At 45.5% G+C, this 144179-nt stretch overlaps 1 protein-coding gene, 2 long non-coding RNA genes and 1 other non-coding gene across 4 annotated transcripts; 2 read left to right on the forward strand and 2 right to left on the reverse strand.

The window, feature by feature from the left end:
• Nucleotides 1–15452: 15452 nt before the first annotated feature.
• LOC126537717 (excitatory amino acid transporter-like) lies at nucleotides 15453–110613 on the reverse strand. Its single transcript, XM_055074415.2, has 9 exons — nucleotides 110457–110613; nucleotides 108809–109091; nucleotides 102642–102684; nucleotides 53159–53210; nucleotides 50760–50995; nucleotides 43886–44055; nucleotides 34746–34940; nucleotides 24737–24865; nucleotides 15453–15662 (listed from the first exon to the last, which is right to left on the reverse strand). Exons 1-9 carry the CDS (start codon nucleotides 110581–110583, stop codon nucleotides 15509–15511), a joined length of 1389 nt encoding a protein of 462 aa, XP_054930390.2. The 5' UTR covers nucleotides 110584–110613; the 3' UTR covers nucleotides 15453–15508.
• On the forward strand, nucleotides 58780–63415 carry LOC140217134 (uncharacterized). Its single transcript, XR_011893642.1, has 3 exons — nucleotides 58780–59736; nucleotides 60790–60870; nucleotides 63226–63415. It is a non-coding gene; the product is annotated as an uncharacterized lncRNA (long non-coding RNA).
• On the forward strand, nucleotides 69860–78679 carry LOC126537835 (uncharacterized). The gene is made up of 3 exons (XR_007600841.3): nucleotides 69860–70028; nucleotides 71158–71263; nucleotides 78105–78679. It is a non-coding gene; the product is annotated as an uncharacterized lncRNA (long non-coding RNA).
• A 25947-nt stretch (nucleotides 110614–136560) lies between the features above and the next one.
• Nucleotides 136561–136634, reverse strand: TRNAS-GGA (transfer RNA serine (anticodon GGA)). The gene has a single exon. It is a non-coding gene; the product is annotated as a tRNA-Ser (tRNA).
• Nucleotides 136635–144179: the final 7545 nt, after the last annotated feature.

Below are 144179 nucleotides of genomic sequence, written 5' to 3' on the forward strand. Positions count from 1 at the left end.
TCTTTACCCTAGCCGCGTTACCTTCCGGATGATTCAATGAACTTCTGCAGAGCAGTAATCATTGAACCGTGGCTTGTGCTTCATGCTTGAGGCCAGCAAGCGGCAGTTTGAACTTCGTTATTCTAGGGATTTAGTTACACCGTAGGTTTTTGCGCCATCCAGACTTGTCATGCCGGCCCTGCGAAAGTGGATATCCAGCGAAGCAGTTCCAAAAGCATCACTAGAACTGCTGAGGGGGAGGGAGCGGTATTCAATGTTTTATTTATGGTTCGGATGCTTGTTTTGAGCTTGTTTTTTACTTGAACGTATGGTTTTCTGCGCCTGTTATGGGTGATTTCATGAATGTTTGCAGTGTTCGCTTTACGTTTCAGAGCGTTTGTAGACTCTGCGTTGCAGGGATGTTTTGTAGGAAGTCGAAGTGTGATAATAAATGTGGCGCTCTGTATTCTGTGCGTGCGACTGAAAGCGTGCGAGGTTGAGGCATGAATGTTGGCTCCATCTCACGCGAGCAGCGGCAGCCAAGCGGCGCTTTCACAAGTTATACAATGTGGTTGGGGTGGGCCAACTTGTAGTTTGGGGCGAGCAAATGTGAAATTTGAGGTGACTCAACCTAATTTTGGCGTGAGTTGCCTTAAACTCTTGTGTTGACCAATCTAAACTTGGGGTGGGCCAACTTGACGTTGGGAGTTCCGCCTATATATGTGCGTGGTATGGGGGCAGGCCAAGCTATATTTCGGCTGTTATGGGGGTAGGCCATCCTCCATTTGGGGGTTATATGGTGGTAAGTCAACCTGAATTTGGGGCAAGGCGAATATAAAGCTTGTGGATGGGCTGCCTTGGAGTATGGCGTTGGGCAGCCTAACTTAGGGGTGGACCAACCTTTCTTGTGGCTGGGCCAACTTGAATTTGCGTGTGCGTCAAGCCAAATTTGGTGGAGATATGGTGGTAGCCAGCCTAAATTTAAGGGATGTGATGGTTGGACATCACATTTTAGGCATGATATGGGGTGGGCTAACCTGAATTTAAGGCTGATATAAGTGTCGCATAACCTGAATATGGGGATGATATCGGGGTAAGCGAACAGGTCGGTTGGGGGCAGGCCCCCTAAAACTTGGCAAGAAAAAGCAAACACTCAGTATCAGCTGATCTGAATAATCTAACGCATTAGGAGACAGTTTTCTGAATTTCTGTTGCTTTCTTTATTTACCTCTACCTGCCGAAAGTTTTCGCACGTCATAAGCGTCACCAAGAGAGAGGCAGCAATCTACTCCTCCCTGGATCTTCAGAAGACGGAAAAGCACACAGTAAACCATGACATTTAAAAACAGTTACATAAAGGCATTCATGTGCCGTGCTTTCCACCGCCCAAGCGAGAATGACAGGCAAAAGGCGGCTTTCGGCTCATCACGACAGCGTCACCTTGTCTCTATACCTTACCTAGTAAAAGTCAATTGAGACATTGGCTGGTGGGCTTCAAGGCGCATAGCTTAACGTCGCTCACAAACCTTTCTCTATTGCCGCAGTCCTCGTGCCACATTCGAAAGACCGCGCGCCTGTGCAAAAAGTGCAGTGCGTTGTGCACAGTATTACTTGTACCGAATGCTCTGCGTGTCTCATTCGTTGGTGAGACTAACGTCCCTGAAAAATATTCGTCAACGCACGTTAGTCATTTACCTCCTGAATGGAGAACGCGAGGGCTGTGATCAAAAACTGCGTGGTTTTTCACCACCATACATATTTGTTCCGGCTGTACCGTCGTCTTGGTTGGACGCATTCTTTAAAAGAACGGTCATATACAGAAAACTTCGGAAAACATCAAACATTCATCAGTATCATTTACAGCCGTCTGTTTCCAAGGGCTGCGCAAGGTAGCACGGCTCGTGCCATCTCACCCGCGCTGGACGAGCCGGTCACGCTTAAAAAGCTTTGTGAGTTTAAAACAAAATTTATTTGCAATTTCTTTATATCTTAATTCACTCGTATATACCATTCAACAAATCTGAGCACTTCCTCTAAATACCGTGTGTGTTGTGGTGCGCGTAGTTGTAGTTAAACCACTCGTCGCGCCACTAACGGATGATAGCTGATGCGCCTGTCCACGGAAATAAGATTGCGCGGAATAACAATACTTCTTGTTAGCACCTGCTATGCCCCTCCGTACAAGCAATCCCATAAACTTCCAGTTGGAAGGCACACTTTGGTGACCTGTAACAATGGAGTGTCGTCGCGAAATCTTATAGAGGAATAGTATCTGTACTACGATTCTGACAATGTTTTGTTTCGATTGATCATTTCAGACAATGGAGCGGGGCTATTCGAATGAATCAACACTGAAGATAGGAATATGCGCAAATGGTTCGTGTACACTGCCTCCCATCGTCGAAGGATGCCGGAGCAATCCGCTAAGACAGAAAGTAGGTGCAATTTTAAAAACAGTTTCACAAAACAAATGTGTGGGGGTTTGGCTACAAGAACAAAATAAACACACACAGAAACTCAAGTAAAGCAGAGCCTAGCCTTTGACGATTGCTTCTTTCGGAGACGACCCCGTGGAAGAGTGAAGAACTGAGTCCAGCCCGTGCTTTAGCAAATCACTTAAGCCTCTTTAGGTCAATTTGTATTTGCGCATGTTGCGCTATATTTTGAAAACCGCATTGTTTCTTAAATTGGCTTCTCCATAGAATAGCTTTATTAAGGTGTTGGTTTGTATTATTTTTGTATATTCATCGTGATCCGAACCGTAAGCCGCCAGAAATCGTACTAGAGCATGCGATTGTTTTTGTTATTTTAACATTTATGGTGAAGTTACAGAAAATCAGTGATAGAGATGTGTCTTTGATGTCCACTTTGGACAGTGGCAGTACTATTCGCAGGGACTGTGCTCCCGACCCTATTTGGCATCACTGTTTCAGCTAATGCCGCTGCCTATGACATAGCACTCTTCCGGGGTACTTTGAGCAGATGACTGTCAGGAGAAAAAAAGGCAGAATGGAAGCTGTTTGTTGGCGGTTTTGCTACTTTTCCCATTCTTAATTAGCTTTTGAGACCCCCCGCTGTATCCCTATTGCAATTGTGTAGCATTGCGGAGCATAAACTCCACGGTTCAATAAGTGGCCGTGGCAACTGCACTCGTATGTTGGCAGAATGCAAACAGGTTCGTTTACCGTGCATAGAGGGCAAGTTAAAGAACCACAAATAGTCGAAGTTCTTCTGGCGTCCCGTATTACGGCGTTGATCATATTCACTGTACAGTTCGAAGACGTTGAACCCCGATTCCATTTCAGAGCTCGTCAAAAAAGTTATTAAAAGACCGCTTGTTTCACAGCTCCGTTTACTACTCTATGTGTACCGGGCCATCTTTCGCAATGAAGATACTGAGAATGGCAGCGGTTTCGCAATGAGACTGTGAATGACTGTTGCCGCACGTGGCAAATGTGCCCCCTTCAAGGGAGACCTGTTGTTTTCGGCTTGCTGCTACTCCGATAAATTGTGTTAGACATTTTCACATGAGTGTGGATGCTGCTGTGGTGAGTGTGGTCTCACAAACTTGCGTGTCTAAACGAAGTTTTGCATGTCTCACCAAAACTTTGTGCTCGCGTAGCATAATGCGGTATTCAGACCTTGCAGGAACAACACTTATTTATGTAAAGCAAGCTTGACCTTTGCTTGAAGTACAAAGAAAAGATAAATTATGGTTGGTGGCGCACAATAAAACAGTTTAAGCCTATTAGAATAGATGGAATCATGAAACTGCATTAGAAGCCTATAGATACATAAAAGCCGCTGCGACGTGTAGGAGCTACGCCGCATTAGCGTATTGTTAGGAATCATAAGAAAGCTCTCACGCACAGCAGGAGACAGAAGCTATCAAGACCACAAACAGAGAATTCGACCAATCGAGAATTTTTCGATCCCTCACCCACTGTCCCTGCTGACGTTTCCGACTACGCCTACCGGCTACGCAGCGCTACGCGTACTGTCGCCGCCCCCCCCCCCCCCCTTCGACAACGACGTTCTTCTCGGCGTATATACGTGATCCCTGGCCTTGAGAACTGCACGCCCGTCTTTGCGCGCCATGACGCTGTGCGTAAGCCCATACGGCCCACCTTGTAATGACCCGTTCCAAGTACGCAAGCGTGCATTTAGAAAACTTTCTATTGCTTATAAACGGCCGGGAAGATACGGTCTCCGTCGACCATTTGATGCCTGCCTACTTGGACTCCGACGCTTTAGCGAATTCTGTTGTCACATTCCCTTCCGACCAGACCAGTTCTACTCGCCGCGTGCGTTTCACGCCACGGCAATCCGCGCTTCGCCAGTTGTCCAGCTCATGGCTTCCTCGCTAGAAGGGGAGCCCTGTAGCGTAATACTACGTGCCACAATCGCCCGGTCACAAGAGACAACGACGACACGCCCAGCACGCTGACAATGCGGGAGCTGTGGAATCGGCGGAATCAGGCTTCCGCCTGATTCAGCGGGCTCGGCTAAAATATAACTTTGCGCACAATGCACTGGCCTCTGTCTAGTTTTTCTTTACCCAAATATGTTTCATCAGTCAGCTAACAGTAATGCAACTGGGGAATCAGGACATGTTTAGAGGGCCAGCCGTCAAGGAACGCTCTACGAGACGTACAGAGCTCGCATCTGGATACGTCTCTTGGTATCTGCTGAAAGACGCATCCACTCTTCAAAGCTGATCGCATGGCTGCGGTACTTTTGTTGTAGGGGTACGTATTTGGAGCACTTCCAAACAAACTTCTTTGTTTTATAAGGAATAATAAGGGAGTTACAGGGTATGATTAAAGCGAGCGGGCCTACACTGATTTCATACTCAATACATCAGACAGAGTAAAACTTGATTTGTGCAAAGACAAAACCGGGTACCATGAATACAAAGCGGCTCCCAAAAGCTACGCATTGCACGAACGCTCTATGACTGTTGCTTGTATGACAAAGGATTACCTGCCGAACAATCAAAGTCAGTGTCTCGTCCTTCTTTTTGAACGAGTTGAACTTCTCTATTTTACCGTGTACATTAAAATTTTCAGCTCGTAAAAAAGCCCAGCCACACGTTTTACACCACAATGATGTCATGATACATACCGTGACCTTCTTTACTAAGTCGATCTTCTAGGGCTTTTTGTCTTTTGTATATATTTAACGGACGAACTCTGCAAGGATATGAAATTTGGCACTTTGTCAACAATGAAATGTGCGGAAGTTTCTTCCTCTCGCTCCCGATTACACCATCATTACTTTGTTATTTTATGAAGTCGACATGTATGTTAATCAACCGCTTTTATTGCGTGCTGGACTAGTGATTCTTAAGAGAGCTAGCGCATTCAATATGGAAGTTTCTACACGAAACCGTTCACAGAGTGAAGGGCATGCACAATGTTATTCGTACCATGAACTCGAGAACAATGTCATCAATAAGCAACAAGGTTGACTAATTGTAACGTGATGCAGCCTATGGTATGGCCTGTTGCAGCGCGAAACGACCGATTTCTTAGAGAGAGAAAGAGATAAACAAAAAAGGCAGGACGGTTAGCCAAGGCTTGCTTAGTAACTCACTTTTAAAGCCACCAGCGCTAGTCTATTTTCATATTCTTCATGAAGCGCAGCAGCGCGTCGGTGGCTTTGGACATACTAAAGTTCTGCAGCAGTGAAACAGCTTTGTTTCCAGAATGGTCTGTCACCTGAGCAGCTGAGACATACACGCGTAACAACGCCATTAGAAGTCGAATATTGCGCAGTGGTACAGAATGTGCTCCAAGAGTTTAGCACATCCGCAAGACAAACAACAACATAAGGGCTGCAGGAGAGATATGTGCGACGCACAGCCATGCTTCCTAGGGAACGCTCTGATATTTCTTTGTATTTGGGGGTGGGGGGTGCTGTGAGACAAAGGCGAGGGAGCTGGCATGCGTAATCAGCTCAGATGACGAAATGCCCAGCCAATTTACGGCAAAAACCGAGGTTGGGTGGGTAAGCTGGGTAAGTGAGGCTGGGTAAGCTGTGTCGGCGTGTATGTGCTTGAGTCTGAGCTATGAAGCTAATAGCTGGAAAGTTTGAAGCCTCAGGAATGCAACAATTAGCGATGAATCTTACTGTGTTCTTTCCCATTTTATCTTGCCTTTTTGCTGGCAGGTTCCGGATAAAATATTTCCAGTTGGATGTGCTTTCACTTGCAACAGATCAAGAGAGTATGGATTCTATCCGATGGGTACTAAATGTCAGGTTAGTGACATCAATTTTTGTGAATCTTTTGCTTCCATTGCGGCGCCGTAAAATCCAGGATGCAAAGCTTCATTACATGCGCAATGTAAGGACATCTGAATAAAAGTTATCCAGACCTCTCTAAATTCGGAACCCAAATAAAATATGGAAATTGTGGACTAGAACAAATTCACCTAGCGTTTCTCTTCTCACCCCATTTGGCACACATTCAACCCATAAATGTTGCTCGTGATACGAACATTTGAAGGAGAGCATGTACAAGCTTAGCCTTCGCAAACCAATGTTACATTTTCCTTATCCAATGGATCTTCGTTCGAATTGAAGAGCCTGTCTAAAACAAGTAATGTATGGCTGGAGAAAAAAGTACTTCCTGCAAAAACTCAACGCAAATCAGAATGATTATTTGTTGGCCACTCACTGTTAAGGAGATAAAAAACATGGGCAGACATTCATACTGAATAAGCCTAGATTTGTCATTCACTGAATAAATTTTAATGTTATCTAGGGGCTACTACAGTGGTGTAAGATCATTATTTGGGCGATATTAGCATTTTTTTTTAATTTGACACTTCAGCTACGAGAAGCTGGCAATTAGCGCGTATTATGTCCTGCTTGTGGAGTTAGCTCTTAATCTGCAGCGTTCAATCTGAAACAACGATCCTGTTTTCATTCGCATGTGTAGTTTTACTGGCACTTGCAAAAAAAAAAGCATTGCTATTAAATTTCTGAAGCGAACATAAGTTAGAGAACAAGGTTCTGTAGAGCGATCGTCTAGGGCGGATATTGAGAAAAAGCGCTTCTGCGTCAAAGGAGAATGGTAGCTTAGATTTACGACATGCTTTGATTCGAAAAGTTATCATGGTACAACTTACCTTGCTTTATTATAATATCACAAGCATATCGCCAGCATGCCCCGCCTGCGAGGCATGAGTGACATTTAGGCTGACAAACGCAGCTGCCACGGTAGGTAATTACACCGCAATATGCATGGAATACTGACAGCTAGCTGTGCACCTAGTTTTTATTTAGGTATTTAGTCTTTCCAGGAAAGCACCTCTTAATTTTTCGTCTGGGCGGCGTGAAAGCAGATAGCATAACTCAGCGTTGTGTTTCGTGATCTGTGAGTGGCGGTAGGCTTTGAGCTCTATGTCGGCAATCAGCGAAGTAGTATCCAGGCAATACTGTTACTCGCTCTCCTCATAGGGGCAAGAAAGCGCCAGAAGAAGGGTAAATGATTAACGTAGCATTTCAAATATCTGTATTTACAATTCCAGGGTGTCGTGGATAGCGACATAGAAAGGTGCATGTAAAAAGTGCTCCTAGTTTAGGTAAAGTGAAAGAACCGATAACCCCACATTTCAGCTGTGTATCTTCTCAACCGAAAGTGGACGTTCATGTGGCTGACATTAAATGCTGCACTAAAGTCTTCGATGCCATTTAAGGAAAGCCGATAGTAGGAATGAAATAATGTAGACGAGGTTTTAACCGAAGTTACTGCTTTTTCGCTAAATTGTGTTAATCGCAAGCTAGGCTAAGAGAATTTTCTTGGGCAGTGCAGGGCTCACTTCGTAAATGATTTCTTCGCAAGACTTACAATGTATAAATAAATCACAATAACATGAGCTTAGTCGCTGTATCACTGAATTTGGATACGTGCTAAAGAAACACACTACGTGAAAACATAGCTAAGATTACAGACGCGTGTTTCGTTGTTATGTAATAGAATTTGTCAAGCTTTAGGAATGACAGTTAGGCTAACTATTGTACAACACCTGAATATATAGTAAAGCATACGTTCAAGAATTCAATATAAAATAGTTACAGTGACTTCCAGATAAGAACAAAAAATATGTGTAGTGGCCATTATTTTCTTGGCTGATGAGCAGCCGCACTACCGGCGCGTGTCCTAAGTAGAAGTTTGTCCGCTAATTTTATTAAGAACATTGGAGGGTAGGTGAGGTGTCCAAGTAACTCTCATTGGCGGCTAGGACTGACTGCGCTACATGATACGAAACGTACACTGGTGTTTCCCCTTGCACTTACGTCGCCGAAGAGCGCATCGAACTAGCGTCCTGGCGTCGGAGTGGAGTGTCTGCCTCGGCCGCTAAAATATGTCTTTTCAAAACACCTAAGCACTGCTGATTAACCCGTTATCCAAATGCGCACAGGCACCCCTCTGTCCGATGCTCTGGTCTCTTTTAGGGTTAACTGTACTGAGGAACGAGCCAGCTCTGTGAATTTCGCGTCGAAGCCTCTAAGCCCAACTAATCCTTTTACAAGCTTTACAGGTGGGTCTGCGCGACGCCCATGGCGGCAGTTTTCGATGTGGCATCCCAAAGGGCCTGTTAGGTGGACACGCTCTCCGATAAGGTAGAAACGCCCCTTTCGAAGCGTTGAGGTTCTGTAACGGCTTGTTTTCAAAAATAAAAAATCGGTAAATTTTCCGCATCTCCAGAATTAGAGAGAAGTTTCTGCATACGAGGCAAATGCTCTACATCTAAGCCAGCGATTCGCTTAACGCCACAGCTAAATTTTACTATGGCTGTTCCACTCACCTTTCTCGAGAGCCTCGAAAACGGCCAGTGATTAAACTGTTTTATAATACCGTATAAACATTTCATTTATTCATTATTTACGTATAGAGAAGAAATACATAAATAAATTTATGAAATTAAGCTTGCGCAAAGACAAAATGGAACGCCTAAACAATTTTCTCGCGTAAGCCTGCACCTGTTCCTGATGCACAGGTGGCCCTACTATACGTGAGCATGCGCAGATACGTTTTGCGTTCTCCGTCACATTAAGCCCTTCAATTGATAGTCGGCGTTTGTATTGTCTGGTTCTCTAGTGTCTGTGTATGCATCTCTTAACTTCTTTCACGTTGGACCACATTTCTAGGTTGTAAGGGAAGGGATCGCAGAATGTTAAAATAATAAAAAGGGTAAATAAGATACATAATAAACATAAGGCTATTCACAGCTATTTCCATAACAAACACGCATACAGAAATACATTATAACTTCACACAGAGCTAATTATTGTTAATACAATAAAGACTACAAAGCAAAACATATTGTTGCAAACGAAGAAGCTAATTTCCATAAACTATTCTAAGCTTACGCAAAGGAATGTTATTCGGTAAGGCAAATGGACTTGCCTTTGGAACAGTGAGTAGTTACTCGTTAAAATTGTGAAGGAAATGTGTTAGCAAAGTGATTAGTAAACAGGAATTGTCACAGTTCATTTAAATAACATGAATTGCTGCAATGTTAGGCTTTTGCTGTAGTGATGATATGATCTTATTGGGAGAACTGAAAGAATGCGATTGGCCTGTTGTTTAGCCTATTAGGTTTCACGCCATGGCGCAACGCAGTAGGTGAAATGATTTTCAATGAATGCATGGTAAAGGTTCTTATAGCGGAAATACGGACAAGAATTTCTGAGTATTGTGACGCAGCACATATCACGGCGTTTATTCCGCGTCAAAAGATTAGGCGAACCGACCACGCCCACAGCACGGAGCACACACGAGAGCCAGCCCCACAAGCGATGATGAAGAAGAACCCCATATGAACCCCGTATGATGATGATCATGTACAGATGACAAAGAATAGCTTATAAATTCCCACAGTATGCGTATAGTACGCTGTTCTTGCTTTAGTGTGAGATGATGAGAATTCACCTCTCTATAGAGCCCAGCAAAACGTCCAAAACTCCTCAGTTTGAAAAGATGCTAATCAAACAAACGAAGCAATAAGAAAATTTTGATCTTCATTAGAGTGTAGGAATATACCCTAAAGTCAGGTTTACTTGGGATAACTTCCAAACGCTTGCAACGTCATTAAAAAAAATTTTCAAACTGAGAAAGAAGTCTACGAGATTTTCGTATCAACTGAGATGTCAGCCGTGAGAGGCGTATTAGCATTCGTCTAAAATAAAATAAAAGATCACACTACGAAATATCGGAGCTCATGTGTACATCGTGAGAAATACCATATAAAGTAGAGACACTGTGGAGCCTTGTATTGATCCACTTGATATTGTAGAAGTGGCTACATACCATGTAATTACAGCCTATAGTCTCTAGCCTGGTCTATGGATGTACTACCACACCCATAGCCGTTCGTTAGGTAAATAAATTAACCTCGAATGTTAAATCAAAGGTGAAGTATTTTCACATAAATCAATCCATTTTTTCGTCTAGAGCACTCAAGAAAGTACCCATTCATGAATATGAAACTATATACATGAAAAAAGGGAATCAAAGCGGCTGTATTTCTTCATTGTTCTGAAGAAATAATATAAACAAAATGCCTACCAACCGAGTTCTACCTTATATTGAAATCAGTAAAAACTAAAAAAAAAATTCAGTGCCCTTCCGCTCTGTGAAGGATGACCAGCGAAGATGTGCATGTGGGTCCCTTAATGTCGAATTGCACCTCAGCCGCGGGTCGACCCGGCATTGCAGAATCTTCGGGATCAGCCCACGTATGGGAAGTGCTAAGGCCTGCTTCACCTCCGCTGCGGGTAAGCCCGGCATTGCACCAACTTCGTGATCGGCCCACATACGGGGAGTGCTTAACGCCTGGTTCACCTCCGCCGCGGGTCGGACCGCCATTGCACTATCTTCGGGATCGGGCCACGTAAGGCTATCTTAACGCCTTAACGTAAGGCTATCTGCTTAACGCCTGCTTCACTTCCGCCGTGGGTTGGCCCGTCATCGCAATATCATCGGGATCAGACATGTATGGGGTGCGCTTAACGCCTGCTTCCCTTCCGCCGCAGGTCAGCCCGGCATTACACTATCTTCGGGATCACCTCACGTATGGGGAGTACTTAACGCCTGCTTCACCACCGCAGGTCGGCCCGTCATTGCACTATCTTCGGGATCGGCTCACGTATGGGGAGTACTTAACGCCTGCTTCACCTCCACCGCGAGTCGGGCCGGTATTGCAGTAACGTCGGGATCAGCCCACGTATGCGGAGTGCTTAACGTCTGCTTCACCTCCGCCGTTGATCGGCCCGGAATTGCACTATCGCCGGTATGGGTCCACGTATGGGGAGTTTTTTTCTTACCACGCCAACGACACGAACATTTCCTTGGATGGTAGAGGTATACAGCTTCGCTGTAATAAGCATTCGGTTGGAAAACTGTCAAAGCACGTTGCCTAAATTATCGCCTTGAGGTGCTATTTTACTATTCCTGCAGCACAGTAGTGTGGACTACAGCCATTGCCACATTACCTCACCAGACACTGCTACTCCTGTCGCAATTACTTCGTTGCCGTACTGGTCGGTAAGCTGGCTCGGAGAACAGTGTTCAGTAGTTCTGGCCGAAACTATTCCACTGAATGTTATTAAGCAGTTTATTGTACTTTATTATTGTTATTAAGCAGTTTAGTTTATCTCCCTAGTATAGGGGGGGGGCTTGTGACGACTATATTACAACAGCCATCAGAGATACCCCAAGAACTACACAAACACACATGGCTACTTGATATCTTTGCTTACTTTGGAACTTGGAACAAAAGTTTCACTAGAACAACGAACTTCGCCTTTTATATCAAACTTTTGTATTGTACTATTTTTGGTTAAACATTTATTTCTTATTTTGCAGCACGTCCTTCCTAATGGAACTCGCGTTGCATTAACATGCCTTGCATGGCAGAATGGCACAATTTTCAGAAGTAAAGAAGAAGTGGCTACTTGGTATTAAAAAACTTTTTGTCCTCAGGAAGAAATGGGTTCAGAAAAGCCTACCCAAGTATTTAGAAAGTAAGACGAATAAACTATGAATTTAGAGAATGATTGGGCACAAGGGTTGTCGTATCGTTCTTTGAATGAAATTTGTCCAATGGCGCAATAACTTATGAAAACATATCTTGCATTTTTTGAACTTTCTACAGAGTCAGAAAATTAGTGCACTTTACCGCTAGATATATATATATCACTTTACTGGAGAAAAATTATAAATAGAAGGGCGAATCAATGAATGGGATAGAAACATGTTAGTGTTAAAAAAAGTGTAAGACTCGTACCTGTAGGGACAGCATGAATTGAAGTAAATGTAAGCTAAATGAAAAAGCGCTGTTGTGCCAGGCGTCCTCTATTTTAATCCTGCCATAGAACAATTTCATTTACTCTTAATAATTAGATCTAACATGTCGCTTGGCGACTTTACCACCAGCTTTCCGTACCAGGTATGTTCAAAACCTCTTTCCCGGGCTCATCTGGGAGGTAGTACATAGTAGTGCCAATGAAACATCATTTCTATGCCTGACCTCTGTGATTGTTTCAAACTTCTAATATTTAAATCCTAGAAGCTTTAAAATAAAATGAATGCGCTGCCGGTGTTTTATTTCATGCCATTTGTTTCTGGGCTGCCATTGTCGAAACCGTGAGGAATAACTTGTTTTTTCTTCCTAAAGACTGTAGGACCTCGTATATGCAACATTTGCGATAGAGTGTTCTATACAGAACTCGCATATACCACATGTCATGTAGCATGACATGACATATAGCATACATATATCTAAATATGCACAGAATCTCACAGCGAAGGGGAAGCCCATGGAAAAGAAATGGGCTCCAATCAACTCTGTGATTGTGTTTGACTAATGAATCGGTCGTATCACTTGACCCGAAAGACCAATGTGACGTAGCCATGAACTGGGTCATGTCGAGCAAAAGCGACACCATTGTGCAAATTGACGTTGCTGGTCCTTTCGTTGCTCACAACATTTGCGCTGGTCTTCAGGCGTCCTAACTGTGTGGCTTGCGTTGGGAAGGAATCGCGGCGTCCTGCCTAGCCTAAGAACTACGCCTCTGTGCATATTGACATCGCTGGTCCTGTCACCACTCATTGTGTTCACGATGCGCTTAGGCTGTCCTAACTATGCGTAGTATTTCTATAGCGCTATCAGAACGCGAATTAAATCAGTTGCTAGGAGTGTTCTTTATTTACATATGAAAGTGTAGTTACGTCACTCCTTGGTCCGTATCGACAGTTGCCCCTTCCTGTCAGTGCAGCTTATGCAACCATAGTATATACCCAGAAACGCTTGCGGCGAACGCGGTGAGCGAAGGTGAGATTTCTGGTTCTTTTTACCACCACAGCAGGCGCCACCGCTGCCGCGCATTTGCGGAGGCGAGTGCCATCTGGTGATGCTGAATAGGACCTAGCGGCGCACGCCGCGCGCGCCTCCCACTGTAATTTGTTGAGTTTTACTTTTCGACTTCAGAGGCAAAAATTGCCGGAATCCCAGTCATATAATGTTCTGCTGTAAAACTTGGTTGGAGTGTCCGTTTAATTTCCATCGCAATAAAAAGGGCGTGCTGCAGACAAGGCCAAAGCGTAGGTGACCGACTATGCTAGCGACTGAGCTCATTGAATTTGAATTTGAGGACGCAGAGGTGGGCTTCAAAAGACGGCTAATTGGCCGAATATATACCATTGCCTGATACCTGGATGACAGCAAGGGTGCTTAAGTAACCAGTCTTCAAACAGATGGTACTTATGCCTGCATTGCGCTAGAGAGAAACATAACGTGGCATTTTAAAGACTACCGTGTTTGATCTGAAAGCACACTTGAGGTAATAGGTTGTGACAAGTTTAGCACGATTGTTAACGTGCATAGCCAGCGCCCCCTTAGTTCGTTGGAGAATTCGAGAAGGGAGTCGAAATGTGGCTCTAAGCATAGTTAAATGCGTCTCTGACGGAAATAAACGTGGCTCGAGCTGGCGAATTCACCCCTCACGTAGACGTCTTTAGTACAAGGAACCCGAAAACAGTCAGGCGCGGGTCATGGAAATGATGATGAAATTGCTTTTTTTCTGGCACATGGCCCAATAGTGGCCAAAGAACGATGATTGCCTTGTTCTTCTTTCCGCAAAAAAGTTTCAGATCTGTGGCAAGGATAGCAACGGTTGCATTTATAGATTGCAATGTAATTCATGACCCCATTCGTCTCCTAGCACATTACCCTTGATGCTTCTATGGGCATACACCAATCGTGATATGAGATGCTGGTTAGATATATACGCTCTCCACAGAACGCAATAGAGCTTAGGAGGTACATGATTTTCGCGTTTCCAGAGTGACATCAAAGCTTTTACGACACTTAGGGAGTCTGTAAATATAACTAACTGCTTTGTGAGGTTTTGATTTCCCTATGTGCTTCTCAGCCGACAATAGTGCCCAGGCCTCAGTTTTAAAGATACTTGATTACGGGTGCAGTTCATCGGATGTGGGATTGCGAGAAGGATCGACTGACCACTGCAGAATGCGACTTAGAAGCGTCAGTGTAAAACACTGTGCATGAGTACTGGCACTCGAGTTCTAGGAAATACACATGAGATGAAACTTTAGCTGGGACGCAACTCCAATGCTGCCTATTCAAACAGCTGTAAAACCCTCAAAAACTTTTCTGTAGTAACCACTGTGCCGCCTTTACCGACACTTGTTGCACTTGAGAAAAACGAAGTTAAATTTCAGTGATCGATGGAAACGTAAGGTTAATGTATTACTTGAATACTCTAACACGAATTTTCAAAAGCGAAAAGTCTAAAAAAATGAATCACGATGTTCAAAGATTTGCAGTTCTGCACCAAGAACAGAGATCACAGCTCTGTAAATGGCACCCATTAGAACATCCAAGTAGAGAAATTTGATATGTATATAGGAATTAATTTATTACGCGACATTCTTACACCGTTTATAAGAGTTTTGGTAAATTCCTACTATCATATTACTGGCGTATGTTATAGCTATGTATAAGCCAACTGGTTGTCCGCCTTAAATGTGCTATGAAGTGCCCTTCACAGAATTGTGATATACTTTTTATTACTGAGTTACAAAGTTAAATTTGATCGCTTTGTTTTCTGAAGATATGCGATTGTCCCCATTTATTCTCTTGCAGAATTGACAGACTAAAGAAAATTTGCTACTAACATTGACTAGATTTCATGTTTTTCTTTTAAACACAGGAATCCATCACAGATGGCGAAATGTTTGCTGAAAGAAAAAGAAACTGTTTCCCATTTCCCGATTATATTGAGAGGAGACCCAGAGATATAGCTTCCATTTAACGTGGTCACGTATATAAAGCAGTTATTTGATTGTACATTGGTGCGCCTCTTACACAGATGAAACACAAACAAGTAATGCAAAATGCTGTTTCTTGTTCAAGTGCATTGTGTCAAAAAATATATGATTTCTCTCATACAAACCATCTTTATTTAGAAAAAGAACTGCAAACAACAATGGCGATCACTGGGGTTGACCATCAGCGTCATCTTGTCCGACAGTCTCTGAGACCACGTCCGGAGTTTTCACTGCATTGAGCGTAGCCCGGCACAGCGACTGAGTCGCACTTGCAACAACAGTGTCGGCTATAACGTTCAAAGCAAAAGACATCCGTCCCCTGCGTTAATCGAAGTAAATATCGTATCAGGGCACATCTGGTCTAAACGAAAGCATAAAGAAGCACTCTTTCGAGAAACACTAAGAGCTGTAGCAGCCCCCTTATTCGGGAAATATTGGATGCCACAGAGAAAACGCGCGAATAAATATAAATGTATTAGGATGCGTTTCCCTTGATAAAAATATGTGCCAGCGACTCAATGCAATTATTCTGGCACGGTGTTCCCTGGCTATGTTTTTCTCAAATCTTCCGCCAGACTTGCCAACGCGCTCTGCCACTCCTTGTTTTGGCCATCTGCTGAAACTGCAGCCGATTCAATACCAGCCATCGCTGATATTGGGAAATTCCATGTGTTGCATTATTTTAAAAACTCTTTTAGTGGAGCGCTCCAGCTAGGACAATCAATTATGGTGGATCTGTCAACATCGTGCTTCGACTTAAATTTCGGCACGGAACAAACACGGTCAGTGGTAGGCATTTGCGCAAGGGCGCAATGATGCGACCGATACAAACGCAAGAGCAATTGCGTCGCGTTTGTTTGTTCTCATCGTCACCAGCTTCTGCTCAAAATGTCGTGAAATGCCACCAAGTGGCCCCAACCAGTGTTCCACTGTTTCAAGGAACGTACTCTTGGTGGCTGAGAAATATAGAAGAAAGGGTATCTCATTTTTTGCAGCTTGTCTAACAGAAAACATCGCCAAAACAGGGACCTCATTCATATGAGGTGTATTATATAAGAAGAGAATGCGCTCATACAGAGCGCACCGATTGCTTAAAATACCCATACGCATAAAGCAAATTTCGTCGAAAAGTGTACAATCATATGAATCTACGGGGCCGCGTAAGGGGTACAAACTTCGAGATTAGCAAAGAACTAGGACAACAGGTTAAGAACCGCATGAAGAGTGACGGACAGAGAAATCTTATGCTCAAGGTTAAGAGACAAGAACATAGCAGTGTCGATCAGAGAGCAAACGGGATAGTCTGTATTCTAGTTGACATTAAGAGAAAAAAAAATGTAGCTCTGTAGACCATGTATGTGTAGTGTAGATAACTGGCGTACCATACAGTTGCAGAATTAGTGCAAAGGGAAGCAAAGTGCAGCCGAGGATCGGAGAAAACTAGGTGGGGTGTTCAAATTAGGAAATATGCAAGCAAAAGCTGGAGTCAACTGGCGCAAGACAGGGGTGATTGGATATGGCCTTCGTCCTGCAATGGACACAATATGCTGATGACGACATGCAAAGCCTCCACGGCAAAAGCCTGCTGAGCTGGAATGAGTATACCTAAGAACTCAACAAGAACACGATGCCAAAGATTGCAGGAATGGTTGGGAGCCACTGCGAAGCACGAGAGTGGAGCAAGGCTGCAGTAAGCGCTTCAGTTCGCGTTTCAGAAGCGGTAGAACGGCATGTCGCTACATTGCTTCAGTGTTATTCAAAATAACGCCAACATTCATCCGGCTTATTTTGACAGGGCATCGCACATCAGACGCAGCCGTGAATATTTTAACGACGACTCGTGGCCTTCCCAACACATCCTTTCTTGAAAAGGGCTAGCTCATCCCAACATTTCGTCCTTTTCCGTCCCGCGCTTAACCCAATGTTGCGCTCAGTTTCTAAATTTCAAAAGTCCTCCGGAGAGAGGGGAGCAGTAAGGCTGAAATCATCTGGCAGCTTCCAAGATGGGCATCCTATGTACCATACGTTGAACTGCTTGCCGTTTGCAAGACGACGGCTCAATCTCTGACCACTTCATTTCGACTATGGAGCAGCGAAGTCACCTGCCCTAGTTTCAAGAACGTAGATAAAGTGTTCCCATAGTGCGCGATCACAGCGTCGCTGACGTGAATCTGCGTTGTAGATCAATGCAAGTAGTAGTGGGCTTCTCTGAGCATGTATAGGTATGCGCGTTTCCATCTCTGCCAAAGTTCCATGGTGAGAAGTTGCCTGCACTGAGCAGCACTTCCTTATAGCATAGAACAGGTTGACGTTTCTGTTGCAGTATTTCTCACCGGCATGGTGACTGCTCTATTTAGCAGCAGAACCTGCAAAATAGAGCAATCGCTGCAACCCGTTCAGGTGATCATTATTCGTGAGCAGTCTGCAGTGACTGACGGCTTCAACCTAGCATATAATCGTCACTGCGCTTTCTGTGTCGATGGCTGATGCACCCAAGGGATAATTTCAATCGTCTTTGGTGGATCTAAAAGGCGCTGCCACAATGCGCCCTAGGAGGAAGCTCATTATCCTACGAACTTTCACTCTATGCGCATTGTGGTGGCATAATCTTGTAGCGTTGAATGTCGGCGCCAAACAGCACAATCCTTGGTAGTCCTAATACAACGTTGCCGGAGCACTTCGCAGAGCGACAAACCCAAGACAGGCAAGAAATCTGATCATCACGCTAAAATGTGATATCAACTCTAGGTGGATAGAGTGGGCCACAGAGTATCAAAACATACAGGCCTTGTACGAGTCGCCAGCTAAACGAAAATAAAGGGGCCCAGAGTAGTCGATGCGTACAACTGAAAATGCGGTCACCTCCTTTACCCGCTAAGGCGGTAATGGAATTACGAGGGCATATTTAGCCGCTGTCTTCTGCAGGGGAAACGTTGCGATAACGCGCTCCTTCGAATCTCCTTCCCACCTTACTCGAACTTTAGTCAGGGTCAGCTTGTCGCCAACGTGAAGAGTGCTATGAGTGCGGGGAACTTATGGTAAGCAGACAAGGCAGTATGATACCCAATGTCAGGCTTTGAGCAGGTCATGCCACTCACCGACACAAGCTAGCCCGTGTGCATTCATAAAAGGAGACAAGTAAAGGAAGGACATGTGACGGCGACGGTATCGGATGTGTTTCCTTGAATGATTGGACCTCTGCTAGAGAACACTAATTTTACATGACGCGTATCCCGTAACGTTCAGCCTCCTGCAGCTGCCAAATCATAAGCGCTCTTTTTTTTCTTTTTTTTTGCAAGAGAGACTTCCCGACGCACTGTGAACAAGCAGGTGTACCCGTGATATCAATCGTAAGAGCCGAACAGGCGAGCTGTATTCTTTCGCACACGTAATGCTGTTCCACGAAGAGATGCTCAAGGACAGGCCGTTATCACTGTTTCTGAATGAGCGGTTTTGATTTCTTCTAGCAACTCGACGTTCTCAGAGCTGGAAATGCGCCCTGCTAGTAAAAACCTAGGAGAGCTGTGTCAACACATGTCCGACGCAAATAAGACTAAAACAAAAGTCCCATTATTTATGAATTCTCCACCCCTTCGCCTACTAAGTATCCATTCCTATTCCGCATCGTTTCTCAAAGAACGGACCGCAAGCCTACGTGCCGGGCCTTTTCGAGTAAACGGTAGGGAACATGACCTTTTGTACATCCAGAGAACGATGAGTTATTTGCATTTGTGACTGTTGTTTTTTCTGTGATGAAATTGTTGGGCGGAGAAGGTGAGCACTGGTAAGGCCGAAACCAAGGTGCCCACATACCCAGGCTTCGCGAAGCTGGGCGCGACCGCGGCTGTTGTTTTGTGCGTTGTTAAATTACTTGCCAGTAAAAGTGACCGCTAGCAGAGTCTGAACTACGATAGAAGCACGCCCGGCCTACCTGAAGCAGTCTTCGTCCGAAGCTATTATTTTGCGTGTGATTAAATTGACTGTCGGTGAAGGTGAGCGCCAGTGGCGTCTCAACTACGGCGAAAACCAGTGTGTGCGTGTATGATCTATGCTTGCGTCTAACGGCAAGAAGTGAACGCCGACGGCTCGAGAGGTTTATAAAAAAGACCCAATCCGACACATCACCAATCTGCTTAGGGGACGATAAACGAACGCTGAGCAACTACCGGGTCGACATCACGTTTCCACACGGAACACGGCCAGCCACCGTGGTAAGCCAACTGCTGACATCGAGGCGCTTACTTCGAGAGTAAATTACGGGCCGCATCGGTGGGGACGGACTGTCGACGCGCCCGGTTTGCTGTATGTCACTTTTGATTCTTTGCACTGTAGACTCTAAAACATTTGCTTTCGCGATTCCTATTTAGAAATTTAGTTTGTACCGATAGACATATATAGTTCATTGTTGATGGTGCGATTGCACATCGCAGTTATCCTACATTGTTACACTGGTTCTTTGAAATCGTCACTTTCGTACTTTTTCAATCTAACATATTCACATCCCTTACATAATGGGCCAGTTTGTTTTGTTGTTTAGAGATCGAATCAAATTACAGCCTTTTGCTTGATTTCATCAAGCATTTGTCTCGTTCACGACGCGAAAGCCAAGCGCCAGATTCCACAGCCTTATGCCATACTCAGAGGGAGCTACCGCGCCGACTCTGAGTCGGGATATCATCTGGTGCTCGCGACGGGACATCTGGTGCAAGGTAGCGGCTTTCAATGGCTGGATAATCTTGGTGAATAATCTCCTTTATTCAATGCGAAATTTCTAGTTGACAAAAAAATTAAACAAGAAATTTTAACGGTTTTTTGCACCAATAAAATTTCTTTTTTTAACATGGAGTTAGGAATGTTATCTATCGGCACTCAGTTCAGTCTGCCAGGAGCGGAGCTGAAGAAGTTGATAGATGAGGACCAGGTGAGACAACCGCAGGAAAGGGCATTGGCTTGAGAGGCAGCAGAAAGAGAACGAGAAGCAGCGGAGAGAGAACACGCCGCAGCAATTGAGGCAAGTGTGCGTGAGGTGGAAGCGTTGCGTCTGACACTGGAGCCTCAAAGTCTGCAGAGGTAGAAACAGAGTAACGTTAGCAGCACTCAAGAGAGGGATGCCGACATCGGGTTGAGACTAAATGCGAGCAAGCTTCTCATTCCATTCGACGAAAGCAAAGATAAATTTGATGCCTAGATACGCTATTTTGAGGCTATCGCCAGGAGCCGGAGGTGGCCTGCGGAGCAATGGTCTACACTTTGGGGCACACGTATGAGTGAGCGAGCACTCAGCGTTTTTGGGAGATTGTCACCAGAAGACGTGTCAAGTTATCTCAATGTCAAGGTCGCTCCCTTGAGGCGTTTTCGATTCGCCATTGAGGGCTTCAGAGAAAAATTTAGGATGGATAGATCAGCGGAGGGTGAGACCGCTGCGCCATTTTCGGCAAGGCTGAGTAATTATTTTTACTGATGGATAGAGGTTGCCAACATAAAGGAGTACTACACTTCTCCTTCGTGAGATTTTGCTTAAAGAATTTTTTAGCAGCTCCAACCCAAACCTGTCACTTTACATTAAGGAGAAGAAAACTGAGTCATTTGATGAGTTGTTGGGACTGGCCGATCAATTTCTCGAAGCACAATGAGGCACTAACATGGTAAAGGTAAAAAAAAAAAAAAACGGAGGAGAAGACGCAGGTATTTAAACTAACGAAAGCAGAGTCAGTCAAAGAGTACTACCGAAATGTTATCTTTCTGGTAGGATTGGTCACCGTCCAGCACATAGACGATCGACTGTGGGCTGGTATGGTCCCGCTTACCGTAAGTGTGGTAGGAAAGCGCACAGGGCAGATACCAAGATACCGGCCAGGAGAGATGGAAGCAATGGCCTCAGGCTTCAGGTGTTTATGCACCTGGCAAGGCAGACAACCAGGAATCCATCCGCGACGGATACGTTGAGCAAAAGAGAGGCAACAAAGTTCCCTTATTAAATGCTGTTATGATTACACGGCCACAATCTTTAGTTGAGGGAATGCCTGTTGTTACCGGCACTATGGCTCGGAAATATGTCACTGTAGTACGCGTTACGGGAAGCAACGCGGTAATCGGCAGAAGAAGGCGAATCAACGACGAGAAACTCAAGGCGAAAGCGGTCCAGTCTATTTAGTAGATGGCACCGTGAAGATGCTATCTAAAGCTCGAATGCACGTCAAGATGCATTATTTCTGTTGCCACATCACGGCCCTTTGTATGCAGGACTCTCTGTATGATATAATACTAGGAAGCATAAAGGGTGTCGGAGCACCGGAACACCCGTCGAGCGAGGCGGCAAAACAGACTGATGATTTACCGGCAGGGGAGTACGCGACCGCTGCCGCAATAACTAGAGCCCAGGCGGAGAGCGCCGCAAAGAAACTTGAGAGGCTGAAAACACTCGACAAAATTCAAGACAGCTTTGGAAGTACTCTTCAAAATATTGGAACATCGCATTAGGCCTAATCACCAAAACACTTGAAGACACTTGAAGTTTACCCATTTTGTTTACACGCGCTGTGTCATTTTATTACACGCAAGTGCACGAATAACATTGTTAATATTGTGAAAACAACTAAATTAAAGCGATTCCAAACCCTATGGTTCATGCTGTGTAAGTAAACACATGCTCAATTGGATCCCATTTCAATAGGTGCAAAATGTATGCTTTGCTGCACCGGAATGTATTGGTTTCCAATACATTTGCGCTACTTGGCGCCCATGATTGGCAAAGAAATGTTCGCGCCTGCCTCACTTCGCCTGTCTGTCCCACGAGGTAAGGAAAACCGCAAGAACACAACATGTCATGAGACGTGAGCACATGAGCTTGATTATACCAAACAAAATAAAAATAATTATTTCTGATTTCGCACCTCTTTTCGTCATCAGACATCCGCAATTTGTTAAAAGGTTTCAGGTTGTGATCTCTTCAGCTTTCGATTATGCGACATCACAAGGCCTGGGAAAACTCACCACACCAAACTGAGATCTCTGCGTTCAACATGCATTATTATGCCGAGCCAAACGGTGTTTTTTCTTTTGGGGGGGGGGGGGGGGGGGGGACAGCTGGAAGCTGCCCTGTTCCGAAAGGAATAACAGATGGCAGCCCACTGATCGCGCCGGCAGTGGCAGCTAGACGCTGCGGAGAATAATGCATTGATTCGCATAAAATAAACGTTTTTTGCTGGGCAGTATACCTTGAAGTACCAGTGGCACCCACGACGATAATGAAGGAGAGAATAGTCTAGAAGAATTTGAAATCCCAGAATTAACGCAGGAAGAAGTAAAGAAAGTCTCGGGACCTATGCAAATAGGGAAGGCAGCAGGGGAGGATCAGGTAACAGCAGATTTCTTGAAGGATGGTAGGCAGATTGTTCTAGAAAAACTGGTCATCCTGTATACGCAATGCCTCATGACCTCGAGCGTACCAGAATCTAAGAAGAACGCTAACACAATCCTAATCCATAAGAAAGGGGACGCTAAAGACTTGAAAAATTACAGACCGATCAACTTACTGTCCGTTGCCTACAAAGTACTTACTAAGGTAATCGCAAATAGGATCAGAAACATCTTAGACTTCTGTCAACTAAAGGGCCAGGCAGGATTCCGTAAAGGCTACTCAGCAATAGATACCATATTCACATTATCAATCAGGTGATAGAGAAATGTGCGGGATATAACCAACCCTTACATATAACTTTCATTGATTACGAGAAAGCGTTTGATTCAGTCGAAACCTCAGCAGTCATGGAGGCATTACGGAATCAGGGCGTAGACGAGCCGCATGTAAAAATACTGAAATATATCTATAGCGGCTCCACAGCCACCATTGTCCTCCATAAATGAAACAACAAAATCCCAATAAAGAAAGGCGTCAGGCAGGGAGATACGATCTCTCCAATGGAATTCACAGCGTATTTACAGGAGGTATTCAGAGACCTGGATTGCGAAGAATGGGGGATAAGAGTTAATGGAGTATACCTTAGTAACCTGCGACTCGCTGATGATATTGCCTTATTTAGTAACTCAAGGGACCAATTCCAATGCATGCTCACTGACCTGGAGAGGCAATGCAAAGCAGTGGGTCTAAAAATTAATCTGAAGAAAACTAAAGTAATGTTGAACAGAACAGCAGTTTATGATAGGTAGGGAGACACTGGCAGTGTTTAGGGAATACTTAGGGCACGTAGTGACCACGGATCCGGATCATGCGACGGAAATAATCAGAAGAATAAGAATGGGCTGGGGTGCGTTTGGCAGGCATACTCAGATCATGATTTGCATGATCTGCAGCAGTTTGCTATTATCCCTCAAGAGAAACGTGTATGATTGAGGTGTCTTACCAGTACTCACCTACGGGATAGAAAAGTGGAGGCTTACGAAAAGGGTGCTACTTAAATTGAGGACGACGCAACGAGCTATGGAAAGAAGAATCATGGGTGTAACGTTAAGGGATAAGAAAAGAGCAGGTTGGGTGAGGGAACAAACGCGAGTTAATGACATCTTAGTTGAAATGAAAAGAAATGGACATGGGCAGGACATGTAAAGAGGAGGGAAGCTAACCAGTGGTCATTAAGGGTAACGGACTATATTCCAAGGGAAGGGAAGCGTAGCAGGGGGCGGCAGAAGTTAGGTGGGCGGATGAGATTAAGAAGTTCGCAGGGACGACATGGCCATAATTAGTACATGACCGGAGTAGTTGGAGAAGTATGGGAGAGGCCTTTGCCCTGCTATGGGCGTAACCAGGATGATGATGATGATGATGATGATGATAACCTTGACGAGCCCATTTTGGCCGGCATACGACATCCCTATGCCTACTGTTAATAACCAAGGATGCGTTTTAGCGGTAGATTTAACCTTCAGAGGAGAGAGAGGGGAGGGTGTAGCAAGTGCGCGCAATTTCCGACCAGCCACCACAAGCTAAGCAAAAAGAGGCGGACAAATCGCATACGCGTTTGATTGGGTTTCAAACAGTGCTTCTCATCACCACATGATGCTTGCGTTGGCTGTTACTTAAAAGTGACATAAGAAAAGTGCCCCTAAATGAGAGTGCAATAGTTTCACCTTATATGAGCGGTACACTCCGAAATATGGAAAGCTAAGGGTGAGACTCTGGCTAGACAATGTCTTCAGTCGGACAAAAAACAAAAAAAAATTGCGAGATCGCATAAGCGATAGAGGAAAAGCCGGAAAACATCTTTACCTGCGAGAAAATGGGCATGCGTCAAAAAAAGAAACTTACAGAAAAACCGTGGTCGCATTTCTATAAGAGAGACTTCTACTTTTGTGAAATTATGACCATTCTAAAACCTGTCTCGATTCGCGCACTTGTCAAAAATAATTTTGTGGTGAGAATTTTGAAGGACGTACATGAACCAGTCGGTGTAGACGAGAATTTTAGTATTCTGAACTGGGATGTCGAAGGCCTGCAAAAGATACGACATGATCCCCTTTAAAGGTGAATAACCGATGCTTAAACTGGCCAGTCCGCTCGTTAGCCTGCAACAAACAAGAAAAACGAAGTAATAAGTAAAGGTTAGCCGGTGCGCAAAAAAACAAGAAAACGAGAAATTAATAACTACATCTTTAAAATATGACACGAAAGCTGGTTTTCTTTCTAAAATGACATTTGCAGAGTTCATTCTGATTGAATTATTTCACTAGGAAACATCCCTTAGGGGAAGCCAGAGATTGGATATCCTGATCATCCGAGCTCCCTGCTTTCATGCATGCTTCTGGTATAGCCAGCTTAGTTTGTAATTTTAGCCAATGAATAAATGAACCAAGCTAGCAAAGAAGCAATCAATCAATCATTTTAATTAATTAATTTATTTAATTATGGGGTTTTACGTGCCAAAACCACTTTCTGATTATGAGGCACGCCGTAGTGGAGGACTCCGGAAATTTTGACCACCTGGGGTTCTTTACCGTGCACCTAAATCTAAGCACACGGGTGTTTTCGCATTTCGCCCCCATCGAAATGCGGCCGCCGTGGCCGGGATTCGATCCCGCGACCTCGTGCTCAGCAGCCCAACACCATAGCCACTGAGCAACCACGGCGGGTAATCATTTTAGTATTAAACGTTAACACACATACAAAGTAAATGTAATACACAAGCGTCTAATAATCAAGCAATCAATCATTTTAGAATTAGACGTTACCACACTTACAAAGTAAATACACAAGAACGTCCAAAATTAAAAACTGTCATAGTTACCTCCTCTTAGGACGTATATAAAAAGGCTGAACGCACGACTAACAGCTAAAGCGAAAATAGTGGCACAATACAATAAACATCACAGCAGTATATAAGCAAGACATTATACTGTTACGAATGATGTTTATTTACAGGGTGAAACGAGGTCCGAGAGGGAAGCTACAGGCCAGGCCCAGCCGGCGCAGAGTACCCCGAGATCACGCGCGCACACTCTACTTCTTCTTTCTCTGCCTCAGTCGCGCAGTGCTGCGACATTTTCCCTGGGGGCAGATGAAGCTCGCTCAGCGAGTTAAAGAGACCTGTGATGATACTGCTTGAGTGTGGCCACGTGAACAACTTGCGTCGCACGTGAACGCCGATTACTTGCCATCACTTTGGCGACGACATAGTTCACATCACTCAAGCGGCTGAGTATAACGAATGGTCCAGTGCAAGTGGCGAGAAACTTGCGGTACAATTCCTTTTTGCGAACAGGTGTCCACAACCAAGCATAATCGCCGTGAGTAAAGCTGACGGGGATATGCCGCGCATCATAGCGAATCTTGCTGTTGTCTTATGAGGACAACGTCCTAAGATGCGCCAGTCGACGTGCTTCCTCAGCACGACACAGAGTTTGGGCGATGGAAGGATCTTCTTGGCACGATAAAGGTAGAATAGTGTCCAGAAAGCTCTGAGGAGCACGTGCGTACAGCAAAAAGAACGGCGCATATCCAGTAACTTCGTGCTTGGCACTATTGTACGCGTAAGTTACAAAAGGTAAGACGGCGTCCCAATTTTTGTGGTCAGCAGCGACATACATTGATAACATGTTGGTAAGGGTTCGATTCGTCCGCTCCGTGAGGCCATTGGTTTGCGGGTGGTAAGGAGTAGAATGACGATATGCAGAACGACAAAGCCGTAAAGGTTCTTCAACGGCGTCGGCGGTGAATTGCCGTCCACGGTCACTGATGACAACCCGGGGAGCGCCGTGACGCAGTATGGCGTGATGCAACAAAAATGAAGAGACATCTGCTGCAGTGGCAGGTGGAAGTGCCGCCTTTTCCCTGTAGCGAGTAAGTTAATCTACGCATACTATAATACAGCGGTAGCCAGCTGACGTGTTTGGGATCGGGCCGAGCAAGTCGATGCCGACTTTTTCAATGGGTAATGTCGGTGGCCTAACTGGTTGTAAATAGCCTGCTGGGGCCGTCGTAGTTGGCTTGTGGCGCTGGCAAACAGTACAGCTGGCGACATACTGTTTTGTTGCTTTCCAGAGCTTGGGCCAGAACAATCTCTGTCTAAGTCGGTGTAGTGTGCGTGCTAAGCCACGGTGCCCGGACGTGATATCTTCATGCGTGGAACGAACGACAGCAGGGCGCAGGTTTTCGGGCACAACTAGAAGCAATGGGGGACCATCAGCCGATAATTTTTTTTTTTGTACAGCAAACCATTAGGAAAAGTAAACGGTGTTGTTCCTGCTGGCTCATGTGCAGTTGCCCGTAGGGATTTCAAGGTATGGTCACAACGTTGCTCGCTTTCGAAGGTACGCAGGTCTGGAAAGTCGGAAGTGATGGAAACTAAGTAGTCATCGAAGTCATCATCCTCAGCTTTAGTATGCGGCGAAGCGATACGGGATAGGCAATCAACATCCGTGTGACAGCGGCCGCTCTTGTAGTTAACGGAAAAGCTGTACTCTTGAAGGCGCAAAGCCCAGCGGGCCAACCGACCAGATGGGTCACGCAGCCCAACCAGCCAACAGACTGAATGATGGTCAGTCACTATTGTGAATGCGCGGCCATGTAGATACGGACGGAACTTCTGAATGTCGAAGACGACTGCTAGGCACTCGAGTTCCGTAACGGTGTAGTTTGTCTCCGCTTTTGTAAGCGTCCGACTAGCGTAGGCAATGACAAGCTCACGACCACCGCAGAGCTGAACAAGCACAGCGCCAACACCCGCACCGTTGGCGTCAGTGTGCAGCTCAGTTGACGCCTCTGTATTAAAATGCCGCAGAACCAATCCAGAAGTCAACAAAATTTTCAGCTGTTGAAACGCCGAATCGCAGTCAGCAATCCACAAGTATGGGGTGGTGTCTTTGTGAAGGAGAGACGTGAGAGGAGAGGCAAGCTGTGCGAAATTCTTGATAAAGCGTCGGAAATATGAGCAAAGGCCCAAAAAGCTTCGCAGATCTTTCACCGTTTGTGGTTGTTGGAAGTCGCGAACCGCTGCTATTTTTTCAGAGTCTGGTCTATGCGTCTTTTTGGCCAGAAAGCCTAGTACGAGGGCTTGACGCTCACCGAAATGACATTTCTTCTAGTTTAGAATAAGGCCAGCTTGCTGAATACAGTCAAGAACGACCGACAGGTGCTGATTGGGCTCGTGAAATGTCCGGCCGTAGATTATGACGTCGTCTAAATAGCACATGCAAATTTCCCATTTGAGTCCGCGGAGCACCGTATACAGAAATCGCTCGAATATCGCTGGAGCGTTGCATAAGCCAAAGGGCATAACGTTGATCTCAAAGAGACCGTCAGGTGTCACGAAGGCTGTCTTCTCCTTGTCTGAGGGGTGCATGGGAATTTGCCAATATCCTGACCGTAAATCAACAGAAGAGAAATACGACGCGGAGGGGAGGCAGTCGACGGCGTCATCTATTCGTGGGAGGGAGTACACGTCTTTCTTTATGACGGTGTTTAGGCGGCGATAGTCCACACAGAATCTCCATGAGTTGTCTTTTTTCTTCACTAGGATCACAGGAGCAGCCCAAGGGCTACATAATTCCTGGATCACTCCTTTCTGTAACATTTCTTCGACCTGCTCGGCGATGACTTTTCTCTCTGAAGGTGAAACGCGGTAGGGCTTCTGACGAATTGGCGTTGCTTGCCCTGTATGGATGCGGTGTTGCATACGAGACGCCGGTGGTGTATGGGAGGCTCGTTGGCCTTGAGCAAAATCAAACACTGTGGCGTAGCGAGCGAGCACAGCTTCCAGCAGACACTGCTCCCTAGAAGACAGCGACTTGTTAATCATGCGCTTAAAGTCAGCAGAATAATCATGGTTGGAATCGAGGTTAGATTTTTTTTCAGCAGTTGACATTTCGACCGTTCTGTAGCTGACAATGGCTTGTTCATCAAAACTTGCCAGTTTAAGTCTTAGCGGCAATGTTATGGATTGGGTTGAAACGTTCCCTGTCCACAAACGAGTACGACCATCGGTGGTGACAAGGAGGGCGCGAGGGACTATCACATTTTTCTTGAGCGCATTGTTATAATCGGGCTCGGCTAACCCACAACAAGAACCTGTACGAGGGCAAAAAGTATTCGCAGGTACAAACATAGCAGTCTGAGGGGGCAAACACACGTCTTGTGACACGGAGAGAACGTCGGCGGCATCCCTGGTGCTATCTGTCATTGAAGTTTGCGCGTCGCGGCGAAGAGAAATCGTGCCACTTGCACAATCCAAAGTTGCGCCCCACTCACGCAAGAAATCAATTCCTAAAATAATGTCATGCGTTGTACGTGCAAGCACAGTAAATTCACTTCGAAATGTCTGGTCCCCTATCGTAACTTAAACAGAACAGACCCAAAGTGGGCGTAACATTTCCCCGCCAACTCCATGAAAGGTAGCGTTCAGATCCCAAAAAAACATAACCTTTTGTCCAAGACGATTTTTGAAGGACAGGCTCATAACAGAAACTGCCGCCCCGGTGTCAACTAAAGCAAAAGCACTCACATTGTCAACTAAGACGCACACTTTGTTTTTAAAGAATTTTTTGCAAGGGTGTCTTGATGAAGATGAACATTTTGCGGCCTCACCCCCGTCGGTCGCCCCAGCTAGTTTACCAGCGGCGGCGGTGATAACGAGCGACGACGAGGTGATGGAGAGCGTCGTTGTCGTGTCGGTGGTGGTGTGAGGCTGCGATCGGAAACGGGGGAGTCACTGCGGTTCGCGCGTCCCTGCTGCAGCCGCTGGAAGGAAGTGGGATATGGCCAGGGCTCGTCAGCGGGCACGCGGAGTGTGTAGGAATTAAACCGTGGAGCGCGCTGCTGGCGGTGTTGGCAATACCTAGCAATGTGTCCAGGCACACCGCAGCTGTAGCAAATGCGGGAGTCGCGGCTTGTCGCGGATGACACCGGTGACATGGGTGTCATAAGTGGAAACGTACTCTCAGGCTGTTGTAGGAGGGAAGAGCCCGCGGAATATATCGTTGTGGTGCACCTTGTCGGCGTCCCAGACTTGTCAGTTGCGATGGCAACTTACTGCTCTCCGTACGATCACCATAATTCCTGCGAGGTTCTCGGTAACTCTGATGTGCCCAGATTGCCGGTTGCACACGAGAGAGAGGATCAAATGCACACTGATGGTACACATGGAGCGTCGTCAACAACATTAAGGCGTCCAAGCTCTTCTTTAACCACTTGCCGAATCGCCGAGATGTCGTCGTGGGTTGGGAAGGACACACTTTCAATAGTAGTAACATTGTCCAAGCGTCCAAACTTTGGCCCAATCCTTCTCATTTTCAGCGCTTCGAACGCCCGGCTGTGTGTCTTCAGATCAGACGGAGTACTAAGATCTTGCTTCGTTATAAGAAAATTACAAACATCTTCAGCGATTCCTTTAAGCAGATGTCCTACTTTGCCTTCGCCTGTCATGGTAGTGCTTACGATTCCGCATAATTTAAGAACAGCCTCTATGTACGTTGTACACGTTTCGCCAGGTAATTGAGCTCGTCGGGAAAGCGTCTGCTCAGCCTTCTTTTTCTTAGAGATCGGGTCCCCGAAACACTTGGTTAATTCTTCCATAGAATCATCCCAGCTTGTCAGAACGCTCTCGTGGATTTCAATCCAGAGGAGCGTGGTTCCAGCGAGAAAAAAAACCACGTTATCGAGCTGATTCGTAGTGCTCCAGTGGTTGTGGCAACTCACTTTGTTGTAGTGTTTAAGCCAGTCGTCGACGTCTGCGTTCGCCTTCCCCGAAAAGGTGGGTGGCTCTCGTAGCGGTGTCCAGTAGCCGGCCTGACCTGCGTGATTGCTGTCTGGTCCGCCGCAGTTGGGGTCATCATTGCCTTCTCCGGAATCGGCCGTGTCCAGTGCTTGCGGTCGTAAACCGGCCAAGCGTCTACGCCTTCGGACGGTTGGCAGAGCTGGGTCGTCCAGGATCGTCCAAGATTTACCCCGCACGTTCACCAAAGATGTTAGGAATGATGTTTATTTACAGGGTGAAACAAGGTCCGATATGGAAGCTACTGGCCAGGCCCAGCCGGCGCAGAGTACCCCGAGATCACGCGCGCACACACTACATCTTTCTGTGCCTCAGTCGCGCAGTGCTGCGACAATATCACCGCAGCTTAACAGTTGAGGAAAAATACAAAATACATTAGAAGCTGTTAAATATTTGCGATGTTAAACACTACAGAGAAATGATCAAGAATGATCTGCCACAAATACATTTATCAATATAAAAATAACAGTATTTGTATAAGAACAAAATGGTTATATAACGTTAACAGTGCGCAAACCACCACAACAACAAAATAAATTTATAAGCCAGTAATTATCTAGGAACAGAAACCGGGAGAACAATATAACTTAGCTAAGCAGTGTATATATATATATATATATATATATATATATATATATACAGAATAAATTATAACATATGAATATAAATTAAATAAATATACATTATATATAATAATAAATATAAATTATTATAAAACATGTACATATTAGAAACCTTGTTCCCAAATGGCTGAACTGGCAATTATATTACACTATAATACATTCCCATCTTCACTATTGTCAACTGATATGGGGGTCTACAACCAAAACTAATCTTATGAGTTGATAACATTACAGAAAAAAGCGATACGATATGTCAAAAATCTGTCGTATAACGACCATATAGGTTTGTACTTTTTCGAACACTGTTCTGAAAGTGAATGAAATATATGAGTTTAAATAGCTTTCTTACGTCTATAACAAAATCAAGCTCGATCCTTTATATATATCTTGAATTGCACTCTAATAGTAATATGCCTTACAAATTGAGGCACGACTATTACATAACTCCACTTGTGAGGACTAACTACGGAACCCAAATGCTTTCATACTTAATTCCCAGTCTTCTCAACAGACATACACAGGCCATCGAAATTAATGTATATATATATATATATATATATATATATATATATATATATATATATATATATATATATATATATATATATATATGTATATAATAACCTTTATTTCAGACAACAAGGTCTCGGATACAAGGGCACAAGGCAGATGTGTTCTGCCTGACGGGACTCCAAGCACCCGAATACACACACTCAGAGCCTCAGAGCAACTTAGGGCTTTCGCCCTAATAATCGCTGACATGTAAGCAGTGTGTTGACACCAAACTCAATAGCTCTCATGCCCTTTTTCGTTACGAAACCTTTGATTACGACCCGGTAGTAAAAGAAAAACCACAGATGGCGTCATTCATGTTGGTTTATGGAATTAATCCAGTAATGACGCATGACACCACGCTACTGAACGGCCGGGACTAGGAGAATCTCGTTTTCACCACCTATCTTAAGGACACAGACGAAGAACATGTCGCCCGGCCGCGCATCAAGAACCAGCTAAGATCCTATACCCTACACTAATATTCCTCATGACGGCACGTGGAATGGCAGGGCGGCTACCATGCTCTGGTTTCGAAATGATACGCAGAAAAGTATTTAGTAAAAATCTAACGCGCTGTTACTTTGCATCATACAAGACGACCAGACCTGGGGTTCCGTACCAGAGATTCCGCCATTTTCTTCGAAGCGTGACGTATGCGCGACGCTAACGAAATGGCGCCTATGGCCTCGATTTGCTTTCGCAGCGTGACGCAATCTTTACATTTTCCCTCAGAAACTGAAATGAAGGCACTGAACCTAACGTTCTTGATAAGCAGAACTGTTTTTCTTCGCAGTAAAATAAAGCAGCTGGCTGAACGCGTTCTGTCGGAAACACTTGTCGTTTCCGTCGTTTGCTGCGCACAAGCCGTCGTCTCCATCAGCAGCTAGGACGCTAAGATGCGTGTCCCCGGAAAATGGAATGAGCCATCGTATATTGGTGCCAACGCGCTTGTGTTCTACCTTGAGGCAACATATGCGACCATCAAGTGGTGATTAGGGGCCGAATCGTCTAACGGTTCGGAAGGGAACCCGTTCACTTGGCCTCATCTAATTGGTCAAAATTTTGCTTGCGTCGCAAGCAGTCAGTGACAGTGGGGCGGCACCGCAAATTACAGTAACGTCACGCATCTGTCACTCATTTCCAAAGCGAACCCGTCTTTGGCTAAGAGCGCGACCGGCGAAGGGGTAGTCCGCTTTGGGTTCCGTTGCTGTGGCTTGGCTGTTAGCTCGCGATCCTGGCCACGCGCGCCGGTGGCGCGACTCCGGACACACGCGGGAGTCGCGCGCGCGTGCGACGCTTGCTTCGCGTGCTATTACTTGCCTTCGTCGACTGCTTGGCGTTGCTCTTTTGGTGACGACCATGGCTGAAAGTGCGATACACGTTCGAAGAAATGAGGGATAATGAGTTGCACCTCCCCTGCCGGCTTTCTAAGTAGACCTTTTGCAGTCTACGCTATCGATTGCAGGAGACTCGGGTGCAAGCGTACCAGTGGTTATTCCACGCCGAGGAAGGAATTCCACTCTGCGGTTCATCGCCACCGGCCTGCAGCTCCTAGAGGTCGGTCGGAAGCAAAGATTTCCTCGGAATGGCCTATATTTCTGCTGCCAACACTGTCCACGAAGTTGCTCTCGCAATTACTGTGTTGGCCGGTAGAAGTGCTCGGTCAGCTTCCCGTGACCTCCTCTTGAAAGCCAATGCCAAGGAGATAATTGTATGGTGAGATCGAATTCTCAGTGCTATTGCCAGCGCGATTAGCTTAAATATCGCCATTCAGTAATCAGAAGGGTTCAACCCAGGCTGGTCCCTCGCTTCCTTCGTTAGGCTGATAAATCTATACCGCCAGGACGGGAGTATATTCTGGGTATCTCTCATTTGGCTGTCCTTTATTCTGTGGTCCGGGAGTGCCGCTGGAGTGCAGTCCTAAACACAAATTACAGCACGAGCCGAGACCTTTGCAAATGCCATAAGCACGCACTAGGAACAAAAGATCCTCAAACGACGGGGAAAATGAGGCGATACGCTTGCTTCTCGGCCGCCATTGCATATGGCTGCTCATTAGCCCAATTCTAACGGCTCGTCGCACCACAAATTATAGCAAAGAATCTCTGCAATGGTGGCCCTGCACAACGTCACGTAACACGAAACTGACGTTTACGAAACGGTCCTTCCTGTGACGTGGTATTCCGGGGTATTCCTTCAGCCAATCAGCAAGCTGACATGGCGGCTATCTTGTACCGCCACTACATGTTCGCGAAATTGCAGATGTATTGCACGGGCTTCTGAGCCGTACCACCCACTTTCCTTTTGAAGCGCTAACGTTACACTATAGCTACCAAGGACCACAAAAATTTATTAGTCGATCAAATTTGCAGCTCCACGTCAAGTTTCGTCATCTTGATGAAAATGCAAAATGTAATTTTGCGAAACATCCGTTTCCCGGCACACATTATACGGCACGTGAGCTCTCGGCAGCCAATCAGAAGGCCAACATGGCGGATAATGGCGACCGTACAGCCGCCATACGTGTCGACACTAGAGCCCCATCTGGCAACCTGGACTATGAGGATTGTGCTGCACAGCACTAATCTTTCGGAGCTGCACTTTGCACAACGATTACGTCCGTGTAGTGTGCCTTAAGCTATTCCACGAGGGCTAACTAATTGTTGATTTTTTTTTCCTTAGAATACTTCTCTCAACATGCACGGGTTCTGGAGACCAGGAGAACAAATATTTACGCATATTTAGGGACACTTGTTTATGAAGAAATATCTAGGTATCATAAAGTTAGACAGTTCAACTTACTGTAGAAACAAATTTATACTTTGACGACATAGATCTTCCTAAAGTAACCTCATAAATGCATGGAGCATATATTTACATTCAAGTTGGGGCAACCAAGGTGTAATGATACACGAATGATGCTATCATCATCGGCTTTTCATACATTCACCAACAAAACATCTTAGATATAAAAATGTATTCGCGTGAGGCCAATCAACATACCCGATGAAGGCATACTGTAGAGGGCTCAGCGTGATACCTTCCTTCTGGGCAAAGAAAATGAGAGTAACGGTGAAGTAAATTGCCGTGCCGTCCATGTTAACAGTAGAGCCGACAGGCACAAGGCACCTTGCCAGTCGGGGATCCATCTGCAGCCCTTCTTCTAGCGCAACGATCAGAGTGGGCACCGTCGCTGAGCTGCGAATGCAATAAAAAGAGCACAGCCCCTGAGCTAAAAGATTGAGATGGGTTGCCTTTATTTTAGGTTTGTCGTTTTCATCCGCATAATACTACGGCCCAAATCTTTGCATTGTTGACATATATATTAAAGCGCAGCTCTTTCACGCCCATTCCGGTGGCGAGCGTCGGCGTTGGCGTCCCATTTCGTAACCGTACGCACGAGCAGAGCGAAAAATGAGAGCGAAGGCGGAGCACATAGGAGGGAAAAAAAGCAGCGAGAGCGAAGACAGCGCTAGGAGGAAAGCGGAGGAGGAGGGTGTGCGAAAGCGTGCGAAGAAAAGCATTGTGCCGCGCACGAGGGGGCATTCTGGCGACGATGGCTACGAGATGGCGCCAGTGTAGCGCACGTCGTCTGAACTGAATCAGACCGCTGCATGAGCGGATGTTCTCTGTGGCGGCGGCGGTGAATCGCGCCCATATGTCACCTACGCGCTTCCTGTCGTGAACTCGTGACTTGCGATGCAGTTGCGCCATACTTAGCTCTATTTGTAACGTGCCGCACGAGGCAGATTACCCGCGCCATCCAATATATCCCGAAATGAAAACAGGTATACGGCTGCGCTCAACTTTGGCATTAGGGAGTATAGTGATCGTCGGTGATTTTTTTTTGCGTGTCTTTAAGAACACCACATTTATTATCATCCTATGCTTTAAAACCACGGCGCTGCAAGTTTGCTTCAGAGACTTTCCTTTTCTTCCTTCTTCTCCGCCCTTAAACTGGCTCTCTTAACTACTACACGCAGAGACAAAGCAACAGCGCGCGCATTAGATCCTATAGATGAGATGAATATTTACAATTATTATCAGGGTTATAATCATATTCGAGTGCTGATTGCCGTGTTATAGTTTCTTAACGAAGCTTTCCCTCAAGTCTAAATATTTTCAGGCAGTTTGTCGTGTGCGTATCATGGCCACGCATGCTTATATCGCCTTCCGTTTCCCTACCACGGTTGCGCTTTAAAACCACGGCGCTGCAATATTGCTTTCCTTTCCTTCTTTTTTCTCCACCCTTAAACTGGCTCTCTTAACTACTACACGCAGAGACAAAGCAACAGCGCGCGCATGCGATCCCATAGATGAGATGAATACATATATATAGAAAAGTATCAGTCATAGCTCTCGTAGTATAGCCTTCTGGGCCGTTTCCTTTTTTTCTTTTTTTTCTTTGAAAGTAGTCCTATTAGGGTTATTATAATTACACGAAGGTATTTCGCCCTCGTCAGCAGCAGTCCTTGAGATAGCTATTCTGGCGGCTAGCTTCCCACGCTATGCGTGCCGCCCTCGCACCTGCTTAAGCTTCTCCTAGACGCTAGAGTTAGTATACTATGTCCGCGCAACCTTGAGCGATCGGAAAGCGCGTTTCCCCCTCTTGGCCGGCGGAGAGGGGAGGCTTCGTTCCGGCCGCGAAGCTCTCCACATCTCAGTAAGGTGCCTGGTGGTGGTCTCTTGCCGACGATGCCCTCTCGGTGAGCGCATATTTCCCCCCTCATCTTTTAAGAGGTTCAATACATACAAGCATTTGTCTCGCAAACCATATTTATTTCAAGGGAATTTTCGACGTCTCAATAATTTCTCTCGTCGTATTCGAGTGCTGATTGCCGTGTCATAGTTTGTTAACGAAGCTTTCCCTCAAGTCTAAATATTTTAAGGCAGTTTGTCGTGTGCGTATCATGGCCACGCACGCTTATATCGCCTTCCGTTTCTCTACCACGGTTGCGCTTTAAAACCACGGCGCTGCAAGTTTGCTTCAGAGACTTTCCTTTCCTTCCTTCTTCTCCGCCCTTAAACTGGCTCTCTTAACTACTACACGCAGAGACAAAGCAACAGCGCGCGCATTAGATCCTATAGATGAGATGAATATTTACAATTATTATTAGGGTTATAATCATATTCGAGTGCTGATTGCCGTGTTATAGTTTCTTAACGAAGCTTTCCCTCAAGTCTAACTATTTTAAGGCAGTTTGTCGTGTGCGTATCATGGCCAGGCACGCTTATATCGCCTTCCGTTTCTCTACCACGGTTGCGCTTTAAAACCACGGCGCTGCAAGTTTGCTTCAGAGACTTTCCTTTCCTTCCTTCTTCTCCGCCCTTAAACTGGCTCTCTTAACTACTACACGCAGAGACAAAGCAACAGCCCGCGCATTAGATCCTATAGATGAGATGAATATTTACAATTATTATTAGGGTTATAATCATATTCGAGTGCTGATTGCCGTGTTATAGTTTGTTAACGAAGCTTTCCCTCAAATCTAAATATTTTAAACCAGTTTTCCTAGTCTCTAAAGCCGCTCGAGTTCACTCTTCTCCTCTGGCGGCCATTTTTCCAAGAAATCATGCCTTCCAACCACTCGGAATCGACTTTCGCGGACAACATCAGTCCCTTTCCACGTAAGTATAAGGCTCGGAGCAGGAGCTTTGGCGCTTGAAAGTAACCTGTGGCTTGACGAACCAACCCACTGAGCTATCTTTCCGGGCAACATTCAAGGGTCACGAGTTCAAATCACATGTTATGTTCCTCTTTTTTTTTTTAATGTCTTTTCCTTCATTTTATCACTGTACGGAAACCCTCTTAAAAAAAATTATATGTATCATCAATTACGTATGGCCACACATGTGCAGGTCATAAATACCAGGTTCTGTAGCCGAGTGCCATCCGTGCGGTATAACCGAGCTCAGAGTGGTCCACCTTGACTGATCAAATAGGGCACCACTGCAGGTTAAATGTGGCGTACAACTCCTGCGGGACCCGCCGTGGTTGCTCAGTGGCTATGGTGTTAGGCTGCTGAGCACAAGGTCGCGGGATCAAATCCCGGCCCCGGCGGCAGCATTTCGATGGGGGTGAAATGCGAAAACACCCATGTACTTAGAATTAGGTGCACGTTAAAGAACCCCACGTGGTCGAAATTTTCGGAGTCCTCCACTACCGCGTGCCTCATATTCAGAAAGTGGTTTTGTCACGTAAAACACCATAATTTAATTTTTAATTTAACTCCTGCGGGGACGTTAGAGTATCCGTCTCCCGTGCAAGAGGACCGTGATTCAAATCCCGGTGCCGCGCAATTCTCCACCGGAAAATACAAAAAAAAAACAGTGTGTTGAGAAAATTCCACAAACAGGCCTGGAGTGCGGCCTGATCCCGGTGACCAGAACCGGTAACGCACTCTCTCACCAGAGCAGGATTGGCCACCCTGGTGCAGAATTGGCCACAACCTCCTATATGAATACAACAATCAAACCCCGGCCCTCAGTCCCCAGCAGCCGCGAAGCAACTGACCACGGCGGCGGTCAGATCTTTGACGCTGGAGAGGGTGCTAAGAATACCTGGCTCCGGAAAGGCCGCCATTGGAATCTGAACCTGGCAACGTTTAACGTTAGAACGCCATCTAGTGAGGCGAGTCTAGTAGTGTTATTGGAGAAATTAGAGGGTAGTAAATGGGATATAATAGGGCTCAGTGAGGTTAGGAGGACGAAAGAAGCATATACAGTGCTAAAAAGCGGGCATGTACTGTGTTAGCGGGGCTTAGCGAAGAGACAAAAACTAGGAGTCGGATTCCTGATTAATAAGGAAATAGCTGGTAACATACAGGAATTCTATAGCATTAACGAGAGGGTGGCAGGTCTTGTTGTGAAACTTAATAAGTGGTACAAATTGAAGGTGGTACAAGTCTATTCCCCTACATGCAGTCATGATGACCAGGAAGTCGAAAGCTTTTATGAAGACCTGGAATCGGCGATGGGTAAAGTCAAAACAAAATACACTATACTGATGGGCGACTTCAATGCCAGGGTAGGCAAGAAGCAGGCTGGAGACAAGTCAGTGGGGGAATATGGCATAGGCTCTAGGAATAGCAGAGGAGAGTTATTAGTAGAGTTTGCAGAACAGAATAATATGCGGATAATGAATACCTTTTTCCGCAAGCGGGTTAGTCGAAAGTGGACGTGGAGGAGCCCGAAGGGTGAGACTAGAAATGAAATCGACTTCATACTCTGCGCGAACCCTGGCATCACACAAGATGTAGACGTGCTCGGCAAGGTACGCTGCAGTGACCATAGGATGGTAAGAACTCGAATTAGCCTAGACTTGAGGAGGGAACGGAAGAAACTGGCACACAAGAAGCCAATCAATGAGTTAGCGGTAAGAGGAAAACTAGAGGAATTCCGGATCAATCTACAGAACAGGTATTCGGCTTTAACTCAGGAAGAAGACCTTAGTGTTGAAGCAATGAACGACAATCTCATGGGCATCATTAAGGAGTGCGCAATAGAAGTCGGTGGTAACGCCGTTAGACAGGAAACCAGTGAGCTATCGCAGGAGACGAAAGATCTGATCAAGAAACGCCAATGTATGAAAGCCTCTAACCCTAAAGCTAGAATAGAACTGGCAGAACTTTCTAAGTTTATCAACAAGCGTAAGACAGCGGACATCAGGAACTATAATATGGATAGAATTGAACAGGCTCTCAGGAACGGAGGAAGCCTAAAAACAGTAAAGAAGAAACTAGGAATAGGCATGAATCAGATGTGTGCGTTAAGAGACAAAGCCGGCAATATCGTTACTAATATGGATGAGATAGTTCAAGTGGCTGAGGAGTTCTATAGAGATTTATACAGTACCAGTGGCACCCACGACGATAGTGGAAGAGAGAATAGCCTAGATGAATTCGAAATCCCACAGGTAACGCCAGAAGAAGTAAAGAAAGCCTTAGGAGCTACGCAAAGGGGGAAGGCAGCTGGGGAGGATCAGCTAACAGCAGATTTGTTGAAGGATGGTGGCCAGATTGTTCTAGAGAAACTGGCCACCCTGTATACGCAATGCCTCATAACCTCGAGCGTACCGGAATCTTGGAAGAACGCTAACATAATCTTAATCCATAAGAAAGGTGACGCCAAGGACTTGAAAAATTATAGACCGATCAGCTTACTGTCCGTTGCCTACAAAGTATTTACTAAGGTCATCGCAAATAGAATCAGGAACACCTTAGACTTCTGTCAACCAAAGCACCAGGCAGGATTCCGTAAAGGCTACTCAACAATAGACCATATTCACACTATAAATCAAGCGATAGAGAAATGTGCAGAGTATAACCAACCCTTATATATAGCTTTCATTGATTACGAGAAAGCGTTTGATTCAGTCGAAACCTCAGCAGTCATGGAGGCATTACAGAATCATGGTGTAGATGAGCCATATGTAAAAATAGTGGAAGATATCTATAGCGGCTCCACAGCCACCGTAGTCCTCTACAAAGAAAGCAACAAAATCCCTATAAAGAAAGGTGTCAGACAGGGAGATACGATCTCTCCAATGCTATTCACAGCATGTTTACAGGAGGTATTCAGAGGCCTGGAGTGGGAAGAATTGGGGATAAAAGTTGATGGAGAATACCTTAGCAACTTGCGATTCGCTGATGATATTGCCTTGCTTAGTAACTCAGGAGACCAATTGCAATGCATGCTCACTGACCTGGAGCGGCAAAGCAGAAGGGTGGGTCTGAAAATTAATCTGCAGAAAACTAAAGTAATGTTTAAGAGTCTCGGAAGAGAACAGCAGTTTACGATAGGTAGCGAAGCACTGGAAGTGGTAAGGGAATACATCTACTTAGGGCAGGTAGTGACCACGGATCCGGATCATGAGACTGAAATAACCAGAAGAATAAGAATCGGCTGGGGTGCGTTTGGCAGGCATTCTCAAATCATGAACAGCAGGTTGCCACTATCCCTCAAAAGGAAAGTGTATAACAGCTGTGTGTTACCAGTACTCACATATGGGGCAGAAACCTGGAGGCTTACGAAAAGGGTTCTGCTGAAATTGAGGACGACGCAACGAGCTATGGAAAGAAGAATGATGGGTGTAACGTTAAGGGGTAAGAAAAGAGCAGATTGGGTGAGACAACAAACGCGGGTAAACGACATCTTAGTTGAAATCAAGAAAAAGAAATGGGCATGGGCCGGACATGTAATGAGGAGGGAAGATAACCGATGGTCACTAAGGGTTACGGACTGGATTCCAAGGGAAGGGAAGCGTAGCAGGGGGCGGCAGAAAGTTAGGTGGGCGGATGACATTAAGACGTTTGCAGGGACAGCATGGCCACAATTAGTACATGACTGGGGTAGTTGGAGAAGTATGGGAGAGGCCTTTGCCCTGCAGTGGGCGTAACTAGGCTGATGATGATGATGATGATGATGATGATGATGATGATGATACGGGTACTTGATGACAATATTTCCGCTGGGCTGCGACTTCAGATACTGATTACTGATTGCTTCCGATTGCAAAGTACCAAGCACAGTCAAAAAACAACTGTAAATTTGTCATAAAATAAGAACCGTCTACAAAGGCCGACATGTGTCACATGTGAAATTTTCCATAAGGAGAAAGCATGAAACGTCTCATCTGTTTTACATACAGCGAGATGGTTAATATGCTGCGTCCTTGGATATGTGCACTTGGCAGGACAAACTTTTAGTAATCATATTTCCTTGGAAAAGGCGACAACCGCGTGAATATTCAACAAAGAATCTTAAAGGATGATAGGTCATGTGGCTTTAGCGGTTGTTTATTGGGGAACAGAAAAATCCAAGCCATATTTTCTAGTGTCGAGCGTGAGCTCGGGCAACCTAAATCTTTGACAATGCTCGACAAGGTATGTGTCATTGTCAGGTAAAAATAACATACTACAGCACATATACCTCCTATTTATTGGGTTACAAGATATGTAATAATATTACCCGCTATCTCTCATGGGTTAGTGCTCTGTTAGACGTTTATTGAGGTTCGTTTTGATAATTTGAAAGTTTGAAAAATTAGTTCACGTAGTTATGGCATACAGTTAGAATTTACATACTTTCGGTACCGAACATATTTCTTAAACGGTCCCTACCGATTGTTAATGCGGAAAGACACTTCTATGGCAGCTGCTTTTTTACACGGTGAAATCGCATAGGACTGAAACAAGCAAAAAAAGCAATAGCTGAAACAAGTAAAACAAACAAATACAGTAATAGGGAAAATTGCACACAAATGTTATAATTTTTCTAACAATTTTCTTTTTCAAACCATTGAAAATATCTGCACAGGAAAAAAATTGAGAATGCACCGTGCTACGCATTGTCAAGTGATTGCTTTAATTTTTTTTAGAAACGTGTGCAATGTTCTCAGAGTGGTTAGGTTAAAAATTTAATTAAATTATGGGGTTTTACGTGCCAAAACCACTTTCTGATTATGAGGCACGCCGTAGTGGGGGACTCCGGAAATTTTGACCACCTGGGGTTCTTTAACGTGCACCTAAATCTAAGTACACGGGTGTTTTCGCATTTCGCCGCCATCGAAATGCGGCCGCCGTGGCCGGGATTCAATCCCGCGACCTCGTGCTCAGCAGCCTAACACCATAGCCACTGAGCAACCACGGCGGGTGTGTGGTTAGGTTACTATCAAGCCTATTCCAAACTGAGGTACCTGTGAACTACCCTATAGGACGACCATAATTAGCATTTACCTTAGGAAATAAAAGCGACAGAGAGATGCGTTCCCAAGAGTGAGAAGTGAGTGGCTGAGCGAGACTGCTGTAAAGGTTAGTTTTTCATTAACTATTCGATGCATGGCGGAGACCATGTTGCTTGTAGTCAAATTACAAATGTTGAGGATATTCGGGGCTCTCAATACATATTCACCCCTAATACGCGCATTGTGGCGTACAATAATGCCAAGATCTTTTGTGTGTGTGTGTAAATACCTGTGACACATGAGTTTTGTATGTGCAACGCCAGATCGCGACGCAGTAATCAACGTGAGAGTGAACAAATCTGTGATAAAAATTCATAAGTATGTCTGAAGGGAAATACTTTCGACATTTCGACAGCACATGTAAGCTATGCGAAGCCTTATGAACTACTGAGCGCACATGAAGGCGGAATTCATAACATGACTGGTATTTGGAGAAACTTATGTGCTTCGATGTTTTGGTTCGATACGTTCATTTCAAAACGCTTACGACACATTGGTAAAATGTGGTAAATAGTCCCTCAACAATTCCATCTCACCACTACTAATATTTGGCATTGCTGCATATGATCAGTGAGATCAATCATTCATGAAAGGAATCCACATAATTAAGACTCGTGCGCTATATGTCATGGCAAATGGTAGCTGTGCAAACCGTGGTATATCAGATGGTGTGTCATACTAGATGTATGGGACTCTAGATGCTGCATATATAAAGGTTAGGGCATTCTATCACGAGTTCCACTTTCTTGCCTGCTCCACCGCGCACTCTCATCTCGCAAGTAGGATTATAGAAGCAAATCACAAGAACCGCATTGGTATCAGTCTTGCTGATGTAAGAGGCTCAAAGTGGCTAATTGAATTCACTTTTTCGCACACGAGGCTTATCTGAGCAATAGCGACTATACAAGCATAGTTTGTATAGAGGGAGCCATATAAGCATTGTAGGCTTGCAGTAATGCTAGCAAAAAAAAAAAAGACTTTCACAAAAGTACAAAATGTCTCTCGGCACTATGAGTCTACGCAGGCCGACTGTCTAAAATGCTCGGTTTTTGGTCTTCATGGTGGAAATTGAACAATAATGTCCAGTTATGCAATCAGTACGTGACAATATGGAACTAGACAGAGCTGCGTTCCGTGCTTATGCGATAGCAGGATTGTAGGTTTTGCGACTTCTGAGGGAGATCTTCCTAAACTTCAATCAGTTCTTATTAGCGACAGTACCCTGGTATTGTCGACAATACCTACAGCTAGAACTGTAAATGATGGAGTGTATGCTTATTGATAATAAGTGAATAACGTAGAGTACGAAATGCCGTTAGGCCAAACGCACTGACTTCTGCTTTTTTTCCTTTTCATAAATGAATCCGTGTACTTGCTTAAGAACCTATAAAACACTTACCTGGATGACAGACCATACGCCACAGAGATAGGTTGGACCATGTTTCGAAATAATAGACCCAGTCGTCCCCGCGTAAGCACCAAGTAGAGTGCCGGTAGCACAACAAGACCATGCAGAGCGATCGCCGCCAAGAACGTCAGTAGATACAGGTATAGGTCACCCACGAGGACCTGAGTCCAAACATAAGTGATATACAGTCAGAAATGCGGAGAGCGCGGCGAGTAAATGAATTACCGGAGAAATGGCTGTTCGTGCTGAGAAAAACAATGCACGTCCTAAAAACGATGCATACCAATCGACAAAAGCGTCGCTAGGACTCAACTCGCTGAAGCTCTATACCGCGTGTCGAAGCTAACGTAAGTTAAGCTGTTAAAAAAAATAGATAATGAAACACGGCGCAAGATGCAATTCTGAGAACTACAGTTTTCGGCTGCAGTAACTTGAACGACCGAATAGCGTAGGTTCGGAAGTCGTATCTTGCAACGTGTTTTGCTTAAATTTTCTTTTTTTAGCAGCTTGGTTAACCTTAGTTGGGACACCCTGTGTTCTTAGATTTCGTTGTTGTCACAAATCCTATGTGAAATGCATAATGAACTGAGTGTACACATATCTACGCAACTGAAAGAGACATTGTCGTACCAGTAATGGTGGTACCGCGATATAATTGTCCTTTTTGACCTTTGATAACAGGTGTTCCCAAAATATTATCAAGAGTATTCGCGACCCCGGTTTGTTACAAAATAAGGGAATACGTAATTACGCCAAACATAATGTCCCGGCAACTAATAAAACAGTCAAATTTCTTTCTTCACTTCAGCAGAAAACTTCAAAAAAAAAAAGCTGAGTTACTGACAGCTGGTTCCTGTACCGGCATAGGTTACATAAATTACGAGACACATACATCGTTTGCAGTAATATTGAAGCAAATTCACGTGTAACGGGGTTTCATCACTCACATAAGCTCCTTCAAAAAAAAAAAATATCGCATCCATTTAACCAAACTGATCCTGCACACCGCTGGTGTTGTGCGTGCTGAAAGCTATCGATAGCGTATATAATGAAACGATGAAGCAGTCGTAACAATTACACTTCAATGTTACATTCGCCTCCGTGCTTAAGAATTATCCAAGCATGTTCTCAACAATTCTTAAACGCGTTAGATAAAACCTGTCTCTTGTTTATTGCGAATGAAATGCAGTATCCCATCGTTTGTGCCTTGACGCGCTGAACGAAATATTTAACGCATTAACTTTGGTTGCGACTAACACATTAGTTAAATGTCATAGCACTTCCCTTAATTTAATAACGTGTCTGCTTACTAATAATTTTAAGATTGTGTTATTCTCATGGCCTGTATCAGAACAGTAAAATACAAAATTATACGCAAGCTTTACTGCTACGATTTTGGAGAAAATATTTGGACAATAGGACTACACTGGCGACCTTTCCAATGAATGGTGGTAAGTTTGCGCACTTTAACTCGACAAGTGCGGTGAGTTTATTGCAGGCTAACTATGATCAGGTATTAATAATATGAATGTAAAGTGAAATCGTGTAGCATGTCACCTTGTCCAATGCACTAGGCTGTCGCTGATCCATTTCATTTTTCAGGAATGCCTACATGGCTTTACAATGCAATTTTCTTTTGAGACGCAAACCGTAAGCTTCACTAATGGCACTGACTGTTTTATTGCTAATCGCCTAAGCGTAGACTGCAACATGGCAAAGCTTATCATAAAGCTACACTAGGCTTGTTTGTGATAAGAAAGATAATCTTCACACTAAAAACTCAGTTTTGTAGATTCAACCCATTTGTCCAATCGTTCCGAGGACGTGCATGGAAATAGCCGTGACTCTATATTCCAGTAATATGTGACGTATTGGTTTATTGAACAATACAAAGTGATTTTTACTATATCGGTGATATTCAGGTGATACACGGTAAATACATGACAATTCGGAATGCCTACATGTATATTATGGGGAGATAGCAAACCGCGTAGCAAAGTTGATGCCAGAGTAGTAGATTAACCAAGTAGTATAATTACACATTTGCTTCTTGGAGGGCAGAAGACAAACAAGACATACCAGATACCCCTGAGTCAGACCCCTACCGATATAGCTCAAGAATTGTTAAATGAAACTAAAGAGGTCTGATAGTATCTTGTAAGATACGCCACTGGACATGCTTCTCATTCCTCGTTCCTATATTGAAAAACATTGTGACGTAAAGATGCAATCCACTCCTTTAATAGCCCCAGAATGTGTCACCATGACGAGTAAGTAGGTAAATCAATTTATAAATAAAAAAATTCGATATTGCCAAGTCTGCACATGCTACTCATGCCAACTTCGCGGAGAAGGCAGCGATCATTCTAAAAAAAATATCGCTCATTAGATAATTTGAAAAGCAAGCTCTGCGAGAAAATTTTTGTATAAATTTTTCCCAGCCCAATGAGCTAGGCGGCCTCTCATCATCATCATCATCAGCCTGGTTATGCCCACTGATGGGCAAAGGCCTCTCCAATACTTCTCCAAATACCCCGGTCATGTACTAATTGTGGCCATGTTGTCCCTGCAAACTTCTTAATCTCATCCGTCCACCTAACCTTCTGCCGCCCTCTGCTATGCTTTCCTTCCCTTGGAATCCATTCCGTAACTCTTAATGACCATCGGTTATCTTCCCTCCTCATTACGCGTCCTGCCCATGCCCATTTCTTTTTCTTGATTTCAACTAAGATATCATTACCTCGCGTTTGTTCCCTCACCCAATCTGCTCTTTTCTTGTCCTTTAACGTTATACCAATCATACTTCTTTCCATAGCTCGTTGCGTCGTCCTCAATTTAAGTAGAACCCTTTTCGTAAGCCTCCAGGTTTCTGCCCCGTACGTGAGTACTGGTAAGACACGGCTGTTATAAACTTTTCTCTTGAGAGATAATGGCAACCTGCTGTTCATGATCTGAGAATGCCTGCCAAACGCACCCCAGCCCATTCTTATTCTGATTATTTCAGTCTCATGATCCGGATTCGCAGTCACTGCCTGTCCTAAGTAGATGTATTCCCTTACCACTTCCAGTGCCTCACTACGTATTGTAAACTGCTGTTCCCTTCCGAGACTGTTAAACATTACTTTAGTTTTCTGCAGATTAATTTTTAGACCCACCCTACGGCTTTGCCTCTCCAGGTCAGTGAGCATGCATTGCAGTTGGTCCCCTGAGTTACTAAGCAAGGCAATATCATCAGCGAATCGCAATTTACTAAGCTATTCTTCATTAACTCTTATCCCCAATTCTTCCCAATCCAGGTCTCTGAATACCTCCTGTAAACACGCTGTGAATAGCACCGGAGAGATCGTATCTCCCTCTCTGACGCCTTTCTTTATTGGGATTTTGTTGCTTTCTTTATGGAGGACTACGGTGGCTGTGGAGCCGCTATAGATATCTTTCAGTATTTTTACATACGGCTCGTCTACACCCTGATTACCCAATGCCTCCATGACTGCTGAGGTTTCGACTGAATCAAACGCTTTCTCGTAATCAATGAAAGCTATATATAAAGGTTGGTTATATTCCGCACATTTTTCTATCACCTGATTGATAGTGTGAATATGGTCTATTGTTGAGTAGCCTTTAAGGAATCCTGCCTGGTCCTTTGGTTGACGGAAGTATAAGGTGTTCCTGATTCTATTTGCAATTACCTTAGTAAATACATTGTAGGCAACGGACAGTAAACTGATCGGTCTATAACTTTTCAAGTCTTTGGCGTCCCCTTTCTTATGGATTAGGATTATGTTGGCGTTTTTCCAAGATTCCGGTACGCTCGAAGTCATGAGGCATTGCGTATACAGGGTGGCCAGTTTCTGTAGAACAATCTGCCTACCATCCTTCAACAAATCTGCTGTTACCTGATCCTCCCCAGCTGCCTTCTCCTTTGCATAGCTCCCAAGGCTTTCTTTACTTCTTCCGGTGTTACCTGTGGGATTTCGAATTCCTCCAGACTATTCTCTCTTCCATTATCGTCGTGGGTGCCACTGGTACTGTATAAATCTCTATAGAACTCCTCAGCCGCTTCAACTATCTCATCCATATTAGTAATGATATTGCCGGCTTTGCCTCTTAACGCATAGATCTGATTCTTGCCAATTCCTAGTTTCTTCTTCACTGCTTTTAGGCTTCCTCCGTTCCTGAGAGTATGTTCAATTCTATCATATTCAATTCTAGGCGGCCTCTGTTGGTGGGCTACTTCTGCTTCCATCAACAAATGGAGACGTAAGAAAAGACAAAAGTATAACGCAGGAAATTCCGATTTTATAAAATGTATTTTTACGCTGAAATGTCATGTCTTGGTGACAGATGGCGATACGCTATTGATCGGTGGCGCAAACACAATAATAATGTATGCAAAGTAGTTTTCGATGGGTGGTCGTCGTTGCATCGCAAGATGTATACTTGATTTCTTTCGCATGAAGAAGCTAAGTATATTAGGCAAGCGCACTTCATCGCAATATTAAGGATGGCTAGACAAGTCATGCGGGAAGATGAAGAAACAGCGCCTCAGACGTACACAAAGAAAAAGGATGCCGTGCAGGCAGCCAAATAGAGCTCTTTTAGAGCGCACCTCTTTATGGCCCGCGCCTGCGGCCAATGTTCGCGTTGGCGGCGTCCGTATAACCAAGCGAACGAGCAGAACAACAAAAGATGAAAAAGCAGAATACAGAGCGGCAGATGAAAGACGCGAGCCACGAAAGGTGGACGCCAATGAGAGCAGCCCCTTCAGTGACGTGCGGACCCACCCGAGAGCTCGATCCGTACTCGAATCTAGTCTCACCCGGACCGCTGGTTTCGTACTTTCGCCTGATCGTTGCAGTCCTCTCTCGCGCTTGTTTGGTTTACTTGGCCTCGTTCGCGCTTGTTTCGATTGTCGTGGTTTGCGATTATTTTGCGAGGTGACTGTAGGCGCAAGGCGAATTGTGAAGTAATTTCTGGAAATCAAGCGGCACCAGCGATTACACTGGAATCTTCGATGAGGCATGTATCAAAACCGCCGCGCGCGATCCGCAGATCAGATTTTTGACGGTACCCGACTGTGCTTCATGTCGCTTTTTAATTCTTTGCCTTAATACACCGAGAAATTAGAGCAGGTGTAGAGCTTCAGGGAGTATCGTAATCTTGGGCGATATTTTTAGAAAAAGAAACGTACGCCGTAAAACGTTTATCCAGCCATGCGGTGATACTGGTTCGTAAACTGATTCGTAAAAAGGTAACGTATTTAGCAAATGTAGGGAATAAAAAAGCTGCTTTCGCAGCGTCTCAAACCGTCAAGATCGAGGGCCACGCAACTCTTCTTTTCTTAGTGAAATATGCGGTTTTGACTTCCACATTTGTTTTCAATTTAATAACTGCGGGACATGGTAATAATCTCACGAATTACATGGTTAGGATTCAAACCTATGATGGTAGTGGGATAGAAAAAGAAGAAAACCGATTTTTCGCAACTTCATTGGTGTTTTTCTTGATTGAACTTTAGTTGAAGGTTAGTGCAGCGACATATCGTTTCTTTGTGTTCGTCTTTAGCGCAGTGTTGTGGTAATTGGGGGCAACTCCGGGTTAACTATTCACACGGCACACATGCCTACATTTGGGGTTGCATGCATGAGGAAATCATGAGTGTCCTCATTTCTTAAAGAACAGGAATATCTGCTCCTGGGGGGGTATACCTTGTATGGCATGTTATAGTTCTCTCTCAATCTGTGTGCGTCGTTCTTGCTATGCCGCAAGACATGTGAGCTCATAAAGATGGCATAAATATGACAATCCTAAGCAATAAAATAACGTTACTCAATGAAACTCTGTTTGTTGCTTAGGGATTCATATATACGAGTACATGCATAAAGCGTGCATATAGAGCATCACGAAGTACCAAAAAATCCACATCACTTTCCTGGTTGAATAATAATGGCATCAGTCAATTTGCTGAGGGCCTACTGAGAAGTCCGCACTTACATTATAATCAAACCAGCTAACATACCTGTAGCGAAAAAAACAACAACTTTTAAACAGAATAAATAGGATCCATGTTTTTTTTTTCTAGTCACCATTGAAGCATTCAGGATTTTTCGAGATTTTATTATTGTCATGACTGAACTAAAGTATGTAACAAATCAATTAACGGCATCCTTAGTACTTTGACGGGTTTTCTCAACTTGCAATAAATGCCTCAAAATTATTAGTTTTGATTTGCTTTAGTGCACAAGTCCTTTGGCAAGTCTGCTGTTTTTAAAAACTTCCTGTATTCAACTTCAGGAACAAAGCACCACATTGAAGTTAGTGTCCGAGTTCATAACCTTTTTCAACGGAGCCCTAAATGATCGTTATTTGCGTCCTTACGCCAAGTTTGAGATCATAAAATTTTATTTATTATTTTTACTGCAATAAATACCCGATACAGCCTAACGTGAACGCTCAAAATGCCGTTTTTTTTTCATCTGAAAGAATAGCTTTCTTTATCTTTTGTTTCTTTTTTAGCATAAGACAACCCATTCATCGAATGATAATGGAGACATAGTCCATTATCTCTGCTTGAGCCCTATGAAACAATGTGTAATTTATTCGAAGACAAATGCTAAGGAAAATAGGCCCAGCTCGTTGTTCTTTCGGTAGACAAAGCTCATATTTCGTTTTCAGTCATTTTCATTGTTCGAATTCAGCTGAGCACAGTCTTTATAATACTGTATAGTAACAACACTTATGGCGATCAGTTAAAGTTTCCAAGTAGGCCTTGATTACCTTACATAAAATGAGAGAATTGTTTATATAATTGCGACAAGGTAAGCAGACAAACAAAACTGAACAACACCAAAACATAGGCACTTACCTGCAGATCTTTAGCTCGGAGCACAAGTCCCATAGTTATCGAACAGAGTCCAACGGGCGCGAGCCACATGAGCATGTGCGTCGCGGTAACCAGGGCGTTGCTCAAGCTGACGAATACGTTTAGCACCACGTTCTGTTCTTGGCGAAACGCTGAGAGCATCAGGCCCAGAAGGATGCTGAAGCTCAGCAAGCCTAGCTGGTTGGTGACAGGGGTATCAAGGGTCTGGATATTCGCCTCTGCGTTTACGCATCAGGGAAAACAGCCTAAATCTGGAGAGCAACCTTGATTAGATTTCTTTTGGCTTCATAGTAGTACCAACAGTCCTAAAATAATTTATAGCAAATGCATCTGTTGGTATATGCATTTGAAAGGCTCAAAAAGGTATACGTGTGAAAAACACAAATATTACGGAAAATTACTTTTGTTATCAGTTCTTTTTTAGGAGCGAATACACATGCAGTCGGACAACATGAGTCATTCAGCAAAGCAGAAGTGTCAAGGTATACTAAATATGAGCCGTAATGAGTGTTGATGCATTCGCATCAACATTTGTCCACATTGTCTCATTCTATGCGACACTGTCAGTAGCGACATCATTCATCTTCAGCGTATTTCAACGAATTCTCGCATCGTTCACAAAACACTCGCCTCACCGCCTTACAGCCTATACTTTGCGTTTTTCTTCTTTGAGAGGCCCGGTAAAATTACTCTGTTCTCGCTTGTTGAGTACTAAGCGACTTGAAGGGCACAGAAAAGTCTAGTTTTGTTTTCGAAATACTTGTTAGCTGCGATTGATCGACGGAAATGATTGTTTTAATTTTGCGCAACTAACAGATTTGCGTTTGCAGTTGTACAGTTTGGCACCATTAAGCAATTCTAGTTCGCTCATAGCAAGAAAGTGGTCTAGCTCAATTTGTTTATTTGTTTGTTTTATTCCTCTACTTTCTCTTATTTTCGTACCCTCAGTTACAGCAGGAGCAGGTGGCATGAAATTTGCTTTAAAAGTGCAGGTAAATCTGAATAATAAGAGCAATTTCATCTTCTTGGGCACTACCATGCGCGTATTCACACCTCCAACTGCTTTCCTAGTGAGCTTTCACTTTGTCAGTTCTTTATTTGCATAATAATAAGGTTACAGATGGGGATTATACATAGATAGAGAAGGAGGTCCCATAGTCAACAGACTGCGCAAGGAACCTCCCACTACAAATGAGTAGGATATATGAATACAAAGCAGCTATATGCAAACACAAAAGACACCATATGAATGGATGATCCACAGCCGCTCGCAGGTAAAAAGCGGCGCTGGTTAAAGCTTGCAAGGCTAATTTTTGGCGAGTACACAACTGGCTAATAAAGTGGACAAGGGGATCGGCGCAGAATACCGTAATAGGTAAATCAACGGACGCGTGACGGAGAAGGTGTGAATTTCGCTAGCACATGTGACAGTTTGCCTTTTTGTCCACTTTCGTTCCTAATTACCATCAATTTAGACATTTCATTAAGAGGAAATTGGTTTCTTCTTTCCTTTTCTTCGCTTAATTATCGTGTTGTTAACTTTCTACTGAGCGCGGTGAGCTAGCAATACGCAAAGGCTAAATCATCACACATATTTGATGTTATAATCGAATTGACATATGTTACTCTGTAATAAGGGCGCAGAGTGAATTTGTAGCTGATTGTATTGCATCACATAAAGTCTACTGTTATAGGACATTTTTTAAGAGGATGGTAGACAGTTTCTGCTAACTTTGCGAGGCTCTAAATTTTCGTAGTACGTACAATAAGTGGCTGAGAGTGATTGCTATCCGGTAGGTGTTTAGACGTCGTGGTTTTTCTTTTGCTGACTTTTTGTCTAACAATTTTAACGAATTATTGCAAGTCATGACTGGTGGAAAGGTATAAAGACGCATTTGCTTATAGTTAGAAAGTTCCTGTTCGTATAGAATTTAGACATTACAAAATAGATATGGGGCACTGTGGTGGAAGCCAGAAGTTGCTAGAACTCTTTAAACAACAATTAATTACCAATATGCGCTTCATTATGTGCGTATCACTGAATATTTCCATGAAGAGAGAACGAGCACTTCATATCAAAGCATATGTAACAACAGCTTTGGTAGGCTGGTTAATTCCAGGCGAAGTAATTTACCTACCTGTAAGCTTTAACTTTATTACCTTAAGCTTTATTAACATCTATTACATTTAAAGTTTCAAAACTGAGTTATTTTTCAATACCGAGACGCGTTTTTTAGAGTGTTATGTCCACAGGTTTAAAACATTCGTAAAACTGGAAGGAAAGAGAGAGGCTGTACCATGCGTAGTACGAATTCCCCGCATAGCACAAAGTAACATATAATAACCAGCACAATTTCGCCATGAATATCATATTCACTCACCAAATTTTTTCCCATCATAAGCTCTCATGGTCGAGTCGTCGTATGTAAAAATCTGAAAACGTACCAGAGGAACCCATTAGCATTTACCATCACGGCTACGCATTTGAATTTGCGATATTCTACTCTGGTTTTATGTTTAACATATCGTCATTGTTTTGTGGCACTTATTTTCGTCGTTGTTTTCAGACATGTTGCCTGTTTTATAACTAGAAAGAACTAAATGTCGGGCTAGTTAACCTATTATAAATGTTGAGGGGAATAAACAAAAATAATTCAGTGGATATTTAACGGTAAGTGTGAGATACATACATGAGCACTATGTGGCATCTCTTTGAAGTACCGTATCCATGAATGAAACCCGATTCACCGCATTAGCACTTGTTAGCGATCAATATATATATATATATATATATATATATATAAATATATACACCAGACAAAAGAAGGCCGGTCTCCTGCCGAAGCGTCAAGACACCGCTTCATACGCGCGTCTACTTCACTGTATATATATATATATATATATATATATATATATATATATATATATATATATGTATAACAGTCTTGGGAGGGAACCGCAGTTTACGACAGGTAGTGACTGCGGACATGGATCATGCCACTGCAATAATCAGAAAGAGAAGAATGGGCTGGGGTGCGTTTGGCAGGCATCCTCAGACCATGAACAGCAGGTTGCCATTATCCCTAAAGAGAAAAATGTATAGCAGCTGTGTCTTACCAGTATTCACGTACGGGGCAGAAACCTGGAGGCTTACGAAAAGGGTTCTACTTAAATTGAGGACGACGCAAGGAGCTAAGGAAAGAAGAATGATAGGTGGAACGTTAAGGGATAGGGACTGGATTCAAAGGGAAGGGAAGCCTAGCAGGAGGCGGCAGAAAGTTAGGCGGATGAGATTAAGAAGTTTGAAGGGGCAACATAGCCACAATTAGTACGTGAATGGGCTAGTTGGAGAGGTATGGGAGAGGACTTTGCCCTGCAGTGGGCGTAACCAGGCTGATTATATATATATATATATATATATATATATATATATATATATATATATATATATATATATATATATATATATATATATATATATATATATATATATATATATATATATATGGTCACGGGCTCCCAACGGGCAGAACAAGCGCGAATGTCTATTGACAAGGGGGGTAGCGAAGGAAGATAATGGTCGGCTGGCTACCTTTTGATGAGTCCCGACAAACGCCAACAGTTCCGATTGATCTGGTTTGTATTTTTTTTATGCCACCTTGCCGGACTTTTGCCATCGGTTGGCATCATGCATAGAGACGAAGATGGTCCAAGCACTGCATCGGTAGAGCCTGCTCCGATTGAACACTACTGAGAGGCATGCAAGTTCTCCGCAAAGGCAGGAGATGATATCGACGATTGGCTTACACATTTACTCAACCAGAACCATAGCGCCCCCGTAGCGTCCGGGATGCGTGCTGCTGGCGGTGGTGTTGGTGAGAAACTTTATTTAAAGGGGGGAAGGGAGGAGGTGGCTTAAGGATCGGGCTTAGGTAAGGCCCTGGGCCTGCTTGGCGCGCATAAGCAAACGTGAACACATCTTAGTCGACGACAGCGCGAACTCTGTCAAAAAGCTGGAGTGAAGAAGCGGGGCCGTAACAGCGAGCAACTTCACCTTCACGCTGCCTCTCGCATCAGCGCTAACTAAGCCGCGAAAACACAGAGCATGGCGGACTCTGTGCCCCTTGCAGTGGACATTCAGGATACAGCAGCCCCGTCGGGTAGGCGCGGCCACCCACCCCGCCTGCACAATAACACTACCGCCATCCCTGCCAATGGCGGACATTGTCCCAATCGCAGATAGCTTTCAGGATACAGTGCCCCTCCCCTCCTCCCTGCCCTCCCTCCCTCCGCAGCCTTGCGCGCGACGGAAGGCGCGCTTCCTCCTTGCCCCTTTTGTGCGCCGGATTCAGCCACGACCGCCGGCTCACCCTCGCACGCTTTTACTCGCACGTAACGCATACGGCGCACGGCGATAATTTTATCGCCGATGGATTTTATACGGAACAACACGGCGATGCCGACAGAAAAAGTGCGCTTGGAGTGTCGATATAATTGCGATCGCAATAGATATTCACTCTCCATCTCGGCCCTGCAAATGTGGATGTCCAGAGAACCTCTTCGAAAACTGTCTTTACAACTTCCGAGGGGCGTATGCAATGCTTCATTGCTTTAAACTAATGGTAGTAATGGTAATTTATAGTCATTGTAGTAATGGGAGTAATGGTAATTTCGACCGCACGCCGATGAACAAAGCAGTGTCGCAACAACATTGAAATCAGTTGCTAGAGTGTTTTTTTTTTATATAGATAGAAAAGGATAAAGACGCAAGCTACTGTCTGCGCGGCAGCTTTCGTATCAGTAATGTTTAACGGGAAACGTGTGCGGGGAGCGCTGCGTGCTTTGCGTTGTTATCAGAAGTGCCCTATGATAAATTATGTGGTTCGTATGATGTTTTCGGTAGTCATTTTTTGAAACGTAAGCTGTTCTGTATGTTGAATACCTCGTTCCATGGAATGCATGAACTGGTCGCTTCACTTTGCCGACTGCTTGAAGTCTTTGCCTTACGGGGCTACGAGCCATTGTTCCTGGCGCTACACAGCCATCGGGATTGGCATGCGGTTTTGCTGACAGACGCGGATACGGAAAACGCCGAACACCAAGAGGCTAATTTCGGTTCGGTGTAAACATCATCAAGCGCCACCGGTAAAACCATGGAGGCCATACTAAAGGAGGGGGACAGCGCGTTCAGTGCGACGCGCGAGACAGTAGCACGGCTGAAGTAAATAGTTTAACGTGATGCATATCAGCGGTTCCCAATATGATGTGTCACTACAATTGTTGAATGCTAAACCCACTACCTTTAACTATCATTGTAGGATGGGTATCGCAAGAATCTTATTTCGCGGAGGCGTAAGCTCACCTCATCTTCTTCATTTAACCCAAATTTCCTCAACTGCCTGCTAGTTTACCCGGCCGACTGGCATGCCTGGTCGAAGTGCTGCCGGCTAACCAAACTAGCACGCACTGCATTCTAGTCGAGTGGTTCCAGCGTGAGATTGGACACGTTTTCTTGGTGCAGCGGCCTTGTTACAGCGCATCTAACATGCCGATCATCATGACGGCGCCGTAAAGCTAGGCTGGATAGATACTGATTTTGGGCGGCGTTCCGTATCTGAGTGGCGCGAGGCCACTCTCGCGCCTTATTCTGTACCGGAAAACAATACGGTTGCGTAAGCTGGACAATGCGCGCGCCTTTGGTAAGTGGAAAGCGCTAAGGCGGACATGATTGTGACGACTATTTTGTCCCATTTCTATCCTTGTACGCTTTTGCGCGGTTAGGTTACCAAGATGATTGATCGATAAGCCCCATCAGCTACCCTGCGGTTATTAGGCGCATCGCCGCTCTTACCCCACCACCTTGCGAGCACTTATGCCAGTTAATGAATAGTGAATTTTAGTCTACAGATAGATATCGTATTGAAATCTTTCCGAGGTAACACTGTGCAATGTTTGATGAGCACGGACTTACTCTATACTATATAATGCGTTAGAATTCTTAGTGTAGTTCGCGGTCTTTCTGAGGTCTACACTCTAAAAACTAGGAAGGGTATCGCAGGAGTAAAACTGCCGGTTCACTCTTCAAAGCGTCGTTTTACTCTCGCAAAATGTCGAGGAGAGTGAAATGCATTGTTCACTCTGTCACCAAGGAGAGAGTGAAATGCGCTTTTCACTCTCCCCTTCAGAGAGAGGGAGTGAAAAGACTCTTGCGACAATAGAAAAGAGAGACTCTTGCGGCAATAGAAAACAAAACGTAGCGTAATCTTCTGCTTCAACCTTAGGTGGCTGGCCCCGAACATGGCAATGTATCATTCATGCACGCTGAGCAAAGAACACATCGTTTTGCTTCTAAGAGAACAGGCCGCCGCAGTTCAAAGGAACGCGTAGCGAGCGCTCTACTTTTTCACTCGGAGTGGCTGCACCGCGCGCGCGCGCGCTCAAGATCGCGGAACAACACAGCCCTGGAGAAAGGTGATCCGTCCAGCGAGCAAAGGCCAGCCGAGGGAGATCGTATGTCGGCCATCTCGCGTCGCCACGAAAACACGACAGTCGTTCGTCATGCCTTGGATATAACAACAAATCCTCCACGGTAAGTGAATTCTAACTGAGGTGCACATTCTCCGTATATGTCATGCTATCGCCAGGAAGTCGTCGCTGCGCTTAGCCGACGCGATTGACAAAGGACTAGGCGTACGCGCTGTCTCTCGATGTCAATCTAAAAAGCCAGTCGTCGCGATAACTGCATGTGATTTTATCACTTTGCCGTTGTCTGTAAGAGCTTTAAAAATCGCAAACGCTGCCAGAACTATGGTATGTTCAATAAGACGCCAGGCGAGAGGACGCTTAAAATGGTTAGTTCACCAGCCCGTGATTCCGAGCCTATGCGGAGCGTGATTAGCGTGCGTTTTGTGTGTTTGAATTTATTCAGTTTGGCAGTCTACTGTGTACGGAACGCTGTTGAACTAAGGAATCACATAACAGAAGGCGTCATTTTGCCGGCAGCATGCTTTTTTTTTTATAAATAAACCGCGCGCTTGACGGTGTCTCGCGCAGGGGGAATCTGCGACCACTGAAGTTACGTGCAGCACCAGTGCTAGTTAGAAACTTTGCCGCAGGCATTCAGCTGCATGCTGCAAGAGGTCAGTTGGGCGCGTTATCTTGAACGTACTGAAAACGCATGAGGAATCCATGTTTTATGCTGAAAAAAGTATAAACCCCATATAAGCGATCTTGCGCGCGGCAGCTACAAGCGACGCGACGGAGATGGCTGTCGCGTTTGCTCGTCGCCTACAAGTCGTACTCCGTGCGAGCGACGATTTTGAGCGACGCCTCCCCGGTGTTGCCGGCATGAGGGTTGCAGTCACGCGTGACGCGTGCTTTAGTAATTTACGTTGATGTATTTTACTATAAAAAGTAGCATAAAATATTTCCGGAGGTCTTGCAGTACGTTCTTATCCTTGCACGTATAAAAATTGAATCATTTGCTCGTTCCGCGCGACAATCGGTAGTATTTGAGCGATGTATGTACATCCAGTTCCGGCTTCGCGCTATTGGCTAGTCGCTCATAGCACTTCTGGGCGACGAGCGACGATTTCTAGATTTCCGGAACCGAGTCATCTGTTCAAGCGACGGCCCGTTTTGTCGCTCGAAGCCGTCGCTCGTCGCCGTCGCGCACTAAATCGCTCTCACAGTGTTTATCCCTAAGACTGAACTGTTTTTGCTCATGTTGAAATGGTGTGATTATTGGTCTGGTTTTGTCTCCTGTTGCGGTTTTCGTGCACGGTGCGAAACTGAAAGGATGCTTATGGTCTACGAACTCGGTGAATTGTCGAGCAGCTAGTTACGCATCGGCATCGAATATAACGGCTGCTGTGTGGAATTACAATTGCAGGGGCGCTTTGCATACGCTTATTGTTTTGGACATGCCTGTGCATTTGCTAATATGAGTTGGCGTGTCAGAGTTATGTCATATGAACAGCTAAATCAGCCTTCCTCTGAAAATTCTCACGTGCTCCAGGCAGTCATCTTAACATGGTATATTTATGTAATGTCTCTGATTGGAAAGTCAAATCAAGTATGCTCTCTGGAGACAAACACATTGCAGCAAGTGTCATTGAAAAGTTAAAAATGTGTTTTAAGAAAGCTGATTAGTTCTGAGAAGTGACTGCTTTTTGTCTTGCCTATCAACAGATATATCCATGTGATAAAAAAATAGTGGTACAATGAAATTGCATATTTGCTTAGCGACATGATACATACTTGCAATGAGCACGGTGCCTGTGTTTACTATAAAAAGCAACAGCCCATGCTTGGTTAGGTTAGGCCAACTACAACATGCAGGCATGGGTGATTGGCGCTTTTTTTATTTCTGTGTCGTGAGGTTTATTGACGTGCGTATAGGTGCAGTGGCACGCAGTATGGCTACTACAAAAAAGGGGGGGGGGGGGCAGATATATGTAGCTCACTGTACACGACACAGGGCAAAGGAAATCCGTGTTCAGTAACTATGTTAAATGCCATGTACGTAAATTTTACAACGCTACTCGTTCGAAGCGCGCACAGGTGCATATTGAAGAAAAGTTTCCAGGGTAGATAATTTAGTTCGTAATTTACACTAATTTTGCTCTAACCACGAGACATAATAATTTGAATATACTGCACGGAAAAACCTAGAGCGAATTAAATTGTGTGTCAGCTTCGTGTGTATACATATAGTCTTTCCTATGCATTAGGTTTTTTGCGTAATGCATTAGCAGTTGACAGCCTATCTTATGATGTGTACTCTGTTTACATTACAGTTGTTTATTAGTTTACTCGTTTGTTTTGCGACTGATGAAATGCCGGCATATATATATTTTCAACATTTGACATAACCCTGTATGTTTTGCAGGGACAACCCAGGACGTGCATTTCTCAGCACCCAGTCAACTGCCAAAAGTGACTCAAACACAGGCCACCAGTAAGTGGACAACAGTTGCAATTTCACATTATGCAGTTGGCGGCTGCCTTGTACGGAGGCTTTTTTTTAATGAGATGGTGATGTCGTTCTAATGTACATTTTGACCACAAAGGTGCGATCATGTCTAACAGAGGCATATATGGTTGCTATTCTCTGCTAGGGACGTGTTCTCGTGTTCGTGAAGCATTTGTGTTTGGCAGTATTGTAGCCCAATGAGTTGGATATAAACTCTAACTCGCCACTGCCGGCAAGTAGTTGCGAGAAACGCATTATGACGCTGTAAAGTTATTTCATTAATTCGAAGGAAAGTTTCGCAGCAGGAAAAAAGGTTGCTATTCCAGGTAAACATGTCTTTTTCTCACAGGTTATTTAGCCAAACTGTGGATGCATGAAATTCGTGACTTATGAATAGATTTTAATTTATTCTTTAGTAGTGCTTCTAAAAGAGACTAGAAATAGCTTGTGACTACCTCTGCAATCAGCAGACCATACATTTACAGTCATAAGTGGCAGTTCCATGCAGTCTGGCACTTTATATAACCTTTCCTTTCAGCAACATTGGAACTGGTGGCTGCGTTTTCAGAAGGAGAAGTGCACTTGACACTGTATATGAATGTGTGAATTCGGTTTTCTTTGTATGTGTCGGCTCACTGACAAACAGTGCAAAAATCTGTTGTACCATGAGCCTGACGACGCCGTCTGGTGCTAGAAATGCGGCACTTCGTATTTTATAGTACTGCATGACATTTAAATCAAAGCTACCACATAAAATGATCAAGAAAACTAACCGCTGTTATAGCTGTTTTTCTCAAAGAACGCTTGTCCTTTATGGGCTGTGTTAATCTGAGCTCTCCACCGATGTTTCAGTAGTATTATCCCTTAGTGAGTGAGAGATTGGGGGCAATTAATCGTGTTACTGTTTAAGTGGTGTCCTAATTATGTGCATTTGTTCCAACAAAGTTGTCTAGATTACTTTATTGTGTAGTGTAAAGCTTATGAAACCATCAGCAACTACTGAGTTGCTAACGCGCATATGGATTTGTCACTATACAGGTGGAACTTGGCTGTACCACTGCAGTGCTGGGGAAATTGCCTTCACCAGCGGCTTTGCAACAGCTGTTTCGCAGCATGTCGGTATGTGTTAATTTATAATTATGTTGGGATGGGCTAGTATTATGGACCACTGCTACTCTGTATTGTGACAGATCCATATGATAAGGGATGTAATGGGCACAGCGAAAACCTTTGAATTTTTTACTATGGTACATAAACAGGCTCTCCTTTTCGTCACTGGAGCAGGAGAGAAGGGCATGCAGGCACTCCTGAATGTACATATATTTCAAAACATGAGAGAGACATACACACACACACACACACACACACACACACACACACACACACACATACACACACACACAATTAAACTAAAGGCAGGGACGTTCCATCTTTCATCTTGAATTGAATTGTGCAGCGCAAGAATACAACACAGACCACAGAGAAGCACACATGTTAACAGGTTTGATACACACGTTAGTTCAACAGATTTGATACTTCAAGTGTGCTATTTTACACAAGGGGGAAGGGAAAGGGGAGAAAATCTGAAAAAAAAAGTGGAGTGGAAAAAAAGGAATCGTGCCAAAAAGCATGAGAAGCATCGCGCAGCCAGGATCACCAGCAGGACATCTAAAAAAGCACTCTGATAAAATTACATACAGGACAACCTTACGTATAGTTTGTTTCAATCAACTCAGATCACATGCAGCCATTACTGCAATCAAGTTGTTTCCTTATGTCATATGAGGGAATGATGTGGGCCCAAAAAACTGTTTAGAGCTGAAGGATTATGTTCCATTCTAGCCTCATTGCCTGCTTTTTTATCATATTGTTATCAGCTGCTTATGTTAGGGACAAAAAGTAAGAGTACGAACTGTTTCCCGATTCGCCATTCCACACAACATGTATTTGTGACTATATGTACATGCAGATGATCCATAGTTGAAAAATATTCAGTACAGTAGAATCTCATTACAAGATGCACTTGGTTGTAAGAGACATCTGAAAATGGTTTGGTTGGTTTTCCGATGTTTGCCACGTTAACAAAACTGTATACAAGAGACACCTTTGTTACTAAGGGTGACTTTTTAAGTATTCACTACTTCGAAGGGACACAACCCAGACACATTCACTTTGTGCACCTTGTGTGCTCCGAAGGGCGTAAAGATCACGCAATCCTTACACAAGTCAATCGCGCATGTCTCTTTTAGCATGAACCAGAAAAGGAGGGTAACGAGGACAGTGCAGGGCAGAAAGTGTCGGCAGTTGAAGCTGACGAGCGTCTAAGAGCACCTCAAAGGTACAGCGAGCAACAAGGCTTGCAAAGTGAAGTGCTTAAATTCCAGAAGTTGGGAAGGAAGCTAACACAATCTACAGTCACTAAAAAGCTGTGAATGTCTTCTATAAAGGGCCCCTAAACCATCGAGGTTGAAATTTAGTTGCGGTGTTGCAGTTTACACAATAAGGCAATGAACAGGTAGCCACGAGAATTTTTCGAAACGGTGCAGTAATAGTGGAGCTACGTGTGTTTGATTATTGAAAAGTAGTCCCCACTCATTTTACTCTTTCATCTGGTACACGCCATATGGACAGTATCGTCTTTTCCTTGCCTAGTACACCTCCAAATGTTACGGGACAGGCCAACACCAACGAGCTCTGTTGCTGCCGCGCTGTCCCGTCGTCCTGCGAGGGGTGGCGCTAATACAACGGAACTGTATGGTGACTCGTGTTGAAGAGCCTCATAGGGAGACCCTTCTGTTGGCGTTTCTGTTCTTTGCCCCCATTGGCTGCCCACAATGGCATCGCGCGCAAGGCGACGAGGAAGAAGGAGTGTGTGTATTTGCTTGCAGGCCTTGCCGGCAGTCGTACACTTTCGTTCGACCAATCGACAGCACCGGAAACTGGTGACATCATCAGAGACAGCCTGGTGACGTCAGGACAAACTGGGGGGTGCAGGATAGGTCCAGAGAGGCGCACGGGGTCATTTTCTTCATATTGTGGTGCTCCGGCAGTGCTACGCACTCTGGCATTTGGCTTCGTCGATCGTGACGGCATTCTGATTTTGATACGCGTGTTTACTTGAAATGTTCAAAAAATGTCGAGAAGTGGTTTAGGCGCCCTTTAAGCCACCCTGAGCATTTATTCCTTCAGATATATCAAAACATACTTTAGTGATGATGCATAATAAAGTGATCTAGTCGGGCTCCTCAGTGTCTCAAAATTTTTGGTTTCGAGAGACATGTTTCCCGTGCCTCTTGAATATCTTCTGATGAGGCTTTACTGTAATATACACAAACAATTGTGTAACTCCTCCTGCAAGTATTATTCATTAAGCCCGGTCACTTATGTGCAAAGCTTGTGGTTAAGTCTTGATGTCCGTACTGTTTAGAGCTATGTTTGTTAATTCATGCTGTTCTTATTGGTTCTTCGATGCAGGAGACAATGCCTACGAAATTATTGGCCCTGATCATGAGAGCCCTCAAGGGGCAAACAACATCTCTGTTGCAGAAGTGAGCCCGATACCACTTGGAAGTTACCATGACAGATGACACGGCAGCAATAGATACAGAGACTGCCATGTCTACTGCAGCTGCAACAGTGTACGAGGCAAGCAGCAGCGCGTCAGCATAAGCAGTGTCAGAAGGAACCACACCAGGCCTGGTTGAGCAACATGTGTGCTATCACTGACTTTTTTTGTAGTGGATACAACTCATTTGCTCAACATACAAAAGCTTTTCACCACGACAGTGAGCCAGTGTTATTGTGCAGCAAGTGCACGACTAAGTTAGGTGTTATAACACAGTACAAGCATCACTTTAATATATGCAAATGCAAACATATTACAGTTGTTGCCTCCCCAGCCAGCCCACATAGTGACAACAATGTTGAACACATGGTGGGACACACCTCTCCCCCATTACAAGATAGTAGAGACTGTCAGTGTTGTTGCTAGATTGACTGGTCTTTGTAGGCAACTAGAAGGACAACACAGGTGTCATAAGATCGTTGTTGATGTTGTTGTTGAAGAGGTAAAAAAGAAATTTGATGCAGCTGAAGTGCCAACTGATATTGAGCAAATCAGAAGCAACCACCTGAGAAAGCAACACTATCGAAATTTGGGTATCTATGTGCCGCCAACTCTGGTAAGAATGGCATAGGACAGAAGTGTGATGAAAATCACACAGACACTGCTGTTGCATCACTGGCCACAGTGAGCAGCGACTTGTAGGGCAAGAGAGTCAACTGAAACTAACATTATGATATAGTGTCATGCTCCCATGTGACCACTTTTCAAGTTATTTTGCAAGATACAGCTCAACCTCCAGAAACGAGACTGCAACTTGTCTGTAAAAAATGCTTTCACGAAAAATTATTCATAACACTATTAACATAGCAGTATCTTTCTTTTTGTGTCGGTTCGAGGTTCCCGGCTGTCCATTAATGCAAAAATTGAGGAAAAAAAGAACATGTGTCGTACTTACACCTTTTTAACAAGTACGAGGGGGACAGAACTTTTCTAGTCATGCATCTTCATCATACTATCAAGTTTTTAAATGCCTTTTATAATTATTATTACCAGTTATATCTGAGTGCATTTTTTGCATGTAGCAGGTGTAAAATCAGGTCAGTTGGATCAGATGCCTTATCTGCAAGCGAGCCCTATATTCAAGAAATTTGAATTAAAATAGTTACGTTAGAGACGCAGTCTTTCAGCACTTTATTGCCTGTGGTTTAAGCATTGCTCAATACTTTTGTGGGTGGCGATTTCAACCGGCACAGCACTGCGCTTTGCCACAGTCACATTTGTCTTCAAAGCGGTGTGTACCATTTGTGTTGATCTGTTTGTGTATGCATAGAGCAAGTTTTTAATTTATATTTTTCTGCATTCTTGTGCTTGCACCAAGCTTGTATAAGGCAGCTACAAAATGTGGGTCACTATAACGAACTGTTCTGTTGAGCTTACACTTGCAAATAATCGTGTTCTGATGGCCGCACTTCTATGCGGGTGCACCGCTAGCTTTGTGTATGTTCTCATGTTTGTATAAAGCTTATATAAGCTAGTTAGAAAATGTATGTCACTAAGCATTGTGATATTCTTTAAAGAACTGCTTGGTTGGTTTTACACTTGTGAATTAGTATTGAGGCGGTGGTATTCCCAGGTATGCCCACTGCTAGCTTTCTGTGTCCTCACGTGTTTGTATTAAGTTTCTACAAGGGAGTTACAGCATGTACGTCACTAAGCGCTGTGATATTTTTTAAAGAACTGCTTTGTTGGTTTTACGACTGTGAGTAATAGTACTCGGGTGGCACTAGTCATGTGTAGGTACACAGGGACCATTTGTATACATTATGCTCATGTAAAGCAGTTACAAAGTTTATGTCACTAATTACTGTGATATTTGTTGAATTGCTGTGATGGTTTTACACATGTGAATAATAGTGGTCAGGACACAGTACTTGCGGTGTATAGTTGAATTTATACACTGCCAAGACATGGGCTGTATACGTACCAAAGAAATGTATGTCATTATATTGTTGTGATTATTACTGTTTGGATTTTATTAAACTGTAATAAAATTGTTTCTTGTATCTATTGAGGTATGGCAATTTGTCATGCCACCAAACTGGGGACCTGAGCTTGTGCATACAAATAAACAGCTAATTTAAGAGTATACTGCTCATATTCTGCTAAACCAGTTTAACAAATCTTGTACTACAATGCTGGAAAAATGACAGAGCTGACTCGGATGTACAGAAAAAGTTCTGCACTGGCTGAAGGACTGCCCCACACTGGAGTTCGTAATGTTGCGTTTATTGGAGTAGAACAGAAAGTGCACTTCTATTAAAAATGCGACAGTCGGTGCAGAAACATAAGGCAGACGAGCGGATGTGGCACATTTTTTTCAGGGCCCTCCATGCCTACTACTGCATTTCTAGTCTTCCTGTGCTCTGCGTATAAGCCCCTCTTCAGCCAAGGTTTTTACTCCATGACAGTTGTTCTACTGGGTTCGTAGCAATATTGAAGAAAAAAATTCGATGGTTTTCAAGGACTTTCGAGGCCCCGACACAGTAACTTCAAGGACCTCGTGCAATGTGTGTAGTAGTTTGGACAGGCAATAACTTGTTCAAGAACACCGTTAACTTTAATGCAAACAAAAGAAAACAAAACAAATCGCATTTCAGTGATTTCAAACATTTGAAAGACTGCTAATTTGCCTTTCACCGCCCACCACTAAACGCACACAAGGAAGCATTTCAAGAAAGCGCTCAAAGTTTTTCTGCAATAGCACAATTAACTACTTGGACCTGCAACATTTGCAGTTTTTGAATACTGTTTGGTTTGACAGTGTATGTGATATCATCTGTTGCCTCAGCTTTTTTCACCATCAAATAAGCAATAGTCATTTCTAATTTCTTTTTATTGTGTCTGTCGCTCTCAATTTACTCTTCACGGCTTCTCTTCGAATGCCTCAACTGTTGAGCTTCCTGCTTCTGCTCCTCCAAGCACATTTGTCGCCGGTTCCATGTGCATAAAACTGGTATCTGCAGGTCCTTTGTAATTTCAACTTTAAGGATGTCGCTTTCCTTCTATTACCTCTAGAGACAATTTTCTGTGACATGCGAAAGAGTGTCACAGAAGGGAAAAAAAGCGCTTGGCAATGTCTGCTAAGTCTAGCCAAGTGTAAAAGTTTAAGGACTTTCCAGTACTTCTAAAAATTCAAGGGTTTTCAATGCCTTGAAAATGGCATTTTAGAAATAAAGGATTTTCAAGGATCGCTACAAACCCTGGATTCTAGCACCTAAATAATTTTACAAGCTTATTTTGGCATGGAGTTAGGAAATTCATGCTTTCTAGCTAACGCTGCACTATCTCTGTACAGTGAAGCCACGAGAGCGCAACTATTTTGGAGTAAAGAAAAATACTGAAAGCTTTTAATACCACTCTTCTTTTTTTCTATGGAGCTTCGTATTGCCTAGTTAAGTTTACGAATGTGCCTGGTTTTGGCGGGCGTTTCTTCGACATTTTCTGGAAGAAGCAGATGTCTAGCCCCCGTATTCAGAAATGTATCTTAATACAAAGCTCATGCTTGACTTGATATAAACGACGCCTGGTGCGAACGTCCCCCAAGACGCTCACTGCCTTTCTTTTGGTGCGTTCACGACTTGCGTCGTTTAGATCAAGTCAAGCATGGGCTTCAAGTTATGATGCATTTCTGCATATGGGGGTAAGCGTGCACAATTCCGGGCAACGCGCTGTGCCATTGACACTGAGAGAAAACGGGGAAAACAGAGTTAACCACTTATGCTCCTAAACTTTCGCGTACCTGTGTTGTGCGTGTATCGTGGAAGAAGAAACAGCGCAAACACAACACTGTAAACAAAAGTTAGCCGACATTGGGGTTTTTGCGGCTCATGAGCTTTGAAGACTACCTTGCACCAGAAAATTACTCTGGCATGAGGCAGTAAAATGCGTTACATTACATCGTTTTACTACCATCTCTGAGAAACGTAGTAAAAGGATGTCATGAGCCGGCTTTACGACGTACGGAGTTTTAGATCACGTGACCAAAAACCATCTATTGAGAGTTTAAAACCACGTGATCTGGAACCAACCTGAAGATCACGTGATTAAATACTACCACTTTACTCCCCAAGGTCTCGATCATTGCAAGCTCCGCCCAATCCAGTTAAGCCTATGCTCGGCGACAGGCACGGCCGCGGCAGAAATAGCAAAGATCGATGCCGTGGCGGTGCATCCACCAGCGGAACGGCAGAACGTTGGAAACTTGGAACGTATGTACGTCGCCTAAGAGGTGCCTCAAGTGGACGCGGCTTCCTGCCGGCGCGCCGCCCGTTGCACGACCGACGAGCCAATCGACTGCATTGCGTCAGTGCGAACTCATCGAAAAATAATGTTCCGATTCCGCTCTGCACGGCGAACCGGCGTGGCCATGCTCGCATTCAGCGACAAAAATCGCCTCAAGAATCGTTCCTGGACCGATCCTCTCTACGGCAGGTAAATATCTTGCCGTTCGCGAGGGATACCGCCATCGGCCGGCAGCCTACAAACGGCGAGTTGTCGCGTCTGCTGCTCCGGCCGGAAGCAAGCGTGTCGGTCAAAGTTCATTGCCAAGCACAAGCCCACTTTTTCATGCTTCTACGAGCTAGAAAACGACTGTCTCTTGTCCACTTTGAAGCTGTGAACGGAATCGTCACGACCCACTGTAGCACAAAATAAACAAAACGTTGGTAAGTTGTAGTCACAGTCAATGGAAAGCCTCACGCACTAGAAATAGATGCGATCATGTCGAGCGGTCTCACCAATTCAAGATGAGGGCATATAATCTCGTAAACACGACAGCTAGCGCTGCAGGAAGCGTGTATACGAGCGGTGATCATGAATTTGTGCTCAGTAGGCGTCAAAGAAGCCCGTAGGCCATCCACTATTGCAAGCAGACGGAGCTGCACGGACGGCGCGCTGATGGGCTCGTGTTCGCCAGCTAAAGCGGGAGACACACGGCCCGATTCGGTGTCCGATCCGGCGTCCGACGCGCCTGAACGGCAGCCGGAATCGAGGTGTTTTGCCGTGCCGAACCGCCGGATCGGACGTGCGGCGTGCGATAAACCGGGCAAATTTTCATCGTCTGATGTGTCCGACAACCGCACTGACCGCACCGTCGTTTGGCCGCAGCTAATGTGACGTTCTCTGACGTTCCCTCCACGGAGGCGGCGCTGGCAGGCCGGTTTCTCGCCGTCTTTTTTTTTTCCTTGCCTGCTGCAGTTTGTTGCCGACACGAAATAGTTACCAGTTCAATAAAGTTATCTCGAACGTGTGCTTATTATGCAAAACAGCGCATAGTACACTAGCGCTAAGCTACCGTGGAAATCGGGAGCCGCGACGCGAGGGCCTTTCCGCGGGCAAACAGCACACACCGACCGTCTGAGCGAGGCTGCTCGCTTCGCTTGCACGTTTGCCCTTCGCAACGACTGCGTCGAGTAAACCAATTGTATTTAATTACGGGCTACCTAAGTTGCCAGCGTTAATTGTTTTGGCAAAAATAAGCCCTCTTCATCGAGCTCGGGCTGAATCAAGCGCCGTCGGCCGCAGCGTCCGCCTAGCTATGCCTGCCGGCCGTATCGCTGGCTGTCACCGGAGCCGTCAGTGGACAACGCGCCGTCGTGAAGTGTTCTGTCATTTGCAGGGGCATAATTTTATTGACAGTGTTCACGTAAAGCGAACCAGTGTTGTGCAGAGTTGTTTATATTGCGTTTCTCGACGTGAATGTACTCAAGCGGGGGGGGGGGGGGGGGGGGGGGCTGGATCTGGGCGGAGCTTACGCGCCGCTCGACCGTTCGGATACACGCACGTTGGATCGGACGCCAAATCGTACCGTGTGTCCCCTGCTTAAAGCTCGCTCATGGTTCGGCGTAAGTCCCTGTATATTCTTTATAAATAAGGAAGCCTACCTAGGCACTGTAAACCCAACAATTGGGGCCTAAATGCCTGCCCTCCCAGCTGCGGCTTCGTTTGAGCGACAAAGTCCGATTTCGAAGGCCGTGCTTTTGTAAACTGCATGCCACTGAAGCGGTTGCGAATCTTGAAGGCGACATCCGCTTCATTTTTTTTTTTAAATATATACAGTACATTTTCTTAAACTTCGTATAAAAAAGTGCATATTTATACAAAGTTAACACTTTTGGACCCAAGAAATTTGTTAAAGTGTCCCTACCGATTGTTGTTAGGAAAAAACACGTAATTTTCTCATTTACGATACATTTTTCTAAAAACCGTAGAGTGGCGCCACTGCAGTATTTGTTTGGTCGACATACCACGTTGGTTGTAGTGAATGCACCTTGCAGTAAGGCGGTATTTGAGTTATATTTTAGAAGTGCCTAGACAAAATCTGCTCCTTGTCGTGTGCAGTAACCATCGCAAACCCTCCGGACTTGTGTAACGCCGTTAGTTCGCCGTGTGTTTCGTGCGATCTACCAGTGTCGACAGTGAGTGTCTTACTACAGCGCCCGCCCGAGCTGCCTTTGTTCTGCCGAGCTGCCTGCCCGCGCTCTCGTGAAAAGTCTGGTACTGGAGCTTCGAATCGTAGTGTAAGGAAGACTGTTGAAGGTTGTGCTTTTGTGGAGCTGGAGTTCATCGGAAGTTCTACAGTGCTTGCGCCAGAAAAACGTCGGTGCCTCGGTACCTTTGAGACGAAGGAGCGTTGGCCAAGTCTTTTTGAAAGGTAAGCAAGTTTGGCCCTTGCGCGCATTCTTGAACTTATGATTTACGTAATGAACGTTGTGTAACTAGCTAGAGCAACGCGCTTTCTGATCGTAGGTTGGCCGTCTTGCTGTGCACATTTAGCAAACAATTTCACGAAGGCTTCCTCTGATGTTACAGCGTACTTGCATTCTGCTGTAAAATATATGCTACCCGCCTTGATTGCTATGCCTGAATGAGCACACAATTATGAAAACACTGAAAGTTGCTGTTCGTTCGGTAGTTTTCTGGCAAGAAGTTATTCGTTATATATGCATTCCCGCAAGTACAGTACATGTGTAATGTATCCGTCGATGTATCATGGGCTTCGCGCGTTGGTACACGATTCCTATGTTTGACGCTTAAGCAGATAGAAGCTTGTATGAAGATTTTTCTATGTATACAGTTTGGTTTAGATGACCACGTCGCGAGAACCTGTGTATTGTTTATGTTCTTGAGTGTCTTCGCGTATTTGTCTTCTATGTTGCAGACCCGACATAGGCCGATATTACAGTAACGAAGTTTATTTTTAATCGAGACATTTCAGACACCGGCCTTTAAGAAAGACATAGACCAACCAATTCTTACGAACGGGATACCAGCTCTTGCAATCGTAGGTTATACGGCAGTGCGTAATAAAGTAAGGACTGCGATTTTGTAGCGATACTTACCCCTCGATTCTATACCACTCTTGTCGCCCACCGCAAACGGCCGGCTGTTCCAGTACGTAGCACGGGCCGGGGCGACGGTCAAACCACTAACGAATAACGAAAAGGAATAGCATCGCTACAAAATCGCGATCTAGCTTTCAGAATGCCTTTCATGTGCTTAATATTTTTGTTTAATCCAATGCGCCACGTTTTACTGCATATTTGAGTTTTGTTTTTGATTGTCCTGGTAGCCTGTTGCTGATTTCGTTCCTTCCTGAAACTTCGCTTGTTACAAAATATCAGTGTAACCTCCTTAGATATAACAAAGAGACATTTGTGCAACCAGACGCAAATTCATGCAGCTGGCTGTGTGAGGCTCTCTTTGCAATTCCACATGACACTGGTAAATCACAAATTCCCAGGTTCACAACACAATAAATTAAACATTTCTTACTTTTGAAGGCTATGCGGATTCTGGAGGCATCCCTACATCAAGCAGGAACCTGCTGCACTGCTGGAAGCTGGACAGCACGACAATAAAGCACGTGATCTGTGTGCTTTCTCAAAGGTGCGTACAAAACTGGCGCTGCCTTTCGAGTTGTAGGACACATTTGTGTAATATGCAATCATTTTACTGTATTGCCATTTTCAGGATTTCTAGTGGCTGATAACGAATTTTATGTTTTGGTGGAGTGCCCTCAGTTTAATGAATTTACCTAAGGTAGCCTCCTCTGAGTTAAATATAATCGGACGCTTGAGTAATTATGCCTTATATACTCCATATAGATTATATTAATCTAGCCAAAATGCCTTTTTAAGAACCATGAATTGAGGTTTCGTGTCTAGAAAAATGCGTTGTACCGCCTAAAGACATGGTTTAGGCAAAAGTGCCTTAAGCAATGCTTTCGCACAAAAGTTGTATCATCAAGAGTTTCATGGAAGCCTGTGTGGTCGGTATGAAACATGACAAAGAAAGACATAGACCAACCAAATACAACATTAAAAGCAATACATTTTGGCTTCCATATGGAAGCCTTGTTCACAATAAGGCTAAAAAAAGTGGAAGTGCATATTTAATTAAGTAAGTTTTAGCATAAGATGGGCGTGGGCTCCTTGGTTTCAGATAAACGTGTGTCCTGTTGATTGCATCTCCAGGGAATCCGGGTACAGGCATGGCTTCCAATTTCTTTCCTGGCCGATTATGCTAGACACTATCCAGTCACTATTGTGTTTAGTCATTGCTGCATGCTCTGCCAAAGCATTTGATGCCTCTCTTTTCTCATCCACGTAGTTCTGATGTTGGCGTAGCCATTGTTTAAAGTTGCCCATCGCCCTAATGTAGATAGTATTCATATACACATGTTATGTTTCAAAGGTCAGAATTCATGTCAGTAAAATTTTTGATACGGGTTGTTACTGGGATGGCTACCTCGTTGGTTTAGCATGGCTTGTCACTGGGATTGCTCTCTTGTTTGTTTAGCTTCTTGTCGGGTTCTTATGGATTTGATTTTGTGCACAATGAGATGTTACACACACACCTTGCATATACATGAAAAAAAGGTTTACAGCAGAGATAACATATATGCATGGGCATATATATGTGTCAATAAAATACCCGAGCCTCATTTCTGCCTACAGAAAAAGAAGTTATTTCTCCTCGAGGGCATGACTGCTTCCAATAATGAACCTTCAAGGGAAGGTTTTCTCTAATCCCCATTTTTGATATCTACATGCTTATGTGGCATGTACAAACTGGACGAGTGGTCTAAATTTTAAATTTGAGTAATAATTGCAATAAATAACTCATTTCACCTGTCTTCTAATGACTCTAAAATTCTATGCTTCTACCTTGCCAAACCTTTTATGAAATTAGTTTGATGAGGCCCAATATACAGGGCTTTCTAAATTGAAGGTATCAGTACCTATTAAAGACTGTGCTAACTATGAAAATGCTGCTTGTGTATGTGGTTTATTCATTTCTCAGACAAAAGCTTTACACCCAAGTGCAGTCAGTAAATCGAAAACAATTGCGTCTTGTTCCATACTTCTCGAGCACTTGTGCGTCACTATAGTCGGATACAACTTTAGAAAAAAGGGGAGGCCCCGCCCAGATGACTGAAGCGCGACGTCCGATTGCCTCCGCGACTAAAATAATCCCGCTTAAAAAATTGTGCTTCGGAAACGCGCAATTTTCGGTATAAATAAAGACTTTGATGACTGGATTAGTAGAGCTCTCATGTGCTACAGCACATGCCAGATCGCGACAGAAAAATAACCCTGTGCCTTCCACAACGCTGCCCGTCGTCTGCTCTTTAGCTTCATTGCAAGTGGCAAAAGTAGAAAGAGCAACTCTGCATGGCATTTGTGCTTGTTTACATGTACACGGCACATTTACTACTCCTGTTCCGAGCTTCAAATGAATCAGTTGCTACTGAACAAGTACTTATACAGAACAATGCATTTATCGCAACCATTACAAACCCAAGATGCTCAGTGTCAGCGAAAGCACTGGGTTAAAGGTGAGGAGGGAGGTCAAAGCTTCGCATATTTCGGGTGGCAAACTGTCGACACCCTCGTGAAAACGCCCACAAAATGTGGAGAAAAGAAGAAGCAGCACGAAGTAGGACACATGTGCGCTGAGGTCGTGTGCACGATCTGCACACGTGTGCACGTGTGCAGATCACTAACGAGTTCTCGAAGCGTATGTGGTGTTATGTTTGTGCCCTGGGATTTGCCTGACGGAAGGCCAGTGCTATGGTTTGTCGACCGTGGAGGCAGCATTCATCCCTGCATGGTGCCTGCCTGCTTCGGACACGACTACGTGCACGGCTCGGGTTTCCTCGCGGCTGCACGGCGTCCACGACGGAAGCAGCCACCGGATCACGGACTGCTTTTCGGCCCCTCCCCGTCCCGGCAGCAATGCAACCCCCCCTCCCCCTCGTTTGTCCGGCGGCGCCCGCACCACAAACGACTCCCGCTGTGTTGGGGACAGTTTCCAAAGGAGGGCTGTGTTTCGACCCAGTGCCTTGCAGTTGGTTCCCTTTGTCCTATGCGGGCCATAAAACTTGACCGGCGCACCATTCTGACCGACCGCCAAATCGTCCCGACGCCGCAGCGCGGTTCAAGGAAGCGCCGGCCACCGAGAGCGGCATTAGGACACCGGAGGCTGCCCGGACCCTCTCTCTCTCGACCTTGTTTCGTCCTTGGGGACTGTCTGGGGGATCTTTGGACTGAGGGGTGTTATTTAAGCAGCTTGCAGCTGCTCTGTTGGTCTCTGTCCTGATAACGACGACAACATGTAAACATTGTATAAAGAATTATTCGCAGAGAAAACTCTCCTCGTCTCTGACTCTGCGTGAAGCGAGGTCCAGACCTCCTGCCAGCCACACATACCTCGGCAAACGCAACAATGGATCTCCCATCACTGAAGCGGTGTACTGTGTGTCAAGCACAGCAGCCAAGCATTCTCCCGTGTCCTCTCAAATAAATAAGCAGTTCATTTGATGACATATTCCTTTTAATGGAAGCCCAATTCTGAAAAAGCAACGTCCTGCACAGATCATGCTCAATATAAGCGTTGGCGTGGAAACGTGCTGAAATGCCGGAAAATCTGAATGCAAATGCAGTTATTAATCCTGAATAACTATGTGGGGTCCGAAATGCTCATTCGGGCATCCACTGTCCAGCTTCACACGAAAAAGCAGTAGTCAACGTGAATGAAATTGACAGCCACTCTTATCAGCCTGCACGCCAAAGCACATTGTGCTTTGCGTGCAGTTGTGCTGCCCCTACTGTTTTTTCCAGCCCGTTGAGATGAATAATGTCAATGTCAGAAGGCCCAATACTCTATTGGGCAGCCACCTATGAGCATGACGGGCCCTGTGATGAAATAACAGTCATCAGGGCACGCTTCAAAGGCACCTTTAGCAGTCTGCACGTCAAAGCCCAGTCAAGCCGTCACCACTGTTGGTGAAACGGCAGCAATCAATGCGAGAATGACAGCCACTGTTGGCAGCTTGCATGCAAACACACATTCATGTGGTGGCATTGTTTATTTTGGTTACCTGGCCTAGGAAGTAATGCGAATATGACAACAATTATCAAACATCATTAGCTTAGTTAGGCCCAATATACTCAGTCGGGTAGCTATTAATAGCAGTAGTCGAGGGCACGCTTGAAAGGCACCATTACCAGTCTGCACGTCAAAGCGCAGTCAATCCGTCGCCACTGTTGGTGAAATGGCAGCAATCAATGGAGAATGACAGCCACTGTTGGCAGCTTGCATGCAAACACACATTCATGTGGTGGCATTGTTTATTTTGGTTACCTGGCCCAGGCAAGTAATGCGAATAAGAGAACAATTATCAAACATCATTAGCTTAGTTAGGCCCAATATACCCAGGCGGGTAGCTATTAATAGCAGTAGTCAAGGGCACGCTCAAAAGGCACCATTAGCAGTCTGCATGTCAAATCACAGTCATACCGCAGCCATTGTTGTATTTGTTTATCTGACCGGGCAAGTAACACCAATGTAAGCACAATTATTCACCCTGAATAGCTCTGCTAGCATTGTGCTAAAAAATGCTGAGTGAAGTTGAATGTGTTTTATTGAGGCAATTATTTAGTTCACAAGCCATCGGCATGTCGATTAACGGCCAGGTTCAGACAGTGTCATTTATGAAGTAATAAAGGGTGAAAGTTGCAAAAGCTCTTAGTGCACTGCTTTGCTGGGCTCCATTCACTGAATAATGTCTTTGCAACGGCGAAAGCGTCAGACAGAAATCACACCCCACTGCACATTGTTATTCGTGCTGAAATTTTTCACCATCATATGTGATAGGCAGTGAAACCGTTTGTTTACTAAGACTGCATGCATGAAAAATTCAACAGCATAGCAAGGTGTTTCACAATATGCAGCCTTTCATGTGCACTTCTGGCTAGCTGCCACATGCACTGACGCATAAACATGAACAGAGGTAAGAGGCAAAGTTACTGTGCAACCCACATGACGCTTTTAAGAAAATGTATCTCTAAACCTTTCTGTTTTGATAGGCGATCAAAATTTGTTTTGAGCAAGTTGGTTAGTCACATTGCAGCAACAGCACAAGAAACAAGGACAGAAAACGCAGCGAGTAGGCAGATTGAGAAGACGAGGTAGACCAGCGAGAAAGGTTTTAATGAAATGGAAGAGGCCAGTTGTGCAGTGTACAGGAGTTAGTGCTTTGAATGAGATTGGCTAATGAAAATGTGTAAAGACTTTGCTGAAAGAAAACTAGCAATAACAAATGCTAATATAAAATAAAAGGACAAATATCAGTAAGTGCAAACACGCATGGAAGCAGGAACGCTGGCAACACAACTTATGCGTGACTGTGCCACAGCACGCATTCTACAGCTTGCGTGCGCGGTGAGCACTGGTGGAAAGAAATCAATCGACGGTGCTATACACAACGCTCGAACACCGCTGTTAGACGCTCGGCTATCTCACTGTTGACAACAATCATTCACGCTAAGTTGACGGCGACAAATCTTTGCATTGGAGGCTTCTTTTGCAAATATTTTCTGTTGAGACGCTCGTAGGTTTGTTTCACGCACGCTTTTCTAATTTCTCCTAAGAATGGTTTTGCTCCATCACTTTACCCCGTCCGACGGAAAATGCAGCGACACGGTACACGAACTCACCCGCAGCTGACAGCAGGCACCAGACTTTGGCAAACTTTTCTTGTCCTAACTTCACTCGGGAGCGAAATAAAAAACATGGAACAAACAGGCAGGATGTGTGTATGCAGCAGTCACCGAGACATCCTGTTTTCAGGCAAAGCATAGCGCAGCATCAGCAATGCTCGCTGCAATGTTTCTTCGCCGGATCATGGCTTAGAATACACGCACGCAGCACAGATGCCGCATCGTAAGCTCGCAGTAATATTTCCGGCATGATAGACAATGACAAACTGTTTGGGAATTCACTGTGACGAGGCATTGACGCGCACAGCTGACGCGACTTGGCCTAGTTCGAAGCCCGGGCGGCCATCTTCTCCGACGGCGGGCCACCGGCCGTCCGGCGCATGACATCAGTCCAGAGTGCGCAACCATTAGTGGATGCTCGTGTGCATCCGCCTCGGAGGAGTAAACGCCATTTGGCGATGACAAATCAAACACTCCAGTCCTATACACCGACGTGGCCCGCTACCCACAGAAACGTGCCCTATGCCTAGTCGTACTAGATAGTGCAGACATTCTGAGAGCTTCGGCAACGCTCAACACTGTGGAGAGTGGCACGGCGGAAGAGGCTGCTATTGCCCTAGCCATCGTACACGCTTCAACCATGCTGGCGCCGGATGGACCTATCACAGTGGTCACTGATTCTCAGACCGCCTGCAGGACTTTGGCACAAGGGAGGGACTTTGGCACCCTACACACACCGCATCCTTACATCATTACACCCCACAGCGTTACACAGGGTGCGTATCGTCTGGACACCTGGACACGCCTCTCTCCATGGTAATGGACGCGCTAATGTGGTAGCCCGAGAGCTCGCTAACCGGGCGCCATTGGAAGAGCTGTCCAACCCAGACGACGCACCGACAGAACCACTGAACTACACTGAAACTCTGCAATATTACAGAGATAACAGGACACACTTCCCTCCCCCACATAATTCCCTTAATCGAGAAGATGCCGTCGTGTGGCGACAGCTTCAAACTAATTCATTTCCCTGCCTCTTTTATCTTCACCTCTTCTACCCCACACAATATACCTCATACTGTCCCTATTGTGGAGCAAAGCCCACAGTATATCATTGCACCTGGGAGTGCCCACACCCTCCGGGCTACTCCCCTATTCCTTCACCTTCCCCTTCCTCCTGGGAGACTGCGCTGGCCAGCTCAGACCCGCAAGAGCAGCGATGGCTGATCCGGCGGGCACGCGGAGTGGCGCGAGCCAATGGGGCCCTGAACTAAGGGCTCCACCCTGCGAGGAAGTCGCCCAAACTCCTGATAAATAAATGTTTTCTCCCTCCCTCCCCCTGTTTTCCTAAAGTTGTATCCGACTATAATCGAGCACAGCTTGACCCTTGGCCTAATACTAAATCAGGCTTGAAGCTTTCAATGTCTGCTAATCGCTAGAACAGCACCAGATCTCATTCTGTGCCAAGGGGTGGAACACATTCGCTTAGAGCTAGGCAGATGAATGTCTTTCTTTTGCATTGAAGTTCCCAATACTTTCTAGTCTTAGGTGAAAGTACACAGCTCAGCACAACGCACGCATGGTATACGTAAGGGTACTTTGTTCTTTAAACCATATCAACAAGAAGCAGCTACTTCCGTTTTTGCAAACCTTACCCTATTTCCTAACCTTTCCTTGATCAAAAGTGTAGAAAATTAATCTGTGCTTGTTCTATTGTTTCACAGGTAGACATCGGCGACGGTGTATATGTTGAAAAGTGCCTGCTGAAGAGGCTGCGCCTGGATGCTAACAACTCAGGCTTTCAGTTCGCGGGGGGCCTCCTTAAGGCTCCTTTTACAAAAGAAGAGGTTGAAGGGAGGCGCTACACATGGATGCGCAGCGATTGTTTGTGACATCGTCACTGCTGGCAGGCCTGGCCTGCCTTTTCGCTTCGTTCTGGGTCTTCCACGTTATCTACTCGAAAAGGCCCACAGGGTTTTGACATTTATTGAGCACTGCTTTCTGGATTTGAGCTACACAAGGCTGCAGGTGAAAGCATTGGATTTAGTCAATATTTACAAGAACTATTGCTAGGCAAAAAAATTTTCAGATGCATATCCTCAAGAAAGTTTCTGTAAAAATTATTTTGCCTAACAAAAGCACTCGTGGGTTCTGTGACTGGCAGCTTGCCCAAGCCATGTAGCACAGTGCTTGCTTTAAAGGGACACGAAAGGGAAAATTTATTTGAGCGTTATTAAATCATTTTTCTACAACACCGAAAAAACAACTCCCTCCATGAGAATTGGCTTGATAATCCAGATAACTTGCAAAAACGAAAACTGGTGTCGCCACCACCACCTTATGATTCCTGCACCAGCTCGCTGTGATATGGAATTTGACGGTGTCTGTTCGGGTCTAGCTAATGTTCTACTGGCCAATATTGATGAATTCTGTTGTAAAGGTGTCAAAGAATATACTTAGTTGAAGTATGACTCCACACTGATGTGCGGGCACTGCATAAAACTTGAAAGTTAAATCTTCATTTTCTCATCTATTAATCCGCTTATTGCCACAATGTTCATGAATACAGTTCTGAAAGATTGTTTTATCAGTCTAAAATGATTTATTGTTTCTCTTTAGTATCTCTGTAATGGACCTTTAGCAACAAAATGTGTGTTAGTTTGCGACAGGTATTCTCAGCGGGGGCAAGAGCACCAGCAGCATGCTCAGTGATTCTGTACCAACTGATAATTTGAAGGATGTCCTGTGCCACTAGGGTTAGGCCAACATGGCTCTGTGTTAATCACCACAAGTGTATATGCAAAACTTAATGGCCCAGAAATTGGTAATTCAGGGGGGAGTTGAATTAGCTGTTTATTTTTTTTTCTTTATCATGGACTTCTCACATTGCACTTTGTCACAACGCATTCACTTTAAGGTAACTGTGGAGAATAAGGTGGTTTGGTATTCAGACATGCCTTCTGTGTGTAAACAGTGTTAGATGAGCAATACAAAGATACACCATAGATGCTGACTGGCAACATGAAGGGGTTTGAGGGCAGCTACGAATATACATCCTTGTAGTCGTACCTATAGCACTATGTTCAATTTGTCACACAAGCATATGGCATCCATCACAACTGCATGCCTAGAAAGAGACAAGGGCAACACACTCAATTACCTTTTATTCTAGCTAAGAAGCACTACAATATTTAGGCAACGAAATTGACATCTGGCTTGTACCCATAAGTACTGCAATACAGTTGTATAACATGTTCCTATTGTGTGGAAAAAGGGCTGCATACGTTTTCTTTGAGCACAAGGGGGAGTGGTATCAGTTAAAGCCCCTCCATCCACGCGCCACTGCCGCTTTCTTAAGTAGCGACAACCTTTGTTGTGCGCCGCCTTTTCCCCTGACATCAAATCCGGTTCCAGCATTTCCAGTTTCAATGTTTCCGGTTCCGGCGTTACCGCTTCCTGGAGTTGTGCTGCGGGAATTTCCGCTTTGACTGCCGATGGTGAGATGCCCACGCGTGCTTAGCAGAGCTGTGGTAGTCACCATGAGAAGAATGCAAAGGCGACAAGCTGTTGTATTCCGCTGAAGTAGTAATTCGCGGTCGCTGTTTTCTAAATGCACGAAAAATGGCAGTGGTCTCCAAGCGCCCAGGCACTACATTCCACTGTACGTTGTCTCGTGGCACAACCCGTCGCAGGTTGACGCGAAACAGCGAACACGATCAGATCGCTGGTTACAATAGGCGGTGGTACTTGGATGGAATCGCATTCACAGTTTAAACCGCAGCTGGTGCAATTAAAGCCTCTCCATCGACGCGAAAGTAAACAACGTTAAGAAAAACATAGCGTTACTTCCACTCGGAACAGGAAGCTGCAGCTACGGAAGTTCCGCTTGACGCCGGAAGCTAAGGGGGCGAGTGGCAGAGGAACGTGGAGGAAGAGGGTAGGTTGGCGGTACTTAACCTGGTCGGCGGAAACGTGTATGGAGGGGCTTTAGTATCAGTTAATGGCTGTTTTCACATATATGTTTTGTCGTGTGTATTAGCAATCACCACTTTCCTTATCTGAGTGAGGTCATTTTTTAGAAAGTTTGAAAGTTTATAGAACATGTTGCTCATGGTTGTTGCAGTTTTCTTCCTAACTATCCTTTCATTGCACTGTGCACCCATGTCTTGGGCAACTAGCTGTTTGAAGGTCAGCATGCTATCGATGGGTCTAATGATAATCTCTAGTGTCCTCTCATTTGCTTGTTGCAATACTTAAGAGTTAGATTTTGTATATTGTGTCACTTGTTTATTTTCACTGTACTTTAGTTTCACTACATCTTGAATGTGTTGTGATAGTTTTTCTTTTGCAATGAAAGATATGGTGGGCAGTTGCCGACACTAATGTTTTGCTGGGGCAGTAATGGTCATTAGCAGCAGATGCTAGCTGCCCTTAAGTGCAATGTTTTTATGTTGCATAGTATTGTTCATGATCCATTGAATGCACTGCACGCACATGTTGTGGACAACTGCCTGTTTTAAGAAATTATCTGCATATTCAGTGGGTCTAATGTGAACATCTCTACTACTGACTTAGCTTCACTACATCTTGAATGTGTTGTGATAGTTTTTATTTTGCCGTGACAGATGTGGTGGGCAGTTGCCGGCACTAATGTGATAGTACGAATGCTTGCTGTATTTACTACATGGTTGTTTCATTTCGTCGAGGCAGTAGTGGCCGTTAGCAGCAGATGTCATTTGGCCTTAAGTGCAATATTTTTATCTTGCATAGTTTTGTCCATAATCATCCATTGAATGCACTGCAGACCCATGTTCTGGACAACTGCCTGTTTGAAGGAATGATCTGCATATTCAGTGTGTCTAATGTGAACATCTCTAGTACTGCCTGTGTATTTGTGAGTTAGATTTTGTATTGTGTGTCATTTTGTTTTCGCTGTGCTTTAGTTTCACTACATCGTGAATGGGTTGATAGTTTTCCTTTTGCAGTGAGAGATATGATTGGCAGTGGCCGGCACTAATGTGATAGTACGAATGCTTGCTGTATTTACCACATGGTTGTTTCATTTTGTCTGGCGCAGTAATGGCCGTTAGCAGCAGATGCCATTTGGCCTTAAGTGCAATATTTTTATGTTGCATAGTTATGTTCATACTAATCCATTGGATGCACTGCACACCCATGTTCTGGACAACTGCCTGTTTGAAGGAATGACCTGCATATTCAGTGGGTTTAATGTGAACGTCTCTAGTACTGACTGTATATTTATCAGTTAGATTTTATATTGTATGTTGCTTGTTTTCACTGTACTTTAGTGGGATTGCACATTGAATGTGTTGTGATGTATTTTATTTTGCTATGAGAGATCTAATGGGCAGTTACCAGCCACCAGTCTGTGTATTAGTACAAATATTTATTATGCTTATCACAGCATTTTGTAAGGCTATAGTTTTGTGATGATTAACTCATGCCTGACTTTTTTTATGAGAAACATGTCACAACTAATAAACAATCACTCATGCTTGGGATCCATGAAATCATCCTTGTAATCTTTCAATTGTCTTCGAACTACTTCCACATCAGGCCCAGGAAACTCCAGAACGCGCTTGAAGAATTACTCTCGGAAATAACCGAGAAAACCTGATGAACGAGGTAAAAAAATACTCCGAGATCAGCTCCAAGAAACCACAGAATGGGCTTGAAAATTCCTCTCAGGTAGAGCTACGAAACCTTGATAACGAGGTAAGAAAATACCCCGACATCAGTACCAACAAACTCGAGAATAGGCCTGAAAATAACTCCCAGGAATAGCCTAGAAAACTGGATGAATGATGTAAAAAAGTAATCCCACATCACCTCCAACAAACTCCAGAATGGGCTTGAAAAATTACTATCAGATAAAGCTGAGAAAAGTTAATGAAGGAGGTAAAAAAATACTCTCACATCAGACCCAAGAAACCCGCTAATGGGCTTGAAAAATAACTCTCAGGAATAGCCACTATAACTTCGTGATGGGAGTAAAAATATAGTCGCACTATCGTCCCTAAAAACCTTCCCACAGATTAAAAAATTACTCTCGTTTCTACATACAAAAAACTTGGTCAGCATGGTAGTAAATTTTTACCTCGACTGGTACGTAGTAAAAAAAACCCAGAAACGGGAATGCGATACAGGACGAGCGGTTTACTCCCGTTTCGCGTTATTTTTGTTTAGTGTGAAGGACGAAAAAAAGCATCAACCACACCAGCGCTTCGTGGTGGGGCATGTTTTTGCGTCGTCCTTGTGTTGCGCTGTTTCTTCTAAAATGCTCAACCAACTAGCCGGCAAGTCCATCCTGTGCATATATAAATTGAACACACGCATGAGTGTAGATGGTCTTCGAAGCTTTTAGAACGAGCACTGCCACAGGATACGAGCAGTGCACGCGTAACAAGTGGACACATTAGTCATTTAAACATGCGTGCCAATGCATTTGACGCGGCTATCGGCATAAGCAGTCTCCAAATGCTGGAATGCACGCGCTTCAAAACGCTAACGATCCGCTGCTAATGCTGGACAACAGCTCACAGCGGACTGAACCAAACTCTAAACTAATGCACTTGAAAAGAACGCCTACACGGCAGCGTGAGGCACGTCGAAATGCCTGGTACTGGCGTCGCAGTTGCTCACCAGTATACGCGCGAATTAAATTCACATACGTGGATGGTTGGCGCAATACTTTGTATCCGCGTATTTTGGAGAACATGGACTGGAGAAGCACTCGATCATGAGCTGAACGGCACATTTGTTATTTTCCTGCGGTGACGACAAGCCGTGAATAGTTCTCACGTTGTCGTCTACGTTGTCTTCCTTCGTTAGTCGTAGCAAGGAATGGAAATGATGCAAACGCACACGTATTCCAGTACACAACAGCACAGCACACTGCAGAGAAACCCCACCCACCACAGCCGATTCATCAAATACGTTTGGTATATATATAACCTCTAAAAGAACACGACTGGGCGTGGCGGCGCTGTGGTGTAATGGTTATGATGTGTGTTTTGAATTGTACAAATGCGAGTGTACGCGGGTTCGAATTCACGTGATGTATAGAGCATTGTGATCCTTGATAAGTATGTGATTTCCTTGACAATTGTATTCTAATTAGATTGTGTGACTCCTGATTGTGAAATTTGCGTAGATATTTCCAGATTAAGTGTTAATTCGCTTTTTTTTCTCCTCAGTGGCGTTCGTGACGCATACGCATAGGCCACTTCAGAGCAGTCACGCCTCACGGTAGGCAGCAAATAGCCAGGAAAAAATGACTTTAAAATCCTGCATAACTTTGCTCACGCCTATTCTGAAGGCCGCTTGGAATCGGGCCAGTGTCTCTGAGGAGCCGCCTAGGGAACAGTATATCAGCGGCCCTAATTTGATCTGATTTCCTGCCTGCATGCGTGACCAGGACTTGGCTAAGAGGGTATTGGGAAGAGTACTAGCACTCTGTTCTGAAGGAGTACAAGCACTCTGTTTGGGGGAGTAGAAGTACTCGGTCTGGCGGTGTACTATTAACCCTGCGGGGAGAGTATCAGCACTCTGCGGAAGAGTACTAGCACTCCCTGTGGGAAGAGTATTATCACTCTGCGGAAGAGTACTAGCAATCCCTTGCGGTGGAGTAACAAAACTCTGTCAGGAGGAGTTGACCTACTCTCTCTCAAAGAGGGTCGATCTACTCTCGAAAAGAGAGTGAAATATGGGACAAGCAGCTACTCCCTCAAAGAGAGTGCCCGGCACTCCCTTAGTTTTTAGAGTGTAATCGTCTATATATACTGTTACGTGTAGCTGATGCCCAAACCTATTTACAATTTATTTACAGGGTAGCTAACGGAGGCCAAAATGGCGACACTTTATCAAGCTGGCACGCGTCGTCTTGTTCCTCCTAAGTGCAGCCACACTGTGGCGACTGCTCCGTATCATCACCCCCAGCAGTCTCGCCACGTTAACGATGTCACTTGCAGCTGACGATGACGCTGGAAGGTCGGCGGGGATGATTTTATACGTGACATCGGCCACTTGTCGCACCAGACGTTATGGGCCAGTTTAGCGCGACAGCAGCTTTTCGGAAAGGCCCACACGTCGAATAGGTGACCAGAGAAGCCCCAGAGAGCCCGAAGAAAAGTGCACGTCGTGATGGTGGGAATCATAGAGGCGTCTCTGATACTCATGCGAGGCCTCGAGACGAGTGCGGGCGAGCTGGCGTGCGTGGTCGCGTCGCCGGCGTATTCAATGGCTGAACGTATGGCCGAGGGTAGCAAAGTGTCAAAGGCCAACGCGGGTTCTCCGTCATATAGAAGATAGAATGGTGAATAGCCGGCAGTGTCGTGATGCGATGAATTATACGCGAACGTCACATATGGTAAGAGAAGATTCCAGTCGTGGTGGTGGGTCGCAACGTACTTCGAAAGCATGTCGCTGATTGTTCGCTTGATGCGCCCTGTGAGGCCGTTGGCCTGTGGGTGTTAGGACGTGGTGAACTTGTGCTTTGTCGGGCAGGAGCAGAGGATGTCCTCGACGACTGCCAAGAGAAAGCTGCGGCCACGGTCAGTGAGTAATTGGCGTGGAGCGTTGTGCACTAAAATTATGTCATATAGAAGAAAGTCAACAACCGTCAGTAGCGCAACTTGTCGGGAGGGCTCTGGTGATTGCATACCGCGTAGCATGATCATTAGCCATGGCGACCCATTTATTTCCGGAGCCCGAGAGAGGAAATGGTCCAAGAAGGTCTAGACCAACGGGGAAAAAGGGTTCGGGTGGGATGTCGATCGGCTGGAGACATCTAGCTGGAGGTGTGAAGGGCTTCTTCCGGCGCTGACAGGGCTCACAAACGGCAGCGCAGCGCTGCACGGAGCGCGCGAGACCCGGCCAAAAGAATCGACGACGTACACGATCGTACGTGCACGAGACGCCCAAGTGCCCAGCCAAGGGAGCGTCGTGAAGTTGGTGGAGGACAGTTTAACGCAGGTGTGATGGAATGACGAGCAGAAGGTCAAGGCTTTGTGGATCTAAATTACGGCGGTATAATGTCCCCTCCTTGAGCAGAAACATCCGGAGAGAGGCGTCGTCAGGCGTTGACTCCAGACGGTCGATACGGGCTCGTAATGAAGGATACACTGTAAGCAAAAGTTAGCCGACATTGGGGTTTTTGCGGCTCATGAGCTTTGAAGACTACCTTGCACCAGAAAATTACTCTGGCATGAGGCAGTAAAATGCGTTACATTACATCGTTTTACTACCATCTCTGAGAAACGTAGTAAAAGGATGTCATGAGCCGGCTTTACGACGTACGGAGTTTTAGATCACGTGACCAAAAACCATCTATTGAGAGTTTAAAACCACGTGATCTGGAACCAACCTGAAGATCACGTGATTAAATACTACCACTTTACTCCCCAAGGTCTCGATCATTGCAAGCTCCGCCCAATCCAGTTAAGCCTATGCTCGGCGACAGGCACGGCCGCGGCAGAAATAGCAAAGATCGATGCCGTGGCGGTGCATCCACCAGCGGAACGGCAGAACGTTGGAAACTTGGAACGTATGTACGTCGCGTAAGAGGTGCCTCAAGTGGACGCGGCTTCCTGCCGGCGCGCCGCCCGTTGCACGACCGACGAGCCAATCGACTGCATTGCGTCAGTGCGAACTCATCGAAAAATAATGTTCCGATTCCGCTCTGCACGGCGAACCGGCGTGGCCATGCTCGCATTCAGCGACAAAAATCGCCTCAAGAATCGTTCCTGGACCGATCCTCTCTACGGCAGGTAAATATCTTGCCGTTCGCGAGGGATACCGCCATCGGCCGGCAGCCTACAAACGGCGAGTTGTCGCGTCTGCTGCTCCGGCCGGAAGCAAGCGTGTCGGTCAAAGTTCATTGCCAAGCACAAGCCCACTTTTTCATGCTTCTACGAGCTAGAAAACGACTGTCTCTTGTCCACTTTGAAGCTGTGAACGGAATCGTCACGACCCACTGTAGCACAAAATAAACAAAACGTTGGTAAGTTGTAGTGACAGTCAATGGAAAGCCTCACGCACTAGAAATAGATGCGATCATGTCGAGCGGTCTCACCAATTCAAGATGAGGGCATATAATCTCGTAAACACGACAGCTAGCGCTGTAGGAAGCGTGTATACGAGCGGTGATCATGAATTTGTGCTCAGTAGGCGTCAAAGAAGCCCGTAGGCCATCCACCATTGCAAGCAGACGGAGCTGCACGGACGGCGCGCTGATGGGCTCGTGTTCGCCAGCTAAAGCGGGAGACACACGGTCCGATTCGGTGTCCGATCCGGCGTCCGAATAGTCCCTGTATATTCTTTATAAATAAGGAAGCCTACCTAGGCACTGTAAACCCAACAATTGGGGCCTAAATGCCTGCCCTCCTCCCAGCTACGGCTTCGTTTGGGCGACAACGTGGGCGACAAAGTCCGATTTCGAAGGCCGTGCTTTTGTAAACTGCATGCCACTGAAGCGGTTGCGAATCTTGAAGGCGACATCCGCTTCATCTTTTTTTAATATATACAGTACATTTTCTTAAACTTCGTATAAAAAGTGCATGTGTATACAAAGTTAACACTTTTGGACTCAAGAAATTTGTTAAAGTGTCCCTACCGATTGTTGTTAGGAAAAAACACGTAATTTTCTCATTTACGATACATTTTTCTAAAAACCGTAGAGTGGCGCCACTGCAGTATTTGTTTGGTCGACATACCACGTTGGTTGTAGTGAATGCACCTTGCAGTAAGGCGGTATTTGAGTTATATTTTAGAAGTGCCTAGACAAAATCTGCCCCTTGTCGTGTGCAGTAACCATCGCAAACCCTCCGGACTTGTGTAACGCCGTTAGTTCGCCGTGTGTTTCGTGCGATCTACTAGTGTCGACAGTGAGTGTCTTACTACAGCGCCCGTCCGAGCTGCCTCTGTTCTGCCGAGCTGCCTGCCCGCGCTCTCGTGAAAAGTCTGGTACTGGAGCTTCGAATCGTAGTGTATGGAAGACTGTTGAAGGTTGTGCTTTTGTGGAGCTGGAGTTCATCGGAAGTTCTACAGCGCTTGCGCCAGAAAAACGTCGGTGCCTCGGTACCTTTGAGACGAAGGAGCGTTGGCCAAGTCTTTTTGAAAGGTAAGCAAGTTTGGCCCTTGCGCGCATTCTTGAACTTATGATTTACGTAATGAACGTTGTGTAACTAGCTAGAGCAACGCGCTTTCTGATCGTAGGTTGGCCGTCTTGCTGTGCACATTTAGCAAACAATTTCACGAAGGCTTCCTCTGATGTTACAGCGTACTTGCATTCTGCTGTAAAATATATGCTACCCGCCTTGATTGCTATGCCTGAATGGGCACACAATTATGAAAACACTGAAAGTTGCTGTTCGTTCGGTAGTTTTCTGGCAAGAAGTTATTCGTTATATATGCATTCCCGCAAGTACAGTACATGTGTAATGTATCCGTCGATGTATCATGGGCTTCGCGCGTTGGCACACGATTCCTATGTTTGACGCTTAAGCAGATAGAAGCTTGTATGAAGATTTTTCTATGTATACAGTTTGGTTTGGATGACCACGTCGCGAGAACCTGTGTATTGTTTATGTTCTTGAGTGTCTTCGCGTATTTGTCTTCTATGTTGCAGACCCGACATAGGCCGATATTACAGTAACGAAGTTTATTTTTAATCGAGACATTTTAGACACCGGCCTTTAAGAAAGACATAGACCAACCAATTCTTACGAACGGGATGCCAGCTCTTGCAATCGTAGGTTATACGGCAGTGCGTAATAAAGTAAGGACTGCGATTTTGTAGCGATACTTACCCCTCGATTCTATACCACTCTTGTCGCCCACCGCAAACGGCCGGCTGTTCCAGTACGTAGCACGGGCCGGGGCGACGGTCAAACCACTAACGAATAACGAAAAGGAATAGCATCGCTACAAAATCGTGATCTAGCTTTCAGAATCTAGCTTTCCAATGCGCCACGTTTTACTGCATATTTGAGTTTTGTTTTTGATTGTCCTGGTAGCCCGTTGTTGCTGATTTCGTTCCTTCCTGAAACTTCGCTTGTTACAAAATATCAGTGTAACCTCCTTAGATATAACAAAGAGACATTTGTGCAACCAGACGCAAATTCATGCAGCTGGCTGTGTGAGGCTCTCTTTGCAATTCCACATGACACTGGTAAATCACAAATTCCCAGGTTCACAACACAATAAATTAAACATTTCTTACTTTTGAAGGCTATGCGGATTCTGGAGGCATCCCTACATCAAGCAGGAACCTGCTGCACTGCTGGAAGCTGGACAGCACGACAATAACGCACGTGATCTGTGTGCTTTCTCAAAGGTGCGTACAAAACTGGCGCTGCCTTTCGAGTTGTAGGATACATTTGTGTAATATGCAATCATTTTACTGTATTGCCATTTTCAGGATTTCTAGTGGCTGATCACGAATTATGTTTTGGTGGAGTGCCCTCAGTTTAATGAATTTACCTAAAGTAGCCCCCTCTGAGTCAAATATAATTGGACGCTTGAGTAATTATGCCTTATATACTCCATATAGACTATATTAATCTAGCCAAAATGCCTTTTTAAGAACCATGAATTGAGGTTTCGTGTCTAGAAAAATGCGTTGTACCGCCTAAAGACATGGTTTAGGCAAAAGTGCCTTAAGCAATGCTTTCGCACAAAAGTTGTATCATCAAGAGTTTCATAGAAGCCTGTGTGGTCGGTATGAAACATGACAAAGAAAGACATAGACCAACCATATACAACATTAGAAGCAATACATTTTGGCTTCCATATGGAAGCCTTGTTCACAATAAGGCTAAAAAAAGTGGAAGTGCATATTTAATTAAGTAAGTTTTAGCATAAGATGGGCGTGGGCTCCTTGGTTTCAGATAAACGTGTGTCCTGTTGATTGCATCTCCAGGGAATCCGGGTACAGGCATGGCTTCCAATTTCTTTCCTGGCCGATTATGCTAGACACTATCCAGTCACTATTGTGTTTAGTCATTGCTGCATGCTCTGCCAAAGCATTTGATGCCACTCTTTTCTCATCCACGTAGTTCTGATGTTGGCGTAGCCATTGTTTAAAGTTGCCCATCGCCCTAATGTAGATAGTATTCATATACACATGTTATGTTTCAAAGGTCAGAATTCATGTCAGTAAAATTTTTGATACGGGTTGTTACTGGGATGGCTACCTCGTTGGTTTAGCATGGCTTGTCACTGGGATTGCTCTCTTGTTTGTTTAGCTTCTTGTCGGGTTCTTATGGATTTGATTTTGTGCACAATGAGATGTTACACACACACCTTGCATATACATGAAAAAAAGGTTTACAGCAGAGATAACATATATGCATGGGCATATATATGTGTCAATAAAATACCCGAGCCTCATTTCTGCCTACAGAAAAAGAAGTTATTTCTCCTCGAGGGCATGACTGCTTCCAATAATGAACCTCCAAGGGAAGGTTTTCTCTAATCCCCATTTTTGATATCTACATGCTTATGTGGCATGTACAAACTGGACGAGTGGTCTAAATTTTAAATTTGAGTAATAATTGCAATAAATAACTCATTTCACCTGTCTTCTAATGACTCTAAAATTCTACCCTTCTACCTTGCCAAACCTTTTATGAAATTAGTTTGATGAGGCCCAATATACAGGGCTTTCTAAATTGAAGGTATCAGTACCTATTAAAGACTGTGCTAACTATGAAAATGCTGCTTGTGTATGTGGTTTATTCATTTCTCAGACAAAAGCTTTACACCCAAGTGCTGTCAGTAAATCGAAAACAATTGCGTCTTGTTCAATAGTTCTCGAGCACTTGTGCGTCACTATAGTCGGATACAACTTTAGAAAAAAGGGGAGGCCCCGCCCAGATGACTGAAGCGCGACGTCCGATTGCCTCCGCGACTAAAATAATCCCGCTCAAAAAATCGTGCTTCGGAAACGCGCAATTTTCGGTATAAATAAAGACTTTGATGACTGGATTAGTAGAGCTCTCATGTGCTACAGCACATGCCAGATCGCGACAGAAAAATAACCCTGTGCCTTCCACAACGCTGCCCGTCGTCTGCTCTTTAGCTTCATTGCAAGTGGCAAAAGTAGAAAGAGCAACTCTGCATGGCATTTGTGCTTCTTTACATGTACACGGCACATTTACTACTCCTGTTCAGAGCTTCAAATGAATCAGTTGCTACTGAACAAGTACTTATATAAAACAATGCATTTATCGCAACCATTACAAACCCAAGATGCTCAGTGTCAGCGAAAGCACCGTGTTAAAGTTGAGGAGGGAGGTCAAAGCTTCGCATATTTCGAGTGGCAAACTGTCGACACCCTCGTGAAAACGCCCACAAAATGTGGAGAAAAGAAGAAGCAGCACGAAGTAGGACACATGTGCGCTGAGGTCGTGTGCTCGATTTCTTTCACCACAACGAGATACCGACGATCGAGAAGATCACTAACGAGTTCTCGAAGCGTATGTGGTGTTAAGTTTGTGCCCTGGGATTTGCCTGACGGAAGGCCAGTGCTATGGTTTGTAGACCGTGGAGGCAGCACTCATCCCTGCATGTTGCCTGCCTGCTTCGGACACGACTACGTGCACGGCTCGGGTTTCCTCGCGGCTGCACGGCGTCCACGACGGAAGCAGCCACCGGATCACGGACTGCTTTTCGGCCCCGTCCCGGCAGCAATGCAACCCCCCCTCCCCCTCGTTTGTCCGGCGGCGCCCGCACCACAAACGACTCCCGCTGTGTTTGGGACAGTTTCCAAAGGAGGGCTGTGTTTCGACCCAGTGCCTTGCAGTTGGTTCCCTTTGTCCTATGCGGGCCATAAAACTTGACCGGCGCACCATTCTGACCGACCGCCAAATCGTCCCGACGCCGCAGCGCGGTTCAAGGAACCGCCGGCCACCGAGAGCGGCATTAGGACCCCGGAGGCTGCCCGGACCCTCTCTCTCTCGACCTTGTTTCGTCCTTGGGGACTGTCTGGGGGATCTTTGGACTGAGGGGTGTTATTTAAGCAGCTTGCAGCTGCTCTGTTGGTCTCTGTCCTGATAACGACGACAACATGTAAACATTGTATAAAGAATTATTCGCAGAGAAAACTCTCCTCGTCTCTGACTCTGCATGAAGCGAGGTCCAGACCTCCTGCCAGCCACACATACCTCGGCAAACGCAGCAATGGATCTCCCATCACTGAAGCGGTGTACTGTGTGTCAAGCACAGCAGCCAAGCATTCTCCCGTGGCCTCTCAAATAAATAAGCAGTTCATTTGATGACATATTCCTTTTAATGGAAGCCCAATTCTGAAAAATCAACGTCCTGCACAGATCATGCTCAATATAAGCGTTGGCATGGAAACGTGCTCAAATGCCGGAAAATCTGAATGCAAATGCAGTTATTAACCCTGAATAATTATGTGGGGTCCGAAATGCTCATTCGGGCATCCACTGTCCAGCTTCACACGAAAAAGCAGTAGTCAACGTGAATGAAATCGACAGCCACTCTTAGCAGCCTGCACGCCAAAGCACATTGTGCTTTGCGTGCAGTTGTGCTGCCCCTACTGTTTTTTCCAGCCCGTTGAGATGAATAATGCATATGTCAGAAGGCCCAAAATACTCTATTGGGCAGCCACCTATGAGCATGACGGGCCCTGTGATGAAATAACAGTCATCAGGGCACGCTTCAAAGGCACCTTTAGCAGTCTGCACGTCAAAGCCCAGTCAAGCCGTCACCACTGTTGGTGAAACGGCAGCAATCAATGCGAGAATGACAGCCACTGTTGGCAGCTTGCATGCAAACACACATTCATGTGATGGCATTGTTTATTTTGGTTACCTGGCCTAGGCAAGTAATGCGAATATGACAACAATTATGAAACATCATTCGCTTAGTTAGGCCCAATACACTCAGTCGGGTAGCTATTAATAGCAGTAGTCGAGGGCACGCTTGAAAGGCACCATTAGCAGTCTGCACGTCAAAGCGCAGTCAATCCGTCGCCACTGTTGGTGAAATGGCAGCAATCAATGGAGAATGACAGCCACTGTTGGCAGCTTGCATGCAAACACACATTCATGTGGTGGCATTGTTTATTTTGGTTACCTGGCCCAGGCAAGTAATGCGAATAAGAGAACAATTATCAAACATCATTAGCTTAGTTAGGCCCAATATACCCAGGCGGGTAGCTATTAATAGCAGTAGTCAAGGGCACGCTCAAAAGGCACCATTAGCAGTCTGCATGTCAAATCACAGTCATACCGCAGCCATTGTTGTATTTGTTTATCTGACCGGGCAAGTAACACCAATGTTAGCACAATTATTCACCCTGAATAGCTCTGCTAGCATTGTGCTAAAAAATGCTGAGTGAAGTTGAATGTGTTTTATTGAGGCAATTATTTAATTCACAAGCCATCGGCATGTCGATCAACGGCCAGGTTCAGACAATGTCATTTGTGAAGTAATAAATGGTGAAAGTTGCAAAAGCTCTTAGTGCACTGCTTTGCTGGGCCCCATTCACTGAATAATGTCTTTGCAACGGCGAAAGCGTCAGACAGAAATCACACCCCACTGCACATTGTTATTCGTGCTGAAAATTTTCACCATCATATGTGATAGGCAGTGAAACCGTTTGTTTACTAAGACTGCATGCATGAAAAATTCAAGAGCATAGCAAGGTGTTTCACAATACGCAGCCTTTCATGTGCACTTCTGGCTAGCTGCCACATGCACTGACGCATAAACATGAACAGAGGTAAGAGGCAAAGTTACTGTGCAACCCACATGACGCTTTTAAGAAAATGTATCTCTAAACCTTTCTGTTTTGATAGGCGATCAAAATTTGTTTTGAGCAAGTTGGTTAGTCACATTGCAGCAACAGCACAAGAAACAAGGACAGAAAACGCAGCGAGTAGGCAGATTGAGAAGACGAGGTAGACCAGCGAGAAAGGTTTTAATGAGATGGAAGAGGCCAGTCGTGCAGTGTGCAGGAGTTAGTGCTTTGAATGAGATTGGCTAATGAAAATGTGTAAAGACTTTGCTGAAAGAAAACTAGCAAAAACAAATGCTAATATAAAATAAAAGGACAAATATGAGTAAGTGCAAACACGCATGGAAGCAGGAGCGCTGGCAACACAACTTATGCGTGACTGTGCCACAGCACGCATTCTACAGCTTGCGTGCGCGGTGAGCACTGGTGGAAAGAAATCAATCGACGGTGCTATACACAACGCTCGAACACCGCCATTAGACGCTCGGCTATCTCACTGTTGACAACAATCATTCACGCTAAGTTGACGGCGACAAATCTTTGCATTGGAGGCTTCTTTTGCAAATATTTTCTGTTGAGACGCTCGTAGGTTTGTTTCACGCACGCACGCTTTTCTAATTTCTCCTCAGAATGGTTTTGCTCCATCACTCTATTCCGTCCGACGGAAAATGCAGCGACACGGTACACGAACTCACCCGCAGCTGACAGCAGGCACCAGACTTTGGCAAACTTTTCTTGTCCTAACTTCACTCGGGAGCGAAATAAAAAACATGGAACAAACAGGCAGGATGTGTGTATGCAGCAGTCACCGAGGCATCCTGTTTTCAGGCAAAGCATAGCGCAGCATCAGCAATGCTCCCTGCAATGTTTCTTCGCCGGATCACGGCTTAGAATACACGCACGCGGCACAGATGCCGCATCGTAAGCTCGCAGTAATATTTCCGGCATGATAGACAATGACAAACTGTTTGGGAATTCACTGTGACGAGGCATTGACGCGCACAGCTGACGCGACTTGGCCTAGTTCGAAGCCCGGGCGGCCCCCTTCTCCGACGGCGGGCCACCGGCCGTCCGGCGCATGACATCAGTCCAGAGTGCGCAACCATTAGTGGATGCTCGTGTGCATCCGCCTCGGAGGAGTAAACGCCCCTGTTTTTCTAAAGTTGTATCCGACTATAATCGAACACAGCTTGACCCTTGGCCTAATACTAAATCAGGCTTGAAGCTTTCAATGTCTGCTAATCGCTAGAACAGCACCAGATCTCATTCTGTGCCAAGGGGTGGAACGCATTCGCTTAGAGCTAGGCAGATGAATGTCTTTCTTTCGCATTGAAGTTCCCAAAACTTTCTAGTCTTAGGTGAAAGTACACAGCTCAGCACAACGCACGTATGGTATACGTAAGGGTACTTTGTTCTTTAAACCATATCAACAAGAAGCAGCTACTTCCGTTTTTGCAAACCTTACCCTATTTCCTAACCTTTCCTTGATCAAAAGTGTAGAAAATTAATCTGTGCTTGTTCTATTGTTTCACAGGTAGACATCGGCGACGGTGTATATGCTGAAAAGTGCCTGCTGAAGAGGCTGCGCCTGGATGCTAACAACTCAGGCTTTCAGTTCGCGGGGGGGCCTCCTTAAGGCTCCTTTTACAAAAGAAGAGGTTGAAGGGAGGCGCTACACATGGATGCGCAGCGATTGTTTGTGACATCGTCACTGCTGGCAGGCCTGGCCTGCCTTTTCGCTTCGTTCTGGGTCTTCCACGTTATCTACTCGAAAAGGCCCACAGGGTTTTGACATTTATTGAGCACTGCTTTCTGGATTTGAGCTACACAAAGGTGCAGGTGAAAGCATTGGATTTAGTCAATATTTACAAGAACGATTGCTAGGCAAAAAAGTTTTCAGATGCATATCCTCTAGAAAGTTTCTGTAAAAAATTATTTTGCCTAACAAAAGCACTCGTGGGTTCTGTGGCTGGCAGGTTGCGCAAGCCATGTAGCACAGTGCTTGCTTTAAAGGGACACGAAAGGGAAAACTTATTTGAGCTTTATTAAATCATTTTTCACTCTCAGAGTGAAATAATCAGAAGAATAAGAATGGGCTGGGGTGCGTTTGGCAGGCATTCGCAGATCATGAACAGCAGGTTGCCATTATCCCTCAAGAGAAAAGTGTATAATAGCTGTGTCTTACCAGTACTCACGTACGGGGCAGAAACCTGGAGGCTTACGAAAAGGGTTCTACTCAAATTGAGGACGACGCAACGAGCTATGGAAAGAAGAATGATAGGTGTAACGTTAAGGGATAAGAAAAGAGCAGATTGGGTGAGGGAACAAACGCGAGTTAATGACATCTTAGTTGAAATCAAGAAAAAGAAATGGGCATGGGCAGGACATGTAATGAGGAGGGAAGATAACCGATGGTCATTAAGGGTTACGGACTGGATCCCAAGGGAAGGGAAGCGTAGCAGGGGGCGGCAGAAAGTTAGGTGGGCGGATGAGATTAAGAAGTTTGCAGGGACGGCATGGCCGCAATTAGTACATGACCGGGGTTGTTGGAGAAGTATGGGAGAGGCCTTTGCCCTGCAGTGGGCGTAACCAGGCTGATGATGATGATGATGATGAAATCATTTTTCTACAACACCGAAAAAACAACTCCCTCCATGAGAATTAGCTTGATAAGCCAGATAACTTGCAAAAACGAAAACTGGTGTCGCCACCACCACCTTATAATTCCTGCACCAGCTCGCTGTGATATGGAATTTGACGGTGTCTGTTCGGGTCTAGCTAATGTTCTACTGGCCAATATTGATGAATTCTGTTGTAAAGGTGTCAAAGAATATACTTAGTTGAAGTATGACTCCACACTGATGTGCGGGCACTGCATAAAACTTGAAAGTTAAATCTTCATTTTCTCATCTATTAATCCGCTTATTGCCACAATGTTCATGAATACAGTTCTGGAAGATTGTTTTATCAGTCTAAAATGATTTATTGTTTCTCTTTAGTATCTCTGTAATGGACCTTTAGCAACAAAATGTGTGTTAGTTTGCGACAGGTATTCTCAGCGGGGGCAAGAGCACCAGCAGCATGCTCAGTGATTCTGTACCAACTGATAATTTGAAGGATGTCCTGTGCCACTAGGGTTAGGCCAACATGGCTCTGTGTTAATCACCACAAGTGTATATGCAAAACTTAATGGCCCAGAAATTGGTAATTCAGGGGGGAGTTGAATTAGCTGTTTATTTTTTTTTCTTTATCATGGACTTCTCACATTACACTTTGTCACAACGCATTCACTTTAAGGTAACTGTGGAGAATAAGGTGGTTTGGTATTCAGACATGCCTTCTGTGTGTAAACAGTGTTAGATGAGCAATACAAAGATACACCATAGATGCTGACTGGCAACATGAAGGGGTTTGAGGGCAGCTACGAATATACATCCTTGTAGTCGTACCTATAGCACTATGTTCAATTTGTCACACAAGCATATGGCATCCATCACAACTGCATGCCTAGAAAGAGACAAGGGCAACACACTCAATTACCTTTTATTCTATCTAAGAAGCACTACAATATTTAGGCAACGAAATTGACATCTGGCTTGTACCCATAAGTACTGCAATACAGTTGTGCCACATGTTCCTCTTGTGTGGAAAAAGGGCTGCATACGTTTTCTTTGAGCACAAGGGGGAGTGGTATCAGTTAAAGCCCCTCCATCCACGTGCCACTGCCGCTTTCTTAAGTAGCGACAACCTTTGTTGTGCGCCGCCTTTTCCCCTCACATCAAATCCGGTTCCAGCATTTCCAGTTTCAAAGTTTCCGGTTCCGGCTTTACCGCTTCCTGGAGTTGTGCTGCGGGAATTTCCGCTTTGACTGCCGATGGTGAGATGCCCACGCGTGCTTAGCAGAGCTGTGGTAGTCACCATGAGAAGAATGCAAAGGCAACAAGCTGTTGTATTCCGCTGCAGTAGTAATTCGCGGTCGCTGTTTTCTGAATGCACGAAAAATGGCAGTGGTCTCCAAGCGCCCAGGCACTACATTCCACAGTACGTTGTCTCGTGGCACAACGCATCGCAGGTTGACGCGAAACAGCGAACACGATCAGATCGCTGGTTACAATAGGCGGTGGTACTTGGATGGAATCGCATTCACAGTTTAAACCACAGCTGGTGCAATTAAAGCCTCTCCATCGACGCAAAAGTAAACAACGTTAAGAAAAACATAGCGTTACTTCCACTCGGAACAGGAAGCTGCAGCTACGGAAGTTCCGCTTGACGCCGGAAGCTAAGGGGGCGAGTGGCAGAGGAACGTGGAGGAAGAGGGTAGGTTAGCGGTACTTAACCTGGTCGGCGGAAACGTGGATGGAGGGGCTTTAGTATCAGTTAATGGCTGTTTTCACATATATGTTTTGTCGTGTGTATTAGCAATCACCACTTTCCTTATCTGAGTGAGGTCATTTTTTAGAAAGTTTGAAAGTGTATAGAACATGTTGCCCATGGTTGTTGCAGTTTTCTTCCTAACTATCCATTCATTGCACTGTGCACCCATGTCTTGGGCAACTAGCTGTTTGAAGGTCAGCATGCTATCGATGGGTCTAATGATAATCTCTAGTGCCCTCTCATTTGCTTGTTGCAATACTTTAGAGTTAGATTTTGTATATTGCGTCACTTGTTTATTTTAAGTGTACTTTAGTTTCACTACATCTTGAATGTGTTGTGATAGTTTTTCTTTTGCAATGAAAGATATGGTGGGCAGTTGCCGACACTAATATTTCGCTGGGGCAGTAATGGTCATTAGCAGCAGATGCTAGCTGCCCTTAAGTGCAATGTTTTTTTGTTGCAGAGTATTGTTCATGATCTATTGAATGCACTGCACGCGCATGTTGTGGACAACTGCCTGTTTGAAGAAATTCAGTGGGTCTAATGTGAACATCTCTACTACTGACTTAGCTTCACTACATCTTGAATGTGTTGTGATTGTTTTCATTTTGCCGTGACGGATGTGGTGGGCAGTTGCCGGCACTAATGTGATAGTACGAATGCTTGCTGTATTTACCACATGGTTGTTTCATTTCGTCTGAGGCAGTAGTGGCCGTTAGCAGCAGATGTCATTTGGCCTTAAGTGCAATATTTTTATGTTGTATAGTTTTGTCCATAATCATCCATTGAATGCACTGCAGACCCATGTTCTGGACAACTGCCTGTTTGAAGGAATGATCTGCATATTCAGTGTGTCTAATGTGAACATCTCTAGTACTGCCTGTGTATTTGTGAGTTAGATTTTGTATTGTGTGTCATTTTGTTTTCGCTGTGCTTTAGTTTCACTACATCGTGAATGGGTTGATAGTTTTCCTTTTGCAGTGAGAGATATGATGGGCAGTGGCCGGCACTAATGTGATAGTACGAATGCTTGCTGTATTTACCACATGGTTGTTTCATTTTGTCTGGCGCAGTAATGGCCGTTAGCAGCAGATGCCATTTGGCCTTAAGTGCAATATTTTTATGTTGCATAGTTATGTTCATACTAATTCATTGGATGCACTGCACACCCATGTTCTGGACAGCTGCCTGTTTGAAGGAATGACCTGCATATTCAGTGGGTTTAATGTGAACGTCTCTAGTACTGACTGTATATTTATCAGTTAGATTTTATATTGTATGTTGCTTGTTTTCACTGTACTTTAGTGGGATTGCACATTGAATGTGTTGTGATGTATTTTATTTTGCTATGAGAGATCTAATGGGCAGTTACCAGCCCCCAGTCTGTGTATTAGTACAAATATTTATTATGCTTATCACAGCATTTTATAAGGCTATAGTTTTGTGATGATTAACTCATGCCTGACTTTTTTATGAGAAACATGTCACAACTAATAAACAATCACTCATGCTTGGGATCCATGAAATCATCCTTGTAATCTTTCAATTGTCTTCGAAATACTTCCACATCAGGCCCAAGAAACTCTAGAACGCGCTTGAAGAATTACTCTCGGAAAGAACCGAGAAAACCTGATGAACGAGGTAAAAAAATACTCCGAGATCAGCTCCAAGAAACCACAGAATGGGCTTGAAAATTCCTCTCAGGTAGAGCTACGAAACCTTGATAACGAGTAAGAAAATATTCCGACGTCAGTACCAACAAACTCGAGAATAGGCCTGAAAATAACTCCCAGGAATAGCCTAGAAAACTGGATGAATGATGTAAAAAAGTAATCCCACATCACCTCCAACAAACTCCAGAATGGGCTTGAAAAATTACTATCAGATAAAGCTGAGAAAAGTTAATAAAGGAGGTAAAAAAATACTCTCACATCAGACCCAAGAAACTCGCGAATGGGCTTGAAAAATAACTCTCAGGAATAGCCGCTAGAACTTCGTGATGGGAGTAAAAATATAGTCGCACTATCGTCCCTAAAAACCTTCCCACAGATTAAAAAATTACTCTCGTTTCTACATACAAAAACTTGGTCAGCATGGTAGTAAATTTTTACCTCGACTGGTACGTAGTAAAAAAAACCCAGAAACGGGAATGCGATACAGGACGAGCGGTTTACTCCCGTTTCGCGTTATTTTTGTTTATTGTGTAGCGGCGTTTCTCATTGCCAATTTGAAGCTACTGGGAAGACAGAGAAAACGCAAGCGATGGATTGCGCATCAACCGGTTCGTCAACAAGGTAGCGGGACAAACAATCGGCATCCTCGTGCAAGCGTCCCGTCTTATATACCACGGAGAAGGTATATTCTTGCAGGCGTAACGCCCAGCGAGGGAGTCGTCCCGTGGGATCCTTAAGCGAGGATAGTCAGCAGAGAGCTAGGTGATCAATGATGACACAGAATGGGTGTTCTTACAAGTATGGACGAAACTTCACAACAGCCCACACAAGAGCGAGGCGCTCGCGCCCTGTGATTGAATAATTGCGCTCGGCGGGTGATAGAAGTCGGCTGTCATAAGCTATAACGCCATCATGTCCACGCTGGCGTTGTACTAACACTGCTCCTACGCAGTAACCACTGGCATCAGTTCAAACTTCCATCGAGGCAGACAGGTCAAAGTGGGCGAGAATTGGAGGCGTGCTAAGAAGAGTAGTGCGCTGCGAAAAAGATGCAGCATGGTCAGGACCCCAGGAAAAAGGGGCGTCTTTCTTGAAGAGGTTGGTAAGGGTACGTGCGATGATCGCAAAACCATTCACAAAGCATCGGAAATAAGAGCACAGCCCTACCAAACTACGAACGTCCTTGGTAGATTTCGGAACAGGAAAGTTCGTAACGGCGCGAATTTTGTCCCGATCAGGTCGCACGCCTCTGGCATCCACGAGGTGTCCAAGGACGGTGATTTGGCGGCGAGCGAAGGGACATTTTGACGAGTTCAACTGGAGACCAGTGCGGCGGAACACGTCAAGAATCGGTGAATGACGGTCTAGTTGCGTGTCGAATGTGGGCCAATAAACGATGACGTCGTCCAGAGAGCACAAACATGTGCACCACTTGAACCGCTGAAGCAAAGAGTGCATCATTCGTTTGAAAGTGGTGGGCGCGTTACAGAGACCGAAAGGCTCCACGTTGAACTGATAAAGACCATCAGGGGTAACAATGCAGTCTTCTCTCGGTCCATGTCCTCGACGGTTATCTGCCAGTAGACGGACCGTAAGTCGACATAAGAAAAATAGGTTGCACCGTACGGGCAGCCTAGAGCGTCATCACTACGTGGCAAAGGGTACACGTCCTTTCTTGCGATTTTGTGCAGGTGGTGATAATCTACACAAAAGCGCCACGCTCCATCCTTCTTTTTGACAAGTACGACGGGAGAAGCCCAGGGACTCCAGGAAGGCTAGATAATGTCCTTTTCAAGCATCTTTTTTTACTTCCTGTTCGATAACAGCTCATTCCGACACAGTAACACGACATCGACGTCGGTGAATAGGGTTCGCATAGCCAGTATTTATCGGTAGGTGACAACGGACGTTTGACCTAAGGGTCAATTGTCAAAGTGAAAAATGACGCGATAGCCCTCAAGAACGTGGCAATGGGTCACCAAAATGGTGACGCTATATCAAACGGGCACACGTCGCCTTCTTCCTCCTCAGTACAGCCACACATTGGCGGCTGTTCCGTATCAATACATACATATATATTTGTACCTATGGATGTTTATATGTAATCGTTTCCTGCCAACATGTGCCACTCAGTAGTCCTGTTCGAATGGTTAGAGCATTATTCTAGTCAGCTATTGGAACAGCGTATGAAACCAGCTGATACAGCAATTTGAGCCATCGAGTATGTGGTAATGTGTGCATATTGGCCCGTATTCAGCGAACGTCTTCGCACGAACGTGACTCACTGTAGATGTGCGACTGAGCAGGTACGGTGTTTCACAAATACTGTTGGGTGCTTACATGTAGATTTGGGTATGTGCCAAAGGGACTGTGCTGCAATTAAAAGAAACCTTTTGATGCCAACTTAGGTCACGGGGCATATGCTATTAGGTCTGTGTAATCTTCGATGTCTGCCTTCACGCTGACATGGGTAACTGAGTACGTGCTACAGGGAATGTACCACTCCATGTTCTCGAGTACGGCCACTCAAGCCTCTACGATACTGGGCGGCCAAACCCGTATCACACGCTTTCCTCAAGGGCAGCAGCCTAACGCTTAAGCTCGCTGCGCCACAAATGCCGTATGTGCCGGCTTTCAGTGAATCTTGTTCAAACTAAAGCTTTAGTGAGCAGCGTCCTGAATGCACAGGGTATGTGCCCATTTTAAAGGAACCAGCCACCACTCGATGTGCAGTTCTGTCTTTGGCAAGCGAGCGAATAATTCTCAGCGTTGGTACGCACCAGGGCGCCACGCCTGTCGTCTCAGATACCATGCGCGTACTTCTTGATAAAGTCACTAGATGGCGCGGCATGCCCAGAACTAAGCGCGAGAGTAGAGCCAGGCTGGCGCGTGCCCCATTCCTTAGCGTTAGCCAGCACCATGCATTTCAAAAAAAGATGCATAGCTTTCGCGGCGGCGTGAAGCCTGCGCGTATTATCTCAAGTACGACAGCCTCGTTGTGCTTCATAACGCTATTCCAATAGGAAAACAATTTGTATTTCCTAAACATGACATAGGACATTACAATTCAAAGGGTTACGACATATTTCAATATAGGAAGAAAGAGCATGCATCCCGAGCATGCGTTCATAATAATGAATAATATACTGGCGTCTCCTGCAAAGGAAAATGTAATATCATCGCTATACCTAGCACAATGACCTTGCATTCTCTCGAACGAGAGCTAAGAAAAAATTAAGAACTCTGTGGGATAATCCCAACAGGCATCTTCACATGAAATAAGATCAAACGCTGCCACACCAAATGGCAATCATTGACGATGCGTTTTGAATTACAGTGACCCCAACCTAACGTACGACATATGCATATTAAAATAAAAATGCAGCCATAAGCCTAGACATTTTCTACTGAAGCAAAGAACAACTTACTGCTTTCATATGGGCGCTGATTATGTTCGGTGGGAAAAGGTTCCTGCAAGAGAAACAAAATTATATATAAATCGGCGGAGCGCATGCGCTCAATAAATCTCTTTAGGCAATCATTTGATTTGTGTTTGTAATACACGCTGCTCTTATTAAGCCACCATATGCAAGTAAAAGCCACACGAACCAGTTGGACACGTTTTCACTGGGAATCATAACAAGGGAAACTAATTTGTTGACTCAATAAAGCAGATGCCAGTTATGAAAAAGGAATTACGCAGATCCCATGCAATGTGGGAATCGATGTAAGCGAAGCTTTCTGTGCCGGTTGCTGGTCACGCTGAATTGCAGCACCTTTCCGCGTAAGACCGTTTCTCGACAGGTCCTACACAGCTGCATGTCGCTGGCCTCCGGGAAGATGTCTCGCACCACACACAGCTAGAATAGAACTGGCAGAACTTTCGAAGTTAATCAACAAGCGTAAGACAGCTGACATAAGGAAGCATAACATGGATAGAATTGAACAAGCTCTCAGGAACGGAGGAAGCCTAAAAGCAGTGAAGAAGAAACTAGGAATTGGCAAGAATCAGATGTATGCGCTAAGAGACAAAGCCGGCAATATCATTACTAATATGGATGAGATAGTTCAAGTGGCTGAGGAGTTCTATAGAGATTTATACAGTACGAGTGGCACCCACGATGATAATGGAAGAGAGAATAATCTAGAGGAATTCGATATCCCAGAAGTAACGCCGGAAGAAGTAAAGAAAGCCTTGGGAGCTATGCAAAGGGGGAAGGCAGCTGGGGAGGATCAGGTAACAGCAGATTTGCTGAAGGATGGTGGGCAGATTGTTCTAGAAAAACTGGCCAGCCTCTATACGCAATGCCTCAAGACCTCGAGCGTACCGGAATCTTGGAAGAACGCTAACATAATCCTAATCCATAAGAAAGGCGACGCCAAAGACTTGAAAAATTATAGACCGATCAGCTTACTGTCCGTTGCCTACAAAGTATTTACTAAGGTAATTGCAAATATAATCCGGAACACCTTAGACTTCCGTCAACCAAAGGACCAGGCAGGATTCCGTAAAGGCTACTCAACAATAGATCATATTCACACTATCAATCAGGTGATAGAGAAATGTGCGGAATATAACCAACCATTATATATAGCTTTCATTGATTACGAGAAAGCGTTTGATTCAGTCGAAACCTCAGCAGTCATGGAGGCATTGCGGAATCAGGGTGTAGACGAGCCGTATGTAAAAATACTGAAAGATATCTATAGCGGCTCCACAGCCACTGTACTCCTCCATAAAGTAAGCAACAAAATCCCAATAAAGAAAGGCGTCAGGCAGGGAGATACGATCTCTCCAATGCTATTCACAGCGTGTTTACAGGAGGTATTCAGAGACCTGGATTGGGAAGAATTGGGGATAAGAGTAAATGGAGAATACCTTAGTAACTTGCGCTTCGCTGATGATATTGCCTTGCTTAGTAACTCAGGGGACCAACTGCAATGCATGCTCACTGATCTGGAGAGGCAGAGCAGAAGGGTGGGACTAAAAATGAATCTGCAGAAAACTAAAGTAATGTTTAACAGTCTCGGAAGGGAACAGCAGTTTACGATAGGTAGCGAGGCACTGGAAGTGGTAAGAGAATACATCTACTTAGGACAGGTAGTGACTGCTGATCCAGATCATGAGAGTGAAATAATCAGAAGAATAAGAATGGGCTGGGGTGCGTTTGGCAGGCATTCGCAGATCATGAACAGCAGGTTGCCATTATCCCTCAAGAGAAAAGTGTATAACAGCTGTGTCTTACCAGTACTCACGTACGGGGCAGAAACCTGGAGGCTTACGAAAAGGGTTCTACTTAAATTGAGGACGACGCAACGAGCTATGGAAAGAAAAATGATAGGTGTAACGTTAAGGGATAAGAAAAGAGCAGATTGGGTGAGGGAACAAACGCGCGTTAATGACATCTTAGTTGAAATCAAGAAAAAGAAATGGGCATGGGCAGGACATGTAATGAGGAGGGAAGATAACCGATGGTCATTAAGGGTTACGGACTGGATTCCGAGGGAAGGGAAGCGTAGCAGGGGGCGACAGAAAGTTAGGTGGGCAGATGAGATTAGGAAGTTTGGAGGGTCAACATGGCCACAATTAGTACATGACCGGGGTAGTTGGAGAAGTATGGGAGAGGCCTTTGCCCTGCAGTGGGCGTAATCAGGCTGATGATGATGATGATGATGACACACATGCATTGTGCACGTTTCTTGACAGACCGAACCCTGTTGAGCGTCGATAGGTTCGAGTCAAACCGCAGTCGATCGCACACCCGGCAGGAATGTCCAAACTCCAACGAGAGGAACTCGCGTTGAAACCGAGCGTTAGCACCCCCGGTTGAAGCGCGGGCTTGGCGTCGCTCGTACTCAGCCTCCCGCACTGCAGCTTCATGGCGTAATCGTCGATGCTTCGCAGCGATCCTGGCTCTCTCTCCGCTGGTGTATCCTGGGTCTTCGCATAGTCGCCACCTCTTGGCTTCGCCCTCTGTGGCCAAGTAGGTCGGATCAGCCCTTCGTTGCAGCTGTGTCTCCAGCATAGCAGTAAGTCTAGCTTCGGGATGCGCAGCCTCTACTTCGGCAGTACGCACTTTCATGTGCCGCCCCATAGCGTTAACTGACCGAGCGCCGCCGAGCACAGGATCTAATATCGCTTTTCAGGTCAAGAGGATGCGCATTACTAATCGTTATCACGGCGCATGCGCTGATCTCGGCGCGGCGACGAAACCGGCTGCTCGCAGTGCCTCCGTCGTTGGGCGCCGGTGGATTTTTGGGATACGCGGTCCATTTTACGCCAAGCAAGAACAGCTTCGCTGTCAAAATGAACACAATGGAAGGACCGTGGCGGCATAAAGAAAGCCGTATAACAACCACGCAACCACAACGTTGACATAAAGACAACGGCACGATGACACTGTAATCACTACGACAGAGCGACCTACAACGCCATGAAGATATTGCATGATGACCTTGGCGTGGTGGCCATGGCATGACAAGGCTAGCATAAAGAAGATGGTGCGACTGCAACGCTCTCCCAGCAATGGGGTGACTATGCTGGAATGGTAATGATGCTTTCACAACAATGGTGCGAGGATAATGGAGCGATGATCATCGGATGACAACGCTGAAGTCGTGACGAAATATAACGACTACAACGCGGCCATAGGATGTACACTCTGCACCGACAACGATGGCGTGACAGCATTCATGTTATGGTATGACCATGGCGATGATAGGTGACGGAATGACGAAACTAGTGTGGTGATGACGTCTTCATGACGACATGGGCTAGCTAGTACGAGAAGCGGGCTAGTACGAGAAGTGAATGATGATAACGTGATGCCGATGGTAGGAAGATTACGGAGCAGTGAAGATGGAGTGACCACGAAAATTACTAAGCTCTAATTACGACCACGGCATGACGCCACGATGTTAAAATTATTATGGCGTCCCGACGACGGCATGATGAGAATAGTATGATAAAGACGATGCCACTAAAGACACATTACTCCTAGAATGGCAACTGTGCGAGAACTGCAACAAAATACCGACGATAGAATGAAGAAGACACCATGACGGCGACCGTGTGATAATAGACAGCTTTACTTGGGCGTCCGCAGCAGCTCTACGTACGCAGCTAACCCGCGGAGGCGTCAGTGCGCACTCGCAGTATGCAACAAAACGCACGGTACCTTGAGTGCGCCCACAACTTTTCAAAAGCTGCGTAGCTTCCGCTGCGGGCTCAGCGGCCTTTACGGGAGTTCTCGCGTGTTCTCGCGTCTCCACGATAGGGCATTTTTCAATGTCGCTCTTGCCCAAGATATGACTCCTCCTTGTGGTTTGACTTCGTGGCGGCTTATATTATCTACACAGTTACAGAAGGTGGCATATGGCGGCGCTGAGTAGCCCACTGCTGGTTCCTACGCGTGCAAGCCAGCAATTCTTTTCTCAACTGTTGCGCCCGGCCAACTATTGCCGTTTCGTTGAGTGCGATTCGGTACGCACGCACAACCTCGCGCGCTGCGCACGTGGGTAGTTGCGGACGCCCAACTAAAGCTGCCTAATTACGCGGTGACTACAACGTCATGACAATGAAAAAATGCTGACGGATCAATCATGACAGAATGATAAAGACGGCATGTTGACGATAACTCGAAAGTATTGGTGTCATGATGACGATATCACAACGCAGTGGCAAGGACAGAATGAAAGCGGCGGAAAGACGGCAATGACATGACTGCGAAGAAGTGATCAAAATCGTATAAAGGCGATGAAATTACGACGATGGTATGACAACGACAGCCTTTTAGTGCTAGAGCTCACATTCGCGCTCACGCGCATTATATGCCGCTGTGTGCTGCACTAACTGACACTACTTCTTGCATTTCTTTGCACCATATCAGGCACCGGCCAATTGGGAAACAATAATTCGCACTATATCCGAAGTAAGCCTGCACTATGTTCTATACGGCCAGTCGCTAAAGGATTAGCCAGCAGACACGGCAACAATAGGACACAGAATGCGTGACGATGACGCAACCTTCGCCAGAATACACGCATTCGTTTGGGGAAAACACGGCGAAGGTGGCAGATGGAAATTGGAGACGATGAGCAAAGAGGTGTTATGCGCGTGGGCGAGGCATTATCCAGAGTCGCTGAGGGCAAAACACATTCGTCTCGCGATTCTGCAAGACAGCTGTCAGGACTAGCACGAGCAGCGGGAAAATTGAAGTAAGAGGTAAAGAAATTTTTGCTTTAAAAGTTCATTGCAGCAGCTATAAAATAGACGTTTACCCACTGTAGTCCAGGTCGACGACAGGAGGATCTAGCCACTGCCACTAAGAATGAGAAAGAGCTTCTGAACGGCTGTCCTAAACTTATAAGCGCGTGTCCTAATGCAATCCAACCACAGAAGGTTCGCCAACAACCTATACACCAGAGTCAATTATCGAAAATAAACGATAGCATTCAATTGCGCAAGAGCGCCTTCTGCTTAGCGAAAAGTTTGACGACTGTTAGCGGGGGAGAAGCGGTTGCCAGAAAAGGGTAAACAATTTACGCGTGCGAATCCCCCCCAAGTTCTCGTCCCACCCTCTTAAAATTGTCGTGATGCTACGTACATTACACCATAGCAAAAAATAGCTTATTGAAATGTAAAAAATACAACAAAGAACGAAGAATAATTATTCCCAGTGGCCGTTACGCCAGTAGAACGGCTTGTGGCTCGCATCATAGAGAAGTTCAAGTGGTGAGCAGAGCCATTGTTATTGCGTAATCTCATCCGGAATGACCTCATAGTACACTTGGCGAATACGTCGGAGAATCTTGTATGGTTTAAAATAGCGTTGCAATTTTTTTTTTTTAAATAGCGTTACACAAAGCAGCACTCCTACGGCTTCACAGTGAGCTCAGATATGTTCGTCGTCTTTGATACTGTCCGAAACCACTTAGGATGATCGTCTGAATATATGGCAAATAGTACCACGTCATAAAAGTAGACAACAAATGTCTGCCACTTCAAATCTACGAAGACCGTGTGCGTCAGGCGCTGGAACATCACAGGCGCAAAGCAAAGTCTAAATGGAGTGTCTACTCGTATGAACTTGAACCGGCCGTCTGGGGCAATAAATTTGGTCTGCTCTGAGACCCTCTGATAGACGGCAGTTTGCCAGGAGCCAGTCCTCAGATCCATCGGCGAAAAATTATTAGCATTACAGAGCCAATCCAACGCATTGTCTATACGTAGAAGATCGCACGCGTGCTTCGTGATTTTCTTCAGGCGATGAAAAATAGAAGCTGAAACATTGGGCTCTTTCTATTCCACAAAAATACAATAGATGTTCAAGGACCCATGGAAGACAGAAAAATTTAGTCAAGTAAGATCTGGTCACCTTGTTGCTTTTTAGCTTCTCGTGGTGATGTAGAGCCTTGGTATGGGCTCTGACCATGTGACCGCAGACACTGAACAGGTTCACTTCATTTTAACTTTAACATAATGTGGTTTACCTGTACAAGGGAGAAGACAGTATTCTGCGCAACAGTGCTCGCAGAACGTAAATATCTTCCTGGTACGATGATCAAAATGGGATGTGTTTCTGGAGCGTCTTACCTAATCAGGTCCAGTAATCGGTCTGTGGCGACCGCAGAGAGCCGAATGTCAGGAGTGACATAGGGAAGATCCGTCTCCAGACGCACTGCGTGTCCCGGGGTTAGAAAGGCAGCAATGCCGATGGCTCCAGCCACAGCCAAGCACTTGCAGACGAGCGACAGAAAGAGTGCACAGAGGCCCACCCTTCCCATGACCGATAGCCGGCTGCTTGCCAGCGAGGCCACAACGCTCGAGCTGATTAGAGGCATGGACACTCCTTTCATCATGCGCTGGAACAGTTCACCTGCGCCGAAAGAAAGATAGACTTATTCGCCAATTCTTTCGCAGCAATGCATGCTTGTGAATGCGGTGCAGACACAAGCAACTCAGCAAACGCATTGAGCACTGCAGTGTCACACTTAAGCAACATAAAAGAGGGTACCCACATTATTCTGCCATTACACGGTATATATTCAGAACGTCGATATACAAGACACTTATGTAAATGGGGAACGAAGAATATTTCGTAACTTCGAGCTAGCATTTTCCTCATAGAATCCGTGAGAAATGCAGCTTGACTTCCTGGTGCAGGGTTCTGATGATACTAAAAACGGACCTTAATTCTCGTAGCACATATGTAGTCGAGGATAGCTCTTCGGATATTTTACCAAAGATACTGCGTCATTCGACCCCTCATGCCACAAACGATCACCACGGAACAGGAGATTGCTAGCAAAATTACGAGAAGCATGCTAGGTGTTGCGAATATTATAAGCTTACCATGGCCAGAGCCCGCATTCTCAAAACCTTAGTTAGGTTACTAACATCGTGAAACAACCATCGGTGTGATCGGAGTGCTGACGACTGCTTCGCCGGCCTAATTCTCCAGTATTATGCTGCTGACAAATAGGATGATGTTAATAATCTGTCGCGTTCAATTACAGCAGGGGAACTTAATCGGTCAGCACAATAATTCAAGAAGGTATAGTACGACTCGACTAAAAGTTGACTGCCTCCACAAATAACCGCTACTACTAAAATAATTGTGATTAATTCAAAAGGAAGAGCAAAACACTACAAATATGCTATGTATCTATTTTTCGTACAGGTAGCCCTTCTTGAATACAGTCGTTTTTAGATTGAACAGTGCAAACACTGACAATGCGAATTTTTCAGTTGCCTAAGGTTGTATTACTGAACAGTACATACACTACAACATGCAGTGTCAGCACAGTTAATTAAAAAATGTGTAAATAATTTGATACTTGTTTGCCTCCGGACTCGTTCAAAATGCGATATCAAACACACTAACAGTGAGGTCATATCGATTCCCAGAAGCGAAGCACCAGCTTAAGTATGTCCGTTCTTAATGTGGGCTGCCAAATGTATTGGTGTTGCAGATAAGCGTGCTTGCAAGCTTCCTGGTCCTTCAGTGCTCAACAGCAGCTGCCGCCTTTAGGCTAGAATATTCCTACCTTGAGAATTTCAACATACGCTCTAATCAGAATGACTAAAATATAAACCAGCCATGAAATTTGATTATCTTTCCGCGCAATGCGATTTGGCAAGCAATCAATTTAATTTTTTTTTCCAACATTCACATAAAATGCGGTGCACTGATGCTTTCACATGCATTTTTATTAAGTAAAAATAAACGATGTATATTCACCTGGGAAACTGACGTACATAATCTGCCGACTGCTCCAGGGCCTGTCTGTCACTCGAATGATGCAACCCAGCAAAGCCCCCACTGAAATACCGGCCACCATGAGGAGAGGCAAGACTCGGCTTGACATGCCCTCCTGCGTCTGCTGTTGGGGTTCCCGTTCATCTGGTGGCCGCAACGAGCATGCGAAGAGCGAATTATATTAACAAACAGCGGTAAACAAGCTTCTTGAAATATATAGTTTTAGCGAGTGTCGTATTGCAATAAACGGTGGCAGATCGGGCAGTAGGCGAGCGAGCAAAGGCGCGAACGTGAGTGTCTTGCACGGTGCATCCACCAGAGGGCTGCAGTGTGCAGACCTCCAAAGTTTTGCGGCCCATCTCATTCGCTATTACGCCAAATCTACCAGCGCTTAGGAGAATACCCGACACGCTAGAATTCTCGTTTAACTTTGTCTCCGTGGATTCGAAATCGTTGTGAGAGACTAATTTATTAAATGATTTTGGAATCAGCGCAGAAAACACTAAATAGTCGACGACCACATCCCGTTTTTAATAATCAACGCAACTATGAGCGACGTATGTGTCCAATATTTCTTGCCTCTATCGTGAAATGCATTACACTATTCCCAAGGGAGAAAAGAAGGAAAAAGTGGAGAAGGAAAGGTGGAGAGGTTAACCAGTTTAGCTTAACCGGTTTGCTACCCTACACATGGGAGCGGGATGGGGGGGGTGAAAGAAGGGGAGGAGGGAAAGAGAGAGCACATAACAGCACACACAGTTGTGTGTGCTGCACACACACACACAAGCTGTGACACATTGATGAGCGACATCAGGCAACTTATCTAGGCTCTTGGTTTAGCGCGCTGACTTTTCAGTTATTCATGAACAAATCGCGTGTGAATGATCAAGGAGGTCGCAGTCTGCTAACAATTAAAATTACTTTTGGTGTAGGCTTAAGTGGGACGATTTATTATTATTGATAGTAAAGAAACTGCAGCATATCTTCTCAATTCTTCTCAGGGTAGACGAAAGTGGAGAATCGCCAATTACACAGAAAGTTTACTGCGCCAGTCGACTGGCGCTAGTTTAGGCGCATGAACTTGACCGTACCCGAACGCCTTCGTCTGAAGAGCCGGAAGACGCAATTGCGCTGGCATAGTTACTAGCGCGTGTAAAGATAACGGGAAAAAAGTTTGGACATGACACAGCACTAGCACCCTGTCGTTTCCCAACCTTTTCCCGTTAGCTTTGTACACGACAGTAACTATGTCACAGCAATCACATGAACACCATCTAGACCAGCCTCCTTCGTTAATTACTCAGCCACACAGCACTAAAACCAGAATGTATCTCTGGGAGTTGCATTGGCGAATCGCTTTGATTCCACATTCGTAGTTTTTTGATCAGAACCAGAAGCGTGGCTCTCGAAAAAAAGAAAAAAAAAAAGCCTTCTGAATGTTCAATAAAACGCGGTGTTAGTCTTTAATATTACGTTGCTGTTCGTCGTTCGTGATAGCTCTCTTGTTATTCTTACAGCAAAATAGTGGTGTGGAGCCCACATTCCCACCCTCGTCAAATCTGACACGATTTGTGAGAGAAACTGAGGGGTAAAATTTCAGCAATGAGCTCATATACTTGTAACTACTGCATCGTATTTCGCCAGAGATTTAGCAACTGCGTATGAATAAATCTTGGTAATAATGGAAACTTGAATTAATTATTGTCGTTTACAAAGTATTAAGTGCTACCAGGCAGCTGCAAAACACGCAAGGAGAAAGGTGGACGGGACCACTCCCACTTGACGTCGATGACGTGTTTCTTGCACAAAGATTTGCACACATAAACTTGGTTCTTTTTCAGATTACACTAATGGCTTACCAACAGGGCTCATCTGGCCAGCAGGCACTCCCTTCGGTTCTTTCCGTCCGTCGCCATATCGTCGAAGCTGTTGCGGCTGAAGGTCTTTTACAGCTGGCGAGCCTTTCAGGATAGAGCTGCGACGAGAGGTCTTGCCGAACGGAACACTATCAAGGCGGGTTTCACCAGGTTTGCTGCGCACGTCGTTTTGTAGCATCTGCACATTCAACAGAGATCGCGGTTAGTACACGAAATTTCTACAACGAATCAAAGGAAGCGAGCTTAGGTCACAAGCTCGGGAGAAATAAGCAATGCTCAGCAACAACACACGTTACCGCCATGAGCTGTGTACAAGTGAGGGTACTTCAAAGAAGCATCGCTTTAGGCGATTCATACGACTACGGGATTATGCAGATTTTGTAATACATATCTGGTTTAACCATATATGTCATTATTTCAAAACTGGTGATGCGCGCCTGGTTTATGTATAGCAGGCACTAGACAATAAGCGGCACTGCATACCTGACCTAATGAACTAGCAGACGGGGAACACAGGCGCCCATTTTCCGTTTGCAACATGCATATTAAGCCAACCGATCATGACACCAAACAAAGCATAAGCTTTTAACTCAAGTGATAAAGTGATAAGATCAATAGAAATTGTCACCAGTGGAAGACAAACGTGCAACTTCCGCATTACGCGTACGTTGCGCTACCAGTTTTGCTGCTGCAGCGGCCGTGTCTACGTCCAAATTTTTTTGGTATCCATGCACGAGTACAAGACCTAACCATTAGAGTGTTTGCCAGACCCACTAATGGCCACGCGGCGACGGATCTAGAATATCGTTTTTACCGAAGGCGAAGGCGAAAAGCGGTGCAGCACTACTTGTTTGGTTTATTCCTAGAATTAGTCGGGCGCAAATGGGTTCTACACATTTGGCTTAATTAGAAAAGGAAGCATGCACCTTGCGGAATCATACAAGCATCGGCACAAGCCTGGCACATGGCGAAACGGGTTGTGTACTCACCTAACAGTATAACAGAAGTCGTCATAAAAAAAACCCACACTACATGTTAAGTTTCAGCATAAACACGTAATGCAGGAACTGCTAGTACATGCGAGAGCACTGAACGGGCTGATTTCTCAACCTGAGCCTAGCAGGCGGCCCTCGTTTGAAGGCCGAGACAAGCTCGAGCCCGGCTCGTTTAAGCTAGACTAGGCATGCCGCAGCAATTCTGTGTGGAGATGCCTTAAAATGTTATTGCTTAGGTGGCATACCAAAGAATTGAATAAAATTACAGTGAAAACGAGGCATTCCACAGTACACCTAATCCACAGCTAACACGAAAAACGACGACAGTAGAAGGGCATGCGTAAAGATGTCTCTCTTCTCGTTTGATTGAAAGTGTTTCTCTACACTTTATCTTGAAAACAAAGTAAACATTATATATATTTGTAAAAACGACGTGTGTTAATTTGGCCTTTCTTGAGGCAACAAACGCTCAAAACACATTTGATGAAGATCAAGCAATATAAGTTATTCATTGAAAAGCAACTTCAACTTTGGCACAAAAATAAGAAGGTGGATAATAGGCTACGACACAAAATAACAACGAACATAGCTTGTGTGGTTTATATGGAAGACATCAATCTACATTGCAGTGACCATCAAATATTTGTCATTGTGGCGCAATGAACGAATAAATTCATAATTTCATTAAAAAGACAAAGTTTTGACAGCAATGCGTTGGCGGATGTAGAATATCCTGCTGACAATAGCGTACCATCGTTACTGCAGTGACCCTACAGCAATAGTCAATGCGGCAAAAGAGTTAAATAAAGTTATAGTTTGCCAGAATGGCGAAGCTCTGATAGCAATAGCAAATAAAGACTTTGGTATTCGGCTCATAAGCACAAGGTCGCGGCATCAAATGCCTGCCATGGCGGCCGCATTTAGATAGGGGCGAAATGCGAAAACACTGGTGTACTTCAATTTAGCAATAAACCCCGCGTGGTCCAAACTGCCGGAGTCCCCCACTATGGCGTGCCTTTTATTCAAATCATGATTTTGGCACATAAAACCCAGTAACTTTATTTTAGTTAGTTTTAGCAATATCAAAGTGTAAGGCACAGACACGAAGGAATGTGCCATTTTATTCGCTAAATAAATTGGGCTAAACATTCGCTTAAGAATCAAGTGTGTCACACCTTTATCTGCCTAACTAATACTAAGTCATTAAATGACAATAATTTAAATATTTTGCCAGTAAATCGTGTTTTACAATATATGGCTAAATGTATGTAGTGCAGCTGACCATGGTATGCTCCGAAACACGGTCAGTTGCACTTCGCTCCTCGACGGGGCAGTACATGTGTCAAGCTACCTTCTTAAAGAGTACTTTGCCATGCGGTGAACGTGGTTCGAATCGTAGACCTGGGATCTCAAAGTGGTGTGACGAAATGCCTGACAAATTTCGCTCGCATTTACCGCTATATCGCCCAGGTTATTGTTTTTTTCCAAGCCCTATTGCATGCGAGATAACCAGTTTAAAAAGTTCCGAACTGGTTCGAATCGTTATAATTTACACTCCCGAGTTGAACCTGAACCGAATCCAATAAAGGCTATGCCGAACCAGAAGTGAACCTGAAAAATGTTCGGTTCGACACCCTGCATTCAAAAGAAATAGGTGTAGTTAGGCTCACATTTTTACAGAGCATCTATAGGCGCGACAAATACCATACGGTAGCTGTAGCGCACAGCAAAGGGAGAAAACTGGTATAAACTGACAGTTATAAATTTTGCCCGCCTTCTCAGAGCTCATCAGAAATATTTCGTTTGAAATATAAAGATTCACCACGAGGAAAAGTGCGCTGTCTCTTTGCGCACCATGCTCACGATCAGGAAGACCACTTCGGGATTTTGAAGCGCATCCGCACAAACATATCTCGCCTGAGAAATCAGGCTACGCAACTGAACTGTAGGAAGCCGAAGATATGTTGAGAGAGGCTTACCATAATCGATGCTCTTTTTGATCACTCGGTGCCGAGAGCGGACCGACGTACGCGAGAGATATCTTCTTCTTTGTCGTTCTCGCGTTTCTGAACGTGCAAAGACAAGCAGCATTTTATAATGCATAATAAGCCAACTGAAGGAACTCGTATCTTTGTGCAGAAGGAATATGACAGTTAGAGGCAAATTTCTAATCATGGACTCACGCTCAATAAAATATGCTTTCCAAGACGAGCAACTCTCAGCTTTACAATTCACACGCAAAAAAGAAAAGGTAAACCTACTGTAATGCTGGTAACCTTGTTTTATCTTCTTCAATTCTGGGCATAAAATTTCCTAATTTCTATTTCATAAACAAGTGCTATTTACTTTCTAAAAAAAAATTATCGAAGCTGGAATATCTTTTTTTGGTGGCCTATGTCGAAGAGAATGATGAATTCCGTTCAAATCGTGAGCTAGAAGGACGACTATCTCGGAGTAAGGGGAGCGGATCTCGAGGCCCATGCTTGTATGGGCTGCAGTTCCTGGAGGTTAACAACATAGAACCGCAGTCAAGGCGTGAGCAGAAAACAGTTGTAGAAGTCAGGAGGCACTCCCGCTCGCAATCTGATGTCGCGTGCGCAAGAAGTTTTAAAAGGGCTTTTGTTTTCAAGGACTGGACCTTCACATATTTAAGATTAGGACAATGTCTAGAACAATTCCTAGAAATTTATGTTCCCTGCTCACAGGTATCTGATTTCTATTCACATGCAACACCTCGGACTTGCACTACACCTTTCTTGTTTCAGAAAAGTACACGATTACTCTTCAGGGTATTTACTAAAAACAATGTTCATCAACTCATGTAGAGAACTTCCTTCGTTCAAGCAGCCCCCGTCGTTGGCAGATATTGCATGATTTGAAGCCTGTCCTCAAGTTATCGATGTATGCATAATATAACAATGTGCGGGAAATGGCTGTAGGCATTTTATTCATTTTTACAACAAACAGTGTGTAACAGAGTACGCCCCCTTGTGCTACACTGGTGTGTTGGGTGAGTGGTGTAGATAATGCATTGTCCACGCTTACGCGGAATGTGTGGTTAGCCAGGTAAACTTCAGTAATGTTCAATATATTGCTGCGACGCCATCTGTGACCGACCACGCTGACGACGAAGACGACGACCTCCTGTGTGCAAGGGCGGTGCTAGAGAAGAAGACTGAACTGAGCGCTTGTCTTAATTTTCTCAAATAAATACCGATCTCCGCTCTTGTCTCCAGTGAGTCGTGACACTGGTGGAGGTGCTGGGCATCGCATCATCGCCTAATGATACGGACGACTCCTGCGAATAGCGGTGCATTCAGCGCTTCAAGACATCATCTACGCGTCGAGACACCTGTGCACGGCGCAAGCCGCCGCCTGCAAAGTCTGTGCCCGGAATTCGGCCTCCTGCAAGGAACTTTGTCAGCGACCTCACCGGCTCAGGAAATGGTGCTTGCAAGCGCAACAAAGGTTACTGTTGAAAACAATCTAGTCCCCACAAACTTCCATCGTGAGACGTATGAAGGCGCCGAAGACTGGCTGGACCAGTACGAACGCGTAGCTAAGGTCAGTCAGTGGTGCCGGGACCAGAAGCTTTTCAATGTGTACTTCGCTCTTGAAGGTAGCGCAAGGACGTGGTTCCAAAACAGTGAGGCACATTTGACAACGTTGGATGAATTTTGCCGTCGGCTACTTGATACCTACGGAAGCACTGATCGCCGAGATAATGCACAACGCCTTCTCGAGTTGCGCATACAGAAGCTCAACGAAAGTGTTTCAATGTTTGCCGAGGACATGTCTCATTTCTTTTGCCGCGCGGATCCCAACATGCCTCATTTGAAGAAGCTGAGCCATCTCATGCGCGGCGTCAAAGAACAGCTATCCGCTGGTCTCGTGTGTAACCCGCCTACAACAGTGGAAGAACTCATTCAGGAAGCCACAGCAATCGAGCGAGCTCTGCAGCAGCGTTGCCGGTAATACGAACGCCTGAATAACGACGCGCCTGCAGGAGCCGCAGTAGTGACAGTGACAGACGAGACCTCGCTACATCAACTAATAAGAGACATCGTTGCTGAGGAGGCTGCGAAGCAAACTGTGGCACCGAAGGAGTTTACTGTAGCTAAGGTCGCTGAAGTTGTCCGCCAAGAAATCCGGCAATCATTTGCACCACCTGAACCGTGTCCCGAGCCGTGCTTCGAGTCGCGCCCATACAGCTACGCAGACGCTGTTCGTCGCCCGCTTTCAACCGTGCCAGTACAACAGTACCACCAGCGGCCCCCTATTGCTATCTGGATACAGATGGAACATTTCAGGTGACAAAAGCGTCGCAGGACCGACGCATGGCGCACTGCTGATCGCCGACCATTGTATTTTCACTGTGACGAACCAGGGCATACTTATCATTTTTGCCCTCATTGCCAGGATGGTATTCAGGAAATGTCACCTGCAACTCCGCGAGGACATTGTCACTCGGGAAAAAGGCAGCTCAGCTAATCTGCGGTCGCGCTCGCCGTCTGCGTTAGGTTATTCACCAAACCGTCGCAGTTTCGCCAATGTGGTAAGAGGCCGCTTTCCCAGCCCACGGCGGGAAAACTGAAATCAGTGACCTGCGAGGGGAAGGTTGCAAGTCGTCGAACCCCCTAAAGTCCCCCATTCTTACTAAGAAACGAGCATCGGAAGCCGGAGAAACGGAACGCCGACGAACTTGTGAGTGCTGACCTACTCTTAACGATTGATGGGCGTGACACGACAGCTTTTAGTTTATACTGGCGCAGACTTTTCAATAATGAGTGAGCAGTTGGCAGACCGACTTAAGAAAGTCAAAATGCAATGGACGGGCCTTTATATTCGAAATGCCGGGGGCCAAATCATGACACCTACAGGAAAATGTGCTGCACGGCTCCAGATAGTAAATACAGCTTTTGTCGCCACTTTTATGATTATAAAAGAGTGCTGCAGACGGCTCATCCTAGGAATGGACTTCTTGCTGGAGTACGGCACCGTGGTTAACATAAGGGATGGCCAGATAACCTTGTCAACTAGTACAGACACGAGCCACGACGAAGAGCGCCAACGTACGTCGTTACGTGTCGCCGACGACGATGTCTGCATACCACCAATATCATGCAGTCTTGTCTCCGGATGTTGCGGAGAACAGTTGAACAAGGACAGTGTAGCCGAACAATTAACTGCACTTCTGCTTCATCCGGGTGTTGCCATCGCGCGGGGTATCGTCAGCCTAATCGGTGGTCGCACAGAGGTACTTCTGACAAATTTCAACGAAGAATGCCGGCACATCAGTAAAGGCACAGTTGCGGCATACTTTGACAAAAGCGACCACGATAAACACTGTTTGGCTGTAAAAGAGGAATCGACCACCGACACGATGCCACATGCACCCGTCGTCGACGTTGACCCAGGTTTAGCGCCGCAACCGAAACAAAGTATCAGGGAACTGCTTGAAGATGTTAAGGACTGCTTTTCTACAACGTCCCGAGTGAATCAAACACCACTGATGAAACACCACATCGTTACGCAGGAAACGGCAATACCCATCCGAAAGCATCCGTATCGCGTAGCTGAGAAAGAGCGTGAAGGGATACAGCAGAAAGTCAGGAAAATGCTAGAAGATATCATCCAGCCGTCAAAAAGCCCTTGGGCATCGCCGGTTGCACTCGTTAAAAAGAAGGATGGTAGCCTGTGGTGTTGTATCGATTATCGCAAGGTGAATAGGGTTACAAAAACAGATGTGTATCCCTAATCACGCATCGACAATTCCCTCTACAGGCTATGGCATGCACGTTACTTCTCATCGATGGACTTAAAAAGTGAATACTGGCAAGTAGAGGTTGATGAGCGGGATCGCGAAAAGACTGCTTTTGTAACGCCTGATGGGGTCTATCAATTCAAAGTTCTGTTTTTTGGTTTGTGCTCCGCCCCAGCCACGTTCCAAAGGCTAATGGATACTGTTTGTTCAGACCCTAAGTGGAAGACTTGCTTAGTCTACCTAGACGATGTCATTGTTTATGCTGCCACATTTGATGAAGATCTCAGACGGCTACGATCGGTTCTTCAAGCCATACGGTCCGCTGGGCTTACCTTAAAACTTGAAATGTGCCACTTTGGCTATGAAGAACTGCAGTTTTTTGGCCACGTTGTAAAAACACAGGTGTCAGACCTGATCCTGAGAAAATCGCAGCCGTCACAAAGTTTTCAAGGCCTACAGACAAGAAGGCCATCAGACGCTTCCTGCGCCTATGCGCATATTACCGACGATTTATTGCAGGTTTTGCACGCACCGCCTCACCACTCACCTGCTTAACCAGAGAAGATGTCAGGTTTGTGTGGGGGAGGAGCAGGAGGCGGCATTGAACGAGTTGCAGCACCGTCTACAAACTCCGCCTGTTCTTGCTCACTTTGCCTTGGATGCGCCGACGATGATTCACACCAATGACAGCAACGTGGGTCTAGGCGCCGTCCTTGTTCAGTGGCAAGATGGCGCTGAGTGAGTCATCGCTTACGCGAGAGCGCTGTCACCTGCCGAATTGAATTACTGGCTAGTACGGGCAGTTACCAATTTCCGCCCATACATCTACGGCCGCCCATTTCAACTCATAAGTGAACAGCATTCTCTCTGTTGGTTGACCAACATGAAAGATCCATGTGCACGCTTGGCACGCTGGACTCTACTACTCCAAGAGCACGACATGACAGTGGTCTATAAATCGGGAAGGCAGCCCTTAGGCGCTGACTGCCTTTCCAGATCGCCGATCGAGTCAGGCGGAGATGATGACGAACCCGCGAGCTTCTTTAGGAGTGGTTGATGCGGCCACCATCTCTTAAAGGGAAGCTGAAACACTTTTCGAAAAAAATGAGTTCTCTGCGGCATTCTACAGTTTTGAGTCCTCTGAACACGAATATCTGGTTCAAAAAGGGCAGAAACAAACGCAAGCGGCTGTTTTTTCAAGAAAACGCGCACCAGCGCCTCAGGGCATCGCGCGAACGCCGCTGTTGCCCGTGATTGGTCGGGGCCGCTGTGACGTCATTCGCGGCAGTCGCCGGTTGGCGCCGCCGTTTCAGAGCGTAGCACCATGGTAGCACGCTGTTCTATTCTGGCTTCATAGCTGAGTTGTAAGCATTAGGGAGCTTTCTCACGGTCTCGGAGAGCTTGTATTTTCGCCGTACATGTTCGAATCGACAGCCGATACGGAAAACGATGGCGGCAACGGCGGCAACGACAATGTTGAGTGTGCCAACAGCGAGAGCGATGTGTGCGCCTTCTCGCGCGTTGGAAATCTTAGCTGGTACGTATGTTTTTTTTTTTATCCATGTAGCTGCACGTTCCAATGACGGGAGAAAAAATGCGCTAAAGTGTCACTGGGAACTTGCTGTTGGAAGAATGCCGAAGCACTAGCTTCTCATTAGATTGTAAACACGGGTGCAATTCCGCGATGTCAAGCACTTTGGCGCTGCTTGTCTAAAGTCCCGTGGTTTTTTTAGTGTTGATACACGATCGCGAACATAAGTGCCGCGTTTCAAAGCGCGCACATGCAGTGCTGCGAGGTACAGTGATGGAAGTTGCTTATCATACACATCCAGAGATGGCCAGAGGTATTATATGTGCAATATTCATAATAAGGTTCGACGACTTTGCGATTGTAACTCGATCAAGAATCGGTATGCGTGCTCCATGCTAGTGTTGACATGAAGATATTAGGCAGTTTTAGCACCGCCGTGTGGTAAACACGATTACTGCAACCGTACGTCGAATGTCACTAGGCAAGCCTATATTCCATTTCATACCTCAGGTGCAACTCTGTGGAAGCTACGCACGAAGTCCGGTAACCAAAATTGATTACTGCGCGCGTTTCCGTCTATGCTTCGCAGCGTACCAGCGGCGTTTGCTCGCGCGAGCATGCACGTGAAGCTGCCGCGACGGGCTGCGATTAAAAAATGCCGAAAAGAAAATTGATTTAAAAGAACGTGTTAGCAGCCGTATAAGTACACGGATTGTTTCTATGGGTAAATTCTTTTTTTTCATTCAGAACTGAGCTTATATATGGAAAATTTTCTCAAAAATTGGGTCAAGAAACACCAACTTTTTTCTAAGTGCGAATGCAGCCACTGCAAGAAGTATCTCAAGCCTCCACAGCGTTGCACCTGATGTATGAAACTGAGTATAGCAACGCTAGCAACTACGCGTTACCGCATTTGTCGTAAGGCTATGCGGGTATCGCTGAAATGGTCCGAGCACCGCACAGTTGATTTTGTCGGCAAGAAATTATATTTCCTCACCGCACGGACCCACTGCACTGCAAGCTTCTTGTTCTTCGGGAACCTGTGAAACACCACATCGCCTCGCCCGCCTGTGTTCGCGGAGCCGAATGCTGCACAGAACGAGGGCATGTTGGGCGCCCTTGGCTGGAGGCACTCACGCAGCACAGAAGGAAAGAACAGTTTACGAAAATCGCAAAAGAAAACAAACGTGAGCAGCGGCGGCGGCAGATCTCTCGTAGCGTCGTTCAGTAAAGCGCAGGACGGAAAGAGGCATGCCAGCACATGCCAGCACGCCAATCCGGCTGCTTGGTCCCCGCGAATGACGTCACTCTCGCCGGTTCTCTCCTCTCGCAACCACCTCACCCGGCGCTCCGGGAAGCGATGGGGGCGTGTCCGCAGGGGTGATTTAGAAAGCGATTTCCGGCCCTTATATTAACAAAACGAAAAAAAAATTGCGGAACCGTAAATTATTAGGTCTGTTCTGCCCAATCCCAGCAATTCATGGAAATTGAAAACCGTTTCAGCTTCCCTTTAACAACAGCAAGAGGACCTCGCTTCACTAATTGATTTCTTAGAAGGCCACACCACAAACAAGCCCAGATTGCTCTCTAAGCACCTGTCATCATTCTGCATACGCAACAGTGTTCTTTTTAGCAGGAACTTCTCCTAAACAGGGAAGAGATATCTACTAGTCGTCCCTAAAACTCTCCGTAATAAAATGTTGCAGGCCTGTCACGATGAAACTACCTCAGGTCACCTAGGCTACACAAGAGCATTAGCACGAATCAAAGAGAAGTACTACTGGCCACGGCTCACAGCACAAGTGAAGCATTAGGTCCGAACGTGCCTTGACTGTCAGCGACGAAAGTGCCACCTGCGAAACCTGCCGGACTATTACATGCCGTTCCAGTGCCATAAACGCCGTTTGCACAAAATGGAATGGACCTTTCGGGCCCATTCCCAATATCTGCTGCCGGAAATATGTGGATCATAGTTGCGCCAGATTACGTCACGCGATATGCTGAAACCGAGGCACTTCCGAGCAGCACAGCAGCCGTGGCGGCGCAGTCCTTCATCGAAAACATCATCCTGAGGCGCGGTGCTCCAGCGGCCATCGTAACCGAAGGGGAACCGCGTTCACGGCTGAACTTCTGCGAACTGTACTCACCCTCAGTGGCACGGCACACAGAAGGACAACAGCCTATGATCCGCAAAGCATTGGACTTACGGAGCGCCTATACAAGACTCTCGCAGACATGCTGTGCATGTATGTCGATGTGGAACACAAGAACTGGGACCAAATATTACCCTACGTAACGTTAGCTTATAATACGGCTCGGCAAGAAACAACAAGAGGTACGCCATTCAGTCTCCTCCACGGTCGAGAAGTGACTACAATGCTGGATGTTATGCTTCCTCATGATTCCAGCGATTCCCAGACTGACGCCGCAGATTTTACAGAGCGCGCCGAAGAAGCAAGACAGCTCGAGCGCGTTCGCATAACTTCCCAGCAGGACCGTGATACCCGACGTTACAATCAACACCATCGATGGTCTACCAGCACGGTCAGAGAGTCTGGGTTTGGGCTCCAGTACGCCACCGAGGTCACGCGGAGACACTTCTACGCGATACTTCGGACCGTACAAGGTTCTACGACGCCTTAGCGACGCCAACTATGAAGTCGTTCCTGACAGCCCATCCTGCTCGAGGCGCCGTCAGGACCCGCCTGAGACTGTGCACGTGGTGCGCATGAAACCCTATTTTTCTCAATGACATGGACACTGTGGTTCGCTGGATACCGGATGCCACCCGCAGATCATCGGGACAATTCTCCATCTGGAGGGGGGCAATGCCTAGACGCCATCTGTTCCCGACCGCGCTGAAGACGAAGATGACGACTTCGAGTGTGCTAGAAAAGAAGAAGGCTGAACTTAGCGCTCGTCCTAATTCTCTCGATTAAATACCGCTCTCCGTTCTTGTCTCCAGTGAGCCGTGACAATCTTATCGCGGACACCTTTTTCGTGTTGTAATGAAAACATCAAAATAAATGTCAGGCCTTTCCCGCCCCACTGAAGCAACACATGGCGCCGAGATCTCGTAAAATTCCAAAGCACCATGTGATATCATATTCTCCCAAAGTCCCACAATGCAGATAAGTACTGCTTATGTAAGATAGCATTCATACTATATTATCCTCAGTGCGAAGCTGACTGTCAAAAAATGTCTTCTGTGAAACCACAGGATTATTGATCGAGCAGTTTATTGCTTTCCAGAAAGAACAGCGGGCGCCAATTCATCATATTCTGCAACAGCTTGTAAAGGCAGCTCGTGAACACTATAGACTTGTAACTGCTGGTCAAAGACAAGTATTTGCCTTCAATAAGAATTATGATTGTTATAGTCCCATTCGTAGGCGCCGATTACGGGTGGGGGCTCCTGGACCCAAGCCCCCTCCCAAGATTTCCAGAAAACAGCGCCCTCCCTCCCGCCCCCCCCCCCCAACCCCGACGATACCATAGCCTACCCCTTGCCCCCTAAAGGGTCTTTACCAGAGTTATATTGCACACATCATTTGAGGTTTCACTTAAAATGCCTCTACCCATTCATGTAATATTTTATGGTGCCCAAAAGCTTACTGCGTCATTGTTGGCACGTATGTGCACGGTCTATAATTCTTAGTCTCGCTTTATCTGTATGAAGCCTTACAATAGGAGCACAAGCGCATTAAAAGCACCAGAGGTGGCTGCCTCGTTCTAAACTTTTTCTCTTCAACATTTTTCCCCATTTCCACTGTGAACACCATTGACCGGCACAATATATTTAAATGTATACACAGGACATTCTATAGTATATCTTTTAAAAAGAAGTAGGTATCCAAGTAACAATTCTTTCTAATGGTATGAATAGTTATGCGTACATAATAAATATGTTGCTGTTTATTCACTTACTTCAAATTGCTTTGGGCGCTTTCTTAACCAGAGGAGAACCTGCAGACTTCAGTTATTCCTCCGGCAGTCTTTTATCAACGGCGTGTGAAATGCACGTGAATGATGTTTGTCTCAGTATTGCTCTTTTGTTTCCAGTAGGCAATGTTAAGGACTCATAAAAAAAAAAAAAAACTCTGCTAACAATTTGCAACATTCGTTAGGGATGAAAACATCACCACTTGCTTGCAGAGGTCATAAATTCACTCGGTAACTGAAATGCGCCCAAGCCGGATCCACATGCCGGATCCTCCCCGGATCCAAATGCGCAGCAGCGCTTATGCTCGGATTCATAGTAAAAAAACAAAAAGAAAGTAGGGGGGGGGCGAGGCAGGAGGCTCCAGTTTTGCCGGAAAGAGAAAACAGTATTAGTGATAGTGAAGTATAAGACAATTACACAAATGAAGATTCATAACAATGGGGCATCCGAAGACGCTTGGTTGCAATATTTCTAAGATCCCTAGTCTATGCTGTGCAGTTTACTCATTAATTTTTATTTGTCATATGTTTTATTGAGTACTGAATAACGCAATCCACGCTGTTCCTACTTGTTCTCGTGTCCTTTCGTGCTTTTGAGGTATCGCTGTGTCTTATTTATTTCTTGATAAATTTGTTGATGTGGTTGTTTAGTGGTGCGCCCGATGACTTATTAGTCTATAACCCTTTATTCAGCTACCGAGAAATAAATGAAACCGTTGCCATAAGGCATGCTTTGACAACTAATTGAAGTATTGCGTTATGGAGTCACATTGCTTTGTGCCAATACTTATGATCGTAGGCTGTATTAAGGAATTATTATATATTGTGAAATGTTTATGTAATGTCTTATCTGGTCAACTGACCTTTCTTCAGAAGAGTATTTGTTGAGTGTGGCTTTGTGGGGCATAAATTCCCACAAGGCGGTACATGACTTTTTTATTGATCTGTATTTGTGCGTCTTAATAAGCGGAAATCGCATATATTTCTCTATTGCCTTTGACTGAATCCGCTTGTCGCATGGCTCATCCGAGAGGCGCCAGGAGTTACAGGTCTGTGAGGTCCTGGTAATGCTCACATAGGGCTGCGATTTCCGTGAACAATACTTCTCAGCCACACGTGGTTTCTTCAAGGGCAACTGTTAATCAATGTATTATATATATATATATATATATATATATATACGGGTAGAGTTTCGAAGCATTCCAGCCTCTCCCCTCGGAGACGATGAAAGCTGTCAGCCTATAGCCCCTTTCCCAGCAGACGTAATATACCTCGAAAACCATATGGCACTTAAAAGAGGCGTGGGAGTTTTCTGCGGTTGAGCGTGTATTACTCATTTCACAAATGATAAAATCATATCCTGGAGCAGATCTTTTGCAGCAGTTCAATCATGTCTGGAGCTATGTTAAGTTAAATGGGTGGCTGTACGCCTGCGCTTGAACACAATTCCGTTCCAAAGACTATCATCATACTTCTCGTTATATGTATCTACTGTGTACCTCAAGAAAGCACGATGAACTTGTTATATGATGAAAATGTGCCCTCGGAAAAGATTCCTGGACTTCGACGCTATCTCGCTTTGTATTTAGCAAAGGTAGTGTGTTTGACAGCCGACCTTTGCTTCTGTTTACTCAATTCACCACTTTTAGCTCATCTGTATGAAAGCTTTTATTTCTAGCGCAGTTTGACAACTTCACCTCGTAGCGTATCAGCACGTCATTTGCTATTGCAATTTTATGTGCTTGAAATTGCTAGGCCTTACGTAGTTGGAGAGTCGCGAAGGAGTCCCGACGCTTTATTTTGCTTCTTCTGTGCTTTCCTACACTTCATATTCGAACCGCGGGACGCGACATTCTAGGCTTGTCTATCTGATCCAAGGATGCATTAGATGTACAGTAAATAAGGGAAGTAGGTATGCAACACCATCAGCTATGCTTATACCGCAGATGTTATCGCGCGACAAATGAGAGAATGCTAGGAACAGTTTCCAATTATTTGTTCACTGGTGGGTTCCCACCCCACCGGCAGCCGGTTGTTCCTACATCCACTTTCATTTTTATTTTCCTAGAACTTCTGCATTACAAATAAATAAATAATTTCCCACATGGTTTCCTTGTTGTGTTCGCCTGTTGGGGTTATGCAATGTTGACGTACGAGAAACAAGCGCCTCGGTTCCCCTTCTTCTCGTTCATTACATAGCTAGGGCGTTGTCTCTGGCAGCTTTGATGTTTGGAAGTATCATATGATGATATATTGGTCAGTTTCCCTCTCCTACGTTCACGTGCCAGATGCCGCCTTGCGGCAGTAAGGGTGTTCTACATTCGCCGCCAGTGCCGTGAGTGCTGCCTCGGCTAACAGTGCGAATGTTAACTCTAGTACTCATACATAAGTACTCACGCAAGTGAACGGACAACATGGCGCCGCTATAGCGTATTTGGTAAGTGCACCGCACACCTAATGCGAAGTGGTTTCGTATCTCACCGGCGCATTTCATTCATTTCGCTCTTCGCATGCTTTCGCATTTCATGCGAAAATATGAAATGGCTTATTGCGCAATAAAGCCGTCGTCTGTAGCAGCCAAACGACACCTAAAATCCCATTGGCTGAGACGCCCCATCAGGTCCGCTACGCGATGGAGCAGATCGGGCGATAGGGAACACTTACTGCACGCTGACGCACCAGGGGATGTATTTTGTAAGAGTCCACCAAGTGGACATGTTCATTTTGTCTGCTGCTGAAGCGCTGATTGGCTATGGCGCCTTGTGCTGCCGACGCGCTGCGCAGCCCAGCCAATCAGAACTTCAACAGCAGACAAAATGTATGGATCCACTGCGCGGACTCTGACGGAATACCTCCCCTCATATGGCATCTTCCCGCTGCCACGTTCCCTCGCTCTCGGAAGTCTGTTATGCGCTAGCTCCTCTGCAGCCCAAGCTCTCGCCTGCGTACTAACTTCGCCTCAGTAGTCCCTATAAAAAAATCAAAAACAGAACAAACTAGAAAGGAAAAACATTGGCGCGAGGAGGTGTCGAACCTACACTCAGAAACTGAGTGTCTCAGACACTAGCCTAAACCATCGCCCTGTAGATAGCATGCCTGTGTACTCTGCTTTGTGACGTGATGCTGCTGGGACCGAAATTTTCATTGCCCTACATGGCGGGAGGAAAGCGGTGACGTGAAAATCCCTGCGGCTTACTTGGGAACGTCTTCATCAGATTCTATGGCAGTCGGACTAGATAGCATGACGTGACGGATCTAAGTGCATTGCCTTGTGCTATATGGGAAGTGTTGACCAAGGGTCTCAGCCGGCTCGCTTGCCAATGTCCAACAAGTCTGGACAACCTCCTTCGGAACTTCAGGGCGATGAATGAGTGTAACTGTACGGGAGTTTTCTTTTTCAAAATTATATTTCAGTATATTGGCCGAGTTTCTAAAAGTTTCAACTAAATAGTACAAGAGGGTAGATCCTTCTTACAACATATGAATTTGGGCACTTAGTTGGAACGTTGGTGGTGCGCTAGAGCAGTTAAACGCCGTCAGAGAGGTACGGTGAATTCACACGACAGGAGGAAATCGTTTGGCACCCTCCCGACAGAGGGCACATTGACTTGAAGGCTCGTCGAATTTAAACCGTAAAGAGATTTACTACAGTTGGAATAAACGGTAGTAGTAAAGGGAGTGTTAAGCAGTCTGTGCGCACACGCAGGTTTTTGACAGGCAGCCCAAATGGTAGAGAGTGATTAGGCGTGTCCACGTCTTGAGCGCGACTGTGTACGGTTGTATGCACTCGTGCGCTTTGTGCATGTGCGTCCATCCGTGTACCTCCAAATTTGTGATTACATGCGTGCGAGTGCGCGTGTGCGTGCGCTTGCGGTACAGGTGTGGGTGAATTTGAACGTGTACGTGTTTCAGTAGGCACGCCTGCGAGTTTCAGTATGCACGCTTGCAGTATGCACGCTTGCGCGATTGTGTATGCATGGATGTCTGCGTGTGCATATTGTGTGTGTGCGTGTGAGGGACACAGAGAGTGGGCGTGTGTGAGGGAGAGTGTGTGTGCCTGTGTGAGGGAGAGAGTGTGTGTGCGTGTGTGAGGAAGAAAGAGTGTGGGCATGCGCGAAGGGAGACAGGGTGTGGTGTGTGTGTGCGAGCGAGGGAGCGAGAGTGCGTGTGCGTGCAAGTGTGCCTGCCTCCGTATATACATTTACATGTGCGCAAGTGCGGTTATGCGTGTGTTCGCATTCGCGTTGTTTGTGCATGCCTGCGTTTGCGCGTGCGCGCGCGCGTATGCGTGTTAGTGCATGTTTGTGTGTGTGCTTGCGTGCTTGCTGTACATACCTGGGAGCATTTCATTGTGTACGTGAGCGACCGTGCGCGTTCGTGTTTCAGCATGTATGCGTGTGGACAAATGCTTGTGTGCGTGCGTGCGCATAAATATCTGTGGGTGCGTATTATGTCTGTGCTCGTACGAAGGAGAGATACTCTGTGTGTGCAAGGGAGAGAGAGAGTGTGTGTATGTGCGAGGGTGTGTGTGTGTGTGTTTGTGGGTGTGAGCGAACATTTTCCTGCTTACATCTACTCTAGGTAACAGATGCAATGAGGAGATCATTAAAACCCACATTTAAATCCACGAGAGAAGAACGAATGGCCTGGTATTTGTAGCACTATCTTTCTGAAAGCGCAACTCAAAAAAGAGAAGAAAGAAAGCGCAATTGACGTCAGTATTGCCGCCCTTTATCGGCACGGCCCTTAGGAATCTCCTATGCTGTTCAACTTCGTTATCTTGCTTTCGTCAGCGGTATCGTAATGTATTCAAGGCCATGACGCGCTAAATCTACGTAATCATTCACTTGCCTGTTGTTCTGTGGTCAAGCAAGCTGGTTGTCGCCACTATGCGGTCATTTCACTCAGCCTATGTATTTAGCCTGAAGGACACCATCCAGATGTAACTAAAATGTGCACATTAACTTGTCTTACGTGGTCAAGTTTGTTAGACCCAAGAAGGCATGCCTCATGTATTATATCGTGGTTCGGGAGGTAAAATACTAAAATGTTTTTGCATACTTCGCAGTTTATTATAATTCAATTACACTGGAGCGTTAGCTATATATTTAGAGTGGTCCATATAATAGCATCGGATCCAGCCAACACCCTACCCCCGCACCCATTCCTAGAGTATTGCCATAACGGCTGGTAATAGGCGATGTTAGTATTACAACAAAATCCAATCTGGTACCTCCAATAAAAATAATGACAAAATAAGTTTGGAATATAGCCACCACATGCTCGCTTCATAAATTATGGACTGTCATCACTTAAAATTTCAACAACTGACGTCAATGCACAAGCTTTCATCCTATGCGATGTATTGTACATGTTGCCCTTTGCCATGTATAGTGCGTAATTGCATGCATAAAGCGCCATGACATCGGAGAAAGTCACGACCGTGACTTATGGGGATAATGTCATATACCACAAGGCAGATCTTATTTTGAGAAATGTGTCACTTGGGAAACCCAAGAGTAAAATAAATGTCAAATACTCACTGCTCGATGGTTCTTTTCATCCGGAAGTAAACGCCAACCCTAAAGGTAACACATATAAAATATTTTGGCAGGTCGCGTCCAAACTTAAATACTCTAATGGCATCATCCCTTATTTGAACTGTATCACTAAAATATTTCATATGTATTGCCTAAAATTTAAATCACTAAAGTCAGCCCAAATATATTCGGCGAATCACATACTTCTTTGTTATGCTCAAGCATTTCGATGCCGCAACGGACAACATAATCTGAGGAGCTTGCCTTCGTTTAGAACGACAGACATTTATAGTGTCATCCCCACCGTCGGGTACTGGTGGGGATGACACTAAGCCAACATAAGTCAGCGCCGAAGGTGGCAAGCGAAAGAAGTCGATGGAACTGAGGCGACTGGGGTGTGGTTCGGCGGGATCTATTACAGGCAGGTCAAGGAGGAGAGTACTGGCGGAACAATCTATGAGAGCTGAATGTGAGGAAGTCTAAGCTGAGGATGATGTCATGGGGACATTGGGCGATGACTGTGAATAGCACAATATCGGACCGACCAGCGAAGGAGACGTGGGCGGCACACACACCAATTACGGGGGCTGTTCCGACATCGGCGACACGGACAACAGGCGTCGTGGCGGGCGTGATTATTTTCTTCAGCCAGTTACGAAGGTCAGCGCTCATTACCGACAAATGCGCCCCAGTGTCTATAAGAGCAGACACAGAAACATCGTTGACTTGCACGTCAAGAAGGTTCAGATTAGTGGGCAACGTCAGTAGAGAATTTGGCGGTGTATGGAGCGATGCAGCGTCACCTCGAGGCGCTGCGTCGTCTTGTTTTCCGGCTGGGAGCGGGGTCCGAAGGGAGTCGGCGAATAGGAGCGACGGCGCTGGGGAGAGCGAGATTGTCGTCGTTGGAGCAAATGCGAACGAGAATAGGGACGGTTCGGCGAAGGTGATTCAGTGGCAGCATTATCCGAGCGTGTGGCATAGGGCCGAGAAGGGCCACCTGGGGGTGAGAGTAGGCAGTATAAGTAAACCGGGTCGGGGAACTCCAGTGACTACGACAGTGCCGAGAAATGTGCCCGATTCGAGGGCATGAAAACAAATGGGCTTGTCATCAGCAATGCGCCATTCAGATGGGTTGCGGAAACGTGGTGGGTAAGAAGAAGCGGGACGGGGCAGTATCGAAGAAACTGGGTGGGTATCAGGGCGATGGTCTAAGCAGATGATTTGAAGACACATGTTTGCGAACTCCTGGCGGACAACTGCTTGGATCAGGGAATGCGTGACTGCAGGTGTGTTGGAGGGGATGGAGTCGAAGGCAGCCGGATAGGTGGCCTCGATCTCACGCCGGGCGATCCTGGTAATATCACCAGTGTTGTTGGGACGAGGAGCGTAGGCACAGGAAGATGTTGCTGAAGGGTTGGGCAGACGGGAAAACTGCTGGTCAATACATCGGCTTTTTGCGAGTTCCAGGCGGCGGTACTCTTTTATCACTGCATCCACTGTCGCCACGTTGTTGCAAACGGGCAAGTTGAAGGCGTCATCGGCAATGCCTTTGAGGATGTGGGAAACCTCGTCAGACTTAGCCATGTGTGCGTCAACTTTGCAGCACAGAGCCAAGAGTCCTGAATGTACGTCACATAGGGCTCTGTTGACGTATGCACACGGCCGAAAAGGGCCTACTGCGCGAAAAGTTGGCCGCTGTAGGGGTTGCCGAACAAGTCTCGAAGCTTTTGCTTAAATGAATCCCAAGTGGTGAGCTCGTCTTCGTGCGTCCGAAACCAAACTCGAGGTGTGCCACCGAGGTAAAAGACTACGTTGGCGAGCATGATAGTAGGGTCCAACCGGTTATTGCGGCTGACGTGATCGTACAGGCTGATCCAGTCATCGACAGCTTCCCGATCTTTGCCAGAGAATACGCCAGGATCACGGTGAGCGGAGAGAGTGATGTAGGTCGTCGAAGTGGCAGCAGGTGTCGGAGCCGATGGAGTCGAGTTGTCGTCGCCGGGAGCCATGAAGTAAGGCTCGACGTACCGTCCACTGCGAAGCTCCGTGACGAGGTACAGGGTACGTCCACCTCCACCAGATATGTTGCGTAGGAAGACGCCGACGAAAAGCGATATACAAGTATATATACAAGGAAATACGCCGTATTTGGCCAAGCGGCAACAGCCCGCGCTAGCCTCTTGTCTTCGTCGTCGTCACACTGCTCGCCTCTTCGTGATCGCAAATACTGTTCCGTAGCAATATGGAGGATATCGTAGGTGTACCATGGCATTATCTTCCACGAACTGGCGGAACTGTCTGCTTGTAAACTGAGCCACGTTGTCGGAGACAACTGTTCGTGGGAACCCAAATATGCCGAAAATGCCCCGCAACACTTCAACAGTGTTATCTGTGCTGGTTACTTTTAGCGGAACAACCTCGATCCATTTGCCCTTCACAATATTCGCCCTTCGACTGGTCCTGCGAAATCAACGTGGGTTCTTGACCATCGCTGAAATGTGTCCGGCCACGGAACCAGCTCTTGCGTGCGTGGCATGCTGCAGTTTTGCTGGCGCACTGCACATGCGTGTACGATATTCTGGATATCCTTGTCAAGTCCGGGACACCAGAAAAGTGCCCGAACCACATTTTTCATCCCTGACATGCCTTGATGGGTATCGTGCAGCAGCTGGAGCATTGATTGCCGAGCTGCGGCGGGTATCACGGCCCGATGACCCCAATGATGACCCCATTGCTACATATCAGCTCGTCTTTCTTTTGTAACATAGGTCGTAATGCTTCTTGTGTTGCCGGCTATGTCCCTGACCAGCCTTCCGGAACATAAGGCATAACCGCCATGAGCGTGCAATAACGTGCTGTCATTTTGGCCAAATTGTGCTACGACACCAGCCCTGTGTTCACATGGTCTGTTAGCAGCACGTACTCCCGTTCACCTTTCAACATTGACTTCACTGTCTTGTCTTCATGTGGCGCTTGCGCGGGAAGACGGCTCAATGCGTCGGCCACAATTACGTCCTTGCCCGGTTTGTATTGAATGGAATGAAAGAGCCCAACGCTGCATCATTGATGCTGCTAAGGGTGGTATTGGTTTATCGGGACTAAAAAGACGCACCAGCGGCTTATGATCTGTGACCAAGGTAAATTGGTTTCCGAGCAAACATTCGCGAAACTTCGTCACACCGAATACCAACGCTAAGGCTTCCCGCTCAGTCTGAGCATAATTTCGCTCGGCTCAAGAGAAGGTGCGAGATCGAAACCTAATTGGTTGGTTTAAGCCGTCCACTCTGTGGTACAAGGTGGCCCCGATACCGCATGAGGATGCGTTCATTTCCAACATGAGTGGTTTTGTTCGGTCATAGTGGGTCAACATCTGCACCTCCTCTATCAACCGCTTCGCTGCCTCGTATGCACTTTCTTGCTTAGCTTCCCATTACCAATGCCTGTTCTTTCTTAATAGGTCAGATAACGGCGCAAGCACTCTAGCAAGGTTCCCCAATAATGCGTTGTAATACGTAACCAGACCTAGTAGCACGCAAAGTTCCGTGACACACGTAGGTTGACGCATTCGTAAGAGCGCGTCGATGTTTTCTGTCTTTGGTCTCAGGCCTTTTGCGCTTATGCGGAGACCGAGGAATTCCACCTCCGGCTGACGGAATCTGCATTTGAGCGGATGAAGCTCAACACCGGCTTTCCTGAAACGCTGGAACACATTGCGCAACGTGTAACAATTTCCTATTTTCTCGGCGACCACCACATCGTCTATGTACACTTGCACGCCCGGTAGACCTTGCAGCACTGCTTTCATTCACTTCTGAAAAACAGCCGGTGCTGACGCCACCCCAAACGGTAGCCGGCTGAAGCTATACAACTCTTTTGGCGTGTTTACCACCAGCAACTTCTTTGTCGCGTCATCCATTCGTAGCTGGCTGTATGCATCGTTCAAATTTACTGTACTGAATACTTCCCCTTCGCTGAGTTTCGCAAATATATCTCTTATCTTTGGCAGCGTATATTGTTCCATGTAGCATGCTGTGTTGACTGTCGTTCTAAAATCGCGGCATAAGTGGATGGAGCCGTCCTTCTAGACGGCGTGAACGAGTGACGCCGCCCACTTGGCGCTGGCGACCTGCGTCAGTAGGCCCGTGTCAGACCTTTCGATTTCTGCATTTACAGGTTCTTGTAGCGCGTACGGTATAGAACCGGCCTTACAGAATCGCAGTACGGTTCCTTCGCGTAACTGTAAATGAACCGGATACCCCTTGAATAATCCTAGCCCTGGTGAAAACAGATCGGCATATTCCACCCTTAACGCAGCAGGATTGGCAATTTCGTCTACAGCTGGCGGCTTACCGTCGTTGACGTCCAGCCAGCTGGAATGCTTGAATTATGTCTCGCCCGCACAGGTTTGGGCCTGAGCAGCCGAGACCCACTAACGTCGCGTTGGCGGTTTTCCCATCGTAGGTGACAGGAACTTTCAACTGTACTTTCACCGGTAGTCTCCCTAGGTAGCAACTGAGTTGAAACGACGACTCGTCGAGCCTGGGCCAGTGGTGGCGATGCTGCGCATGCGTTGGCCATGTCGCTATTGACACTGGTGACCCTGTGTCCACTTGAATCTTCACAGGCACCCCTCTCCACTGTAACGTTCGCCATATATCGGCCGGACCAGTCCTGTCAACGACTCACGGAGGTGTAACAGGAACTGTCCGTAGTCCACGCTGTCCGAGGATAGTTCCTCACCGTGAGCTACGGTTTCTTGGCGTGGCTTGGAATTCCACATTGAAGCCAGGTGTCCCCTCTTTCGACAAGATAACAACTCAACGCGCAGGACCTGCATTTGGTGGTCTCGTGGGTGTCGCTTCGCAGCAAAGGCAGCTGGTCTCGACTTCATTGTTCGATTTCGCCATGCTATCTGGCTGTTGTCTTCTGGAGAACTTCTGCCACTCATGCTTCGTTCTCACTGCGGGGACGCCCTCTCTGAATGGTCCACCTCCCATCTGTTGTACGTATCTCAGCGGCTAGCGCCGCATTCTCAGCTTCCTGCAAGCGCGAGTGTGTGCCTTGCTAGCAGATTACGACGCACTCCAGCATCCCGTAGACCGCAGACAAGCCTGTCACAGAGCATTCTGTATAGCGCCTGGCCAAAATCGCACCAATTATCTATCTTCGGTAGCTCGATAATGAAGTCGCTTGTCGACTCGTCAGCTTGCTGATTCCTTGTGAAAAACCGATAAGACTCCGCTATCTCGTTGCCTTTCGGTGCAAAGTACTCGGCCAGTTCTTGAACTGCTGATTCGTACGTCAGATCCTGAATCTTGTCAGGCGCACAGCGGTCTGTCAGATCTACCATCTTGGTACTAAGGGCAGCAACGAGTAAGGCCCGACGCTTCTTGGGATCGACAATCTCGTGGGCTTCGAAAAAAGCTTTTATTCGCACCTGATATGCATTCCACTTGTCGTCCCCTTCGTCGAAAATAGGCGGCCCGGCTTGCGTCGCCATGCTTTATCCTAGCCGTGGGGGTTAATCCTCGTCGCTACTGAAATAATGGGGGCAGGAACCGGAATGAACGCATGTTTATTGAGTTACTCAGTTCAGTACTCAACTATAGCGTGTCGTCATGTCACTCAGGCATTGACGCATGCGCTCGTGGTGTGCTTGAATTGCTGACATCATATCCGTCTTTAGGGTGTAGCCTTCGTAGGGTTTGGTCAGTTGGAGATGCGCGTGGTGGTCTGTGCTTTTTGTTTGTCCGTCAAATACCCTGCCTAGGAAGACAACGATGTTCTTACAGAATTCGCTCTTCTTGACGTTAAACTTTTGCCCAGCTTTGCTAAGTGCCTCTTGTACCCGGGACAGATGCTGGCAGTGGTCATCACGAATTTTTGAATAGATGAGGAATAAGTGATGATGTAATTACATAAACGTTGCAAAATATCTTTTGTACCTTTATTTTCGGATTTGTATGTAACGCGCTTGCGTCTTGTTTTGTTTGTTGCTGATTTTCTTCGCAGTAACTTTACTGCTTGCCTATCTCGTTCTAGTTCGATCTAGTTGTTTACATTCCACACACACGTACACCCACTTGTCTAGTACTCGAAGAATTGTTATCGTGACTCTGTACTTTGATAACATTGCCACCTAATATTTGATCTAGAGGAATCAGTAGATAATAAACTATGCTAACGGATGCTCCAGTGTCCACTAATAGTTCAGTGACATTTCCGGTGACGCTCTTCTGTGCGTGCAGTAGGCCTGCGCAGACTTCGCCAAGCAAACACTTTCTTTTATTTGACGTAGTAGTTCTGCGGAAACCCGCAAGGTGGAGAGAAGTAATGAATAAAGTGAAAAACCGACATCGACCCATTCGTAGCAATTGCTACAAAGGAAGCCCATACGGGTTCCTCGAAAGAAAAGCCTCAGAGATGAAGAAAAATTCTTCCTGGTCCGGGACTCGAACCCGGGACCACCGCCTTTCCGGGGCAGCCGCTCTACCATCTGAGCTAACCAGGCGGCTAGCAGACGGCAGGGCGAAGTCGAATTTGTCGACAACACGAAGCGAAGGCAGGAGTTCTCGACAAATTCGACTTCCCCCTGCCATCTACTAGCCGCCTGGTTAGCTCAGATGATGCAGTGGCTGCCCCGGAAAGGCGGTGGTGCCGGGTTCGAGTCCCGGACCAGGACAAATTTTTCTTCAACTCTGAGGCTTTTCTTTCGAGGAACCCGTATGCGTTTCCTTTGTAGCAGTTGCTACGAACGGGTGGATGTCCGGTTTTCCCTTTATTCATTTTCTTTTATTATCCATAGAGAATGAACAATTCGGGCTCACCAGCGCATTTGCTTTCCCTGGCTGTCGATTTGTCTCTTACGTTGAGTGAAGTTAGTATAATTTACTTTACTGCTGCGGCCACAGGACATCTGGTCTTCCGGGGATCCAGTGCCGTAGCTTCTGCTACTGGTGTTTCTCCCTTGGTCAATGACTAGTAAGGAGACGTCAGGAACGTCTTTCAGTGACTGTACGAGTTCATTCAATGTCGCAGATTGTCTTATCAATATCAGACGCGGATAACGCTTTGTCATTCTAAGAACAAGCAGTGGAACGACTGATGCTTCCCGCAAGACGGGGCCGGCGCGTTGTAATAGCAAACATCTCTCATAGAAGTAGTTGATGAGAAATCCTTTTTGGTGCTTAAATGCAATGATCCTCACCCAGTATTCAATGGGATTCAAAGCAAAGGCTAGCAGCAAGGTAGCTCACCATTCGGCCCATGTAACATCTGTGTTGAACGGTATGCAGAGCCCGAACCAATTCGCATTTCTTCAAGGAAATGGCGCATATTATAGATGTGGCCACATTCCATGGTCCAATTGTTCTGCGAACACGTATATTCTAAATGTGAAGCCACGTTGACTGACTTGAAGATGTATCATCAAATGGTTCTGGCTTTATAAGTTATTGCACCGTCTGCTTAATTGATCGGACTGTTGATGACAATATACTCACTGTTGATGACAATACATTTGCCGTTGCTGATTTGTCAAAATGTATTTTATAAGATTGCTGGATCTTTGAGTTTCGCTTATAGCTACAGTTCGGCTGCTCGAACTGTCAATCCAGCGTTGGAAGTCAGTCGGACGCATATTTACTCTGGCTGAGCCAACAAATTTACAATTTTTAACTGTTGAAATTGTTCTAGCGGCTTAGAAAGCCGAGAAATATGGTGTGCTGACCATTTCGGGCAACTGGACGAGGCTATCTGCATCGTCCTTCTAGTTCCTCACGAGTAGCTGATCACCCTAATGTTGGACGAAGGTGAATAAACCCCACATAGTTCACAACTGTGACTGTGCCAAAATGTAAGCATCCGTTTAATAAGACATAATCAATCTGGCTCCCTCTTATTCCTCTTCTCTTGGTCTCTCCTGCACGCTTCTTCCTTCTCTTTCACAAGCGTTACATCAGAGTGGCTCCGACCATTATTAAAGCGAAAGTTTTACTGGCCGCGAACTTGCGATTTCGCCGTGGCGGTGCTCCGAGGAGGCACATGACGTCAATACGCGCCCCTCGCCGCAGATATTTCTCTCTCTCTCTCTCGCTCCCTAGCCACTACTGCGCATGCGTCACTAGTAGCACCCAGCCACAGGTGTTCCGCCGCTGCGCAGGGCCACGCCTTTCCACTGTCGCCTGTTTGGTGAGATGTCACACCATGTTCCTCGTCGTTGCGCTCGCCTCCGCCCGCTTCGCCAGTTGCTTCGCATGCCTGATAACATGTTGGACGATTGAAAAGGAGAGCTCACGTGTTCCGCAACCACAGTTAAGGCAGCAGTATGGACGGCGACAATTCTGATAAGCACGAGGAGGCCTGGAATCGACATCGGAACGAGATGAAGAGGAAACGAATCGCCAAGGAAACAGATGAACCACGCGCCGAACGACTGGCTAAACGCCGCAACATAGCTAGACAACCAGACTAACCTGCACTTGCAATCAAGATTAACCAAGGCTAACCATGCTATGCCTTAGCTTTCGATACGTATATCCTGGCATACCCGAGCTAAGCAACTGGCAATTTTTTATCCTAAATTCGCTAATAAACGATTTATTCATCCCCGTTAAACCATTAACAGCCGTGATGAGTTCCGTATAACAATTTAGCACTCCTTATCATGTAATTAACTGATGATATCCTTAAACGGGAAAATCAGACGTTTTTCCGTTCAGCAATTACTACAAAGGAAACACGTGCGGGTTCATTGAAAGAAAAGTCTCGCAGTTGAAGGTCTCATTTTCCCTTTGTTAATAACTTCTCTCCACCTTGCGGGTTTTCGTGGAACTATTCCGTCAAACTGCCTATCTGTGAGTGTTCCTCGATGTGAACCGCATGATTCCTCAGAGAGAGAGAGAGAGAGAGAGAGAGAGAGAGAAAACCTTGATTTCTAATGAGCTGGGGTGACATTCGTGTAGGCTGGAGCCCTTATTTCAGGGTTCATTGGCTCGTTCCACTCCGCGTGCCGGCCAGATCAGCCGCCGCTGCTCTTGCAGGTCTAAGCGGGTGAGCGCAGTCTCCCAGGAGTAAGGTTGAGGTGAAGGAGTAGGGGAGTAACCCGCCGGGTGTTGGCACACCCAGGCGCAATGAGATACTTTGTGCTTTGCTCCACAGTAGGGACAGTATGAGGGATATTGACTGGGGTGGAAGAGGTGAAGATAAAAGAGAAAGAGAAATGAATTTATTTTATTTATTTATTATTTATTTATTGATACTGCAATCCCCACCAGGATTTTAGCAGGGTGGGATACAATACATGAGAGAAAATACAACATAATGGCAAACAAAATATATGTACATGCCTAGGTCACAGTCAAGAAAAAAAATTTAAGGAAAGCATTTATCAAATTTACGAACCCTGTGGAGTCCCTCTGCCAGAAAGTTTTATGATATCTGACTGAGTTTCAACAAGGCCGATGGTGGCCGAGCGGTCAGATACGAAGGCTCGGACATAACCATAAATGCGTTTTCCGGATTGGGAGGATGCAAGATTGTTCAGAATGAGACGTTGTCGAAAACCTCCTTCAGGTCCAATGCCAGAATGGTTCTTGTTTTAGCTTTATTCGAGCCGTACAGAACATCCTCCTTTAATTGCAGGAGTATGTCCTGTGCAGACAGACCTGTTCGATCGCCGAATATGGTACAGGGGAAGAATTGGTTCGCTTCGAGGTAGGGCTGGATGCGTCTTAGAACTACCTGCTTGAAGAGTTTGGCGAAACATGAAGTCAGGGGAATGGTTCTGAGATTTTGGAGGGCCATTCGTTTCTTGGATTTCCGAATTAGGGTAATATCGGCGTGTCACCATTCCTGGGGAAGCGTTCCATTTTTCCAAATGTCATTGGAGCATGCAGTGAGTTGCCATATGGCGTAATCATCGAAATTGCCTAGTAGTGCATAGTAAATGCACTACTACGGTCCGGGCGCCGTATTACGTCTTATGCCGCATAGGGCTGCCCTCCCTTCTGGATCTGTAATATCGCCATCGAATTGGGTTTCTGCTTCGTGTGAATAGTCTTTGTACTCCGGTCGTTGAGCTGCAGCAATGGATGTCTATTGCAGTATTTGGGGTGAGAGCGTTTTCATCCATTTGTTCTTTGTGGCTGATAGTGTGGACAGTGTTGGTTGTGTGCGTTTTTTGTGTGCTTTGGATAAAGTAGTGCTCTGAGGAGGTACCACAATTTGGAAGTATTTAGTGTGTCATTAAAGCGGTCGCAATTGTTACTAGTGAGGTTGGTGGCATATTCTTCAGCCTCGGCTTTGGTCCGCAAGATTATTTGTTTCAGCCTAAGGTTGAAGCCACCATAAGTTGACGCAGTTTATTCATGTTATGCTCGATGTTCATGAGTAGTTCCTGTTAATAAATCGGGCAGCTTTAGGTTGAGATGATTAAAGCTTATTTATGAGACACCACTAATGTGGGTTCCAGATAAGTGCTGCATATTCCATTTTTCATCGTAGAAGTGTTTTGTAGGCCAAGCGCATATAGATGTATATTGCGTCTTACGAAACCAATTATTGAGGGGGCTTGCTCGGTATGGCATAAATGTGATGATTATAGGTTAAATTTGACACTCTATTCTATGACATAAAACGCAGCTTTCCTTTGACATAAAAACAAGATGGAAATTTCTCTCATATTTGTATGATTGGATGAACAGCTGTGGAGTCTCACTTTCCTGGTCAAACAGATGATCTTTTCGAGTAAGCACTGGCTGGTATCAGTAGCATAAATATTAAAGCAAACATCTTTGATGGCATTTACTATGTTCATACATAATCTATGCAGCAAAAGGCCAAGGAAACTGCCATGCGGCCCTCAAGATCTTTTAATGAAATGGAAGAAAAATTTTTAGTGCCATTTTTGCGTTCGATGGGATATCTAAGGTTGCTGAAGACCCAGAGCATGACTCTTGATAAAATAATTCTTGTGCCTTGCTAGGAGAGTAGCATGTTTATGGATATCAACCGATTTCTTAATGTTCACTTTTGGTCATCCCAATAGACGTTCCTGTTTTCAGTATTGCTCAAGATAAATAATTTCTATGCATAAAGTGGTGTATCAGTCGTAAGGTCTTTGATAAAGCGACACACTGAGACTTAGAGCTGTTATCACGTTGTGGTCCCTATAATGAGACAATTAGGAGACCATGGATAAGAGTTTAACGTTGAACAAACAACAGACGCAAGCGTATGCCTTTACAGTCGCCGATGTCTGTCTTGTAATTATTACGAAGTACAAGAACGACTCTCGGTTTCTGCATCGACGATGGGAAGACACCAAAATCCTGAAACACTATAACAATTTAAGAAACTAGTACACCACAAAAGATTAGAGTGATAATAGCTCACACCAGAAGGCCGTTCACGTGGCAGGACGAGCGGAGCATACTACTTCTCGAAATTTTTTATTTCTTGCGCCAGCGCTTGCTCGCAAAGGTCGTGCGATTTATAAAAATTCCATTGTATATTTAAACTGATAATATAACAGAAAAAATGTTTTATATTATATGGTATAAAATCAAAACTCATGTAGTCTAGTACAGCTACTGCAGCTTCTGCAATGACACTTTCTGGTGCTTACTCAATAGTAACAGAATAAATTGGAACATCCAGAGTTGTTGTAGAAGGGTACACGGAATAACAGTTGTATAAATCAAGTAACGATATGTGAATCGTAAGCAACAGTTTTCGCGTGCAGCAAAGTAACTCAGCATTGAGTACTGTCTCTTTATTTATGTCTCCCTCTTCCGAAGAAAGGACGGCGAGTACAGCAGCCGCCCTCACTTAGGTTTTTTTGCAAGCAAATACAAGTCTCAGCGATTATTGCCCTCAATTATGGAATCAAAACTTTTTTTCACTTAAAAAAAACACGCCTATTATCTGGCTACTATAAGTGAGACACGGGCATCTGTCTCAAAGCGAGTAGCAGCCAGTTAAGTGAATTGAACCTATTGAATAACAAAGAAAATATGGCAGCGCCTTTTCCAGCGTCCCGCTTCCATATGCCTTTAGCAATGCTTTGCGAGTATCATCATCATCGTCATCATCAGCCTGGTACGGCCACTGCAGGGTAAGGGCCTCTCCCATACTTCTCCAACAACCCCGGTCATGTACTAATTGTGGCCATGTTGTCCCTGCAAACTTCTTATTCTCACCCGCCCACCTAACTTTCTCCCGCCCCTACTACGCTTTCCTTCCCTTGGAATCCACTCCGTAACCCGTATTCAACATCGGTTAACTTCCCTCCTCATAAAATGTCCTGCCCATGCCCATTTCTTTTTCTTGATTTCAAGTAAGATGTCATTAACTCGCTTTTGTTCCCTCATTCAACATGCTCTTTTCTTATCTCTTAACGTTACACCTATCATTCATCTTTCCATAGTTCGTTGAGTCGTCCTCAATTTAAGTAGAACCCTTTTCGTAAGCCTCCAGGTTCTGCCCCGTACGTGAGTACTGGTAAGACACAGCTGTTATACACTTTTCTCTTGAGGGCTAGTGAAAACCTGCTGTTCATGGCACCCCAGCCCATTCTTATTCTTTAGAAGAACTTGTTGTTGGGCGAGTTGGTAGATATTAGCGAACACTGTTTAACTGCGCGAACAAACGAAACACAAAGACAGCGAGGGACAAGGACGGACTGCGCCCGTCCTTGTCCCTCGCTGTCTTTGTGGTTCGTTTGTTCGCGCAGTTAAACAATGTTCGCCATTCTTATTCTTCTGATTATTTCATTCTCGTTATCCGGATCCGCGGTCACTTCCTGCCCTAAGTAGATGTATTTCCTTACCATTTCCAGTGTCTCGTTACCTATCGTAAACTGCTGTTCACTTCAGAGACTGTTAAACATCACTTTAGTTTTCTGCAGATTAATTTTTAGACCCACCCTTCAGCTTTGCCTCTCCAGATCAGTGAACATGCATTGCAGTTGGTCCCCTGAATTTCTAAGCAAGGCAATATCATCAGCGAATCGCAAGTTAGTAAGGTATTCTCCATTAACTCTCATCCCCAATTCTTCCCAATCGAGGTCTCTGAATACCTCCTGTAAACACGCTGTGAATAGCATTGGAGAGATCGTATCTGCATGCGTGACGCCTTTCTTTATTGGGATTTTGTTGCTTTCTTTATGGAGGACTACGGTGGCTGTGGAGCGGCTATAGATATCTTGCAGTATTTTTACAAACAGCTCGTCTACACCCTCATTCCGTAATGCATCCATGACTGCTGAGGTTTCGACTGAATCAAACGCTTTCTCGCAATCAATGAAAGCTATACATAAGGGTTGGCTATATTGCGCACATTTCTCTATCACCTGATTGATAGTGTGAATATGGTCTACTATTGAGTAGCCTTTACTGAATCCTCCCTAGTCTTTTGATTGACGGAAGTCTAAGGTGTTCCTGATTCTATTTGCAATTACCTTAGTAAATACTTTGTAGGCAACGGACAGTAAGCTGATGGGTCTATAAATGTCATGTCTTTGGCGTCCCTTTTCTCATGGATTAGGATTATGTTAGCGTTCTTCCAAGATTCCGGTACGCTCGAAGTCATGAGGCATTGCGTATACAGGGTGGCCAATTTTTCTAGAACAATCTGCCCACCATCCTTCAACAAATCTGCTGTTACCTGATCCTCCCCAGCTGCTTTCCCCCTTTTCAGAGCTCCCAAGGCTTTCTTTACTTATTCTGGCGTTACTTGTGGGATTTCATATACCTCTACACTATTCTCTCTTCCATTATCGTCGTGGGTGCCACTGGTACTGTTTAAATCTCTGCAGAACTCCTCAGCCACTTGAATGATCTCATCCCTATTAGTAAATATATTGTCAGCTTTGTCTCTTAACGCATACATCTGATTCTTGCCAATTCCTATTTTCTTCTTCACTGCTTTTAGGCTTCCTCCGTTCCTGAGAGCATGTCCCATTCTATCCATATTATACTTCTTTATGTCAGCTGTCTTTCTCTTGTTGATTAACGTAGAAAGTTCTGCCAGTTCTATTCTAGCTGTAGGGTTAGAC

Source organism: Dermacentor andersoni, chromosome 4 (assembly GCF_023375885.2).
Source record: "Dermacentor andersoni chromosome 4, qqDerAnde1_hic_scaffold, whole genome shotgun sequence".
In the NCBI taxonomy this organism is placed as follows: domain Eukaryota; kingdom Metazoa; phylum Arthropoda; class Arachnida; order Ixodida; family Ixodidae; genus Dermacentor; species Dermacentor andersoni.

What these genes read in the sequence shown, in the direction of transcription:
- LOC126537717 (XM_055074415.2), bottom strand. Translation starts at nt 110,583, where the DNA reads ATGTCAAGCCGAGTCTTGCCTCTCCTCATGGTGGCCGGTATTTCAGTG. An exon ending in TTATGATGGGAAAAAATTTG is followed by an intron (nt 50,996 to 53,158) that starts GTGAGTGAATAT and finishes GCGTAAACGCAG; the next exon opens with AGGCGAATATCCAGACCCTT. An exon ending in GTCTACACCGACTGGTTCAT is followed by an intron (nt 15,663 to 24,736) that starts GTACGTCCTTCA and finishes CGATTAACGCAG; the next exon opens with GGGACGGATGTCTTTTGCTT.